At 37.5% G+C, this 135,011-nt stretch overlaps 1 protein-coding gene and 3 long non-coding RNA genes across 4 annotated transcripts; all 4 read left to right on the forward strand.

Annotated features, from left to right (window-relative positions):
• Nucleotides 1–10,487: 10,487 nt before the first annotated feature.
• On the forward strand, nt 10,488–11,757 carry LOC140145141 (uncharacterized). The gene is made up of 4 exons (XR_011857993.1): nt 10,488–10,561; nt 10,691–10,820; nt 11,354–11,514; nt 11,651–11,757. It is a non-coding gene; the product is annotated as an uncharacterized lncRNA (long non-coding RNA).
• Nucleotides 11,758–12,246: 489 nt separating this feature from the next.
• Nucleotides 12,247–13,334, forward strand: LOC140145140 (uncharacterized). Its single transcript, XR_011857992.1, has 3 exons — nt 12,247–12,401; nt 12,533–12,662; nt 13,200–13,334. It is a non-coding gene; the product is annotated as an uncharacterized lncRNA (long non-coding RNA).
• Nucleotides 13,335–14,393: 1,059 nt separating this feature from the next.
• LOC140145139 (uncharacterized) lies at nt 14,394–16,100 on the forward strand. Its single transcript, XR_011857991.1, has 4 exons — nt 14,394–14,507; nt 15,083–15,243; nt 15,377–15,506; nt 15,959–16,100. It is a non-coding gene; the product is annotated as an uncharacterized lncRNA (long non-coding RNA).
• A 15,491-nt stretch (nt 16,101–31,591) lies between these two features.
• Nucleotides 31,592–121,304, forward strand: LOC140145143 (myomesin-2-like). The gene is made up of 14 exons (XM_072166921.1): nt 31,592–31,664; nt 35,775–36,080; nt 41,570–41,805; nt 45,754–45,915; nt 46,718–46,892; nt 53,934–54,097; nt 54,221–54,347; nt 54,695–54,858; nt 54,972–55,098; nt 97,328–97,485; nt 97,614–97,740; nt 98,183–98,346; nt 109,671–109,797; nt 121,069–121,304. The coding sequence occupies exons 1-14, from the start codon at nt 31,592–31,594 to the stop codon at nt 121,302–121,304; spliced, it is 2,346 nt and encodes a 781-aa protein (XP_072023022.1).
• Nucleotides 121,305–135,011: the final 13,707 nt, after the last annotated feature.

The following is a 135,011-nucleotide window of genomic DNA, read 5'->3' on the forward strand; positions in this document are numbered from 1 at the left end:
GAAAAGGTTAAATTGCACGCTGTTGAGTAGGCCCAGGGCAGTAGTAAGCCTAAGTATAGGCCTGTTATTATTAAAGGACCCACTTTAAACACTGCAGTGCTTAAAGGTGGGTCCTTGGCCCAAAAGCCTGTGAAAATTACTGCCGGCCCGTCGATATGCAGGGCCCGTGACATTTTGTCACCAAAGTCAGTATTTAAGACGGACTTAGGCTTATTACTGACTTTAACATATCAATAAATAAAATAAATGTAGATATTTATATAGCCATCCCTGCATGCTTTACCTGAAATTGCGAGTCTAAAGTCTTATATCTAAATGTCAGTGGTCCAGTGTAACACTTTATATTTTGCAAATTTAGTTCGGGCCTTTGAGTTTTTGTTTAAGGCAATAATAGTGTAAAAATGATGCACCAATAAACAATTTTCCAATTTTTCCAACTAAAATGGCTTTAATTTGGTCTTCATTTTCGCACATTTTAAAGATAAATTTTTACACAATAGGCCTAATAATGTAAAAACCGTCACCATGCAAATGGTTTCAATTGGACCTTCATTTTGAAAAAATGGACAAGTCTTTTTGCTTCTGCTTTGGACATCCACTCGTTATGTTTAAAACTAAAAACTTTTCAAACTAAAATACTATTCAATAATGGTGCTAAAATTGATCCACAAATGGCTTCAATTGGGCCACCATTTTCCAAAGGTTTCTCACCTCTTTTGTCCCCTGGACGATGGTTGCCCTGATATGTAAGATTTGTAGCCCTTTTTGTACTTTTCAGCCCATTTTTGACCATTTTCGTCAAAAGTTGTCTTTCCCCACTTTGTCCACCCTCTGAAAAAGCGCTTGCTATGCTATTGCCGAGAGCATTCGCACAACCAAGCTCCACTAGTACACGTTCCGATACTTAGTTGTGAAATTAGTTTTCATGTTATATAGGCCTACCACTCACCACAACCGGTATCTTTATCGGTTAAGATTTTTGTATATAAATTATGGCAATATACAATCCTGCAAATGCCCGTATTGAACGGAAAATTGATGTTTTTAACTCTTTTTCGTACCGTTTCAGAAAAAAGGAAACAAAATATATTTACCCTTGCAATATGTACATTTCAAATGAATGTAAAAAAGTTTGGTTTAAAAATTGAGAGGAAAAAGAAACCTGCCACTACCGGGAATTGAACGAGATACCTCTCGCATAAAACCATAACGCGCTAACCAATTGCGCAACGTAGCCAGCTTCGTCTATTTTTGATTTTTTAGACTTGTATGCTACCGTCGTAAACCTGCAGTCTCGTTGCGTATTCGCCGCAAACGGACGATATAGAAAGTCAGAAGGACTTGTGGTGTATGATATCAAAATCATATTCGAGGGGAGCATTAGAGCACGCTCTGGGTCGGAATCTATAAAAATTTGAGAATGTTAAATGAAGGCACATTTATGACCCTAGGCCTAAATAGCGATGAGCGTTGAGTTCCAAAAACAGAGCATTAATGTCAAAACAGTGGAACATTTACCCCTTATTCCCAAAACGACATTGGATGGCGAGCTCAAATATATGTGCGTGGTTCCCCCGTTGCAAAAAAAATCTTAAAACAATGGTATGTTACCACTTCTTAAATTTTTCCAAAAATTTGCCCTCAAAGTCATAATAAGAGTCCACTACAAGAATCAACTGCAGTACTTCATACTTTAATAATCTATCTTCATGTATATGAAGATAGATTATGAAGACTGCGCTTTTTTATATCCGGTTATTTGAGATAATGACCGCCCCGTTATCTTGCTATCTCATGACAAAGTCATACGGGAAATTCTCTGTACAATGCCATATATCATCAGAATTACCCGACTTTGTTCCTTGCTCGCTACGCGTATTGGCCGTTGGCGGCGGGGTGTTAGCGTCGAGGAATAGTCTGAGGTCCAAAGCACAATGTTTAGATATGTCACAATACCCGAAAAATTACTTATGCAAATTTATTAACCTATTCATAACCGTCACTCTTCACTTTTTAATTTAATATTCGTCACATTTTCTTCTTTTAAATTTGAAAACAGAGCACAATTTTACCTGTATCTTTCGTTTTCCCCATAAAATATCGAATAGCCGATAAAGGAATTATAGCTAGCGACCAATCATACTTGCGCGCAATCATGCGATGTCCAAATACGACGGCCACCGTCCGCATCAATTGTTCGAATGCATAACACTGCTGAACTTAATATTTTTACGGCAGGTGTAAAAGACTGATCACTGTTTACAGATTGATGATCAGTCACTGAGCACTGATTGTTCGGTAGGTGATTACTGAATGGTTAGTAGCTGATTACTGATTGTTCATGAGCTTATTACTGAATGGATTGGGAACTGAAACTTGCTGAATGATTTGTTTGAAGGGACATTTGTAACCTTGTGGTTAATCTTCTCCTCTTTTCGCCAAACGGCAAGAGTTTCTAGAATGCTGCTAAAATAGGAAAACTTTTAATGCTAATTTATTGCACATTCTAGGGAAGCGTGGTTACCTTCTTTAAATAGCCGAGTGAGAGGGTTTTCAATGAAATATTTTTTGTGTCAAAATTGAAGCATCCTATGTATAAAAGAATATATGAATATTTACTGCACATCATATAATTCGTGATACCCAATTGTGGCACATTTGATGTTGTTTAAGAGGCAGAGAATTGTATTTCAATTTTATATACGCCAAAATATATTTTTAATTGAGCAAGATTAAGGATAGAAAAAACGTTGAAAATTCTATGTAAAAAGTACATTAGAACCCGCCAAAGATGACTGTTTCGTTTTTATGGTAATCTAATTTGTTTTATTGCCTGAAAAAACATTTGGGGTCTAATGTGGGTTTGTTATATAATTGATAAAAACATCGAACGTGTATACAAGAAAAATGGTAGGTTCCTCTATAGTATTTTACTGACCATGGAAATGTACTGACACACGAGCACATGTCAAAATCGATATAATGTATTGTCCATATAGACGCCCATTTATCATGTTTATTGTCGGATTTCTGTATATAGAACACGCAGTTAACAACAATTGAGCGCTACTAATACACATGAATGTTTTTAGGCAAATAAAATTCCAAAATATGGTACGTTTTCTGCCTTTGCTTGTCACGTGGTAGGTCTATGTTGAAGTTGCGATTATATCTTCAAATAAGTTTCAAATGGATAACAACAAGACAAGTGGCCGAGCGGTCTAAGGCGCTAGGCTCATAGCGTGTGCGCCGTGAGTTCGAACCCAGCCTCTGCCAAACTTTAAAAAAAAAGTAAAATTAAAATTTTACTTTTTTTAAATTTCATATTGGGGAAATGTGACTGGGAGAATTTATGTATGGTGTTACGAGTCGTACTTGACTCAAGGCCAAAATCACCTTTTACCTGAACTCACACGAATGCACAACACAAATACACTGTTTGATTAAGCTAACAAAATCTAAGTCTTTAATTGAAAGCAAGTTAATATAATTGGTACAATATATGAAAACAAATGTACATACACAATCAAATATAATCACTCTTTAACTATTTAGTATTTAGCCAGCATTCTTCTTCTTGGTGATTATAAAGTTCTTGCAATGTTCTGGACGACTGATGTATATATCCTTAATCACTTGTCCTGCGAAAATCAGCGAAGTCCATTGTACACTGGCATTTATAAATCCTTGCGTCGTTCTCCAAACACGTTTATAACTTCTTGCGCAGTTCTCCAAATACTAAACTCCTTGCGCCGTTCACCAATACTAAACTCCTTGCGCAGTTCTCCAAATCTCTTTACTCCTTGCGCAGTTCTCCTACTTGACAAGACTTTAGAAGCTTTGAATCAGTTTTCAGCATGACGACGAAGATCACAATAAATCCCTCCTTTTTGGGATGTCTCCAAACTATCTTCTCCGTTCAGCGGCTAAATATTTAAATATAGCACCTTCGCTATAATTCCAATGCTGATTCAATATTCAACTTTGTGAATATTTTGCTGCACCATACACACACAGCTCACTGCTTCATAATAATTAAATGTCTGTCTTATTTAAAGGCTATTGCAGCCTGTCAGATCTGTATCCAGATGATAATAATTGTAACATAATTTCATAAACTCCTTCACAATCCGCAGTAGACCCTATGTCTTACTTTGGTCCATTTTCGTAGCTTTGAAATAACCATACATCCAGCATGTCGGTGAAGACCAAATAATTGCCCTGTTGGCACTCGACGGTATCCATACTTGACGAGATCCATCTACATAATATCTTCATCGCTCAGAGGCTGTTTTAAATAGCACTGTCGGAAACTCATGATCTCCCTAGCCACACTCAGTAATACTCCTTGAGTATCCTGATTTTAACTGGTTAACATATTAAATACTCTCATTTTGAGAGCTAGAGCTACATCCATTCACATTACAATCATATCGATACAGGTCTGCCTAGAATTACTACCAGCAGGATGTTTTATAGCAAACCATCTGGGATTTTCTTAAATGTTCTAATAATAGACATTACCACTGACCATTGTGCATTATTGCAACTTTCTAATATCAGGGGATTTTCCCCTTGACATAAATAGTCTTGATTAATGATGTTGTTATTGCATTCATCTGGGTTTTCCCCCTTGATGTTATAATAAACAAACTCTTGTATGATCAAGTAACTTCCCCTATTTCATGATACACAATTATACAGGGTACATCACAATGGCATGGAGTGGTGTGGGGTTAATCTAAATAAAAGGAATATTGAATAATGGTTATTGATTGATTGATTAAAGGGGCATTTTCAACTTTGGAGTTAATATGAATTAAAGTAACACTAAATGAGTTGGCGATTGACCGATTTTTCGACAGTGCGAAATCGATATTTTGTTAAGTAGTAATAAAACGAGTCAATGAATTTTTGTGTCAGTTCCTGCAGAACTGACACCTTCTAGTACAGGTTTGACGATCACGTGACAAATCGAATCTGTGACGTCAATATTAATATCGATATCAATTTAAGGCTGTTCTAGTTAAATTACATACCCATTGGCATTTTGGCTGTTCTATTTAATTTACATACTCAACATTTCCCTGTGCACTTTATAATAGTCCATGAATTGATCCTGATTTGCATTGTCGTATAGAGTTATTTTTTGTACACAACAGGGATGTTACTATTGTTTAACTAAATGAAGCATACTTTTGCTTTTATCTTTCTTTGTCCTTTATTCATAACCTCATTAATATACGCGAAGCCTGTAATCCAATCAAAAGAAATTGATTGCCTGACCGCGCACTAATTGCGAGGTCATTAATAACTCACAATGACTCCGGACTCGCAACAATGACTTCTGCGCGCGCGTGCGTGTATAGATTACGCGTTATGGCAACGCACACGCCTATGCGATGCCGTCGCGCTTCTGTGATTGGTAGCTCTTGTTGTCGGCGCGAATGTTATATTCGCCTGGTTGATTTTTTTGTAGGGTAGGTTACAACAATGATTAAAACTGGTTATATTTAACAGCGTTTTATGGCATAAAATAACATAAAATGCCATTTTGATTTGTTCAAAATATTAGATACGACAGTAATGAATGACAATAATAACTTTGCACCATCTATTTTGAGGTCATTGTGTGAAATTGTCGGGTTTTGTTTTGAGCCTCAGTATTTTTCCTTGGACGCTACCGCACCCTCCGCAAAATACCTCAGCCCAAAACAAAACTCTCCGATTTCCCACAATGACCTCAAAATAGATGGTGCGCAGTTATTATTGTCTAATTAATTATAAATTAGGTGATTTAATTAATATAATTCTTTGTTTCAGCGACCCTGGGGTAAACAGACAAACAAAACATGGGTCAAAATCCTTCAATTTCTGTGAAAATTGAACAAAAAGTACCCAAATCCCTACATTTTATATCTCCCTGTTTTATAGACAAATTTTATACGTCACATTTAAAATCATTTAAAATGTTTTATAAATTGCCTTATGCTATAATGGGGTCTTATACATATGTACTGTGTCAACTTTGTTTTTAAATGCCTTTGGCTTCCAGGTTAGTTTCTCAGAGCTGGTGAGGTGTATTGGGGTGTAACTTGGTAGGGTGGTGGTAAGTGGCTGCCCTTGGATGTCGACATTTTCCCATGATGCACTGCGTATTTTGGCCTCGAACCAGCGACCGCTGGAAGCGCATCGTATTGTGAAACGCGAGAATTGGTACATGGAATATGAGAACGCTCAATGCTCTAAGGGAACACGAAATGATGAGGTAGGGTCTTTTAGCCCAAGTAAGATGAACAGGGATTGGTGAGACAACCACAGATGATGAACACACATGGTAGTATAGTGGAGAGGACAAACGTCATGAGAGAGGTGCAGGTTTCTTGGATATAACGAGATCAGTGCTGGAATGCAGGCCAATATCAAGCCGTATTATCCTACTGCGGTTAGTAGGACAACCTTTCAACATCTCAATTATCCAAGCATATGCACCTACAAGTACGGCATCAGGTGAAGAAATGGACATGTTTTACCAGAAGAAAGATGTCTTGCTCGTAATGGGTAACTGAAACGCAAAAGTAGAACCAGATACATATCCAACATGGCAGGGTACTGCAGGCTAATTTGAACTGGAAGTGACAAACGACAGGGGTCACAACCTGCTTGAGTTTGCAAAGTTCTACGACCTTGTCCTGACCAATACCGTGCATCTACAGAAAAAAATCAAGATAAGCTACATGGCACTCACCAGATGGCAAATTCCACACTATGATTGACTAAATCATGATCAGTAAGTGATTCCAATCAAGTGTGAACCTCGCCAAAACAAGATCCTTTCCTGGCGCTGACAGCGGAAGCGACCATGACTTGGTGATGACATCAATAAGAGTAAAACTGAAGAAGTTGAGGAAAGAGAAGTCACCTAGAGATAAGTTTGATCTAGAAAAGCTCAAGGATCCTGATATTGCTACTGAATTTGAGGCTAAAGTTGGAGGCAGATTTGCTCCACTTATAGCAGCCAACTTGGATATCGAGAGTTTTAACAACCAGTGGAATGAAAACTTCATTGACAGAGCACAGAGCACAAGAGGTGTTAGGCAAAGTAAGAAGGAAGAAACAGGCATGGATGACAGATGATATGTTACAATTATGTGACAGGCGCAGGAAGATAATAAAAGAGGCTTTTCATAAATGACATCGACCATACCAATTACGCCGGAATTAGCACGGAAGGAGAGAAAGCAACTAATGAAGCATAAGAGCAGTGAATCCATGGTCATTGTGATACAATCAACACCAATATGGAGCGTAACCACACTGCAGCACCTTTTCAAACCATCAGAGACCTTACAAAGACGAAAACTGGTAGAACACCAGTAATTGAGGACAACTATGGAAAACCTTTGACTGGAAGGCAATGACAAACAAAACAGCAAGAGGAAGATCCACCAATCCTCACCTCCGAGGTTGAAGAGGCCATAAGAAACGTGAAAGATGTCAAGTCACCAGGCATTGATAATGTTTCGGCAGAGATGCTGAAAAACGGTGGGCAAACGGAGGCTTACACAAATCTCTGCAATGAGGTACGGACATCAGGAATTTAGCCATCCTCATGGACACGGTCGACCATCATTCCTCTCCCAAAGAAGGGCAACCTTAAATCTTGCAACAACTACCGCACCATCAGTTTAATCAGTCATCCTAGCAAGATACTTCTCCGAATCATTCTTAATAGCAGAAGAACAGGCAGTAAACGGGCGCAGCACAGCGGGACAAATCTTCAATCTGAGAATTCTGTGTGAGGAATTCCGCACAGATCAAAAGCCACTTTTCCACAACTTCATTGATTTTACAAAGCGTTTGACCGTGTCTGGCAAGAAGCATTGTGTGAAATCCTGAGAAAGTTCAACATCAGTAATCGAAATGTGAATGCAATTGAAATATTGTACATTGTATCTAAGAGTGCTGTACTGCCATGCGATGAAATCAGTGAGTGGTTTTGTACCCGAGTTGGAGTCCGGTAAGGTTGCCTGCTATCACCAACCATCTTTAACATCTTCCTTGAGTATATCATGATGAAAGCTCTTGATGAATTCGAGGGAACAGTCAGTATCGGAGGCGAATGGTTATCAACTTGCGACTCGTTGATGATATTGACCTCTTGGCAGGACAACCCGAAGACCTAAGTGACCTCACTAGGAGGCTGGATAACACTGCAAGGCGACTTGGCATGGAAATCAGTGCTGCAAAAAGCAAGATCCTGAAGATGGAAATAGAGAAGTACATGTAGGTGGGGAAGAACGTAAAACAGTTACCTAGTTTAAATACCTTGGTGCAACCATCACAGATTATGCCAATTCAGTGCAAGAAATCAAAATCAGAATTGCTGTAGCGACATCGTCACTAGCCAATCTGAAACCCATTTGGAGAGACAAGAGCATCTCAAAAGCAGCAAGAATGGGGCTCCTGAAAGCATTGGTAGTTTCCGTCTTCCTGTATGAGTGCGTAACCTGGACGTTAAATGCCGAGATATAAAAGAGGATTAACGCGTTTGAGATGAACTGCATTAGACTCCTCCAGGTCCACTACTCTACGCATACTACCAACAAACAAGTAAGGGCAACGATGGAAAGTTTCCTTGGAGAGCACGAACATATGATCTACATTGTGAAAAGAAGACAACTCCAGTGGTTTGGCCATGTAATCAAGTGGAAGAACAGTCTAGCAAACACCATCCTGCATGGAGGTACAGATGGGGTAAGATTGATAACATCAAAGACTGGACTGGATTAAACTTTGACCAGCTCAGGCATATAGATCTCCAGATATTGTGAAAAAATCAATCATATCTGCATAAACTATGCAAATCAGCTACTTGATTAAACATATTTGGCACTGAAAATCTAATTAGGTTGAGAACCTCTATCCATACCAAGTTATGTCACTGTACCCCATACAGATCTCCAGATATTGTGAAAAAGGGTATTACTTTACCATACGTATACATTATGCGTATCAGCTATTTTTGGCGCTGAAAATCGAATCAGGTTGAGAACCTAACCAAAAGGGAACATACACTTCGCAAGATCCCAGTATGGCTATAAGCAATATATTTTCATAAATGGCCCAAGAATTTTGATAAATAAAATGTCAAAATGACATTACGTGCATGTTGCAAAAACGTTTGTTTCTGTGCTGTGTCTGCTGTTCTCTTCTGTCCCAAAGAGACCACGGTCCCTAACTCACCCCTTTTAGAATTTGAGCTTTTTAACATTGTCAAATACAATTCAATAAGTTGAGTTAATGCTATTGCCCATAGAAAGCACCTATAAAGTGCAACCTGTTACTTGTTTATAAACTATTTTCTTTTGAATATTTAATCGGCCTACGGACATTTGGTCAACCCACCATTGTATACTTCCTTTTTACTTTTTGTCTAATGGTAAATAAACTGAACCTGAAACTGAAAACTTCCAAAATATATACAGAGATGTCTGATTCAAACAATTTCAAAGGATTTAATTCAATCGTAGTAAAAATAATTACAGAACAACAAACCAAACTCAGTTGTTCCACCCAATCTCATATAACCTGACATAGATAAACCGGACGCACCGAACACCCCAACGGTCAGGAACGTTGGTAGCAAGAAGATTGAGATTACTTGGTCACCAACAAGTGATAACGGCTCTCCTGTCACTGGATACATCGTTGAGAAATCTGACATCAAAGAAAAACAATGGATCAAAGTTCAAGAACAAGTAAGTCTTGATGCAAACCTATTATATATACTGCCTAATTACAATGTTAGGAAAATTAAATTGATACATTCGGTAATATCAATTATATGAACTCATTAACATTGCTTTTCCTTTTTCCATTTTATTACGGAGATACCCGATCCGAAATTTGTCGTCAGTGATGTAACTGCAGGTAATCAATATCAATTCCGTGTGGCAGCTTCAAATACGTGTGGTGTCAGTGACACAAGTCAACCATCAGTCACGATAATTCCTTACGGTAAAATAATAATAATAAAAACTGTTGTGTTTTTTTTTAAATTTTTTAAATTTTTATAAACTGTAGTCAAGATAATCCTTACATTTGGTTTGAACCAAATGTTATGTTTAAAGATCCATATTCTACTAGCACTTGGTAAAGTCTTTCCACTTGAAAATAGTTCTCTTTAGGAAAGTAGCAGAAAAGAAACCTTTTCTGAAATGAGTCAGAAATCATATTTCGAGAGCGTCCAAAATTATAAAAGAGATATGTCATCTTTTAACAATTTACTAAAAATCAAAGGCTATCAATCAACAATACTAAAAAATAGGTGAACAAATAATTAAATGCTAAACGTCTAATTAATTTTGTTGGATCAAATATCGCACATCCTGACATAGATAAACCGAATGCACCGAGTACTCCTACAGTTAGAAACATTGACAACAAGAAGATAGAGATATCGTGGTCTCCAAGAGGTAATAACGGTTCTCCAATCGCTACCTACATCGTTGAGAAATTGGACATCAAACAAAAACAATGGATCGAAGTTCAAGAAAAGGTAAGTCTTGATATAAACTAATGACACAGTTTGCAAAATTGTAATGTTATTACAGTTAAATAGGTGCTTTCGGTTGGATATTAAACAAATATACTCACTAAAGCTATTTCAATTTTACTTTTTACAAAGGAGATAGCCGATACGAAGTGTATCATCAGTGATGTAACTGCGGGCAATGGATATCAATTCCGCGTGGCAGCTTCTAATGAGGGCGGCGTCAGTGAAACAAGTCAACCATCAGTCACGATAATTCCTTACGGTAAATTAATAATAATAATAATAATAATAATTAATAATAATAATAATAATGATAATAATAATAATAATAATAATAATAATAATAATAATAATAATAATAATAATAATAATAATAAAACTGTTCTGAGGTGTTTTTTTTTTTTTTTTTTGCATTTTAACAAACTGTAGTCACGATAATTCTTACATTTGGTTTGAACCAAATGTTATGTTTAAACATCCATATTCTACTAGCACTTGGTAATGTCTTTCCACTTGAAATAGTTCTCTTCGAAGATGATTTATAGTTTTCTTTAGGAAAGTAACAGAAAAGAAATTATTTTCTTAGAAAAGAAACTTTTTTTCCATGAAATAAGTTAGATAAAAATCATATTTCGAGAACGTCCTAAATTATAAAAGAGACATGTCATCTTTAAACAATTTATTAAAAATCAAAGGCTATCAATTAACACTAAAAAATGGATAACAAATAATTAAATGCAAAAATGAAACGTCTAATTAATTTTGTTGGATCAAATATCGCACATCCTGACATAGATAAACCGAATGCACCGAGTACTCCTACAGTTAGAAACATTGACAACAAGAAGATAGAGATATCGTGGTCGCCAAGAGGTAATAACGGTTCTCCAATCGCTACCTACATCGTTGAGAAATTGGACATCAAACAAAAACAATGGATCGAAGTTCAAGAAAAGGTAAGTCTTGATATAAACTAATGACACAGTTTGCAAAATTGTAATGTTATTACAGTTATATAGGTGCTTTCGGTTGGATATTAAACAAATATACTCACTAAAGTTATTTCAATTTTACTTTTTGCATTTTACAAAGGAGATAGCCGATACGAAGTGTATCATCAGTGATGTAACTGCGGGCAATGGATATCAATTCCGCGTGGCAGCTTCTAATGAGGGCGGCGTCAGTGAAACAAGTCAAACATCAGTCACGATAATTCCTTACGGTATAATAATGATAATAATAATAATAATAATAATAATAATAATAATAATAATAATAATAATAATAATAATAAAACTGTTCTGTGGTGGTTTTTTTTCATTTTTACAAACTGTAGTCACGATAATCCTTACATTTGGTTTGAACCAAATGTTATGTTTAAACATCCATATTCTACTAGCACTTGGTAAAGTCTTTCCACTTGAAATAGTTCCCTTCGAAGATGATTTATAGTTTTCTCTAGGAAAGTAACAGAAACGAAACTTTTTTTTTTGAAATAAGTTAGACAAAAATCATATTTCGAGAACGTCCTAAATTATAAAAGAGACATGTCATCTTTAAACAATTTATTAAAAATCAAAGGCTATCAATCAATACTAAAGAAGTGAAGAACAAAAAATTAAATGCAAAAACGAAACGTCTACCTAATTTTGTTGCATCAAATATCGCACATCCTGACATAGATAAACCGAATGCACCGAGTACTCCTACAGTTAGAAACATTGACAACAAGAAGATAGAGATATCGTGGTCGCCAAGAGGTAATAACGGTTCTCCAATCGCTACCTACATCGTTGAGAAATTGGACATCAAACAAAAACAATGGATCGAAGTTCAAGAAAAGGTAAGTCTTGATATAAACTAATGACACAGTTTGCAAAATTGGGTAATTACAGTTAAATAGGTGCTTTCGGTTGGATATTAAACACATACTCACTAAAGCTATTTCAATTTTACTTTTTGCATTTTACAAAGGAGATAGCCGATACGAAGTGTATCATCAGTGATGTAACTGCGGGCAATGGATATCAATTCCGCGTGGCAGCTTCTAATGAGGGCGGCGTCAGTGAAACAAGTCAACCATCAGTCACGATAATTCCTTACGGTAAATTAATAATAATAATAATATTAATAATAATTAATAATAATAATAATAATAATGATAATAATAATAATAATAATAATAATAATAATATTAATAATAATAATAATAATAATAATAAAACTGTTCTGTGGTGTTTTTTTTTTTTTTTTTTTACATTTTAACAAACTGTAGTCACGATAATTCTTACATTTGCTTTGAACCAAATGTTATGTTTAAACATCCATATTCTACTAGCACTTGGTAATGTCTTTCCACTTGAAATAGTTCTCTTCGAAGATGATTTATAGTTTTCTTTAGGAAAGTAACAGAAAAGAAATTATTTTCTTAGAAAAGAAACTTTTTTTCCATGAAATAAGTTAGATAAAAATCATATTTCGAGAACGTCCTAAATTATAAAAGAGACATGTCATCTTTAAACAATTTATTAAAAATCAAAGGCTATCAATTAACACTAAAAAATGGATAACAAATAATTAAATACAAAAATGAAACGTCTAATTAATTTTGTTGGATCAAATATCGCACATCCTGACATAGATAAACCGAATGCACCGAGTACTCCTACAGTTAGAAACATTGACAACAAGAAGATAGAGATATCGTGGTCGCCAAGAGGTAATAACGGTTCTCCAATCGCTACCTACATCGTTGAGAAATTGGACATCAAACAAAAACAATGGATCGAAGTTCACGAAAAGGTAAGTCTTGATATAAACTAATGACACAGTTTGCAAAATTGTAATGTTATTACAGTTATATAGGTGCTTTCGGTTGGATATTAAACAAATATACTCACTAAAGTTATTTCAATTTTATTTTTTGCATTTTACAAAGGAGATAGCCGATACGAAGTGTATCATCAGTGATGTAACTGCGGGCAATGGATATCAATTCCGCGTGGCAGCTTCTAATGAGGGCGGCGTCAGTGAAACAAGTCAACCATCAGTCACGATAATTCCTTACGGTATAATAATGATAATAATAATAATAATAATAATAATAATAATAATAATAATAATAATAATAATAATAAAACTGTTCTGTGGTGGTTTTTTTCATTTTACAAACTGTAGTCACGATAATCCTTACATTTGGTTTGAACCAAATGTTATGTTTAAACATCCATATTCTACTAGCACTTGGTAAAGTCTTTCCACTTGAAATAGTTCCCTTCGAAGATGATTTATAGTTTTCTCTAGGAAAGTAACAGAAACGAAACTTTTTTTCTTTGAAATAAGTTAGACAAAAATCATATTTCGAGAACGTCCTAAATTATAAAAGAGACATGTCATCTTTAAACAATTTATTAAAAATCAAAGGCTATCAATCAATACTAAAGAAGTGAAGAACAAAAAAATTAAATGCAAAAACGAAACGTCTACCTAATTTTGTTGCATCAAATATCGCACATCCTGACATAGATAAACCGAATGCACCGAGTACTCCTACAGTTAGAAACATTGACAACAAGAAGATAGAGATATCGTGGTCGCCAAGAGGTAATAACGGTTCTCCAATCGCTACCTACATCGTTGAGAAATTGGACATCAAACAAAACCAATGGATCGAAGTTCAAGAAAAGGTAAGTCTTGATATAAACTAATGACACAGTTTGCAAAATTGGGTAATTACAGTTAAATAGGTGCTTTCGGTTGGATATTAAACACATATACTCACTAAAGCTATTTCAATTTTACTTTTTGCATTTTACAAAGGAGATAGCCGATACGAAATGTATCATCAGTGATGTAACTGCGGGCAATGGATATCAATTCCGCGTGGCAGCTTCTAATGAGGGCGGCGTCAGTGAAACAAGTCAACCATCAGTCACGATAATTCCTTACGGTATAATAATGATAATAATAATAATAATAATAATAATAATAATTAAACTGTTCTGTGGTTTTTTTATTTTTTTTTATTTTTACAAACTGTAGTCACGATAATCCTTACATTTGGTTTGAACCAAATGTTATGTTTAAACATCCATATTCTACTAGCACTTGGTAAAGTCTTTCCACTTGAAACAGTTCCCTTCGAAGATGATTTATAGTTTTCTAGGAAAGTAACAGAAACGATAATCCTTACATTTGGTTTGAACCAAATGTTATGTTTAAACATCCATATTCTACTAGCACTTGGTAAAGTCTTTCCACTTGAAATAGTTCCCTTCGAAGATGATTTATAGTTTTCTCTAGGAAAGTAACAGAAACGAAACTTTTTTTCTTTGAAATAAGTTAGACAAAAATCATATTTCGAGAACGTCCTAAATTATAAAAGAGACATGTCATCTTTAAACAATTTATTAAAAATCAAAGGCTATCAATCAATACTAAAGAAGTGGAGAACAAAAAATTTAAATGCAAAAACGAAACGTCTACCTAATTTTGTTGCATCAAATATCGCACATCCTGACATAGATAAACCGAATGCACCGAGTACTCCTACAGTTAGAAACATTGACAACAAGAAGATAGAGATATCGTGGTCGCCAAGAGGTAATAACGGTTCTCCAATCGCTACCTACATCGTTGAGAAATTGGACATCAAACAAAAACAATGGATCGAAGTTCAAGAAAAGGTAAGTCTTGATATAAACTAATGACACAGTTTGCAAAATTGTGTAATTAAAGATAAATAGGTGCTTTCGGTTGGATATTAAACACATATACTCACTAAAGCTATTTGAATTTTACTTTTTGCATTTTACAAAGGAGATAGCCGATACGAAATGTATCATCAGTGATGTAACTGCGGGCAATGGATATCAATTCCGCGTGGCAGCTTCTAATGAGGGCGGCGTCAGTGAAACAAGTCAACCATCAGTCACGATAATTCCTTACGGTATAATAATAATAATAATAATAATAATAATAATAATAATAATAATAATAATAATAATAAAACTGTTTTGTGGTTTTTTTGTTTTTTCATTTTTACAAACTGTAGTCACGATAATCCTTACATTTGGTTTGAACCAAATGTTATGTTTAAACATCCATATTCTACTAGCACTTGGTAAAGTCTTTCCACTTGAAACAGTTCCCTTCGAAGATGATTTATAGTTTTCTCTAGGAAAGTAACAGAAACGAAACTTTTTTTCTTTAAAATAGGTTAGACAAAAATCATATTTCGAGAACGTCCTAAATTATAAAAGAGACATGTCATCTTTAAACAATTTATTAAAAATCAAAGGCTATCAATCAATACTAAAGAAGTGGAGAACAAAATAATTAAATGCAAAACGAAACGTCTACCTAATTTTGTTGCATCAAATATCGCACATCCTGACATAGATAAACCGAATGCACCGAGTACTCCTACAGTTAGAAACATTGACAACAAGAAGATAGAGATATCGTGGTCGCCAAGAGGTAATAACGGTTCTCCAATCGCTACCTACATCGTTGAGAAATTGGACATCAAACAAAACCAATGGATCGAAGTTCAAGAAAACGTAAGTCTTGATATAAACTAAAGACATAGTTTCAAAATTGTGTTATTACAGTTAAATTGGTGCTTTCGGTTTGATATTAAATAAATATACTCACTAAAGTTATTTCAATTTTATTTTTGCATTTTACAAAGGAGATAACCGATACGAAATGTGTCGTCAGTGATGTATCTGCGGGCAAAGAATATCAATTCCGCGTGGCAGCTTCTAATGAGGGCGGCGTCAGTGACACAAGTCAACCATTAGTCACGATAATTCCTTACGGTAAAATAATAACAATAATAATAATAATAATAATAATAATAATAATAATAATAATAATAATAATAATAAAAACAACTTGTGTTTTTTGTTTTGTTTTGTTTTTTCATTTGTACAAACTGTAGGCACGACAATCCTTACATTTGGTTTGAACCAAATGTTTAAACATCCATATTCTACTAGCACTTGGTAAAGTCTTCTCACTTGAAATAGTTCCCTTCGATGATAATTTATAGTTTTCTTTAGGAAAGTAACAGAAAAGAAACTTTTTCGAGAACGTTCTGAATTATAAAAGAGACATGTCATCTTTAAACAATTTATTAAAAATCAATGGTTATCAATCAATACTAAAGAAATGGAGAACAAAATAATTAAATGCAAAAACGAAACGGTGCATTTTAGTAAAAATATGGGATATTCAAACTATGATAAAAATTGTTACACTGGTGCAGGTTTCACATATCCCTCCTTAGTCATATGATAAAGGGGCCTTAGGTTCACTCATTTGTGATGAGAAAAGCTTGTTATATTGAAAATCAAAAAGCAGTGTTGCCATAAAATGGTGCATTTTGTCAAATTTAACAAAATGAGATTTTCACAAAATATGATATGAATTGTTACACAAAACCAAGTTTCTTAAGATTTATTATCTCTCTATATCCTTATGATGAAGGATTGTTCGGTTGATTCATTTCTATTGAGAAAAGCTTGTTATATTGTATTGTGAATACTCTCAACCATCTGGGAATCATACAGTGAGAGAATAATTTCAATCTATTCAACCAGATTAATCCAAAACGTACTTGGAGCCAAATGACGTCACAGGGTGACGTCATCGGGTCTCAAGGTGTATAACATCACAACCCAGCTGAAGATCAGTGGTACTGACCGCAACGTTGGTTGCTCCAAGGTACGTTTTGGATTAATCTGGTTGAAAAGATTGAAATTATTCTCTCCTTGTTATATTGATGTACCCTGAGTAATTTAATTTGATGATTTATCTTTGTTTACAAATTTACATGAGTGATGACATTTTGGGGAATTCCCCTCTCAAATTGAGCAAAACAAGTTGAATCATATCTAATTTGGAATATTTGGAAACCCCCCTGAGATTGTAAAGTAAAGATGACATCACATATGGGATTCCCCTCAGGAAGTGATGTAATGGGATTTCCCCTCAGGAAGTGATGTAATGGGATTTCCCCTCAGGAAGTGATGTAATGGGATTTCACTTCAAGAAGTGATGTAATGAGAAAGGTTAATGTTATAATTAAGGCTTGGGAATTTCCAAGATCACATGTGGCTATTAATACTTGGGATTTCCCATTGCTTGATATATAAGAAAATGTAAACACAATTATTGTCACAGTTTATAGTGTTGATCTGGGCTAGCTAGCTAATATGCTTACAGTCCAATTCCTTCAAAGAAAGGAAATTGCAAACCAGAAATATTTTATGTAGTCAAAGTACTACTATTTGCCAGTGTTGTCGGAAGAGATCTAGAATACGTCAAAGAACGTACTTCTTCCAAGAAAGGAAAATATATTCTTCTGCCCATTTGCTGAAGTCTGGTTAAAGGAGCAACACAACTGTCAATATAAGTGGGGACAACTGCATCGCAGTCCTGCTTCCTGAAGATATTGTGTGAAAGGTGGAAATAGCACCAATTTTGGAGAAAGCAGCGCAAGGAGTAAAGAGATTTGGAGAACTGCGCAAGGAGTTTAGTATTGGAGAACGGCGCAAGGAGTTTAGTATTTGGAGAACTGCGCAAGGAGTTATAAACGCGTTTGGAGAACGACGCAAGGAGTACTAAGTGTTGCCAGGAAAATTACATTGGGTGTTTGTTCAAAAGGTGATTTCAATGTTTTATGCTAAAATAATTGTATTTTTGAATACACCTAGCCTATCTATGTCACATGGTGACTACATGGAGAGTTGGATTATAGAAGACAGTTTTGACAGAAAACAATCCCGGAAAAACACTACATTTTGTGTGTCAAGCCTATGTGTGTATACATGTATATGTATGTGTTCTAACTTCTTGGAAAATTGGTACACTTAAATGATTTTGATGACTTTACACTAGTTCTTTGAAAAAGGTTTTATTTTTAATTTAGATAATTGAGGAAACGCAAATGTATATTAAAGCACTATACACAACCTAATGCCTAATCAATTTGTGATTGGTCTTACCAGGGATGTACATAATATCCCTACATTAGGGCCTTTTGACCGAGGCAATCACAAACAAGAACTGTCTTTAAAAAGGACAACGCCTCGGATGAAGGTTATGTTTCATAAAATTATTTTGCTTTGATACGAAGTGTCTGAAATGCTGATAATTAACTTTTTATATGTGGAATAATTAATACTAATAGGGTGTGAAATACTGGTATTTCTTGGTAAATACCACCAAGGTATTACTGGGAGATACCGTGAAATACTGAAAATTTTCATACCGAAGCTGTATGTAGGCCTACTTTAAAAATTGAGTGTTAGATAATTAAAAAAAGTTTATAACAATCCACAAATTCATACTCAGTTGACCTAAGATGAACATGAGAAATAGTAGAGAATATAATAAACATAATTTTCCCACCGAGGGTGACACTCAATATCTTGAAATCTTGAAAAGCCTCCTCGAGCCACTTCCGGTCATGCCGGGACTCGAACCCCCGACCCTGGGATTAAGAGGCGAGCGCGCTAGTGTATAGACTAAAAGAGGACTTCCCCGTCAGGTCTATAACACTAACGCACTGATACCTCCGTGACATTACAGTTACAAAGCTATACCAATATGGGCAAATTTACTATGAAAGACACTTGAACCAAGATAAAATACACCTAAATTAATTGGTAATTCCTTATTATAGTAAATACTGTGTGGTGGAAACACAGAGATCTGCTATGGCTAAGCCCAGTGCCCCATTTTCTGACAATATCAAATGACAATATGAAACGTTCGTGCACACGCTGCAGATTAAAAAATTCCAGTCATAAATTTATTCAAAGCACAATACCTTCCAATACAGGGTGTCTGTAACGTCAGAATTAGTTTTTTTAAATTTATTTTTTAAATTCATGAAAAACCAAGATTAGATAATGCAAATAAACCAAAAAAAAAATACTGCTTTTGATATACAATATCATAAACTTTTCTCATCGGAAAGGTGTGCGCCTAAGAACCCTTTATCATCAGTATAATGGAGAGACACTAGAAACAAGTTTGCTTTTGATATAAACAATATAACAAGCTTTTGTCATTAGACATGAGTGAACGTAATACCCCTTTATCATACGGCTATGGATAGATACGTGAAACGTGTAACAGTTTATATCATAGTTTGTAAAAATATAAGTTGTTTTAATTTACCAAAATGCATCATTCTGGCAGCACTACTTTTTGATATACAATATAACAAATTCTCTCTTAGGAAATGAGCGAACCTAAGACCTCTTTATCATATATGGAGACACACAAGAAACCTGCATCCGTGTAGCAGTTTATATCATAGTTTGAAACAAATCTATTTTTAAATGACCAAACTGCACCATTATTTGGCAGCACTGCCTTTTGATTTTCAATATAACAAGCTTTTCTCGTTAGAAATGAGTCAACCGAAGACCCCTTTATCATAAGGACATAGAGAGACAATAAATCTTAAGAAACTTGGTTTTGTGTAACAATTCATATCACATTTTGTGAAAATCTCAGTTTGTTAAATTTGCCAAAATGCACCATTTTCTGGCAACACTGCTTTTTGATTTTCAATATAACAAGCTTTTTAAAATTACAAATGAGTGAACCTAATACCTCTTTATCATATGACTAAGGAGAGATGTGTGAAACCTGGACCAGTGTAACAATTTATAGCATAGTTTGTAAAAAATCTAATTTGGCTTTTTGATATACAATATAACAAGCTTTTCTCATTAGAAATTAGTCAAACTAAGACACCTTCATCATAAGGATATGGAGAGATATAATAAATCTTAAGAAACCTGCTTTTGTGTAACAATTCATATCATGTTTTGTAAAAATCTCATTTTGTTAAATATACCAAAAGGCATCGCCTTCACCACCTTCTATAATTAATATCCAGAGTGCTCCGGCATATAGATTTTTTTCGATGCAAAGATGGGGTAAAGTATCACATTTTTCACTATGTGAAAATATGCAGTGTTGCCAGTTCCAATAAGACATAAAGATGACATTTTAAAAATATCTCAAACTTTCTTCGCAACGTATGGAGGTAGGTCTATATCATGTAATATTTGGGTCTGCAAAAATGTGTCATGTATTGCTGCAATTAGCCAGCCAAATTAGGTTAAATTTCACCTTTTTTTACCCTGAAATTGACTAAAAACTGAAAAACGGCCAAATAGACCAGGTTAAAAATGAGCTAGGTCCCACACATGAAAGGAGAAACTGAGGAACAAGAATGTATAAGGTAAAAATCCTGTATCCTGAAAACTTTCTTGTGATGGCGCTTTTTTTCAAAATGGCTGCCAAAATCAAATGAAAAGCAATTATGCTCTTAAAATAGTCGGATAAAAGAATGAATTGGTTAGATTTTGGATTAATTTAAAGTAATGTATAAATAAGTCAGGGTATTAATGGGAAGGTACCAGGAGGTCACAGTTGGGGACACTTTTCAAAATGGCCGCCAAAATTCAAAGAAAAGTATGATACGGTTACCATAGTCACTTATGAGGTTTATTGATCAGATTTCTGTTTAAGTATTGATGACAGTAATGTAAATCTAAATTAAGATTTCAATAGGAAGGTACCAGGAGGTCACAGTTGGGGGCGCTTTTCAAAATGGCTACCAAAATGCAATGAAAAATTATATATAGTACACTGTTAAACTTAAAATAGTCACTTAAAGGTACACAATCGTTGGCCTGGTCAATAAACTGAATCTCGACCTACTCCCCTAAAATTCTCACACGCTTTGCGCATGTGCAAGTACTAGTCTGTGTTCAAGACTTTGTGTGTATTCATGATGTATTGACCAGGCGAGCACGTATATTTGTATTGACCAGGCGAGCACGTATATTTGCCGTGCTTGAGATCACTCGCGACTCGGTAGCCTACAACTTATTACAATTGTGCTAAAATCATGAAAAATAAACTGTTACTTTTATGATAAAAGAAAATATATCTATAGGCCCCTATCCATAGAAATTATTAATGCTTTATGCAATCAACTATCATAATGTCGTGAGTTGGTTATAGGCCTGTACCCGGGCCTATGCCTGGGTCATTCTTCGTTAAGGTGCACGATTGAAGGTTTGGAAAATAGACATTTCAAAATGATTTTTCTGTTAATTTTTTTACAGATTAAGAAAGAGACATGTCTCCAGTGTAGTAAAAAAGTGTTTGGCTCAATCTTTATTAGCAGCGTGATGTAATTTTTTGGCTTTTTCTGCAGCTAATGTCATCTCCATCACCGTCGTCATCTCCGTCACAATTGCAACGAAGTTCAACTGATACCAAAAATGTATCGCACATTGAACATTTGTTTTTTACCTACAGAGGAAGGGAGTATAACCAAGATTATGCAACATATCATTACATTTCCATTTGACCAGTTTTAAGGTCAAAGCAGGGCATTATCTGTAGAGTGACGGAGATGATGTCAAGGAATGGAAATTCTGCTGTATCATCTCCGTCACGTGACGGAAATGATTCTCTCATAGTGAAAATCACCCCCAAACGTCATATCCGTCACAAAATTGTGATGGATATGATGTGATGGTATATTACCAAATTAACAAACTTACGACTCTAGTGGTACAACTATAACATACACATGGTCAATAAAGGAGGTTAATAGAAATAAACGTACAACTGTTGTAATTTTGAAAAAAGTAAAATAAATAATGCGAACATTTTAGGTATCGGGAGCGTTCGGAGATGATGATTAATAAAGGTACCTACCCATTTGAGTGAAGAAATGGTTATAGTTTTGATGAATTTATTGCGCCAACATGAGGAAAAAATGTCTAAATGAATTTACTGCATATTGACTTGTGCTCTCTAGGTCAAATAAATGACCTTACAAAATTAGTATTTTTCCCCAGGCGCTTCTAAATTTTCGTGACGGTAGATGACGCAGACATAGGGACAGGAAATTTTAGACATATAGGGTGAAATTATGTTTACTCCTGGCTATGAAAGATGTGTTACAATAACTTTTTCTACAATATACAATAAATAACTTGTCATTTCCCCGTGTTTTTTTACGATGCTGAAGTTATCCACTAAAAGATATCAGCATCAAAAATTTTGATGACCCCAATCGGGACATGGGGTTTTGGGGGTTGTGACACCCTGTACAAGCAATTTTCTCGAAAATAAGAACTTCTTTTAATATTTTGATGTTTTGAGATATAAAAGGAACGTCAATACTAAACAACTGCAAAAAATTAAATTCGAAATCATGTTTCGTATTTTAGTTATGACTCCTGAAAGTGGAGGGACTGCAATCGTGCACCTAACCGAAGAATGACCCGCCTAGCTTATGCCTAGCTTAGGCTCTTTAAGATTGTTTAAAACGGCACGATGACTGTTAATTAGGTAGGCCTATTAATTATTAATTTTAATTAAAAATAATAAGTAATTAAAATTACTTATTATTTTCTTAATTTTGAAACGAGTGGTCACATCCCAATATCAACGGTACATTTTGGCACTGCAGATATAATTATTGCGATTATGGTTGATTTTATAGGCCTACATTGATATCAAAAATGCAGGGGTGTTTCAGTATCATAGTTAAGAAGTATAAAAAAAGTAGCAAATTAATATAGGCCTATGTCATTTTGAGAAAATGTCAAATAAAGATCAAATAGGCCTAGTTAAATATTTTGCAATTCTCAATTTTGGACGCGGGAATTATTAGGCTAAATAAATAAGAAATAAGTAAATAAATAAACATGTTTCACGTCTCCTCTGACTTTCTTTTTTTGAGGTTTCTTCGATTTATAGGCCTATAGACCTATTATTATTTTTCTGAAATTCAGTTTAATATAGGCTAACTTTTCAAAACATAGGCCTATCTATAGGCTATGTCTAGGAAGTTGAGATGCTTTCTATAACCTAGCTAATAAAGGCCTACAAGAAACATTTTTGGTTTTGGAAGGTTAATGGTTATGTGATAATTAAAGGGGTCTTACCGGTACCTCTCAGAAAAACAAATAAAAGGCTTATTAGGCCTGTTGTCAGTGCAGTGGCGGCGCCAGGAATTATTAAAGTGAATTTCAGGGGGAGGGGCGCAAAATAAACAAATTTTGAGCAAAATTGCCGCAAAAAGTGGAAATTTTCATAATTTTGAGTTTTACTGGGTATTTACCGGCAATTTTGCGATAAAAATAAAAACTCCCTCTTCCTTCTCTTTTATTCAAAAAGCCGGATGTGAAACATGTTTGTTTATTTTGTTTGTTTAGGCCTATAAGTTTGTTTATTTATTTGTTTATAAGTTTGTTTATTTGTTTGTTTAAAACTTTGTTGTTATTTGTTTGTTTATCTTTGTTATTTGATTTGTTTATTTGCCATGTATTTTGTTTGTTTTTAAGTTTGTTTGTTTATTAATATTTGTTTATAAGTTTGTTAATTTGTTTAAACCTTTATTCATAATTTCTTTGTTTGTTGAACTTTTGTTAATTATATTGTTTATTTGTTTGTTTATAAGTTTGTTTATTTGTTTCTTTGCTTGTTTGTTTATCTTTTGTTTATTTGTCTGTATTTTGTTCAAGGTGTAAGTGTTTATTTATTTATTTATTTGTTTATAAGTTTGTTGATTTGTTTATAACTTTATTAATGTTTGTTTATCTTTTTGTTAATTATATTGTATAGTTGTTTATTTGTTTTTGCTTGTTTGTTTATCTTTTGTTTATTTGTCTGTATTTTGTTTAAGTTGCAAGTTTGTTTGTTTATTTATTTGTTTATAAGTTGATTTGTTTATAACTTTATTAATGTTTGTTTATCTTTTTGTTAATTATATTGTATATTTGTTTATTTGTTTTTTGCTTGTTTGTTTATCTTTTGTTTATTTGTCTGTATTTTGTTTAAGTTGCAAGTTTGTTTGTTTATTTATTTGTTTATAAGTTTGTTGATTTGTTTATAGCTTTATTGTTAATAAGTTTGTTTATCTTTTTGTTAATTATATTGTATATTTGTTTGTTTATTTCTTTTTTGCTTGTTTGTTTATCTTTTGTTTTATTTGTCTGTATTTTGTTTAAGTTGCAAGTTTGCTTGTTTGCTTATTTGTTTATCTTTTGTTTATTATTTTGTTTCTTTGTTTGTTTAAAAGTTGTTTATCTTTTTGTTAATTATATTGTTTATTTATAGGTTTATTTATTTATTTGTTATATATTTTAGTTACTTTATTTATTTGTTTATTTATTGTTTGTTGATTTGTTTGTTTATTATTTTGTTGATTTTTTGCACATTTGTTTATTCGATTATTTGTTTATTTGTTTATAAGGTTTTAAATTTATTTATCCATGTATTTGTTTGTTTGTTTATATAGTTACTTCCAGAGTGGTGTAAATCGTTTTCATTTAATAAATTAATAATTGCTAACCGCTGCTTGCCTATTTGTTCGTTTGCTTGCCTATTTGTTTGTTTGCTTGCCTATTTGTTTGTTTACTTGCCTATTTGTTTGTTTACTTGCCTATTTGTTTGTTTACCTGCCTATTTGTTTGTTTACTTGCCTATTTGTTTGTTTACTTGCCTATTTGTTTGTTTACTTGCCTACTTGTTTGTTTACTTGCCTATTTGTTTGTTTACTTGCCTATTTGTTTGTTTGCTTACATGCCTATTTGTTTGTTTGCTTGCCTATTTGTTTGTTTACTTGCCTATTTGTTTGTTTACTTGCCTATTTGTTTGTTTACTTGCCTATTTGTTTGTTTACTTGCCTATTTGTTTGTTTGCTTACTTGCATATATGTTTGTTTACCTGCCTATTTGTTTGTTTACTTGCCTATTTGTTTGTTTACTTGCCTATTTGTTTGTTTACTTGCCTATTTGTTTGTTTACTTGCCTATTTGTTTGTTTACTTGCCTATTTGTTTGTTTGCTTACATGCCTATTTGTTTGTTTGCTTGCCTATTTGTTTGTTTACTTGCCTATTTGTTTGTTTACTTGCCTATTTGTTTGTTTACTTGCCTATTTGTTTGTTTACTTGCCTATTTGTTTGTTTGCTTACTTGCATATATGTTTGTTTACCTGCCTATTTGTTTGTTTACTTGCCTATTTGTTTGTTTACTTGCCTATTTGTTTGCCTACTTGCCTGTTTACTTGTTTACTTGTTTGTTTACTTGCCTTTTTACTTGTTTGTTTACTTGCCTGTTTACTTGTTTACTTGTTTGTTTACTTGTTTGTTTACTTGTTTATTTGTTTACTTGTTTGTTTGTTTACTTGTTTGTTTACTTGTTTGTTTGTTTATTTATTTACTTATTTACCTTTTTACTTATTTACTTACTTGTTTACTTGTTTATTTATTTATTTAATTAATTATTGATTGGTTGGTATAATTATTGAAATGTTGATTATGTTAATTAATATGTTGATTGATTGATTGAATGGCTGAGTAAGTGATGATCTATATTGATCGCATGAGTGATTGAATGAGTTCTGAAGTATTACTTGATAACTAGGCGGTTGCCCATTTTTGGCGGTTCTCGGCTGGGTGCGATTACCTGGCTGATGGTGACTGTACCCACCAAGTTTCATGCCCATATGACAGTTTTTACTAATTTGACCTCAGATGACCCTGATTACCCCAAAATGACCTTCCAAAAATTTGGCTCTAAATGTTGACTGTCCCCACCAAGTTTCATGCCCATACGGCAGTTTTTACTAATTTGACCTCAGATGACCCGTGGGTGACCTCGGATGACCCCAAAATGACCTTCCAAAAAATTGGCTCTCAATGTTGTCTGTACCCATCAAGTTTCATGCCCATACAACAGTTTTTACTAATTTGACCTCAAATGACCTGTGGGTGACCTTGGATGACCTCAAAATGACCTTTCATAATTTTGGCTCTAAATGTTGTCTGTACCCACCAAGTTTCATGCCCGTATGACAGTTTTTAGTAATTTGACCTCAGATGACCCCTGGGTGACCTTGGTGACCCCTAAATGACCTTCCAAAATTTTGACTCTAAATGTTGACTGTACCTACCAAGTTTCATGCCCATACGACAGTTTTTAGTAATTTGACCTCAGTTGACCCCTAGGAGGGGGCCCCGGGGTCAGATGACTTAACGAACCTAAACTTATTCTTGCCAGGACAGAACTACACCCACCCACCGAGTTTTTGCCCCGTACGACGTACTACAGCCTCACACAACAGTTTTTAGTAATTTGACCTCAAATGACCCCTGGGAGGGGACCCCGGGGTCAGATGACTTACCAAACATAAACTTCTTCTTGCCAGGACAGAACAGCACCTACCCACCGAGTTTGGGCCCCGTACGACCTACGACGGCCTCACATTAGCAGTCACAGACAGACAGACAGACAGAGAGACAGAGAATAGCGTATTATTATATAGATAGTAATTGTTTGTTTGACATGATCGAGTGACTTAATGAGATATATAGATGAGTGAGCAAGTGAGTATTAATAATTGAATGATTGGATGATGATTGGTTGATTGAATGATTGAAATTTTGATTGAACAGGTGGGTAATTCAGTGAGTAAATGGGTGAGCGAGTAATTTGATTGGTCGATTGATTGATTTATTGATCGGTTCATTGATTAAAATGGTTTAATTGCTCGATTGCTTAATTGCTTGATTGTGTGAGTGAGTGAGACTGGTGGGGTTGATGAGTGAGTGATGAGTGACTGACTGTGTGCCAAGTGAATGATACTGAAGTAGTCGAGTGTGAGCTTAATTGTGAGTAAGTTTGTGAGTCATAAGAAATGAGCTAGTGAGTGAGTAAGTGAGAGGGTGAGTAAGAGGTGAGTGAGCGAGGGAGACATGAGGGGGTGAGTGTATGAGGGGTGAGTGAGTGGATCAGGGAGGTAGTAAGTGAATGAGCGAGTGATAAGAGGGGGTGAGTGAGGGAAGGAGTGAGGGAGGAAGGGAGGAATGAATGAGTGAGTGATGAACAAGTAAACAAACAAGTTAACAAATAAGTAAACAAACAGGTAAACACAAAAAAAAAAAAAAAAGTAAACAAACAAACAAGTAAACAAACAAACAAATAAACAAACAAACAAGTAAACAAACAAGCAAACAAGTGAACAAGCAATCAAGCAACAAGTAAACAAAGAAGTAAACAAAGAGGTAAACAAACAAGTAAACAAATAAGTAAACAAATAAGAAAACAAACAAGTAAACTAACAAACAAGTAAACAAATAAGAAAACAAACAAGTAAACACACTAACAAAAAAAGTAAACAAACAAACAAGTAAACTAACAAACAACTAAACAAACAAGTAAACAAACAAGTAAGCAAACAAGTAAACAAACAAGTAAACTAACAAACACGTAAACAAACAAGTAATCAAACAAGTAAACAAACAAGTAAACTAACAAACAAGTAAACAAACAAGTAAACCAACAAGTAAACAAATAAGTAAACAAACAAGTAAACAAACAAATAAACAAACAAGTAAACAAACAAGTTAACAAGTAAACAAACAAGTAAACAAACAAGTAAACAAACAAACAAGTTAACAAACAAGTAAACAAACAAGTTAACAAGTAAACAAACAAGTAAACAAGTAAACAAACAAACAAGTTAACAAACAAGTAAACAAACAAGTAAACCAACAAGTAAACAAAAAAGTAAACAAACAAGTAAACTAACAAGTAAACTAACAAACAAGTAAACAAACAAGTATACAAACAAGTAAACAAATAAGTAAACAAACAAGTTAACAAACAAAAACAAACAAGTAAACAAACAAACAAGTAAACAAATAAACAAACAACAAGTAAAACAAGTAAACAAACAAGTAAACAAATATGTAAACAAACAAGTAAACAAGCAAACAAACAAGTAAACAAACAAGTAAACAAACAAGTTAACAAACAAACAAGTAAACAAACAAACAAGTAAACAAACAAACAAGCAAACAAACAAACAAGTAAACAAACTAACAAATAAATAAACAAACAAATAAATAAATAAGCAAATAAATAAGCAACTAAATAAAATAGGCAAGCAGCGGTTATCTATTAATTTATTAAATGAAAACGATTTACACCACTCTGGAAGTAACTATAAACAAATAAACAAACAAATACATAGATAAATAAAACCTTATAAACAAATAAACAAACAATTTAACATACATAATTATAAACAAACAAATGAACGAATAAACAAATATGCAACAAATCAAACAAATGAACGAATAAACAAATATGCAACAAATCAACAAAATAATAAACAAACAAATAAACAAACAATAAATAAACAAACTTATGAAAATAAACAAATAAACAAATTAATTAACAAAAATAACAAATAAATAAATAAACTTTTTATATAAATAAACAATATAATTAACAGAAAGATAAACAAATTAACAAACTTTTAAACAAAATAGCAAACAAAAGATAAACCAATAAAATAAACCTTTAAACAAACAAATAAATAATATGATTAACGAAAAGATAAACAAACATATTAACAATAAAGTTATAAACAAATCAACAAACTTATATAATCAAATAAATAAATATAGAAATAAATAAATAAATAAATAAATGATTAATTGATCAATACATAAACAAATAAATAAATAAATGAGCAAAAGGCAAGCAAGCAGCCGTTATCAATTAACTTATTAAATGAAAACGATTAAATAAAGAAATAAATAGATAAAAAATCATTAATTGATAAATAAATACATAATATATACAATCAATTAATTGATAAACAAATACATAAACAAACAAATAAATAAATAAATAAATAAATAAATAAATAAATAAATAAATAAATAAATAAATAAATCCAAATAAGGTTAATCATCCACAGTAAAGTGCTCAACCAAGAAGGGAGCTGGAATACATTTAAAATAGACTTGGTGATTTAAAGCATTATTTACAATAATTGTTTCATGCAGGCCAGCCGAAGCCGACCTACACTCATCAGAATGAAGAAATAAATAAAAATAAGCCTAATAAATAAAGAAAACAATTCATCCTATATAAATATACAATTTAATTGATAAATAAATAAATAAATAAATAAATAAATAGATAAATAAGTAGGCCTAAATACCAAACCAATACCAAAAATACCTACGGTACTGCACAAGTTTCAAAAAATATTGTTTTCATTTAGGGCCTATGCATAATTTTGACTAATAGCTTGAATAGTATACTAAAAAAGCCTATAAATAGGGAGATATCAGTTTTATTTGCGTAAATGTAATCCCCCTCACCTCCCATCATCCAGTTAGGCCTACCTTCGCTTCGTTTTATTAACAAAATAATATTAAAGGGGCACTTCGTGATCCACAGCCTCATCCCCACTTTTTCTCAAAAAAAGTTGAGATTTTTATATCACTGGAAACCTCTGGCTACATAATGTTTATGTACAAAATATTTCTTGCAGATTAATTCGTTTAGCAAAGATATCGTGAAATTTGAATTTCGTTCTGGTGCACCAGAACGAAATTACAACGTATTGTCTATGGAGCAGTGTAATACACATAATCATGCATAACTCGCAAACGCAATATCGGAATCAACTGAAATTTTGGGAATATGCTTTTTTCGTGGATATGTACTGACAAATGTCATAAAAAGAGGATGCTAGGATCACGAAATACTCCTTTAAATAATGAAATATTATTATTTCATCTTCAATCACGCATAGGCCTATTAAAACTAAAAAGAAGCATTTTATTCCGGGATTTTATTTTGATTATTAATATTATAAATCCAGGCAGGAAGATCCAGGGTTCATATATCATATTAAATTATGGCCGGTAGGTTAATGGCAATAATAAATTGTGGCCATAAATATTGTATTTGTACTTGTAGGCTACTGGCTACTCGTAGGCTACTGGCTACAACATCAACATCAAACTAAATTTCCCGCGAAATGCACGCAATGTAGCAATGTTTCGCGATTCGTGCATGACACCGTGATTTATTTATAGACTGCATGCACCGCGCGCTAGACTTGTGAAATGAATCGTACTTGTGCCGTGTGCAAATTTAGGGGAGTAGGTCGAGATTCAGTTTATTGCCTGGTCAACTGACAGGGTTATGCAGGAAGTAAATACCAACAATTACTCATATACTAGTATTTGGGCAGGTAACCTAGTCCTTACATATCACAACGTTCTTTTAGATGGTCAGGACCTTGGCAAGTTAGACAATTTTGTTTTTATGGATTATGTTATGCCAGATGTGCTGTTAACCCTTTAAGAGGTATAATTGATCAAACTGTGGATTAATATTTATCAAAGTACTGAATAAATAAGTTATATGACTGTTTACTAAGGGCTGTGTAAAAATAAGAGATTTCCATGACTTCAGGGCTGAATGAGCCTAAATTGAAGGCAAAAACTTCCCGTTTCAAAAGTCACAAACTAGGCCTATGCTTGTCACAAAAGTTGATTCACGGCTTCTTACTAACGGGGTTACTATGGAAAACCCCATGTGTTTGAGTGCCGTTTAAAATCCTCACCAAGTGAACATTTACTGTAATGTGTATCGATTCTTGATCATTCAGCCATGCAAATCCCCTTGGTGCAGAGTTCAGCACAGTGAGTTGTAAGATGGCCAGTTCCATTCCTTGTCCCAATACGCCTTGCAGTTAACAAGCATAGGCCTACTTTGTGACTTTTAGAAAGGGCAGTTTTGGTCTTCAATTTGGGTTCATTCAGCCATGAAGTCATTGACATCTTTCATTTTCACAAAACACTTAGTAAACAATCATATAATTATTTCTAAGTAAGTTTTATTGGTACAAAGTTAGAAATAAATAAATAAATCAGTATACAAACATTGCTGGTTAGCTTCAATTTATATTCGCTCTCCTGTGCCATTGAAAGCAAAATATTGTGCTGTTTTATGAAAAATAAAAGATGGCTAACTGACACCGTGAAAAAAAGATAATTAGGACTAGCCAAAGTTGTATGATGCATAATAGGCCTATCCAAACTTGAAATGTGGGATTGGACCAAATGGGATTGGACCAAGTGGGAATAATCCAAATAACATACCATGCATGACTTGTTTGATTTACCAGAGAAACCTGGCGGCCAAGGACATCCTTCACCAGCAACTGAAAGTGTCGGTAAGGTTTTATTTAGGAAAATCGCAATATATCGATAAATAATTCAATTTATTATTATTTACCCTCTTTCATCTTGCATGAATCTTTTTTTTGTTTTTTTAGTTGTGATTTTACCGGACACAGTAATATAACTAGACTGGCTCGCAGTCTGATTTTTTTACTATTTTCTTTTTGCCTCTCAATAAGAAACAAAATAGGGTGCACAACTTATAAGTTCCCCCTAATGCTTTTTGAAATAAATCGAAAATTATTTAACGAAATGTAAAATTGTAAAAAGTTATGAGTACCCTTATTTGTTTTACAAATCTGGGCCAATTTGTAGTGTCACACATCATTGCGTTTGGTCACAATGGTTCATTATGTAAAAAAGGGAGTTTTAAAAGTTGCACCTGAGTCCATTGGAGTCAATTGTCAAACCATACAGTATGTTAGGTATGTAATGGAAATAAAACTTAAAGTCTAGGTCTTAGTAGAGGATGTGTCCTCCTGCACTGTTGACAAGTGCATTGCAACGCCGCCGCATGATGTTTATTAAATTCCGGACCCGTTGCTGGACCATGTTGTTCCATACATGTTGGATTGCTCGGGTTAGCTCTTGCAGTGTTGTGTTTTCATTGATAAGGTTTTTACCATTTTTAACATATCCCTTCCATCTCAGCCATTTATCATTAAAAAGAAAAGAATTAAACACCTGCTTTGCTTTTGAAAAAGAAGAAGAATACCAAGATTAAGTTTTCTTTTACAAACACATGAATATCCCTGGCCAACTGTATTGTTTAAGAATTGAGTCCTATGGACTCAGATGCAACTTTTAACACTGTTTAAAACGGTTTTTGTTTTACATAATGAACCATTGTGACTGAACGTAATGACGTGTGACGCTGAAATTTGGTCCACATATGTAAAACATTTTACAGGTTTGCATTTCTTCAAATATTTTTCGATTTATTATAAAAAGTATTTAGGGAGGAACTTATAAGTTGTGGACCTATATGATGGCACTATAATCATCCATTCTCCCCAGCTCCCCGCCGATAACCGCGAGATTCGAGTGGGGAAATCAGACTGCAAGTACGTGAGTGTATGGGAGTCGGGACAAAAATATGCCTCAATACTTGATACAGCATGTCAGTAGCGTAGCCAGTAGGCAAAGGGTAGAGGGGGGGTGGGGCAGAGTGCCCCTGACAAAAATGTCAGAAAAAAGTGCACCTCTGACAAAAAAGGAGGAAATCAGGAGGGTAAAGGAAAAGAAAAGGAAAGGGGCAAGGAGCCCCTTTTCTACCAAAATTCAGTCCGATCGTGGGCCAAAATAGTGTAAAACACAAATTGTTTGCGGGCTACGGCGCACATTGTAAATATAAAGCCATTTCCATCCTGAGGATAGGCAAAAACAGTGTAAAATACCACTGTCCGTTGTCCCATTAAAAGCTTTTTAAAGCTCGAAAAACAAACAGTCTTTATGTATTGTATGATGCTACTGCAATTTCTGTCGTCTGTGCCCCCGAAATTTTATTTTGCCCCCCCCCCGACCTAAAAAGGTGGCTACGCCCCTGCAGCATGCGTCATGGGAAGGACATATTGGCCGATGAAATTCTAGATAACCTGAGGCATAATTACTTATTCATTGTCAGTCTTTTTTTATTAATGACAGTATCATTACAATGAGCACAAGTTATACAATAATTCACCCCACGCTCACCCGATACACACATATGTACACCTAACACATTGTGTCCATACGGGTCGCATGGGCACGGTAAATGCCGTGCTGGGATGGATTTGCTGTATTACAGCATACGTATGGGCACGGTGTACCCCGTCGTCAAAATACGTAGTACGTATTTTAAAATTGTAACATAATTAATAACCTTAACCTAAAACCATAAACCTGACCCTAACCCTAACCCTAACCCTAACCCTAAACCCTAAACCTTAATCCTAACCCTAACCCTAAACCCTAACCTTGAACCCTAGACCCTAATCCCTAACCCTAACTCTACTTTACTTTTTACCCCATAATTTCCCTCATTCTTCAAGCCCTGCCCTCTTTCGGGGGCTAATTTATATTTTAAGAGCTTGTTGGATACCAATATTTCGCGGTTAGTGCTTCTTTGTAGCCCTGCGGGTCAAACTAGTTGGATATCCACATTTCGCGGTTAGTGGTTCCTTTTTTTAACGTCACGTAGCCACCACAGCCCCATACCTTACTTCGATTTTTAACTAATAAAAATAATAGTTTCCATATTCTATGTGTCAACTGTTAAAAATACGTACTAAAGTGAATTTTAACCAACAGAGGGCGCTATCACTGTACTACATAGTATCCACCCCAGCACGACCCGTATGGACATAACGTGTTACGTGTACATATGTGTGTACTGGGTGCACCGTTACGTAAAAAAACTTCCAGATGTTTTTATTTTTTGAAATGTTCCTACTCGTTTGTCATGATAGCAAGAGATAGGCAAAGGAAAATGTTTTTTTTGTGCGAATACTTTTCATATTTATTCAAGAATATTAAAATATTAGATATTTTCTGTAGAACTATTTTGCTCGCGCTCTAAATTTGCTTTGAGCTTCACAGCACCTAAATGACAATAATCCAGGCTGGCACGATTTTTTGCAGGAGTTGCTATAAAATAATGGAATAAAATTGCTACATCGTGTTGTGCACTTGGGCAAGAGCCTCTCTCTACCTAGGGGTAAACAGGGGGAGTTGTTATGAATGTTGTCGATTGAGCGCCACCCAAGGGTATAAGCATGCTTTGGGCATTGCATGGCAGCTGACATATATTCTAACGGCAGCGGAATAAATGTAAAGCGCTTTGATACACGTGAAAGGCGCTGTATAAATGCCAACATTTATTTTACAGGAACACATTCTTTTTAAACGCCTTTATTCAGACATGTCTTACCTATAATGTGCAGTTGTATTTTTATACCCTTTTTTATAATGTATTCGTCGATGACATCATTTAACAGAAATCGAGAGTCTTCATTGTTCAAAAACATGTCATGAATTATTCAACATTTTCGATCTTAAAAGTAATTGTGATTAATTAAATAATGCCACCCAGAACTCATTTTTCGATAGTAGATGTTATCACCGAAGTTGCGGCCAAAAACTAGGGTCGTCTGAGGACAATTACCGAAGAAGTTGCTTGATGACCCGATCCCAAACATTTTATCTGATTAACTCAAATTGAAACGCGGTTGTCGGCTTGTACCCATACTGCTTTTTTGACTCACGTTCAAACCAACGGGGTTCACGGTCTAAAATTACAACGTCGTCAATGTCAAAACTGTGACCACTGCCATCAAGATGTTTACAGACGACTGAATTGTTGCCACTTGAACTTGATCGTCTATATTGAAACATGCAACTCTGCAGGGTTTTGCCGGTTTTGCCAATGTAAAGTTATTTGCACTCCTGATCTTCAGCGCACTGGACACCGTAAACTACACCACTTATGCGACCAATGTGTCATTGTTATTGTTCTAGGTAGAAGAGGTTGAGCCCAATACGTATCAAATTGTTACGTACTGGGCTTTTGTTAAGTATTGGGCTCTTACAAGCGTCTTTCTCACCACGAGTATGGCCATGGTCAGCAAGCAACTTCCTCGGCGATTGACTTCGGACGTCCCTAGGTCATCCACGCAGCTGAAGGTTTAGGCCGCGATGCACACCGACATCGCATGGATAATAATTACTTGGTACAGCAGAGATACTAAAATAAATACCCGGGATCGATACACGTGAATGTGCTATGCACGAGACGATAAATATTTGGATACCGGGGTAGAAAATGATGAATATCTCCCGTAATTTTTTTGTTCTAAAGAAGCAATATTTAGATCCTTGCACTTGAACATATGGTTCGAAAGGATATGATAGCTTGAGTATTGAGAAAGAAATTGGTGAATTTAGATTGAGATTGAGAGGAGGAAAAAGAAAATCATGAGATTGCGAGGCACTATATACAATCATTATATTATACATATGACAAAACATTTTTTTTTACTTTACATGGCGATTAAACCGAAATAGTGTTGCTCTTGCAAGCTATAATTATAATGATCTCAATATTGTTTTTAATTCTGCTTTTTTAGAACTAAAAAATATGACGAGTACCCAGAATAAAGTGGGTGAACATGGTGCGACACTGGAGCTTCAGAAAATCAAACTAGAGATTCCACCGGGAGCATTCAATACACCAGTTATAACTAAAATGTCGATGTATCTAGAAGGAGAAGATCACCCTCCCCTTGACGATCGCCTGATGATGACTCCTACTATCACCATATGTGGACCACATGGTACCGAGTTCAAGAAGCCAGTGACTTTGCATCTTCCTCATTCTAGTAGAGATTTAAATGACATTCAATTGTGGGCTAAGCCAGAGATAGGGACTGAAGGTAAGTTTAACCTGTTAGTAGGCGTGTTAATAAAATTCAAGTGATTCAAAATCACATTAGGCTGTAATTAATTCAAGCCAGAGATAAACATGTCAGTGAAATGATGAACTATTAGAGACCAGTAACAAATTATCTTCGGTGAAAATCAGAGGGGTACAAAAAGGGGTTATCAAAACAGGAATGATTGCTTTGGAGAGGGCAACAAAAGTCACTAAACTTATATCTATAAAATGTTACATACATAGAAGGTTGCCTAAGAAAAAGATTGAGTAAGATGTATTATATTAGGGACAAACAACATGAGCTTCAATGAAGTAACCAACGAAGGACTTTAAACTATGAACAACAATAGACACAAACCAGTCAATGACTTGCAAAATTTAGGCGCTTGGAAAGCAACCATTAGATTTCAATGCCTGAACAGGATTGATCATGTCTCACCTCCTTTTTCAACCAAATCGAACGGTAATAACACTTGTAGTGAGGGATTAATATTTAACCACAAATTGCCTGAGCCAAAAGTCACTTCTGGGAACTAAATACCACACAGGGTCATTTTATGTAACTCATTGACCCATTTGTGCTATATACTTCCTCTAGCTATAATGACAGCTGGTGATCTGGTCGGGGTCTCCTCGTCAGTCCGAAAAACCGTCAATCCGAACCATCGTCAGTCCGAATTTTTAGGGTTAGGGTTAGCGTTAGGGACCCTAACCCCTAAAAATTCGGACTGACGGTGGTTCGGATTGACGGTGTTTCGGATTGACGGGGTGTACCCATCTGGTCAACTCATTGACAGATACCAACCTCAGGAAGAGTTTAATTTTTGATCAATTGGCTTTAGGTGGTGACACCTAATGACCAGCAAACATGACATTCATGTTAGGATCTAGAACATGGTAAGCGTTCAACAAGTTGTGTGAGATCTGGAAGTCCCACCTTGCTCCGACTACTCATACATGATACATGTCCACTTGCCAACTGTATTCAACCTCACACATACATGTACACACTTTACACACGGGAACTGGAATCAAAATACTAACTGTATGGCATTTCATTCACAAACTTTCTTCCTGCACATACAGCCTCCCCAAATAATTGATTCACATGATCATGCATGTTCACGCACAGGGGTGTAGCAATATCCTCGAAAGGCATGGAAAAGGAGCAGTGCGGGCCCTTTTAACATCTCCTTTATCAGTTTTTTTCATTTCGCTCTTGTAAATTATTTTACTTTTTAGTTAGGATGAAATAGTCATTTCATTATAATTTAGAACCAAATTCGGTGAAAATCGCATGTTCGTAGAATTTTTAGCTGGAAAATCAATTTCGCGTATACTTTTGTGCATAGCCAGATTTTCCCAAGTTTGCATAGGCGCCCTCACATTATGACGTCATAGCGGCATTATGTAGCGAATGTATATAATGTACTTATTTTGGTATCACTGGATAGAGAAGACCCATAGCTATACATTGGTTGCAAATATTATGGTATATAATGTTTATAGTTGAAAAAAAAAACCTCTTCGTTGTCCGTGTTACAAAATATGATTCAGTTCTTCTAGGGTTAACTACCATAGCAATAGGCGGAAACATTTTTGAATTTATCGCCATGTACTGCAAGCAGGTTGCATTCATCACCTGTGTATGTCTATAATTATAGACTAAATACAAAAATAATAATTTTACAGTTACGAGAGTGGTCAGCATGATATGAATATTCTATAGAATTACGATCCAAGCCTTTTTCCCTGTTCTGTGGCATCTATGGTTCAATGTAGAGATACCGCGTGAACGTACTAGTGCAGGGCGATATATTCAAATCAAAAATTGTTTTTACCTATTGCTATGGTAGTTAATCATGTTACATCATCACTTCTACGGCGAATATTAATGCACATCAAACAACAAACAAATACAGAATACTACAACACAAAGTGTGCACATACTGCAGCATTGATTACAATTAAAACATTGTTGACACATTAGACACTTCACCCTGAGCTTGATTAAAAAAGAGGCATAGGGCTGTAACGAAATCGAGATGTTGTGATTTTAAAATGGGAAACAGAAATTATGTGAAAATAATGATTGTTGGAGTAATTGGCCGTCATAGTACACCGTACATTACGAAGGTTCCTGCCATGAGATTCAAAACGGTTGGTGGGAGCAGATGTTTACATATTATCTGATAGACTAATGGCAAATTTCAAATTCTTTCTAATTCGTTTCTCTGTTTCTCTGTTTACCGGTAATACCTGAATGCCAAATAGCAACAGAATATTCAAGGACTGAGATAACTCTTTAGAACTACTCAGTGAGCTCCTTTATGTCAAAGCCAATTTTATTAAAGGAACAGAGCATAAAAAGCCCCTATTGGTTGCCAGAGGCATATTGTTGATCTTTATATCCCACTTTAGGTTATTTTGCACCCATAAGCCAAGAAGTGTGATGAAGAAATGATGTGCTGCTGGGTGAATAGGAGTTGTATACTTGTGTAAACCTACATAGCTGTGATCAGGCGCGGATACGGGAGGGGTGTCGCACATAGCATTAAATTGCAAGCTTAAGTAGCCCGTGACATATAAAAGCCGCAAAGCCGGATCGATAGTTGTTGGCCAAATTGTCTTTCTTTTTAACGGCTGTGTGTTATGGAATAAAAACAACAACTGCTAAGCAATCCATTGTGTGTTGAGGTGGTGTGTGGGTGTGTGTGTGGGGGGGGAGGGTGTGGGGTGTGTGTGGGGGGTGTGAGGGTATAACCCTAAAAGTGTTAATGGTCATTATGTGCTTCTAAAAACCCATGCCAACCAAACCTAAAGATAACATTCTTTGGGTAAGGGATATCAGGTGAATGACGTTACAGGTCACAAAGGGGTCAATTAAGGTTATTATTGATTTAAGTTCAGGAAAGGGGAAATTGGTCTGCTTTGAAAAGGTATACTTTAATGTCCGTTTTACTTGGTGATAATAATATCTGGGTAGGGGAGTGAAGATGTTTAAGGTGAAAGGTCTTACAGGGGTCAATTTGTTTTAATAATTGTTCTGATAGGTAGACACGCACATGAGGAGGAATGAAACATGCTACAAATCAAGCGTAGGTCAAAAGACCAATAATAATGATCGCAACAACCTAAAAGCACGCAAACCGAGAACCGCAAAATTCTACTAGTTTCACTGTAACATTAAAACAATTATTGGTGCACCAGCTGACTTAAATTGTGGACCTTAATTCATTTTGAAAAGCGCACAACGTAACGAAACCAGTTTGAATAGGCGAGAATTACCGTTTGAATCTTCGGTTTGAATCGGCGAGAATTACCGTTTGAATCTTCTTTTTAACCCTGTTAATCCCTTGATAATGAGCTCAAGTACAACCTGTCTCAAAATAAAAAGTGAAAAACGCCCTCTTTGGCAGTTAGGAAATACTGTTGTGACCTGATACTTACATCAACGTCAAGGGCGCATTCTTAGCTCTCAAGCGCCGTTTGTTCTGTTCAATTTGCATGTTTAATCTCGAGATATTTTTAGTAAACAACGAAAGGGTAAAATCACAATTGTGCCACTTTTACAAGGGAAGAGGGCTGTGCATGTAAATCAATGATAGCATCAAGTTTATCAAGAGTTTCTTCGTGAAATCTAAAGAATGCATCGATTACACAACAATACAAAATTGTTTTTACTGTTTTATCACGATACAGGTATAATGATCCTCTTTTTCCACTTAAAACAGATTAAAAGATAAACAAATATATTTCACATTTGCTGTCAAGTTAAATACATGTACATGTCAATGATTTTATCATGGAAATAATACTGTTCTCTTTATCAATCAAGACTTGTTGAAAGACAAACAAATATTGCATACTCTGTTAAAATTCATTGATGATTTTCATCAAATCATAAGTACAAATTATAATATTTCCGAGTGTGCAGCAGCTGAATCCGACATTGCTTGAAATCAACAGTTTAGTCAATTTTGCAGTTTGGTCTTTAACATTATTGTTCTTGTACATGGGTCACAGAGCCTCGTCTCCAATACAATTACATACTGAGCAATTGTTACATAATCATTTCTAATCATTCAAATGAGTATTCTTTTATTAATTGTACTGTACATGTATATTTGGATAGTTTTCTAAAGGTGGCACAAAAGGGTGTTCATACATTTGTGTTCAGTGAAACTGATCTCTAGATTGCCGAATTCAAAATGATTGAAACAAACGGCATTTGAGAGCTAAGACTACGCCCTTGATGTTGATGTAAGCATCATGTCACAAGAGTATTTTAACTGCCAAAGAGGGCCAAAGAGGACGCAGTGTCATGCACATATCTACAGGAAAACAAAGCAAAATAAGCAATAAAAATTAATACGGGAACAGAGAAGTAAACGATGCGATGTAGACAGACTTTCAATTTGTAAATTAAAAAGCACTATCGGAATACCAATACTAGTATCTTAATGGGAAGAAGAAATCGGCAGAAGAAAAAAAAGAAAAAGTAAACGACGAAGAAAGACATTCATTTTTGCATTCAAGCTACAACATATAAACAACATTGGACTTACTAGAGCAAAAAAAAAAAAAGTAAACAACGTAGAAAGGCTGCCAGTTTGTAAAATTAAAAAGCACTAACATAATGGCCATACTAATTCGGAAAAAATATGAAAGACGAAAAAGTAGAAAAACTAAACGATGTAGGAAGACTTCATTTTTAATAAAACTTTTAAAAACCCACAACATTTACAAGTTTTATATTCATCTTAATCTTAAATCCCTTTGATCTTGGTGTGATTGGGGGTGTAGGGAACGATAAAATAGTAATTCAGTATGGTATCTATCGCCATACTAGTGTTAAGTGATTCTTCCCGTTTAGTGATCGATCCCATTTATTCAGCTAGTGTATATAAACATGCAATAAATACCACACAGTCCTTTTGTGTTGTGTCCGTTTTGTTTTGCTTTTAAAAAAAATTTAATATCCTTTTTTTAATAATATTTATGTTAGCTTCTCTGTTAGTTTAAAAAATCAGAGACATGTCGAGGACCAAAACCAAAAAAAAAGAAGTAAAACATAACAACAACAAATGAAGAGCTTGTTTCCAAACCATGTTAAGTCCACAAACACATGTGTCTGATTTACCTGTGCGATATTGCAATGGTTTGTGATGATGGGTATAGTAATTTCAGTTGGATGCACCATTAAAAAGCAAACAGTGGATGGGTGCACAGTAACAATACTGTGTGCGGCCTTTGTTTCCCAAATGAGAACAATTGTCTGCATATTGTTTAGTAGCATTGTTGTGGTAAATAATGGCTTTTTGATGGTACAACTCATTGTTGCTAATGTCAAACTTATCACAGTAATTGTGATTGTATCACACAAGTAAATGAGAAACAATGGGTTGTGGACTTAACATTGTTTGGAAACAAGCTCTTCAAATACTAACTATATACATTTTTGGACAAAAACAACTACCTTTTCAGGTGAATGGGAGAAACTGCCATCAACATATACAGAAGCTGGCAACGCAGCAGGCTGGTTAGAAGAGGTTACATCACAATACGTAATCATTAAAGTCATACGAGCCATCTCCGTTACTGCAACTACGTCTGGAGATCAGGTGAGGCGGATGCTGATGTTTATGAGACCAAATCCCAAGAATCCGTCAACAAAACATGTAATCATCACTGCTTATGCTGTTCAAGAGCACTGGGTTGATGTAAGTTTTGTATTCTGTATAGTCATACCCAGCAAACACAAACATGTTTTTTAAAACGTTTTAAACATGTTATATATTGGGTTCTGGTTTAGATGAAAACGTTTTAATAACATTAAATGGCGGGTTATATAAAGGTCATATATAGAAACGTTTTAAAACGTTTTGTATGAAAACACACTACGTCAATATGTTCAAAATGTTATAGTAAAACATTTTACCCACATATTTTGCCAAGTATTTTGTGAACACTTAAATAACATTATATTAGAATAGTTGCAGTACGTTACATCAACAAATGTGTTTGAATGTTATGAAAATGTTTTATACCCTTCATATGTCCATTATACAGGGTGAGTCAAAAAAAGTGCAATAGAGCAACGAATACATATTTATGTAAGAACCATTTTTGAACTTTCAAATTATTGAAAATTTCTATGCCACACTCAAAAATCACCTTCTGTGAAAAAATGAAGTGAATTTCAACTATCGTTTAATTTTTATGAGTCCTTTTGCTGCGATACCCAATTTCATTATTTGTCCAGGAGGTACCATGTATTTTGAATGAGAGCACACAATTACACGATTAAGGCAACAGCTTTGAAACTGACTTAAATTTAAATAAGGTTGATTTTTGCGTTACTTTGATTTCTTTTTTCTGTTCAAACGAACTTTCTAGCATTACTTTAAGTCCTTCATACCTCACTCGACTCCAACTCCAGTGGTTTTTTTTTAAATCCCAATATGTCCAACTTACTGGATATTTTATAATTCACTCCACTTCAATTTGCGCGCATTTCATTTGATATTTGAAAAGCCCGTCTACAAATTTGTATGTTTTTGATAGAGAATAAACATCTTTAAAGTAAAGGTAAAATGAAAATAACAACAAATAATGTTTCTTCTTCTTAAACAAGACCAAGGGCAATAACACTTTGGGTGCTCCTTTTTATTTCAATGCCAATGAGGTTAAGAAAATGGCAGTTGTTCTAAATTTACCTTACACAGAGTCGGCTGACATTCAAATTTTAGATGCCTCTTGGACAAACATTAAAATTGGGTATCGCTATGAAATGTGTCATAAAAACAAAACGGTAAGTGCTAATTCCCTGATTTTTTCACACAAGGTCACTAATGGATATATCATTCATAAATTGTTTAAAAACCTAACAGGTTCAACTCGGTTTTTAAATAAAAATGGATTCTTGTCTCTATTGCACTTTTTTTGACTCACCCTGTATAACCTGACATTTAAACGATTTCTAGCAACCTTTTCTAACCTTTTGCGAATGATGTCGAAAACGTTTTGCGTTTGCTGGGTAGTTATACTATAGCGCACACTCTTGACCGTGTGCGGGGACATTGCAATTATGACTGGATAGCAGTTCGTCAAGTTCGTCACTTTGTTATTCTATCATTGCATGGAGTATCTGTCTTCTAAGCTGTAAAATGCTGATATAGCCTGTATAGTAATATTTAATCAAAGCTTAGCAATTGTTCCTACAACATATTATAATGTGCCTCATTTTAAGTTCCAAAGATACATACACATATTTGTGTATAATAAATGTGAGTAATTGAGACCACAATATCCATGGTGGGTTTCGAAATTTCCTAGTTCATAAACATACACATGATATGTTTTCATTGGAGATTAAAACGGTCAAAATTCCCAACCTTATTAGACTTAGTAACTGTTCGAGTATTCCTTTCTGTTTATGTCTCGTATGGTATCAATAATTTGTATCTGCTCTTTTTCAACTTGTTCATGAACATACGTAATAAACACATCCCAGAGAGTAATTCCCCCCTTAAGGGGTGGGGTATGAACGTTTGGACAGTATTTATTGCGGGACATTAGAGAGCACATCAGGCATATCGAATTGCATTCTGAATACGAAGAATGTCCTTCTGATATCAAATAATTTTGATTTTTTGAAATTCGCAATGTAATACACATTTTTTGGCAAATTATTAAAAATTGATATTTTTGATATTTAACAGCACTCGAAGTAAACTTTATAAATCTGATGATTTATACTTAAAGTGTATGTAGGTGGGATGAAAAGCCGACGATCAATTGAAAATTTTGACCTTTCGTATTGAAGATATGGATTTTTTCCCAAAACACACAAAAAAAATAGGAATTTTGGGGAAAAAATCCATATCTTCAACATGAAAGGTCAAAATTTCCAATTGATCGTCGGCTTTTCCTCCCAGCTACATACACTTTAAGAATATATCATTAGATTTATAAAATTTACTTCGAGGACTGTTATATATCAAAAATGTGAAAAATATCAAATTTTAATAATTTGTCATAAAATTTGTATTATATCGTGAATTTCAAAAATGAAAATTATTTGATACCAGAAAGACATTCTTCGTATTCAGAATGCAATTCGATATGTCTGATGCTCTCATGTGCAACAAAAAATACTGTCGAAACGCTCAAAACGCTCATTCCAGATCCCTTAACCTTATGAATGACCATTATTTCAAAACGGTTGATCGTATTGGTTGGTTGAACGGTTGACACCTCATTTGTTGTAATAGTCCTAATATTGATGTCGCAACGTACCTTTAAATGAAAGCAACCCAAAATGTTAAAAGTTGCAGCAAAATCATATTGACTGGCATTCAGTATCCATGGACATTGATGTTTGTGGTGTCACCTCTGATGAATTCTTTCTTCATGAGGGCGTACCTCAGGGATCCGTATTGGTTCCACTCATATTTACCATGTATACTGCCCCACTAGGTGACATCATTTCATCCTATGGGTTGAGTCATATGATTTATGCTGATGACACACAGTTGTATATAGTTCATGATCCATCCAAGCGTAGTGAGAGTATTGATATAATTGAACGGTGTGTTTCAGATATTAAGGCATGGGCAGTTACCAATTAGCTAATGCTGAATGATAGTCTTGTGGAACAACTTGCCTATACAACTCAGATCTGCAGATTCCATCAATAATTTCAAGAGTATTTTAAAAACTCCCTTTTTACCAATGCATTTAGTGATGTTTCTTAAACTTTTAAATTTGTGTACCTTTTAACCTAGTCTCATGAGTTTTATGGTATCAGTTGTATATTTTTGATATAGTTGAAATGTATTTGTGCATTTAATCTTTGTAGTTTTGGTGTTTTTAAATATATTGTAAAGCGCATTGAGATTTTGTATGTAATGGGCTATATAAGAAATAAATATTATTATTATTATTATTATTTTGAAACTAACTTTAGCACTGAATGGACAACTTGCAATTAGGCTCTTGTTGAGATTGTAATCTTTATGTGTCAATTTAACATTACGTGAATAATAATCACTTATGTGATTAATGACATTTCTTATTCATTATCACGTGGATAAAACTACAAGAATAACCCAATGAGAGCTATACAGATGTTCTTCAATGAATACTGAATACAATACAACTTTCAAATCTTGGGCTACGTTCATTCAAATGTACGCTGCGGCATCAATCATATTGCGACTATTGGACAATAAGGCATCATAATGCGCTGATATATAAATTCTGCTTCGAATGCGTATCCAAATTCGGGATACGATCAACCGTTTTGGAATAATGGTCATTCATTAAAGGCGGTAATTACCTTTTGGAATATGTTTAAATGTTTTATTGGAGATTAAAATGTTCATATTTTCCTTACCATTTACACCTCGTACATGACGAGTATCCTGTCTGTTGTCTCGTATGGTATCAACTATGGTACCGGCTCATTTAAACTTTTAAATATACAGTACACTTTTTGTTTGTTTTCGGCATTTATTTTAGATTAAAATTATCAAATATTTATATCTGGAAGAGTATCATCTCCTGTTTGTATTGTACCTGGTCATTTCACCTTTTAAATAGCATATCATGCTGTCAGAATTTATTGTGCCTTAAAATGCTACTTGTTAAAATTTGGTTCGTTTCAGGTCATAAAGACACAAAGAAAGGACGAAGAAGACAATTCTATTCTCTGTGCTGAACCGACACCATTTGTAATTGAATCAAACCCCAGCTCCGCATCAAATGGCCTAGAACTTAAAATAACTAAAACCTATCCGGAATCGGGTTGGACAGGCAAACAAGTCGAGGTAGGTGTATAAATATTGTAAATTAGAACCATAGATTGTTTCGTGCATTCTGGTCGCAGTGATGATGTTTTACCTTATAAATATATGGCGGTTTAGACCTGAAAAGTCCACCCAACACCTCTTAAGTGAAGTCACTAATGCAACACAATATCAATCACTGAAATAAAGAGTATTCCATTGATTTATTGTTTACACTACTACATCTTTGGCTGGCATAATTAAATAAACAATTGTGGACCTCATTTACCAAATTCTAAACTTCCTGATACGATCTGAACAATATTGTCATTTTCTCAACAAACAAAAAATGGTTTATCATTTGGCAAATACATCATCACAGAGCATAACGACAGAAAATAAAATGTGAATAGCATGAAACTCAATGAGCGGAACTGACACAGAGCTTTGGAAGCACAAAAGAGGATTGTCACCAAAAGGTGCAGGTTGTTTTTTTTACATAAAGTGTTTAGAGTTGGTGAAGGCGTCTATGAAGTTAGACGCTGATTGATGTTTTTATCAGTGCAATGACTCCCTGTGACTTGATTTGTAATGCATTATAATTTTATTTATTTATAATGTATATTTTTTTTATCATATGTGCTGTAATATTTTTATGTGAGTACTGAATAAATATGAATATATGAATGAATGACTAACAAGAGGGCCTTGAAGAGAATGAACTAGAATTCGCTTACGAACTGGAGGCATGTGGAGCGCGGAAAGCATGTTATATCTTTATTATCAGGTTTCACCTAAAATTAATTCAAATCTAACGGTTTTCTCCGTTTCAATATTTCGCCAGAAAATAAGCTACAAAAAACTTCAAAAAGATGGTGAAATTTCTCAATGTCAGTTTTCCTTCGAGAAGTGCGGTGAACACATTAATCACTTACGTGGAAAATACAATGTGACGCAAGACGGCGAGGATCTCATCACAGACTACAACTTCGACATGGATATGTTTTATGAGCCTGACAGTGAGTATTCCTTCTCCTTATTATGAAATCAACTTGTAAAAGACTTCCGTTCCTAGGCGATATTTGAAAATAAGATGAGAAACTACTTTTTGCAGATCATTTGAAAAACGTGCTTTAAAATCACTGAATTTTAGGGGTTGATGTTTGAAATTGTATATCATCTCTTATTATTTGACATTAATGCTGAAATATTATATAGGGGAAAGAATAATCACGCATCGCACACTAGATTAAACATGAAATTACAAGTAGAAACATAACATGCATAGGCAGCTAAACCATTGTAAAAACTCCGGACATACCTGTCTATGCGGGGACTTGAACTCCAGACCTTTCGCTTGTGGAACGAGCGCTCTAACCACTGAGCTATACACAGACTGTCCCTGATAAACATGACTCAAGTCTGATACTTATATTATGGATATGAGCAATCAGGGCAAACAGGACCAGTGTTCGAGATCAATTAATGATGCTTAGCCACCAGCCTAATATAATCATACAAACAATGGAAGAGGCCTACGCATCATACAGGGTGAATCAAAAAAAGTGCAATAGAGCAAAGCATCGATATTTATGTAAGAACCACGTTGAACTTTCCAATTATTGAAAATTTCTATAAATGCCACACTCAGTACGCACCCGTTGTGAAAAAATTAAGTCAATCACATCTACCGTTTAATTCTTGTCTAATTTAAGTCCTTTTGCTACGATACCCAATTTCATCATTTGTCCACGAGGTACCATGTATTTTGAATGAGAGCAGACAATACACCATAAAGGCACCAGCTCTGAAACTGACTTTAACTTAAATAAGGTTGATTTTTGCGTTATTTCAATTTCTTTTTTCTGTTCAAACAAACTTTCTAACATTACTTTAAGTCCTTCATACCTCACTCGACTTCAACTCCAGTTTTTTTAAATCCCAATATACAGGGCTGTCAACTTTTGGAATTGCTTGGCGTGAGACAGAGATGTACCGGGATTTTCCGACTCAATGTTCATTTTGTACCATGATTATTTGAGCCACGGCGCTCGAGAATGTGAAAAGCGGGGGGGGGGGGTTGTAGGAGCAACAAATTATTCATGACGATGCGTGAGATTTTACTCATTTTCCAGCTTTTTGCGTGAGCTTTACTACCTTGGCGTGAGATTATACTACCTTGGCGTGAGACCGTGAGAAAGTGACCCAATGCGTGAGACTCACGGCCATTGCGTGAGAGTTGACAGCCCTGCAATATGTCCAACTTACTAGATATTTTATAATTCACTCCACTTCAATTTGCGCGTATTTCATTTCGACATTTGAAAAAAATCCGCCTACAAATGTGTATGTTTTTGATAGAGAATAAACATCTTTAAAGTAAAGGTAAAATGAAATTAACAACAAATAATGTTTTTTTTCCTTAAACAAGACCAAGCAAAATAACAATGGGTGCTCCATTTTATTTCAATGCCAATAGCAGTTGTTCCAAATCTACCTTACACAGAGTGGGCTGACATTCAAATTTTAGATGTTTCTTGGACAAACATTAAAATTGGGTATCACTATATAAAATGTGTCATAAAAACAAAACGGGAAATGCTAATTCCTTGGTTTTTTCACACAAGGTCACTAATGGATATATCATTTATAACATGTTTTTAAACCTACACGGTTCAAATCGGTTCTTAAATAAAAATGGATTTTTTTCTCTATTGCACTTTTTTTGACTCACCTTGTACAATGGAACATAGAAACATTATTACAAACTAGCGCACGGATAAAATGAATGATGCGTAATCGTTATTCTTCATATATCAATATATTTCAAATATTTTTATTAGATAACTGCAATTATATACAATATACAGAGAACGCCACATAAAGCTCGCAGAGCAGGTGGCAAATTCAAAATCAAATTACATGCAAAAAGTGAGAAACCGTGGAAAACACATGAAAAGCAAAAACTTTATACCATGGCGAAGAGCAAATCTATAGCCAAGCAAATGGCAACCAGATGAGCGAAAACAAACTAGCGCTGTACATTGACCGCGCCGACACGCATTTGCCACACAATTGTTGAGCCAATGGCAGCGCTGATGCTCAAATATTTAGCAATGGCTTTGCTCCTTCGGGTGTCAAACCCAAGTATTTTTTAACCCAGGCACCACGTTTTTGTGGACACACCCTGTAGAGCCAATGATGATGACGACGATTTTGCATGAGTAATTCGTGTCGAGAGTGATCAGTTCACACAAAGGACTTAATAAATAAATTTGGTATTATAGCATTGATCAATAAAAGCGTCGTACGGAGATGAAAATTCAACAATATATGCCCTTTTCAATTGTTCATCAAGGATGAGTAAGTCCGGTTTTTGTATGAATAACATTAAGCGCCTGTCACACTACACCGAATAGGTCTTCCGTACAAGAAACGGATGATATTTTAGTAAATCCGTTGTTGCTCGTCAATGATCGTTTTATGTTCTTTTTATGTCCTGCATGCTATCATCCGCCAAATGCGTTTCGTGTTAGGTGATGTTCGTTAAGTTCGTCGGCAAGTTTTGTAAATGCACAAAACTTGAAACGGAGTGTACCGAATTCACATGTTCGGTATTTATCCGATGTGTGTTCGTATGGTGCTGCATATTGCCGGAGTCAATTCGCTCTCCTTTCGTTCTTTGTTCGTTGCACTCGGCCCGTGTTCGTTGCAAATACGTTCCTGTTCATATTTTTGTATTCGGTGATGTACGTTGACCCAGTCCGTCTAGTGTCACACTACACCGGATCGGTCTTCCGTACAAGAAACGGATGGTATTTTAGCAAATCCGTTAGTGTTCGTCAATGTTCGTTTTATGTTCTTCATATGTCCTGCTGTTATCCGCCAAATGCGTTTCGTGTTGGTGATGTTTCTTTAGTCCGTCGACACTCCGTTTCAAGTTTTGTGCATGCACAAAACTTGAAACAAAGTGTGCTGGATACACATGTTCGGAAGTTGTCCGATGTGTGTTCGTACTGGCCTGTATATATTCCCTGGGTTTGTTCGTTATTCTTTCGTTTATATACAGCAGGTGTTTAGGAGGTTACGCAGGTGCTTGTGCCAGATGTAGGCCTATGACGAACATGTGCATCGATCATGGGGGGGGGGGGGGGGGCTTTTCTGAAGGGTGTGGGACGCAATATCAAATGTCCCCAGTACTTTTAGTAGTGACGGACAAGTAAAAAAAGGGGAAAGGAGAGAAAAAAGAAAAGAAAGTGAGAAAAATTGAAGAGAGAAGAGAAGAGAAAAAGTTTAATTGCACGTAATTTAGTAGGCTCATGTACAAGTAGTATTGGGGGAAGGGTATTTTCTGAAGGGTAGAGGACGCGATCTCAAATTCCTCCCAGTTTTAGTGATAAGTGATAGTGTGAGAAAGAAAAAAAGAAAAAAAGGTTAAATTTCACCTTTATGGTGTAGGCCCAGGATAGTAGTAAGCCTAAGTATAGGCATGTGATTATTATAGACAGTGCTTATAGGTGGGTCCTTGGCCCAAAAGCCTGTGAAAATTACTGCCGGCCCGTCGATATGCAGGGCCCGTGACATTTTGTCACCAAAGTCAGTATTTAAGACAGTAGTATATATACCACCAGTCTTTCATAATTATATCCTGTATAAAAAACATTTAAATTGGCTAAAAATTTCCAATTTCTAAAATACAGGATTAAATTCGACATACGATCCAAAAAACAGTTGCAAATCCTCCAAAATGTGTCTTTTAACTGTTTTTGTTTTTCATTTTTTTTAAATATTATTTTAAAACCTAAAACGAGGTAAGAGACTTAAAATATAATAAGATTTAGGTATGGGTGTTTTTTGATGGGTTGTTGTTGTATAGTGTGGGGTTTTTAGTAAAAAAATATTGGTAAATATATACATGACTTCTCAAATTGAACTTAGTCTTCCTAGCTATTCTACAAGAGGCAACATTCTTGGGGTTTCGCTTTGTGTTTCCGCAGTTTTGTCAGTTTCACAATACGCTGTAAAAAATACTATAAAATTGCAAAAGGACTTTAAGTACTGTCATGGTAAATTTTTAATTATAATGAAGATGGTAAAATCACGGGTCTTTACTTTCCAAATAATGATGACATGGTAGAAGAAATAATATGCCTTATAAACTTACTAGAATTAGTATTACCAATAATAGTTTCATTTCTTTTGTTAGACATAGTTTGCATGATATGTAAGAAAGTTATTAAATTAACTTATGTAATACTCGTTCTATGCCTTATTGTGATTAAGAGCATAATAATTAAAATAGCTTCACTGGTTTTCAATGATGTAAAAATTGCGTGGTACACGGTATTACACATTGATGAATTTATAGCAGGCAAAAAATTAGTTCTTAATAGAGATACCAAAGTATTAACAAGTACTTGTATATCAAAACAAGATGTTTCAGATTTTCACTAAGCTTATTTTTAAAATTGTAATTATTTAACATTTTTTGAACATTAATTTTCTTTTGTATATCATGACTACAAATCAGCTTGCAACCATTGCTTATTATAACTTGATTTGAAACAAGTAAATAAAGAATAAAACAATAAATTAGCACCAAGCATTAGAATTAAAGAAATCTTACTGCTTATCAATATATGATCAAAACGACTCATCATTATCCCTGCCTTTCGACTGAAATATTTAGCAGCTTAATCCAGTTAAAGTATTTAATAGATCATCAACACCACGCATTGATAAACTCAATATTCATTCATACTCCTCTCACTGATTCAGATCCTGCAGGCACATGGACACTGCAAGGGGTTCAAACATTCACAGCCAAAAATAAATCAATAAATGATCTTGAATTTGTTGGTACAATGAGCATTGCGTCTCATAAATTAAATTAAATTTCCTTTTTGCCTTTGCTTGAACAAGGATTTGATTATGAGAAACACTATGTTTTGTTTGATCAGGTTAACAAAATCTTAAATCCATGCAGCAATTTTCAAAATATGTTAGCATAAACTGTTTACACAGTGTATCTTTGCTTGAATATGTTTTGCCTAATGCCCTATGCAAACTGGTTTTTGATATTAATGCTTCTGAGCGAATACTTGTTAAAAGCATTGTTAGTTTTTAAATGCTTTTAAATGCTAATGTTTATTCCATAAATAAAAACACCCAAGTTATATATCCCTTGTTAAAAAGGATTAAAAGTTTGTCCTGATTCTAGATTTTGTCTTGACACTTTAACAAATGATTATATGGATAAGGTTTATTCTAAATGAAATAGCTAACATAGGTGTAAGCAATTAACTAGCGTAATGCTGTGCGCAAAAAAAATTAATATTCTGAGAAGAATCATGGAAGCGTTCCAGATTTCCAGCTACCACATACCATCACCTTCATTGATTTCAAGAAGGCATTTGATTCTGTCAACAGGAATGTTATGCTTGCAGTTCTACATCATTATGGTACTCCAGTAAAGGCAATAGCTGTATCTGGTATTGTACAATAATTCAAAAAGCGCTGTGATGGTGGATTGCAATATTTCCAATCTATTGAAAGTATCAACTGGGGTTTTTCAGGAAGTTGATTTAGCACTCCGATCTTATTCGTTGTGCTTATATACTATATATCTATTGAGGAGTGCTACAATGGGGACTGACTCTGGTGTGGTAACACATCTTCACCAATGTAGACGCTACCCTGCCAAGACTTCGCAGATGATATTACACAATAAGACTCAACAATTTCATTCTGGACAGAATTAAGAAAATTATTGAAAATCCAAAATGTATTGTAAAGATGAGTTTTAAGTAACAACTCATTATCCATGCAGAACCTAGCCCCTGTCAACTTTGGCTATATGGCTAGGGTTAGAGTTGAGGTAGATTATGAATAAAAAAATCGAGTTTTACATATAGCGCCTTTTTACCAGATCTAGTTGGATTCAAAGCGCTGTAATTCCACTGCCATGATGACTCATCACAATCAGATCGCATCAACTAGGCATTTTGCAGCCGAACCCGGCGCAAACATTTCTGCAGTTAAATTGTAACATCTACCAATTATCTGTGCAGCTCCCAAAATTAAATTTGGAAGTTTTTGATAAACAAACAACTAATCACCGATTTTGAAAGCAACAGGAAACCGGAGATCCCGGAGAAAATCTGCGAGAGCGAGTATGGAGCGAGTCCTTGGGCACGTCCGGGGTTTGAACCCGGGACCTCAGTGGTGCAAGGCGAGGGAACAACCGCTGCGCCAACTCGTTCTCCCAAAGTTAGGATAAAGTATAGGTATGTTGGGATAGGTTTTTTATAATTTTAGAATTGGGGTAGGTTTGGATTAGAGTCAATGCTATATGTAACATGCATGACTGGCATGGATAGGGCTATGTACAAATGTATAGTTGGTGTGTATGTGTGGTGGTGTAAGTAGAGGTGTGAAGTTGGCTGGTTTGATTAAAAGCACAAGGCCATTTTGGCTAGATCATAAAAGGTCATGGGAAAGTTTAGTGACTTTTGAAATGTTAATTTTTAAAACCTGTCATCATTATGAACGGTGAGTGGATTTCCATGCATACTGTATTTTGAATATTTAGGAAGAAATATCAAATTGCAGTACACCTACACTGACTGTACGTGGCCGACAATGTTATGATTTCAAAAAATAATAAAGAGAAGAGTTACGAGGAACAAATGGTGGTTTTGACCTTTCATTGCAAAATTGCAGTCATTTTAAATAGCCTTTTGCCTTGGCTTTGGCCAAGTCCCTGACAATACTGATATTTGTACGTGTATTTCAAATAGGGCACTTATGTAGAGGCGTGCTCAATTCACTTGCTTTCGTGCCCTGCGGGGTCTTCTTTTTTGAAATACCATTAGCTGCAAGTGTTTACTATGTCTTCAAAGATTACATAACATTACAAATTTACAGAACCTTGCATAGTCTTAAAAATGCCTGCTTTTGTTAAAACCGTGTATACCTTTAAACTGAAAACCAACAGATCTCTGTGCTAAAATAATTCATATGATAATTTTAAGACCAGTTGTAATATTTATAATTTCTAGATACGCCTGATGCCCCTGACAAGCCGACGGTGGAAAACATTGACAAAAGGAAAGTCAAAATAACATGGTCAGAACCAAAGAGTGACGGTGGCTATCCAATAACGGGATATACAGTTAAGAAGAAAGAAGCGACCAGCATGGCTTGGGGCACAGTTATTAAGGAGGTATTTTTTCTAAAATACTTTTGTCACAATAAAAGCTTTTTGTCACATAAAATTCAAGAAAAATAATGCTAGACGAGTATCTACTTACATTCTTATATCCTAATAATGTCTTGTTGATTTCAGACAAGTAAGACTGAATATACGACTACCGATGTAAAACCTGGCAAGAAACTCGACTTTTGTGTGATTGCAACAAATGAGATAGGGCAAAGTCAATCAAGTGAATCATCGAGTATTGTTACCCTGTATGGTAAGAAACATTTGCTTTTTTTATATTGTGATAATACTGCTCTCTGTTCAATTAGCACGTTTCGTTATAATGGCCTTTTGTGCAAGTGAATTAAGTGAACCATCGAACATTGAATCATGCGATGATTACGCCGTATGCTAAGACACATTTCGGTATTGTTACATTAAATGTTAAAGCTATTATTTAAACCATTGCAACATATCGTTCAAATATTAGAAAGTTCCATTATAACAGAGTTTATGCAAAGTGTTGATGAGAAAGAAAATTGTTAAGAAGAAACGGGCCAATTTAGTATTCTTAGAGTGTTTTACATTACAAGGCAACTTGTTGATATTTACTTTTTCTAGATAAGCCTGATGCCCCTGGCAAGCCAACAGCGAAGAACATTGACAAAAGAACAGTCAAGATAACATGGTCAGAACCAAAGAGTGATGGTGGTCATCCAATAACGGGATATACAGTTAAGAAGAAAGAAGCGACCAGCACGACTTGGGTCACAGTTATTAAGGAGGTATTTGTTTCCAAATCCTTTTGTCACATAAAGCCTTTTGTCACATAAAATTCAAGAAATATAATGCTAGAAGGGCATCTACTTATTATCCTTTGGAATTTTTGTTGATACAGGCAAGTAAGACTGAATATACGACTACCGATGTAAAACCTGGCAAGAAACTCTACTTTTGCGTGATTGCAACAAATGAGATAGGGCAAAGTAAATCAAGTGAACGGTCAAAATCTGTTATTCCATATGGTAAGAAACGTCTCGGTTTAATGAAATTACCAATTGCAATGTTAACATTAAAACCATTATGCAACAAGTTGCATAAATACTGCTTTCTGTCAAAATATCAAGTTTCATAATATCCAAATTTAAATCGATAGCATCTCCATGCCAGGTGGGTAGGGTCCAAAACAAAACCCTTTGGACATGAAGACAAAGACAAACACACACACACACACACCCCTACACCATCCACACACACACCCCCACACATACATTTAAGGCACACCTATGCATTTGGACTAATCAGAATGCGATTACCAGCTAATAGGAAGTCTGATCACTTTACCCCGCGCACTTTCTCCTCAATTCTACTTTACCACCTATTCAGAAGGATAATCGATCAATTAATGTTGTTAATACTTTATGTATTAATTAATTAATTAAGGGCTGGGGTATGAACGTTTGGACAGTATTTATTTTGGGACATTAGAGCACATCAGACATATCGAATTGCATTCTGAATACGAAGAATGTCATTCTGATATCAAATAATTTTGATTTTTTGAAATTCGCAATTTAATACACATTTTATGGCAAATCATTAAAATTGATATTTTTGATATTTAACAGTACTTGAAGTAAACTTTATAAATCTGATGATTTACACTTAAAGTGTATGTAGGTGGGATGAAAAGCCGACGATCAATTGAAAATTTTGACCTTTCGTATTGAAGATATGGATTTTTTCCCAAAACACCAAAAAAAATTAGGTCTTTTGGGAAAAAAATCCATATCTTCAATATGAAAGGTCAAAATTTTCAATTGACCGTCGGCTTTTCCTCCCTGCTACATACACTTTAAGAATATATCATTAGATTTATATAATTTACTTCGAGGACTGTTATATATCAAAATTTTAAAATATCAAATTTTTATAATTTGTCATAAAATTTGTATTATATTGTGATTTTAAAAAATGAAAATTATTTGATATCAGAAAGACATGCTTCGTATTCAGAATGCAATTCAATAGGTCTGAGATGCTCTCATGTCCCACAAAAAATACTGTCGAAACGCAATAAACGCTCATTTTGGATCCCTTAAATAGATTAAATAATAAATCACAACTTATATTTGCTTTGCTTGTTCTTTTAATTATGTTGTCTCATCCACCAAATAGTGTTTACAATTTTGTTTACCATTGCGTACGATAAATATCGGTCATATTTAACACTTGTAAAACTGAATGATTCTGGTTAGCATGGTGTTATTTTTAAATCTTACACACAGGTAATAATTTAACCCTTTTAAAAAAAATATTAACTAGAGTCAACAGACGCTGAATACAAGCCGCAATTTGACCCCTATAACTTGACCACTGGGTTACGGATGGGGTCAACTGCTCTTGCACTGTGCTTAGGATGTCATAAGAAATATTCCTGGTGAATTTCAGCTTAATCGGAACTTATACATGGATTTTGATTTTTTGAAAATTTTTGATTGACCTTTTGACCCCTTTAATGACCTTTGACCTCAATGTAAAAAAAACATTATGTACACCGACAAAATGCATTGTTCCAATTTTAATTAAAAAATTCTAACATGTTCAGTTCTTGAGATAAAAATTCTTGAAGTTATTCAGCTAAAAACAGGAAGTGACCCCTTAATGACCTTTGACCCCCAAAATAAAAATACCATGCATACATCAGGGAACACTAATTCATGTATGTTGGTTATATTATTCTGGTCTGTTTACATTTTGAGATAAAAATTTTTGAACATTTTTGGTTTTTGACCGGAAGTAACCCCTTAATGACCTTTGACCCCAAACCTGTAGGCATCCTAAAGACCCTGGCTAGTAGCAATGCATGTGTGCTAATGGCGACTCTCTGCTATATATTTTGTAAAGACAGTGATTTTTTGAATATTTTTAGCTTTCAGACCGAAATGACCCCTTAATGACCTTTGACCTCAATTCTTTTTAGGAAGTTTTAAGCACTGCCACATGTTGATTCATATGCATGAGTCACATGATCATTGCATGAAATTTGTGGAAGGAGTAGCATTTTTTTTTTTTTTACATTTTTGACCATTATAGCTAGGTCAAAGGTTACAGCGAGGTCAAAGTCAAATGGAAGGTTTGGCCTAGCCCAATGGTCATTTGGGTCAACTTTGGTTGAAATCTGTCAAACCATTGCGAAGCTACATGCAGTTGATTGCGGTTGCCAGAAGAAAGAAGAAAGAAGAAACTAGAGTCAACAGACGCTGAATACAAGCCGCAATTTGACCCCTATAACTTGACCCCTGGGTTACGGATGGGGTCAACTGCTCTTGCACTGTGCTTAGGATGTCATAAGAAATATTCCTGGTGAATTGCAGCGTAATCGGAACTTATACATGGATTTTGATTTTTGAAAATTTTGATTGACCTTTTGACCCCTTTAATGACCTTTGACCTCAATGTAAAAAAAACCTTATGTACACCGACAAAATGCATTGTTCCAATTTTAATTAAAAAATTCTAACATGTTCAGTTCTTGAGATAAAAATTCTTGAAGTTATTCAGCTAAAAACAGGAAGTGACCCCTTAATGACCTTTGACCCCCAAAATAAAAATACCATGCATACATCAGGTAACACTGATTCATGTATGTTGGTTATATTATTCTGGTCTGTTTACATTTTGAGATAAAAATTTTTTGAACATATTTGGTTTTTGACCGGAAGTAACCCCTTAATGACCTTTGACCCCAAACCTGTAGGCATCCTAAAGACCCTGGCTAGTAGCAATGCATGTGTGCTAATGGCGACTCTCTGCTATATATTTTGTAAAGACAGTGATTTTTTGAATATTTTAGCTTTCAGACCGGAAATGACCCCTTAATGACCTTTGACCTCAATTCTTTTTAGGAAGTTTTAAGCACTGCCACATGTTGATTCATATGCATGAGTCACATGATCATTGCATGAAATTTGTGGAAGGAGTAGCATTTTTTGTGAAATCACATTTTTGACCATTATAGCTAGGTCAAAGGTCACAGCGAGGTCAAAGTCAAATGGAAGGTTTGGCCTAGCCCAGTGGTCATTTGGGTCAACTTTGGTTGAAATCTGTCAATCCTTTGCGAAGCTAGATGCAGTTGATTGGTTGCCAGAAGAAAGAAAGAACTAGAGTCAACAGACGCTGAATACAAGCCGCAATGTGACCCCTATAACAGGACGCCTGGGTTTCGGATGGGGTCAACTGCTCTTGCACTGTGCTTAGGATGTCATAAGAAATATTCCTGGTGAATTTCAGCTTAATCGGAACTTATACATGGATTTTGATTTTTTGAAAATTTTTGATTGACCTTTTGACCCCTTTAATGACCTTTGACCTCAATGTAAAAAAAACCTTATGTACACCGACAAAATGCATTGTTCCAATTTTAATTAAAAAATTCTAACATGTTCAGTTCTTGAGATAAAAATTCTTGAAGTTATTCAGCTAAAACAGGAAGTGACCCCTTAATGACCTTTGACCCCCAAAATAAAAATACCATGCATACATCAGGGAACACTAATTCATGTATGTTGGTTATATTATTCTGGTCTGTTTACATTTTGAGATAAAATTTTTTGAACATTTTTGGTTTTTGACCGGAAGTAACCCCTTAATGACCTTTGACCCCAAACCTGTAGGCATCCTAAAGACCCTGGCTAGTAGCAATGCATGTGTGCTAATGGCGACTCTCTGCTATATATTTTGTAAAGACAGTGATTTTTTGAATATTTTTAGCTTTCAGACCGGAAATGACCCCTTAATGACCTTTGACCTCAATTCTTTTTAGGAAGTTTTAAGCACTGCCACATGTTGATTCATATGCATGAGTCACATGATCTTTGCATGAAATTTGTGGAAGGAGTAGCATTTTTGTGAAATCACATTTTGACCATTATAGCTAGGTCAAAGGTCACAGCGAGGTCAAAGTCAAATGGAAGGTTTGGCCTAGCCCAATGGTCATTTGGGTCAACTTTGGTTGAAATCTGTCAATCCTTGCGGAGCTACATGCAGTTGATTGCGGTTGCCAGAAGAAAGAAAGAACTAGAGTCAACAGACGCTGATACAAGCCGCAATTTGACCCTATAACTTGACCCCTGGGTTACGGATGGGGTCAACTGCTCTTGCATTGTGCTTAGGAGGTCATAAGAAATATTCCTGGTGAATTTCAGCTTAATCGGAACTTATACATGGATTTTGATTTTTTGAAAATTTTGATTGACCTTTTGACTCCCTTAATGACCTTTGACCTCAATGAAAAAAAAAACCTTGTTTACACCGACAAAATGCATTGTTCCAATTTTAATTAAAAATTCTAACATGTTTAGTTCTTGAGATAAAAATTCTTAAAGTTATTCAGCTAAAAACAGGAAGTGACCCCTTAATGACCTTTGACCCCCAAAATAAAAATACCATGCATACATCAGGGAACACTGATTCATGTATGATGGTTATATTACTCTGGTCTGTTTACATTTTGAGATAAATTTTTTTTGAATATTTCGGTTTTTGACCGGAAGTAACCCCTTAATGACCTTTGACCCCAAAACTGTAGGCATCCTAAAGACCCTGGCTAGTAGCGATGCATGTGTGCTAAAGGCGACTCTCTGCTATATAATTTGTAAAGACAGTGATTTTTTGAATATTTTTAGCTTTCAGACCGGAAATGACCCCTTAATGACCTTTGACCTCAACTCTTTTTAGCAAGGTATAAGCACTGCTACATGTTGATTCATATGCATGAGTCACATGATCATTGCATGTAATTTGTGGAAGGAGTAGCATTTTTTTGAAATCACATTTTTGACCATTATAGCTAGGTCAAAGGTCACAGCGAGGTCAAAGTCAAATGGAAGGTTTGGCCTAGCCCAATGGTCATTTGGGTCAACTTTGGTTGAAATCTGTCAATCCGTTGCGGAGCTACATGCAGTTGATTGCGGTTGCCAGAAGAAGAAAGAAGAAAGAAGAAGAAAGAAGAATTGAGAAGAGACAGCACAAGCCGACGTTTGACGTCGGCTTGTAAGAAAAAGAACTAGAGTCAACAGACGCTGAATACAAGCCGCAATTTGACCCCTATAACTTGACCCCTGGGTTACGGATGGGGTCAACTGCTCTTGGCTCTTGCACTGTGCTTAGGATGTCATAAGAAATATTCCTGGTGAATTTCAGCTTAATCGGAACTTATACATCGATTTTGATTTTTTGAAAATTTTTGATTGACCTTTTGACCCCTTTAATGACCTTTGACCTCAATGTAAAAAAAACCTTATGTACACCGACAAAATGCATTGTTCCAATTTTAATTAAAAAATTTTAACATGTTCAGTTCTTGAGATAAAATTCTTGAAGTTATTCAGCTAAAAACAGGAAGTGACCCTTAATGACCTTTGACCCCCAAAATAAAAATACCATGCATACATCAGGGAACACTAATTCATGTATGTTGATTATATTATTCTGGTCTGTTTACATTTTGAGATAAAATTTTTTTGAACATTTTGGTTTTTGACCGGAAGTAACCCCTTAATGACCTTTGACCCCAAACCTGTAGGCATCCTAAAGACCCTGGCTAGTAGCAATGCATGTGTGCTAATGGCGACTCTCTGCTATATATTTTGTAAAGACAGTGATTTTTTGAATATTTTTAGCTTTCAGACCGGAAATGACCCCCTTAATGACCTTTGACCTCAATTCTTTTTAGGAAGTTTTAAGCACTGCCACATGTTGATTCATATGCATGAGTCACACGATCATTGCATGAAATTTGTGGAAGGAGTAGCATTTTTTGTGAAATCACATTTTTGACCATTATAGCTAGGTCAAAGGTCACAGCGAGGTCAAAGTCAAATGGAAGGTTTGGCCTAGCCCAGTGGTCATTTGGGTCAACTTTGGTTGAAATCTGTCAATCCTTTGCGAAGCTAGATGCAGTTGATTGGTTGCCAGAAGAAAGAAAGAAGAACTAGATCTGGTTACAGATCTGGACCTAGCCGGAGCCGGAAATGCCAGTCTTAAAGTTTATGGACATCTCACACCGTTAATGGTGCATCACTGTAGCATGTAGGGGCTTTATCCGTCTTCCAAAGGCAGAGATACAGCTACTTTTCCGTAATTTTAAACATTTTTTGCAAATTTGACGTTTTAACCTCCTTAATGACCTTTGACCCCAATATAAAAAAAAACCTCATATATACCACGAAAATGCATTGTTACAGTTTAAATTAAAACAATCTACTATGCTTAGTTATGGAGATAAAAATTCTTGAAGTTATTTAGCTTAAAACCGGAAATGACGTATAAATGACCTTTGACCAAAAAATAAAAATACCGTGCATACATCGGGTAACACTAATCCATATATGAAGTTTATGTCACTCTGGTCTGGTTACATTTTGAGATATAAAAAATGAACATATTTGATGATTTTTGGTTTTGACCGGAAGCGACCCTTAATGACCTTTGACCCCAAAACTGTAGACACCCCAAAGACCCTGGTTGGTAGCAATGCATGTGTGCTAATGACAACACTCTGCTATGTAATTTGTAAAAACAGTGATTTTTGAATATTTTTAGCTTTCAGACCGGAAATGACCCCTTAATGACCTTTGACCCAAAATCGGAGAATAACTTTTGTGTACCTGTAATAGCCGATGCATATGTGTAAGGGACATCATCGTACTATGTAATTTGTGGCAGAAGAAGCATTTTGAAGATATTTGGTTTTATACCGGAAATGACCCCTTAATGACCTTTGACCCTAAATTTGTGAACATCTTATAGACACTGGATATAGCCGATGCATATGTGCAAGTGACGTCATTGTAGGATGTAACATGTAAGAGAAGAAGCATTTTGAAATTTGTTGCCAGAAGAAGAAAGAAGAAGAAAGATCCGATAGCATCACAAGACCTAGCCGGTGTCCCGGCTAGGTAAGAAGAAAGAAGAAAGAATTGAGAAGAGACAGAACAAGCCGACATCCGTCGTCGGCTTGTAAGAAGAAAGAAGAAAGAATTGAGAAGAGACAGAACAAGCCGACATCCGTCGTCGGCTTGTAACTAGAGTCAACAGACGCTGAATACAAGCCGCAATTTGACCCCTATAACTTGACCCCTGGGTTACGGATGGGGTCAACTGCTCTTGCATTGTGCTTAGGATGTCATAAGAAATATTCCTGGTGAATTTCAGCTTAATCGGAACTTAAACATGGATTTTGATTTTTTAAATTTTTGATTGACCTTTTGACCCCTTAATGACCTTTGACCTCAATCTAAAAAAAAAAATTATGTACACCGACAAAATGCATTGTTCCAATTTTAATTAAAAAATTCTAACATGTTCAGTTCTTGAGATAAAAATTCTTGAAGTTATTCAGCTAAAAACAGGAAGTGATCCCTTATTGACCTTTGACCCCCAAAATAAAAATACCATGCATACATCAGGGAACACTAATTCATGTATGTTGGTTATATTATTCTGGTCTGTTTACATTTTGAAATAAAAATGTTTTGAACATTTTTGATAATTTTGGTTTTTGACCGGAAGTAACCCCTTAATGACCTTTGACCCCGAAACTGTAGGCATCCTAAAGACCCTGGCTAATAGCAATGCATGTGTGTTAATGGCGACTCTCTGCTATGTAATTTGTACAGACAGTGATTTTTTGAATATTTTTTACAAATTTTTCAGATTTTGACCGGAAATGACCCCTTAATGACCTTTGACCTCAATTCTTTTAGGAAGTTTTAAGCACTGCCACATGTTGATTCATATGCATGAGTCACATGATCATTGCATGTAATTTGTGGAAGGAGTAGCATTTTTTGTGAAATCAACATTTTTGACCATAAGGTCAAGGTCAAAGGTCACAGTCAGGTCAAAGTCAAATGTAAGGTTTGGCCTAGTCCAGTGGTCATTTGGCTCAAGTATGGTTGAAATCTGTCGAAGCATAAGAGAGCTAGGGCGAAACGTGGCAAGTCACGCAAAATGTCACGAGTTGCCAGAAGAAAGAAAGAACTAGAGTCAACAGACGCTGAATACAAGCCGCAATTTGACCCCTATAACTTGACCCCTGGGTTACGGATGGGGTCAACTGCTCTTGCACTGTGCTTAGGATGTCATAAGAAATATTCCTGGTGAATTTCAGCTTAATCGGAACTTATACATCGATTTTGATTTTTTGAAAATTTTTGATTGACCTTTTGACCCCTTTAATGACCTTTGACCTCAATGTAAAAAAAACCTTATGTACACCGACAAAATGTATTGTTCCAATTTTAATTAAAAAATTCTAACATGTTCAGTTCTTGAGATAAAAATTCTTGAAGTTATTCAGCTAAAAACAGGAAGTGACCCCTTAATGACCTTTGACCCCCAAAATAAAAATACCATGCATACATCAGGAACACTAATTCATGTATGTTGGTTATGTTATTCTGTATACATTTTGAGATAAAAATTTTTGAACATTTTTGGTTTTTGACCGGAAGTAACCCCTTAATGACCTTTGACCCCAAACCTGTAGGCATCCTAAAGACCCTGGCTAGTAGCAATGCATGTGTGCTAATGGCGACTCTCTGCTATATATTTTGTAAAGACAGTGATTTTTTGAATATTTTTAGCTTTCAGACCGGAAATGACCCCTTAATGACCTTTGACCTCAATTCTTTTTAGGAAGTTTTAAGCACTGCCACATGTTGATTCATATGCATGAGTCACATGATCATTGCATGAAATTTGTGGAAGGAGTAGCATTTTTGTGAAATCACACTTTTGACCATTATAGCTAGGTCAAAGGTCACAGCAAGGTCAAAGTCAAATGGAAGGTTTGGCCTAGTCCAGTGGTCATTTGGCTCAACTATGGTTGAAATCTGTCGAAGCATAAGAGAGCTAGGGCGAAACGTGGCAAGTCACGCAAAATGTCACGAGTTGCCAGAAGAAGAAAGAAAGAACTAGAGTCAACAGACGCTGAATACAAGCCGCAATTTGACCCCTATAACTTGACACCTGGGTTACGGATGGGGTCAACTGCTCTTGCACTGTGCTTAAAAGAAATATTCCTGGTGAATTTCAGCTTAATCGAAACTTATACATGGATTTTGATTTTTGAAAATTTTGATTGACCTTTTGACCCCTTTAATGACCTTTGACCTCAATGTAAAAAAAACCTTATGTACACCGACAAAATGCATTGTTTTAATTTTAATTAAAAAATTCTAACATGTTCAGTTCTTGAGATAAAAAATCTTGAAGTTATTCAGCTAAAAACAGAAAGTGACCCCTTAATGACCTTTGACCCCCAAAATAAAAATACCATGCATACATCAGGGAACACTAATTCATGTATGTTGGTTATATTATTCTGGTCTGTTTACATTTTGAGATAAAATTTTTTTGAACATTTTTGGTTTTTGACCGGAAGTAACCCCTTAATGACCTTTGACCCCAAACCTGTAGGCATCCTAAAGACCCTGGCTAGTAGCAATGCATGTGTGCTAATGGCGACTCTCTGCTATATATTTTGTAAAGACAGTGATTTTTTGAATATTTTTAGCTTTCAGACCAGAAATGACCCCTTAATGACCTTTGACCTCAATTCTTTTAGGAAGTTTTAAGCACTGCCACATGTTGATTCATATGCATGAGTCACATGATCATTGCATGAAATTTGTGGAAGGAGTAGCATTTTTGTGAAATCACATTTTGACCATTATAGCTAGGTCAAAGGTCACAGCGAGGTCAAAGTCAAATGGAAGGTTTGGCCTAGTCCAGTGGTCATTTGGGTCAACTTTGGTTGAAATCTGTCAATCCCTTGCGGAGCTACATGCAGTTGATTGCGGTTGCCAGAAGAAAGAAAGAAGAAAGAAGAAAGAAGAAAGAATTAAGAAGAGACAGAACAAGCCGACATCCGTCGTCGGCTTGTAACTAGAGTCAACAGACGCTGAATACAAGCCGCAATTTGACCCTATAACTTGACCCCTGGGTTACGGATGGGGTCAACTGCTCTTGCATTGTGCTTAGGATGTCATAAGAAATATTCCTGGTGAATTTCAGCTTAATCGGAACTTAAACATGGATTTTGATTTTTTTAAATTTTGATTGACCTTTTGACCCCTTTAATGACCTTTGACCTCAATGAAAAAAAAAAAACCTATGTACACAGACAAAATGCATTGTTCTAATTTTAATTTAAAAATTCTAACATGTTCAGTTGTCGAGATAAAAATTCTTGAAGTTATTTAGTTAAAAACAGGAAGTGACCCCTTAATGACCTTTGACCCCCAAAATAAAAATACTATGCATACATCAGGTAACACTAATTCATGTATGATGGTTATATTACTCTGGTCTGTTTACATTTTGAGATAAAAATTTTTTGAACTTTTTTGTTTTTGACCGGAAGTAACCCCTTAATGACCTTTGACCCCAAAACTGTAGACATCCTAAAGACCCTGGCTAGTAGCAATGCATGTGTGCTAATGGCGACTCTCTGCTATATAATTTGTAAAGACAGTGATTTTTTGAATATTTTTAGCTTTCAGACCGGAAATGACCCCCTTAATGACCTTTGACCTCAATTCTTTTTAGGAAGTTTTAAGCACTGCCACATGTTGATTCATATGCATGAGTCACATGATCATTGCATGAAATTTGTGGAAGGAGTAGCATTTTTTGTGAAATCACATTTTTGACCATTATAGCTAGGTCAAAGGTCACAGCAAGGTCAAAGTCAAATGGAAGGTTTGGCCTAGTCCAGTGGTCATTTGGTTCAAGTATGGTTGAAATCTGTCGAAGCATAAGAGAGCTAGGGCGAAACGTGGCAAGTCACGCAAAATGTCACGAGTTGCCAGAAGAAAGAAGAAGAAGAAAGAATTGAGAAGAGACAGAACAAGCCGACATTCGTCGTCGGCTTGTAACTAGAGTCAACAGACGCTGAATACAAGCCGCAATTTGACCCCTATAACTTGACCCCTGGGTTACGGATGGGGTCAACTGCTCTTGCACTGTGCTTAGGATGTCATAAGAAATATTCCTGGTGAATTTCAGCTTAATCGGAACTTATACATGGATTTTGATTTTTTGAAAATTTTGATTGACCTTTTGACCCCTTTAATGACCTTTGACCTCAATGTAAAAAAAACCTTATGTACACCGACAAAATGCATTGTTCCAATTTTAATTAAAAAATTCTAACATGTTCAGTTCTTGAGATAAAAATTCTTGAAGTTATTCAGCTAAAAACAGGAAGTGACCCCTTAATGACCTTTGACCCCCAAAATAAAAATACCATGCATACATCAGGGAACACTAATTCATGTATGTTGGTTATATTATTCTGGTCTGTTTACATTTTGAGATAAAATTTTTTGAACATTTTTGGTTTTTGACCGGAAGTAACCCCTTAATGACCTTTGACCCCAAACCTGTAGGCATCCTAAAGACCCTGGCTAGTAGCAATGCATGTGTGCTAATGGCGACTCTCTGCTATATATTTTGTAAAGACAGTGATTTTTTGAATATTTTTAGCTTTCAGACCGGAAATGACCCCTTAATGACCTTTGACCTCAATTCTTTTTAGGAAGTTTTAAGCACTGCCACATGTTGATTCATATGCATGAGTCACATGATCATTGCATGAAATTTGTGGAAGGAGTAGCATTTTTGTGAAATCACACTTTTGACCATTATAGCTAGGTCAAAGGTCACAGCAAGGTCAAAGTCAAATGGAAGGTTTGGCCTAGTCCAGTGGTCATTTGGCTCAAGTATGGTTGAAATCTGTCGAAGCATAAGAGAGCTAGGGCGAAACGTGGCAATTCACGCAAAATGTCACGAGGTTGCCAGAAGAAGAAAGAAGAACTAGAGTCAACAGACGCTGAATACTAGCCGCTATTTGGCCCCTACGACTTGACACCTGTGCTACGGATCGGGTCAACTGCTCTTGCACTGTGCTTAGGATGTCATAAGAAATATTCCTGGTGAATTTCAGCTTAATCGGAACTTATACATGGATTTTGATTTTTTGAAAATTTTTGATTGACCTTTTGACCCCTTTAATGACCTTTGACCTCAATGTAAAAAAAACCTTATGTACACCGACAAAATGCATTGTTCCAATTTTAATTTAAAAATTCTAACATGTTCAGTTCTTGAGATAAAAATTCTTGAAGTTATTCAGCTAAAAACAGGAAGTGACCCCTTAATGACCTTTGACCCCCAAAATAAAAATACCATGAATACATCAGGGAACACTAATTCATGTATGTTGGTTATAGTATTCTGGTCTGCTTACATTTTGAGATAAAATTTTTTGAACATTTTTGGTTTTTTTTTTTTTTTAACCCCTTAATGACCTTTGACCCCAAACCTGTAGGCATCCTAAAGACCCTGGCTAGTAGCAATGCATGTGTGCTAATGGCGACTCTCTGCTATATATTTTGTAAAGACAGTGATTTTTTGAATATTTTTAGCTTTCAGACCGGAAATGACCCCTTAATGACCTTTGACCTCAATTCTTTTAGGAAGTTTTAAGCACTGCCACATGTTGATTCATATGCATGAGTCACATGATCATTGCATGAAATTTGTGGAAGGAGTAGCATTTTTGTGAAATCACATTTTTGACCATTATAGCAGGTCAAAGGTCACAGCGAGGTCAAAGTCAAATGGAAGGTTTGGCCTAGCCCAATGGTCATTTGGGTCAACTTTGGTTGAAATCTGTCAATCCCTTGCGGAGCTACATGCAGTTGATTGCGGTTGCCAGAAGAAAGAAGAAAGAAAGAAGAAAGAAGAATTGAGAAGAGACAGAACAAGCCGACATCCGTCGTCGGCTTGTAAAGAAGAAGAAAGAAGAATTGAGAAGAGACAGAACAAGCCGACATCCGTCGTCGGCTTGTAAGAAGAATTGAGAAGAGACAGAACAAGCCGACATCCGTCGTCGGCTTGTAACTAGAGTCAACAGACTCTGAGTACAAGCCGCCGCAGTTGACCTTTGACCCCTAAACTTTGACCTTTGGGGTCATAAATATTATTATATTTTTAACATGTTTAGAATGTCGTAAGAATAATTCCTGTTGAATTTGAGCTCGATTGGACCAATTTCGAAATTTGACCTTTGACCCTATAACTTGACCCTTGGGTCACGGATGGGGTCAACTGCTCTTGCATTGTGCTTAGGATGTCATAAGAAAGATTCCTGGTGAATTTCAGCTTAATCGGAACTTATACATGGATTTTGATTTTTTAAATTTTTGATTGACCTTTTGCCCCCCTTAATGACCTTTGACCTCAATGAAAAAAAAACCTTATGTACACCGACAAAATGCATTGTTCTAATTTTAATTAAAAAATTCTATCATGTTTAGTTCTTGAGATAAAAATTCTTAAAGTTATTCAGCTAAAAACAAGAAGTGACCCCTTAATGACCTTTGACCCCCAAAATAAAAATACCATGCATACATCAGGTAACACTGATTCATGTATGATGGTTATATTACTCTGGTCTGTTTACATTTTGAGATAATTTTTTTGAATATTTCGGTTTTTGACCGGAAGTAACCCCTTAATGACCTTTGACCCCAAAACTGTAGGCATCCTAAAGACCCTGGCTAGTAGCAATGCATGTGTGCTAAAGGCGACTCTCTGCTATATAATTTGTAAAGACAGTGATTTTTTGAATATTTGTAGCTTTCAGACCGGAAATGACCCCCTTAAAGACCTTTGACCTCAATTCTTTTTAGCAAGTTTTAAGCACTGCCACATGTTAATTCATATGCATGAGTCACATGATCATTGCATGTAATTTGTGGAAGGAGTAGCATTTTTTGTGAAATCACATTTTTGACCATTATAGCTAGGTCAAAGGTCACAGCAAGGTCAAAGTCAAATGGAATGTTTGGCCTAACCCAGTGGTCATTTGGGTCAAATATTGTTGAAATCTGTCAATGCCTGGCGGAGCTAGAGCATTTTGATTGGTTGCCAGAAGAAAGAAGAAAGAAAGAAAGAAAGAAAGAAAGAAAGATTTGGAAGAAGACAGAACAAGCCGACATTCGTCGTCGGCTTGTAACTAGATCTGGTTACAGATCTGGACCTAGCCGGGGCCGGAAATGCCAGTCTTAACTTAAAGTTTGACCTTTGACCGGCTATTATGGACATCTCACAGCATTAATGGTGCATCACTGTTGCATGTAGGGGCTTTATCCGTCTTCCATAGGCTGAGATACAGCTACTTTTCCGTATTGTTAAACTTTTTTTATTCAAATTTGACGTTTTGACCGCCTTAATGACCTTTGACCCCAATATAAAAAAACCTCATACACACCGCAAAAATGCATTGTTACAGTTTAAACTAAAAAAATCTACTATGCTTAGTTATGGAGATAAAAATTCTTGAAGTTATTTAGCTTAAAACCGGAAATGACGTCTAAATGACCTTTGACCAAAAAAATAAAAATACCGTGCATACATCGGGTAACACTTATGCATATATGAAGTTTATGCCCCTCTGGTCTGGTTACGTTTTGAGATTTAAAAAAATGAACATATTTGATGATTTTTGGTTTTTGACCGGAAGCGACCCCTTAATGACCTTTGACCCCAAAACTGTAGACACCCCAAAGACCCTGGATAGTAGCAATGCATGTGTGCTAATGACAACACTCTGCTATGTAATTTGTAAAAACAGTGATTTTTGAATATTTTTAGCTTTCAGACCGGAAATGACCCCTTAATGACCTTTGACCCAATTTCTGTGAATAATTTATAGGCACTGGATATAGCCGATGCATATGTGTAAGTGACATCATCGTACTATGTAATTTGTGGCAGAAGAAGCATTTTGAAGATATTTGGTTTTATACCGGAAATGACACCTTAATGACCTTTGACCCCAAATTTGTGAATATCCTATAGACACTGGATATAGCCGATGCATATGTGCAAGTGACGTCATTGTAGGATGTAACATGTAGGAGAAGAAGCATTTTGAAATTTGTTGCCAGAAGAAAGAAGAAACTAGATCTGGTTACAGATCTGGACCTAGCCGGGGCCGGAAATGCCAGTCTTAAAGTTTATGGACATCTCACACCATTAGTGGTGCATCACTGTAGCATGTAGGGGCTTTATCCGTCTTTCATATGCTGAGATACAGCTACTTTTCCGTAATTTTAAACATTTTTTTGCAAATTTGACGTTTTGACCTCCTTAATGACCTTTGACCCCAATATAAAAAAAAACCTCATATACACCGCGAAAATGCATTGTTACAGTTTAAATAAAAAAAATCTACTATGCTTAGTTATGGAGATAAAAATTCTTGAAGTTATTTAGCTTAAAACCGGAAATGACGTTTAAATGACCTTTGACCAAAAAATAAAAATACGGTGCATACATCGGGTAACACTAATGCATATATGAAGTTTATGTCACTCTGGTCTGGTTACGTTTTGAGATAAAAAAAAAATGAACATATTTGATGATTTTTGGTTTTTGACCGGAAGCGACCCCTTAATGACCTTTGACCCCAAAACTATAGACACCCCAAAAGACCCTGGTTGGTAGCAATGCATGTGTGCTAATGACAACACTTTGCTATGTAATTTGTAAAAACAGTGATTTTTTAAATATTTTTAGCTTTCAGACCGGAAATGACCCCCTTAATGACCTTTGACCCAAATTCTGTGAATAATTTATAGGCACTGGATATAGCCGATGCATATGTATAAGTGACATCATCGTACTATGTAATTTGTGGCAGAAGAAGCATTTTGAAGATATTTGGTTTAATACCGGAAATGACCCTTAATGACCTTTGACCCCAAATTTGTGAACATCTTATAGACACTGGATATAGCCGATGCATATGTGCAAGTGACGTCATTGTAGGATGTAACATGTAGGAGAAGAAGCATTTTGAAATTTGTTGCCAGAAGAAAGAAGACCAAGAAAGATCCGATAGCATCACAAGACCTAGCCGGTGTCCCGGCTAGGTAAGAAGAAAGATCCGATAGCATCACAAGACCTAGCCGGTGTCCCGGCTAGGTAAAGAAAGAATTGAGAAGAGACAGAACAAGCCGACATCCGTCGTCGGCTTGTAAGAAAGAACTAGACTAAGCTGTGGTCTAACCCACGAACACAGCCGTGTTGTTACCCCTAATGACCTTATGACCCCAAAATATATGAAAACGGCCATAGACATAGGCTAATGTCAATGCATGGGTGCATGTGGCACCACTTTGCTATGTTACTTGTGGCAGAAGGGGCATTTTGAAGGTTTTTCGTCTCAGACCGGAAGTGACCCCTTAATGACATTTGACCCCAAATAAAAAAATACCACATATGAATTGAGTACCCACAATTCATGTGTGAACATACCGTTACTGTCCTATGTTTTTCTTAGCAAATAAAAAATTTTGACGGTTTTTCGTTTTATACCGGAAGTGACCCTTAATGACGTTTGACCCCAAATAAAAAATACCACATATGAATTGGGTATCCACAATTCATGTGTGAACATACCGTTACTGTCCTATGTTTTTCTTAGCAAATAAAATTTTTGACGGTTTTCGTTTTATACCGGAAGTGACCCTTAATGACCTTTGAACCCAAATCTGTGAGGACCCCATAGACACTGGATAATAACAATGCATGTATGCAAGTGGTGTTACTGTCCTACGTAATTTGTGGGAGAAGAAGCATTTTAAAGGTATTTCGTTTTGTACCGGAAGTGGCCCCTTAATGACCTTTGACCCTAAATACAAAAATACCACATATACACAGGGTAATTACAATTTATGTGTGAACATACCGTTAATGTCCTATGTTTTTCTTAGCAAATAAAAATTTTTGAAGGTTTTTCGTTTTATACCGGAAGTGACCCCTTAATGACCTTTGACCCCAAATCTGTGAGGACCCCATAGACACTGGGTAATAGTAATGCATGTGTGCAAGTGGGGTCACCGTCATACGTAATCTGTAGGAGAAGAAGCATTTTGAGTTGAAATCACGTTTTTGACCCCTATGACCCCTGCGTGACCTTTGACCCCATGAGTTTCATGTGACATGTAGGGGCATGGACAATGATGGCTGTGACCAAGTCAGGTCAAAATCGGTCCAAGCATGTGAGTGCTAGAGCAAATGTAATGGTCGGCAGAAAGAAGAAAGAAGAAAGAAAGAAGAAAGAAGAAAGAACCTGTAAGAAAAAAGACACAGCCGTGACTAACGTCACGGCTGTGTACTAACGTCACGGCTGTGTAACTAGAGTCAACAGACGCTGAATACAAGCCGCAATTTGACCCTATAACTTGACCCCTGGGTTACGGATGGGGTCAACTGCTCTTGCACTGTGCTTAGGATGTCATAAGAAATATTCCTGGTGAATTTCAGCTTAATCGGAACTTATACATGGATTTTGATTTTTTGAAAATTTTGATTGACCTTTTGACCCCTTTAATGACCTTTGACCTCAATGTAAAAAAAAACCTTGTGTACACCGACAAAATGCATTGTTCCAATTTTAATTTAAAAATTCTAACATGTTTAGTTCTTGAGATAAAAATTCTTGAAGTTATTCAGCTAAAAACAGGAAGTGACCCCTTATTGACCTTTGACCCCCAAAATAAAAATACCATGCATACATCAGGGAACACTAATTCATGTATGTTGGTTATATTATTCTGGTCTGTTTACATTTTGAGATAAAAATTTTTTGAAAATTTTTGGTTTTTGACCGGAAGTAACCCCTTAATGACCTTTGACCCCAAACCTGTAGGCATCCTAAAGACCCTGGCTAGTAGCAATGCATGTGTGCTAATGGCGACTCTCTGCTATATATTTTGTAAAGACAGTGATTTTTTTGAATATTTTTAGCTTTCAGACCGGAAATGACCCCCTTAATGACCTTTGACCTCAATTCTTTTTAGAGAGTTTTAAGCACTGCCACATGTTGATTCATATGCATGAGTCACATGATCATTGCATGAAATTTGTGGAAGGAGTAGCATTTTTTGTGAAATCACACTGTTGACCATTATAGCTAGGTCAAAGGTCACAGCAAGGTCAAAGTCAAATGGAAGGTTTGGCCTAGTCCAGTAGTCATTTGGCTCAACTATGGTTGAAATCTGTCGAAGCATAAGAGAGCTAGGGCGAAACGTGGCAAGTCACGCAAAATGTCACGAGTTGCCAGAAGAAGAAGAAGAATTGAGAAGAGACAGAACAAGCCGACATCCGTCGTCGGCTTGTAATAACATATTCATGTCATATGAAAATTAAGTTTACAAGTTGTTGTTGAGTGGCTAGGTATATGTATTTCCACAAAAACAATATTACGGCGCTACCTCCATCATCTAATCCTCATAAAATAACAGTCCTGCTATGCCAAGTACCCGTGGTGTAGTGGTTAGCATGCTAGAATGTTAATCCAGCGGACCGGGTTTGATTCCCGGCAGGTACTGTTTTGAGGATTTTTCTTATTTTAATAGGCCTTATGGTCATTTGTGAGTTTATACTCGATAGCGGTGAATGCATACCCTTTCTGCACTAACGATGTGAATTTGATGCTGGAAATACTCTAAAAGGAACATCAAAGAGGAAGTTAGAAGTGATGGGCGATCTGATTTATGACTTTGGAAAGGTGAGGTTTGGAACAGTGGAATCGCGGCAGCAGCGTCCTGAACCAACACCGAACAGGCGCCAAAAGGAGATCAGTAGGCTGAGGAAGGAGTTACGAGCACTTAAGCATCAATGGAATAAAGTTGGGCCAGAAGAAAAACCAGGACTGGCACAACTCCGTGAGCAAGCAAGAACCAAACTCATGTCACTCCGGCGTGCAGAATCACAAAGGAAGAAGAGGAAGAAAAGAGAGCAGTCCAGGAGATCTTTCTTCACGAATCCTCACCATTTTACGAAGAAGCTCTTCGAGCAAAGCAAGAGTGGAGAGCTTAGTGTCCCACAGGAAGAGCTAGAGGACCATTTGAAGGAAACCTATTCGGACCAGCAACGTCAGGTACCAATGCCTAACATCGCAGGTTTAGTGAAGCCAACTCGACCAGGCGTGCAGTTTGAACTTGCGCAACCAAAACTTGCCGAAGTTGAGAAGTTCGTCAACAAAGCTAGATCGGCTTCTGCACCTGGCCCAAATGGAGTTCCATACAAAGTCTATAAGAAATGTGGCGAGCTAAGGAAATTCCTGTGGCGGTTGCTGAGAGTTGTATGGAGGCAGGATGTGGTCCCTCTGTCATGGAGTACAGCGGAAGGCGTATACATCCCAAAGGAGGAATGCTCTAATACATTGAGCCAGTTCCGTCCTATTTCGCTGCTGAATGTCGAAGGAAAGCTCATGTGTGGAATCCTAGCAGAGAGAATTTCATCATTTGTGCTTGAGAACGGTTTCGTCAATACATCTGTGCAAAAGGCTGGAATACCTGGGTTCTCAGGGTGCCTAGAACACGCCAGTATGATATGGCATACCATACAGGAATCTAAGAAGATGAGAAAGGATCTGAGTGTTGTATGGCTCGATTTGGCAAATGCTTATGGTTCTCTTCCACATGCACTGATTGAGTTTGCCATGGAATTCATGTGGATTCCTGAGAAGGTGAGAAGCTTCATCATGCAGTACTACAGTGATTTCCGTATGCGGTTTTCAACAACACAGTACACAACCACGTGGCAGAGGCTGAAAGTTGGAATACCAATGGGCTGTGCAATTTCTCCAATCCTCGGAGTGTTAGTGGAGGCAGTCAAGCTACAAGTTGATCAAAATAATGTTTCACAAGCTCCAACCAACACCAAGCGTTACATATCATTTGTGAAGGAGGGCTCTCAGTCCAGGTCATATAGTTCCAGTTCAAGATCGAGCATTCCTTTCTTCAGCAGACGACTGGTGTATTAGAGCTGATCTGGATGGCAAAGGAGGATTTCCAAGAGAGATATTGATCACCACACTGCGTCCAGATATTGTCATATGGTCAGAGGCGGGAAAAGAAGTGATCATTGGAGAGCTGACTGTTCCATGGGAAGACAACATTGATGAAGCTCATGAGAGAAAATTAACCAAGTATTCAGAATTGAGAGCAGAATGCAAGGATAGAGGTTGGAAGGCTTCTTGCTACCCCTTCGAAGTCGGCTGCCGCGGTTTTGTTGCACTCTCTTTGCAGAAGTGGCTGCGAGATTTAGGCTTCAACAGGAGAGAGCTAAAGTCAGTTAGCAGGGCAGCGTCAGAGGCTGCAGAATCAGGATCGTCGTGGGTGTGGTCCAAGTACATTCAGAGGAGTAGATAATCTGGAAGTGAAGTACATCAGTATCCTCAGCCAGAGCAGACAGGCCAGCTAGCCATATCTTTTACTTGTTCTCATTCCTTCATATCAACTCCAGTTAACTAGGGTTAAGTGATTCCAGCTGCATGGTAGGGTTAGAGGCGCCTGATCCCGTCCGCTTACTACAGACTAGTTTGGTCATCTGGGGTACATATACACAGATCCCCCTTTTGACGGTGATGGCGTATCCCCATAAGGGCAAAGCGTCTTGCTTTGTCATGCTGACATAGTATGAGTGCTAACTGGTGCTTGATCTTCTATTTTGGTTAGCTGGCCTGTGCCGGTTTCATTTTCTGAGAGGCAGATTGTTTGTTTAGCAAGCAGGGTTTTAGTTTTATTTAGTAGCTCACCAGCGGGAGGTGGTGTTTCTTACACTGCCGGCCCCCACCTCGAGGGAGTCTTGATTATAAAAGGGCCGAAACTCCCCAAGACAGGTGGCAATCAACTGATGATCTCGCTGGTGAAAGCACAAGACATTTTCCATCTGGTCTTTGTGTATATTTAACAACTATATATATATATATATATATAGTAGAGTATAGACCTTGTGTGGTATTTAGTTCCCAGGAAGTGAGTTTTGCCTGAGGCAACTTGTGGTTAAATATTGATCCCTCACCATACGAGTTAGTACCGTCGATTTGGTGAGACATGATCAGTTCTGTTCAGGCTGTGAAACCTAGTAATAATAATGGCAGACCGCTTAAATTTGTAGTCATATTTTTTGCAAAAGTACCTAATCTCTTAAAGGAGTATTTCGTGATCCCAGCATCCTCTTTTTATGACATTTTTCAGTACATATCCACGGAAAAAGCATATTCCCAAAATTTCAGTTGATTCCGATTTTGCGTTTGCGAGTTATGTATGATCATGTGTATTACATTGCTCCATAGACAATACGTTGTAATTTCGTTCTGGTGCACTATAACGAAATTCAAATTTCACGATATCTTTGTTAGTAGTAGGTTATTGCCGATTCTAGCACATTTTTGTCATTTCCCGTGTAAATCGACCCCCAACCATCAAATACGCATAAAATCACACAAAACCTGTGTAACTGCCGTGTAAATCGACTCAACCACCAAATACACAGTAAAATCACAGAAACCTGTCTATTTCTGTGTAAATCGACTCAACCACCAAATTACACATAAAATCACAGAAATGCTGTGTAACTGCTGTGTACACAGGATTACACAGAAAAACATCCTTGCATTTTTAATTCACCCCAATCCAAATTACACAAAAAAATTCCCCCTGCATTTCAACTTATCCAAAAAAAAAAAATGCAGGGAAAAAATTCCCCCTGCATTTCAACTTATCCAAAAAAAAAAATGCAGGGAAAAAATTTCCCCTGCATCTTTTTAACCTCTTCATCAAAATCAAAAAATTTTTGATTTTTACTTTTAATATATTATTTCACAAAAATTATCCACAAGACCAAATTTGTCTTGATAATTTTTTAACATAGTCATATCTTTTTTTTTTAATCGGTGGTTCATTCGTAACAAACTCAAGAGTCTTTTTCAAAACCTCGAACTCCTCTGTCCTTTCAGGAAAAATCCAAGGTGGTCTTAAACACAATCTCATCCTGTATCTATCCTTATACCACTTAATGTAACACATCAAAAGGTTGATTGCCTGAATTCTTACTTTGTTTCCGTTGTAACCGCTGACAGCAACAAACAGGTTTCCGAGACTAGTACCATTCCACATATAAAAATCTCCTTTGGACGAGTCTTCCAGTTTTTGGAATATTTCATCATCAGCGAGCTCAAAATAAATCGAATCTGCCATCTTTTATTCAAATAAAAGATGATCGTAGCATTTTGGATTCTTACGAGTGCTCTTTTGGATTCTCCCGAGAGAAGAATCAGGATGGAAGCTAAACGCATGACAGAAATTTTAAAAGCCTACAACGATGCTAAAAAGACAGAATGAGTAGGTCGTGCAGAATAAAAAAACCTCTTGTGATTAATAATCACAAGAGGTTTTTTGTTGTAGTTTACCACACCCAGTTTAAAATGGTTGTAATCAAGTAGGTTACTACAAATGCGGCGTATCCAGCAACTAAAGGATCCCGTCCAGCACAAAATTCCCACGGTTCTCTAGGTGCGCCGTCTTTGTATCTACCTTCAGCTTTTACTAATCCGTTTTTGTACCAACATGTCATATACGTGGGATAATTGTCATCAAACTCCAACTCAGCCTTTATTTTTGTTTTTTCCTCGTCATAGTACCATCTCCAAACGCCGCATGGTTTTTCTTTATCATCCCACATTTCTTTTCGATACTCTCCGTACGCTTTCAAGTTCTCAACCCAGTTAACATCCGTTAGATCCGGAAGATCCATTTTATTTAACACAAAAAGTTTTTTTGCCATAGTTTACCCCATCCAATTAAAAACGGTTGTAGCCAAGTAGGTTGATGCGAATGCAACATATCCAACGATCCAGGGATTCCAAGGTTTTGGTTTGCCGTACAATGTACCTCTCAAAACTTCGCCGTCTTTGATCGTGCATTCTGTATCTAATAATCCGTTTTTATTAAAACTTGTATAATACTTGGGATCGTTGCCCTCAAACACCATCTCAGCCTTCATTCTGTGTTTATCTTCGTCATGGTACCATCTCCAAACGCCGTGTGGGATTCCTTTATCATCCCACATTTCGTCTCGATACTTTCCAAATTCTTTTAAATTTTCGATCCAGTTTTTGTCCATTAAATTTGGAATATTCCAAATTTTTGACCATTGGTCAACGGTTGACATTTCATCGTTAGAACCCATTTTATTTATACAAAACAAATTTGATTTCTAATTTTTTATTTTCTACGGATTCAATGTACTTCGGAGGCTCTCCAAAGCTTCTTTTTTTCCTCTTTCCAATCCAGCCTGTTCTGCCTCTGTGCGAATTTCACGTTCTCTATCAGCCGTAAGTTCAATTAAATCCACTCTGGTTCTGTGCTTGATTCCAGCCTTGTGACCTCGGTAGTTTTCCATTTCCTGCAGAATGTGATGGAAATCCTCATTGCTCACAACCCCATCTTCAAGAGCTCTAGACACCAGATCATTCACCGTGTTCAAACTGGACTCTTCTTCATGGTTGCTTTTCCGAGAGCCACGCATGCTCCACTAAGAACACCTCCAAAAATTGCTATTCCTCCGAGAGGAATGCTTACGAAAGCTCCACACCCGTGGCTAGAGTTCCGACAGCTCCCGTTCCGCTTCCAACTGCGACGAGTCCTGCTACTTGAGCCGTGTTGTAAAACACATTCCAAACTGTTTTGTATTTTCTCCTTAGTTGATCTCTTTGGTCAACTTCCTTTTCGAGGAGTCGCGGATTTCGGATATCTTACTTAGTCGAATTGAACTCCCTGATCCTCTCCCTGTGGAAGATCAGGGTACATTTGCGGTGCTGTAGGTTTTTTCATCCTTTTATTTAATTAGTCAATTAGAACTTCGTGCTCCGTAAAATTCGAGATGTGATTTTCAACGAAATGCTGTATGATTTCTTGCTTGGTTAAACTTTTTTCGTAGAAGCTAAGTATTCCCAGTTGCTCAAAATTCATGTTGATTCCAAGGAGACTTACCAGGGCTTGAGTTCTGTAGACATCTGCTGAAACCCCGTTGATCCAAAAGCAAAGCTTATTTTCAACGTACTCGATCGAGACATGATGCATAATCGTAGTGTCCGTTTGAACGGATGTGGAAAAGAGGGTTTGCCGCGCGTTATTTAGCACTTTGAACGATATCGAGTCGTCGGTCCAAGTAATATTTAGGTACATGAAGAAATTCTGATTAGACTGAAACGTCAAAGAACAAGCGTTCGCTGGGGCGTTCGGCGGGTTCACTCCCGATTTTACCGAAAAAGAGAGGTTCCAAGGCTGAGCAATAAAATGTGGGTTGTTGAAGAAAATTTCTAAAGGTCTAGTGAGTCGCATGGGGTCAAATCTTTTCCGGGATTCGGCAAATTCGTAAACCCAGCAGTGATGCCAATTTGCATAGGCCTAGCGTTGAAAGTGTTGTTCATTCCGTTTTTAATTTCGATCAACTTGTCTCTCTCCAAGTCGATGTTTTTTTGGCTCGGATGGAAACATAGTGCGTTCCGTCTTCGTTCATCCATACCATGAATCTCCCCAAAACATGCAAGCTGGTATCGTGCTCGTGTCCAATTTGCTGGTCTACGTACTCTTTCGTCACAGCGTCCTCGTTGTCCGTGGGAGTTCCGAGACCCGTAACTCTATTGCCGCTCATAGCGAGTTCGCCGGTCATCGAGTCGCCATCCTTCGAAACTTTTCTGTCGTTTAACCATGAGGTTAGGCTGGTCACGGAACCCATAGTAGCTGCATCTTGCGGCTCGGTTGGATTCATCAACCCAGTTATTTTTTTTCCTCCCATGTTAATCCTTCCGGTCATTCGCGCTCCAGTTTTTTTGACGTACGCGGAAAGATCCACATCTTCGCCATCTATTGACGTCGATTTTGTTTCGATCGTTGGTCCCCAGATAGACATTCTTTCTTTTATTTTATTGGATTTCAAATTCCAAATCCAGCGGTTGATCGTGATTATCGAGCTTTCTCGAAGAATTTTTCCATTCTACTTTGAAGTCGAAGTCGAGCTCGTGGATGGTTCCGTTTTGCAGTTTTTTGAAACTCGGCTTTTCATAGGTCGAAACGAAGTATTCCCCGAACGCGGCGTTTGTGAGATCGATAGACCCAAGAACCTGGCCTCCCTGCAGAACGTCGTCGTTGTCTACGAGATTACCCGTGGTTGACAGCTGATTTAGGTACACGAGAATTCTTCGAGGTAAAAATTCTATCGCCCGATCTCCCGTGTATTCACCATCTGCTAGCCACCCTTCGTCGTCCAATCCGAACATTTCTCGAACGCGGTCCGGAAACCAAATCTGATACTGCTCGTGAATTCTCATGTTGAGTTTTCCATCGCGTTTGTCGACTTCGAATTCGAAACCGTCGATCTGGCTCGTGAATTCTTTCGCGAGCAGGTCAAAATTATACAGCCCCGGGCTTATTTTTATCGCTTCTTCAGGTCCCTGCCCTCCTTGAGTGTACCTCCATTCGAGTTCTTCTTCGACGTTGAACCAACCTACTCGACCCGAGATCCTTTTGATTCCAATTTTAAGTTCTCGCCGTTATTGTCTATACTTTGCAACGGGCGATAAGGTTTTCCTTTGCCGGTGCCGGTAATTGTGACAAACATTTTTCTTTTATCTTTCAATAAAATGAGAACCGGAGGAGTATTCGAACCGACGCACGGTTTCAGTCTCGTGAATCAAGAAATTCAAAAAAAAAAAAAGGAACATTTTACGTAAGATTTCCCAGTTTGTGGCAAAAGTACAAACTTCTGAGAGTCACGGCAAAAGAGGTGTACGATGACTGGCTCTCCAACCAGATGCAATTCTGGCAAAACCAGCTGAACTTCGCGGTCTGGTGCGCCACGTCAGGATGCGGGTGTCCAAAGAACTTCTCAGTCACAAAGATCCGATGATTCGATCCGTGTTCAGATTTCACGCATATTATCAGATCAGAAGAATCCTGTCGGAAATGTCCTGTCCACTACCCTCGGAGGAATCCTTCAATCCTCTGAACAACGGGATCGACACCCACGCTTACGAAAGAATTTGCAACGAATTCGGAGTGTCCGCGAGAGCTAACTGGAGACAAAAGTTCGATCTTTCCAACGGAATGGGCAGTTACTTCTTCAACAAACAATTTTACGACTGGAAATTCGTGACCACCAAAAATGGTCGAAGCTTACCAACGGAGGAAACTACAGTCAGTCGATGGACTGGAAAGTTCACTTTGATGCGGACAGCTTCGGAGGTGTGGACAATCAGACTGACAAGATTCTATACATTGAACAGCTGTTCGATCACGATCCGGATATAACCGACAAAAGTATCAGAAAAGGAGATGCCATGGCTGCTATCGGAAGTTTCGTAGCAGACACTTGGAACGAGGGTTTCACACGTGCGGGAGTTTCGAGAATCAACGACTCCATCAGGACTTACACGTGGGCAATTCTTGGATCCCAAGCTCAAGCCAGATCTGGCATCCTGCGTTCCGGCAAGGCGTTCGACGCTCAGAAACAATTTCTAGCAAACGTCGAGGATGCGATCAACTCGGTCGTGGATCTTCCGGACTCGATCGACAGATACCAGAGAACTCTTCAGTACGCTCAAAGCAAACTGGATTTTGTCGTGGGTCACGGACTTTACTTGCTCCCGAGCAACATGGAAATCCTCGTGGGATCCGTAAACGGATACAACAATTTCATCCAAATCGCCACGGATGACATGCAGATAGGGCTAAACTCAGACGTAAACACCGACTCTCGACCGAATGTTGAAGACAGTGCTCCTGAGGAGAGTCAGTTGTTTTTAGAGGAGGTTGAAAGTCCACCCTTGACTGAAAGTCCACCCTTGACTGAAGAGCCTCTAATGCATGATGAGAAAAAGCTTTCTCTATTTTTGGCAGCCGCTGCAATTTTCTTATTTTTCTGGCAAACGGTTTAAAAAAAATAAGTTGGACACACACAAAAAAGTCTTCTCACTAAATTCTAGTGAGAAGATTTTTTTTTACTTTTTTTTGCAAATTCCATAACTGTAGTGTACAACAACATTCCAACACCCAAAGCTAATGTCCATATGTGATCAGCTAGAAATCCAGCAACAGACCCCGCAGCTTTGAGACAGAAATTCACAACAGCCCCGATGATCCCTGGAAGTGCGATCAAAGCTTTGTCTCCAAGTTTCAAAAGGAGATTGGCTATTTTCTTGAGCTGATCCTTAATCCAATCGGTCCAAGTTTTAGGCTTTGGTGGGGGTTCGGGTCCTGGTGATGGTCCAGGTTCAGGACCTGGGCCTGGTTTTGGTTCTGGAGGCTTCGGTGTGATCGCTGAGACTGCGGATTTGATGGCTAACAAAATACCCTCGACGATAGTGGCGATCGTCATGCCGATGGCTGTGACCAACGAAGCTATGGTGACTCCCTCTCGTCTAAAGAGTTCTCGAATCCGACTTCCCGTGGTAGCATCGCTGTCTATGAAACTTTCGATCGATCTTCGCAAACGCTGAAGCGAATTTCTGACCTTGGCATCTTGATCTGCGATGGCGTTGTCAAACTCTTTGATATCGCTTTCAAGCTCCCTAGCTCTTTCAGCATCTTCTTCGCTGACAGGTAGCAGAGGCTCTCCTTCATCACCTTCGTAAGTTGGGTTAGTAAAACTGACCGAACCGCGTCCTTTAGACTTTAATTCTTTCAGTTCAGTTTCCTTTTCATTCCTTCTTCGGACAAGGTGCTCATAGACATCAGACAGCTTCTTGAGTTGTCCTCGTTCGGTTAAAAATTTCGGATTTCTTCGTGATCTACAAGAGGATCATTTGGCAATTCATTGGCTAAACCTTCCATGTCTTGGTTTGTTTTTTGAAGTCCCTCCAAAACTCTTTTAGTGTTGTTTGGTCTACCAGCGGTGTAGTGGTTAGGGGTGATACATCTCTCGCGCTAGTTGACGCTTTTTCGGCACTTTCCTGCACTTGCGGCGTTGATCCTCGTTTGAAATCCTTGATTCCGAGACCTATTTTGACAAAATTGGTACCTCCTGGATCTTTGCCTTTGACTTGTTTAGCTATCGATTCTAGGGGGTAAAATTCGCTCGAATTTTGTTTGGTTAACCAAACTTGTTTTTTTCTGTAACTAACTTTGATTCTTCCGGTTTCATCTACCACAAAAACCGCTTCAGTAGCAAAGGCCGTTCCTTGTTGCGTGTATCCTAAGCGTTTCACGTAATCCCGAAACTCATCCCTAGCCAGTTCTGCTTTTGTCGATTCAATGTTTTGACGGTTCTCCTCAGGGAAGGACTGTCTTCACGAAGTTTTAATAGATCGAGTCGATCGTTGAGATCTTCGATGGAATTTCGACTCTTATCGGAAACGAAACTCACATCGGGATTTTCCCAACCGACGCTTCCTCGTCGTCTCTGACCCTCCGTTTGTATTTGCTCATCACCAAAATCAGTCTCAGCCGGTGTACCACCAACTGCTCCCGTGGTATCTCCGATCGTATCTTCGAATTCATCGAAGTCATCCATCTGAATGTCTTCTCGAGGATAAAAATCTGCCATCTTTTGGTTTTTATTTTACGTATAAATAAAAGATGGCGACTGAATACGGATCAACTTCGTAATGCACGAGGAATCAATGATGATCGACGCAGCATTCGAAACACACACGTTTCAAGTACTATCGATCAGGGTGGAATCCTTACAGTGAGGTTCCCAGACCTTGGAAAAATGATGTCATAGTCCCTGGAACTAGCAGACTTTCATTCAATGTTGATTTGAATTCTGCGGCTGGTGGAAACCAAGATGTTAATCGAACAATCGTAAATAATCTTGGAAGAGCGATAGTGTCAAAAATTGAGGTCAAATTGGAAGGACAGAGCATATACATTCTGAACGATGCTGACGTTTTCCTGTGCTATCAAGATCTTTGGAAAACAACCAAGGAGCGATCAAATGCCGTCTATCAGGGTATTCAATCTGGAGCAGGGCGTAAGCACAGAATAGATGCCGGTGACAAAGGTGCCGACGCCAAGGATATTGCCGTGGACAAGAATTATGGCAACATGTTCTGCATCCCGTTGGACTTTGAAATGCTGAGTTCCCACAACCCATTTTTCCAGTTCGAGTTAAAAGACAGACTCTCTTACGAACTAACTTTTAACAACTATGGGAAAGTGATAGTTTCCACAGACACAGCTGCCAGTTACTCCATTTCTAACATTCACCTGGAGTTTGATGTGGTAAGCTCACGAGAGACGGCGATGATGATCAAAAACATGTACGATGGAAAAAGCGTGGTTATGTACGATAGAGTTATCAGACACAGCAAGGAGTCGCTGGACAAATCAAACACCGTCTGGAATATTGTCCTGGCACCACGAGCAAAGTCCATGAAAGGCATTTTGATTCTTTTCGTAGATCCCGCGGATGGAGGAGCCGATTACGCTCGAGATTCCGAGAAATTATACAACCCAAAAATCAAAAAAGTCTCAGCCACTCTAGACGGGAACCCAAACCAGCTGTATGCGAGCGGAATGTTACCTCACAACCATTTTGAAGAAATTCAAAAGCACTTTGCGGATGGAAAATACAGAACCGTCCCACACATAATCAAAGAAGCGGAATTGGCCGATGTGATTTTACCAGATTATCTCACGACCAAGTATGGACTATGGTTGGACATGAGAACCACGGATGATGACACGCTGCATGGATCTGGTAGGAAAATTGAAGGAGCTAGTCAGAGTATTCAGATTGAGATCGAAAAAGAAGCCGAGGCTGCAGGAGCGTTGAACGCTTACGTGTACTACATACAGGATGCAAAGGTGAATATCGAAGCCGGAAGATTGCAGAGCGTGAAATACTAGAATAAAAGATGTTTCCAAAACACGCGCACTCGGCTATAATCTGCGGAGCCACCGGCTGTGGCAAGACTGAATTTGTTCTGGATTTACTCGAGAGGGAATACAAGAATTTCTTTGAATACATCATAATCGTTTGCCCTACCTGGACGCGCAACAAAGCGTACTTAAACAGATCCTGGTTTTTTAAGGACGTTGATGTCATTCCAATGGATCCTAACTGGTGTCCAAAGTCCGACGATTGGCTGAACGATTGTTTGAAATTTGGCTACAAAACTTATGGAATACAAGACGGACACACACTTTTCATTATCGACGACTGCAGCTCTGACAGATCATTAACCAAAAAGAAACAAATGCTTTCTCAGCTAGCATTCTCGGGAAGACACGATAATTGCTCCGTTTGGGTGCTTACACAAAAATATAACTCCATCGTTACCGATCTCAGAGAGCAGACAAAATGGACAGCCTTGTTTTACACAAAAGATCAAGATAGTTTCGGCGAGACTCTAAGGGAGAACGATATAATCCCAACTCTAGAAGAGAAGAAAGAGATAAAAAAAAAGCTAGCTAAACAAAAACATTCCAAACTAATTCTAATTACCGAGCAACCGACTGAGTACTGGTGGCAAAAATAATCTTAAGATAAAAAGCAAGATGACTGAAATTGAAGATATAGTTAACGAGGCGATGACCGTGGGCGTTCTGCCCACCCTGAGCGAAACGCCTACCATAGACGGAATGTCTACCTTAGACGGTACGGCTACACGGGAGGAACCTGTAAACACGGACTCTGCTAAAACGGAACAGCTGCACTACAACTACAGTTATGTCAACAGCAAATTGTGATCCAGCAAAGAATCCAAAAAGGGTTGTGGCTGGTAAAGCATTGGCTGCAAAGAATAAAGAACAGCTTGAATTATTAAGAGAGTTTGAAGCGCAGAAAAAAGTAAAGGAAAAAAATCCAAGACGAGTCGCAGCTGGAAAAATGGTTGCAGAACGTTTGAAAAAAAGAATCGAAGCGATGCATGAAGTTCAACAGGAGCATCCTGAGATTAAAACCCAAACCTATCCGGAGAAAAGAACCATAGAAACACAAACTTATCCGGAGATGAGATCCATAGAGACACAAACTGACTAAAAAATTCTTATCATACTAAAATTGTATGATAAGAATTTTTTAATAGGTATCTATAGATTTTCTACAGGTATCTATAGATGATTTCTACAGGTATCTATAGATGATTTCTACAGGTATCTATAGATGATTTCTACAGGTATCTATAGATGATTCTATAGGTATCTATAGATGATTCTACAGGTATCTATAGATGATTCTACAGGTATCTATAGATGATTCTACAGGTATCTATAGATTTTTTCTAATAATAAAAGATGAGTGATCTAGAAACCAAATCAGTAGACGTTTCAGCAGCGGACACGACGCCTCCGACAAAAGTGACGGCAGGAGTGAATCAAGCAAAAGTCAAAAACCCGAACCGGGTTGCCGCTGGAAAAGCATTAGCCGCAAGAAACAAAGAAAGGACAGCAAAAATGAAAGCCTTTGAAGCAATGCAAGCAACACCATCCAAAGATACACCTAAGACCATGCCTTCAGACGTGTCAAACTGGTTGTCAGGTCCAGTTCTTGTTGGAGGAGTGGTCGTCGTCGTTGGAGGGATAGTGGCATATGGGTATTCTACCTTAAACGGTACGACTGAAAGCCCACCCACCGTGACCACAGTGGCCGATCATCAACCAAAAGTCGATCCTTTCGATGATTTTTAGTTACAATAAAGAAGATGGCAGAAACCAATCCAAACGTAAAATGATCGTAAACGGCGCGTATCACGCAGCAACGATAAGCCTCGGTGTATGGGCTAACTCGTTCGTTATGAAAAAGTTCCTGAAATGGAAGCCGGCTAATCTCTCGCAGCTTGATGCGGAGGATATTGGAAAGTTGACTTTGAGTGTCTTTTCGGCTACGATGCTCAGAGATTGGCTCGTGAATCAAGGAATTCTTCCGGATGAAATTATGGTTTAGTCCAAGGGAAACATTCTGTCAAGGTAGGTATATTAAAAACCCTCTTAGCACTATCTGTGCTAAGAGGTTTTTTTGTTGTAAAAAAAAGAGAAAAATGGCGTCGATCGCATTCATGGTTGGTGGAGCCATGGTTAACGCTTTGGCATTTTCAGGAAGCAATTATCTGTTCAACTCTCTTAGTAGTTCGGAAGAACGCAAAAGACACGATCTCGCTCTTGAGAAACTTCAGCACGACCGAGATTCTTGGAATCTAGCGCGTCTTTCAAGGATAGATTACATCAACGACCAGTTGAAAAAACAGGGTCACGCGGAGAGAACCTTTTCGGACGTCGATGACGCGATGAGACAGTATTATAATTTGACGGGAATTTTGATGGATTCTTTTCCACCCGAACCACAACTTTATGATGGAGAGTATCTCGACGAAGATCAAACAAAATCGATTCAGAACGGGGAATTAGCTTTGCTCGGACTGGGATTGCTCGGAACCGGTGTGGTCGCTATCTTTGGATAAAAGTATTTGGGTGGGAGCTGAGCCTCTAATCTCTGGAAAATCATCGAGAGTTACGGAATAATTTCTTCGCTTGAGTAGGTAGAAGAGAACGTAGTGAATATTGAAATTATTTCTCTTGGGTTTATTTTGTAGATAAATTTTCAGTATATTATCAAGATCGCATAACAAATTAGCTCGATCGTGCCAAAAATCGACGGGAAAATTGCCCGTAATTTCGTAGTAAATCTTGTGAACGGCTTTTGGGTCTGATCTCAAGACTTTTAACAAGTCTTTTTTTACTCGGAGGGACTCGAACAATAATTTTTTTCGTTCAAATTCGTAACATTTCCTCGATAGATTTCAATGTATTCTTCAAACTGGTAGGTCTTGGTTTCGCAGTACTTTATCGATTGTCGAATTTGGTCGATGTCAACTCGGGGTGAGTTCTCGTTAAGAGACGCGTCATTTTCCAAACCACAATCATAACACACATCGTCTACTATGTATTCTGAGTTGCAATTTTTACATTTTGACGGAACTCTTTGCTCCACTCGTGCGGGTTCTTTAAACAACCGAGTGAATTCGGTACCGTATAGGTTGCAAATCGTTTTTTTTTGCTCCGAAGGCGGGTTTTCTTTTTACACAATTTGCAAAAACAACGCTTATATTTACTCGTACACTTCATTTTTGTAACAATAAAAAATCTCCTTTAGACTGAATGTCTAAAGGAGATTTTTTTGTTGGTTTTGGTAGACTGTACGACTAGTCTGAGTCTTCATCATATTCCAACTCTTTCACTACAAGGTCAAAACTGTGGTACATGTTCCCGGTTGTTTTGCTTTCTTTTTTGCCCGTGAGTCTAACAAGAGCTATTGATTCACCAAAGTCCAAGTCCAAGTTCTCTAGCCTTTTTGTTAGGGTAGAACAACTCCAAACTCGAGTGTTATCACTGAGAGTGATAACTCCGGATTTTCCAACCCTGGTTTCCATGATCTCAAAATTGGTAATTTCGTAAATTCCACCTTCTTCTAGTTCAACCCATTTCAAAATTGAGGGTCCTTTTTGCTCTTCTAACAAATGTTCAAATTCAATATTGAGTATGCTTGATTGTTTTGCCATTTTGTTTGTTTTTTATTAGCCGGATTTTCTTAAACTCTTTTTTTTTTTTATTAGCCGGGATTTTCTTAAACTGTTTTTATTTTCAAATCGAGGCTAAAAATAAAAGATGGCTGAAACTAAAATGTCTAAGGTTTACTACAGTCCGAGAGGGTATTGGAAGGGTGTTTCTGCGATAGACAAGCTGGCGAAAGAGGCTGGAGTGACGAAAGAAAAAGCTAGAAATTTTTTAAAAAAGCAGACTCAGTGGCAAATTTACCTACCACCTCCAAAGTACATTCCCAGAGCAAAATTTAACGTAAGTGTACCTAATGAAGTTCATCAAGCCGATTTGCTGTTTCTCCCTCACGACAGACCGAGTAAAGGAAAAAAGCTTTACAAGTACGCGTTGACTGTGGTGGATGTCGCGAGCAGATACAAGGAAGCTGAGCCTCTGAGCTCGAAGGAATCTGGGGAGGTGGCTAAGGCATTTGAAAAAATTTACTCTCGAGTTTTAAAGTGGCCGAAGCTTCTGCAGGTCGATCCTGGAAGAGAATTCATGGGCAAAGTGAACGAAGTGATGAAAAAGCACAAGGTCGATATCAGAAGAGGGTTGCCTGGTCAACATAGAGCTCAGGCAATTGTTAAAAGATTCAACAGAACTTTGGCTGAAAGACTGTTTGGCCATCAGTACTCGCAGGAAATACTGATGGAAGCTCGTGGTCAGAAAAATGTGAGGTCTACCAAGTGGGTGGGTAGGCTTCCGGATGTAATCAGAGCTTTAAACAGCGAAGAGACTCGGCTGATAGGAATGAAACCGGTTGATGCTATCAAGAAGAAAAAGATTGAAACGATGTCTTCAGCTCCACAGAAGTTGAAAAATGAGATTAAAATTCCAGGTAACGTGAGATTGAGGTATTTGTACGCTCCCGGAGAGTTGGAGGAGGTGAGAGAAGACGCGCAACCGATCCCATTTGGTCTCTGGAAACTTACACGGTTGATAGTATCGTGAGAACACCGGGTGATCCAATTTTGTACTATTTGAGTGAAGGTGCACCAAAAAGAGCGTTTGTTAGACAGGAGCTTATGATAGTACCCGAGGGTACACAGTTGCCACACGACAGAGTTTTGAAGTAAAATTTCTTATTCAAGTTTTTCAACACAGTAACCGTGTGCATGTGTGTGAATTTTGTCCTCAAGTCTCTTTCGTTTGTCATCGTGCGGATCTAGGGCAACTTTGTTGACGGTTTCAGTGTACACCTCATGCTTATAACTCCTAATCACATTCATCGTTCTCATCAGAGGTTTCTCATCGAAGAGACAACGCTTGTAGTCGTCGAAGGTAATTTTTCTTTCAACAACTGCTTTTTGACACCCTTACATCTCTTTTCCTCGTTTCCCTCATGCATTCTGTAAGAGTACAACTTTGCTCTCAGTCCAACGAATTCCACTATCTGCTTTCCTCCAGCTTCGTCCTTGAACATGCCGGGAACTTTTTTGTTCTTTCCGGTTGGAATTTTTGATGGATGATCAGCTGGGTAGTTGGAGGTGTCAAAAAGCTTTTTCACATCACCCGAAATGTCAGCGTAAAAATCCTCAGTCTGAATTTCATAGGTCAACGAGTCGGTGTTGTGAACGATGATCTCACCTACTCCAGCTTGGAAGGTTCCGTTCACCGTTTCAAGATCGTAAACGTACTTGCCTTCGTATGTGAAGAGTTCAACTTTGGTAACAAGGTTATCAGCTTTTTAGGTCTGTTTGCACTCAAGCATTGTTGCGTGTAGATGCACGGTTTGTCTTTTCTCACTCCAATTCTAGGACGAAGACCAATGCTCTTTGCGAGATAGTATAATTGTGCGCTTCCAATCTGACCTTTGTTTGAAAACCTTACAACATTACCAGACTTGGTTCCATCTCCCATGTAGTATCCTATGAAGAAGCTGTATCGAACCGAGTAGTTGGCATTCAAGATGTAGTCTGGGATCTTCTTGAACTTTCTCTCATCGTAAAACTGCGGTCGGTACTCTTCAACGATAGCTTTGGGTCGTTTGGCAACAAGCTTGTAAACGTTTGAAGACTTCATCGTGTTCAAGATCTTTGCTTCGAACCCAAGATCCTCGAGATACTGTTTGCACAGATTCAAATACCGTATGTTTTGGTTGTTCAGTGCCCAAGTGCGTTTAATTCCATGCTTGCAGTGGTACGTTCCGCAGGATCCGTCCGCATAAAAAATCCGTAAACAAGCGCCTTTTTCTCTTCGAGGGTTCTTTCCGCGTCGTTATCGATATCGCGTAAAATTTGATCTAACTTGATAGTACGAAAGTTGTCGTTAATTGGGTGTCCTACCAAGAGTTTAGTTTCATTCGGTTTGCAGTCTGTTGGCTTGATTTTGTTACCTAGATGGTCAAGAAGGCTATGATCCTTTGTAACACACACGCTTCCAGTCATGGTCGAGACTCTATAGATTTTTTTGTCAACTTCGTGTCTTATGACGTGTTTGATTTCGTTCCATCCGCCGTCGCTCCAAACTTTAAATTTTGACTTTCCATATTCTTTGCCGTCTCTCCTTTTCCAATACACGTCTGTCAGATCGTCGATCGTTCGGATGAATATATCGTCGCCCTCATCTTTGACAAGAACGGGCGTGTCTTCGGTGACGCTGTCAGTCATACAGAGCTTTGCCCTTCCACCATAATTCCTCTTGATGTAATTGTAGTGGAAGTCGTACATCATTGTCTTTGAGATATCCAGGATGCTCATTCCGAGATAGATCGGCTTGTTGAAGTACAGTTTGATTTTCTTCATGTGAACCGCTATAAGATTTTCATCAAAGATTGTGTCACGCTGGTAGTTGGGTTTTGCGGCTAATTTGATGGCTTTGTGTTCCGAATTCACGAGATGGACATTGACGCGATTTCTGATGTTTTCCATAGTTTTGCCAAAAACCGAGTTATTCATCAACTTAAAAAAATCCTTTTCAAACTCCGAGTTTGCATTTTTGCGAAGCTCGGTATTCAGATCGATGTACTTTTTCATAAAGGGACTCTCATTAAATATGATTCCTCTGTGGATCTTGGTTAATTTGAGTCCAAGGTCTAGACATTGTTTCAAAGCCGTGTGGTGAATGACGTACTTTTCCTTATCTCCAAGATTTGGAATGAGTTTTTCCACCCTGTTTACGGTGACTCTCTCAGGAGCTAGGGGATAGTCGTTATGGAGGTCGTGTAGCTTCTTAGGGTATTCCAGATCCACTTCAAGAATGCATGGGATTTCATCCCAAGAGTCTAGCTGTTTCGGAGTCATCCACTCGAAATCTCCGGTTGGCAATGGTTGACTCATCGCCCAGCCATAAAGGTTATTATTGTCGAGGTATTGGATATACTTGGAGGGCTTGCTCGGATCGTAATCGGATCCCATGTATTTGTTATTTGCTTCTGAATATCTGGTTGAAATCATGGATATCCCACCTCTAATTCCCTTCTCGATCATCAGAGCCATATCAATATCCGTTAAAAGATCTAGTTTGATTCCTGTTTTCTTCAACATGGTGTCATAGGATAGGCCTGGGGCTGTGTAGTACCAGCAGGGGTCAAGCTGATAATTTTTCAAGCATACTTTTCTAAAACTCTCAAAAACATCCGCTAGAAGAAGAACATCTGACTTGAGATACAGATCGTGATACTCCCTCATGGTTTTCATCTCGAAGGCATTCCAAACATTCTGTGCGTGCTGATAATCCTCGTTAGAAATTTCTGATTCGTTGAGTTTGGAGTAAAACGCTTCTTTAGAAGGGAGACTGGTTTCCTGAAGTTTCTTGAGAGAGTTGACGTGATCATAAGGGTATACTCCTTTTTTCAGGAGAAGCTTAAGCTGATCTTCTTCAAAAAATTTTGAAATTTCGGAAAATGAGTCCAAATTTTCGACGAGTTTACCCAACCCAGCAGCCATGAATTTGAAACTATCGATAAATCTAAGATCACGCTTAACTTCCACTTCTTTTCCTTCCTTATTGGTAAATGTATCAACCAATATCTTCTTGGTGAATGAGATGTACTTCTCTTCGTTGGAAGGAATACAGTCGATCTCTCCCTCGGTCTTGCCAAGATTCTTGATGAACAGATGAGCGTCATATCCGGCTAGATTATGAAAAATCACGGGAAAGAACTTTGGTTTCCTATATTTCATATTACAGATATTGTGGGCAGCTCCTCTGAATTTTCCAGTAAAGTGGCAGTGGTCTCTGACGTTGTAATTATCTTTATCATCGGGGGTCAGTGGATCCTTACAGATGTGGCAGTGGGTGGATTTTTCGAAGATCTCTCGCTCTTGCTCCCCAAAGATCATTTCCTTTTGGAACTTGAATTCTTGATAGATCTCTTTGATGTTTTGCTCTAGAGTTTCCATAAAAATCTGAGCCACATCTTGGTCCTCGGATTCCTTGGTGAAGATCACTGGTTCTTGAGTGTACACCGAGTCATCGAAACACTTGATATAATAGCAAAAGCCCGATGGTTCGTGCTTCTGATACTTTTTGGTGTAGGAGTCTTTGAGGTTTGGTTGACAAGTTTGAATCGGTTTTGTAAAAGATTCAAAGTCGGCGTACACGACAAAGGGGACGTTCTGAGACTTGAAATGATGTTTAAAATACTGAGATGAATCCTTCTCTGGATCTGGCATTTCAATTTTCACGGTTTCATTATTTTGACATAGCTCTTTATGTTTCACCAATTTTGTTTGGAGATGTAGGACGTGAGACATCGCATACAATAATATCTAGCATGACCATTTTACTCTCTCGTGACGACATTAGTCTGCTCATACTCTTGATGACGCAGTAATGTTGAGTGTCATAGCCATCCTTATTTTTGCCCGAAATTAAAAGAAGATTAACTTCGTGTTTTCGATTGCTAGCACCTTCTTTCAGCGGGTAGACTTCATTTTTGTACAACCTCTCGGATGAATTTTTTTCGGCGTATCCCAAGACATTGACGGAAATTGATGGATTATTCATCTCAAATTTGTCAATATCTTTAAGGGGGGTTGGAAAGGGGATACCATCAAAGTTGAGCTCTTCGGCTTGTACCATAAGTTTTGTGTCTATCCGATTTGGATTTTTGGGAACTTCATTGACGGCTCGAGCGATAGCCCACTTGAAGCACTGTTCGTCATCATTTTTGGGATTGATGATCGCTTTCTTTTTGGCTAAATCTTTTGGAAGCGGAATGTATGACGAACCACTCATCGGTTTATACTTCGCGGTATGAATCTCCAGATCTACGATGGACTTGAAAACCCACCCACTACCAGAATTTTGAAATGTGGAGATGTTCTCAAGATCTTGGTTTTCCATTTTCGTACAGCTCATCGAGATTGGTGGCTTCCAAATTGACGTCTGTGCTGGAGCTAAATACAGCTTCCTTGACAACAACTTCACCCGTTTGCAAATTTATTTTTTCCATCATGCATCGAAGACTCATTTTAACTTTTGTCTGACGGGTGTTGGTTAGAAGATTTACGACTGGTTGCTTGACGGCTACTAAAAATGTGTTTGGCGCATAATTAGCCCGTCCACCGATTTTGTACCGAGTCGTAAAATGATTGAGCGCGGATTCAAATTCTTGAATTTTGAAAGGTTTTTCCTTCTGTTTGTAAAGCTTTTCAATCTTTCGTTGAAATCTGGTTCGTCTGGGAGGTGGTTCGGGGGGTATCCAAGAATGACCAATCTTGCGTTGGCTTTATTTCTATCTGGGGTGGAACGGGGGTGGTATACGGCGTTGGTTCAAGAATGGGTACATCGATATTTTGTATCGGAGCATCCAGCGGATCTAAGACATAGTTTTCTTGAAGAATTTTTATTAGATCGGTTTTGCGGGTGTGTCTCCAATCTCCTTGCAGGCCAGCATTTTTCGCAATGGCTCGTAGATCCTTTACCGTATATTCACTCTTGATTTTTTTAAAACGCTCCCATTCAGCGTTCGATGAAAAGAATAGTATTCGTTTCATCTTCTTTTATTATATACAATTTTTTATTTTCTTAAACTCTTTTTTATTGATTTTCAAAAAAAAAAAAAATCAATATCAAATTATTATGAGGATTTCTTTTTTTCGTAATATTTTTTTGAAGCCTCGCGATACTTCTCTCTATTCTTCCGGTAATAAGCTGAACTATATTTTTTACCCTTATTTGTCGGAATTCCCAACTCTTTACATAGACCGACATTGTAACGATTCTGCAATGTTACGGGTTTGTAAAATTTGTTTGGATTTTTTTGACTGAGTTGAACCCACTGGTTGTTGTAAAATACGAACAGACGGTTATTTTCTACTTTCGATTCGAGAGTTATTTCTTTTTCGATATTGTAATGATTTTTGAATGATTCCATTTTTTTATTATATTTGTTTTTTTACTAAATTTTTTTGATTTTCTTAAATGTAAATTATTTTTTTAAGTTCCAGAAGCCCGAATTCACGTTACAAAACCATCGCGGTACTAGTCGGTCGTGACACCGCTCAAAATAGCGGCTGGGGGTTAGCGTCGCAGCAGCGGCGTGTGATTTTACCGTGATTTGAAGAGTCACAGCATTTCTGCGATTTTATGCGTAATTTGGGGGTTGGGGTCGATTTACACGGGAAATGATAGTAAATGTGCTAGAATGTGCTATAAAAAAATGCAGGGGAAATTTTTTCCCTGCATTTTTTTTTTGGATAAGTTGAAATGCAGGGGGAATTTTTTTCCCCTGCATTTTTTTTTTGATAAGTTGAAATGCAGGGGAATTTTTTGTGTGAATTTGGATTGGGGTGAATTAAAAATGCAAGGATGTTTTTCTGTGTAATCCTGTGTACACAGCAGTTACACAGCATTTCTGTGATTTTATGTGTAATTTGGTGGTTGAGTCGATTTACACAGAAATAGACAGGTTTCTGTGATTTTACTGTGTATTTGGTGGTTGAGTCGATTTACACGGCAGTTACACAGGTTTTGTGTGATTTTATTTTTGATGGTTGGGGGTATTTGATGGTTGGGGTCGATTAATCTGCACACGGGCTAAATGACAAAAGGAGTAAATTTTCAATCAAAGTGTCTTTCCAAATCTGAATCGGCAATAACCTCACTACTTTTGTTAAACTATTTTTCTGCCGGATTTTTTTGCCTTTGGGCATTAATCTGCAACAGAAACAAAAAGTATTTTCTATAAGGTACATAAATAGCAATGTAGCCAGAGGTTTCCAGTGATATAAAAATATCAATTTTTTTTGAGAAAAGTGGGGGGATGAGGCTACGGATCACAAAATGCCCTTTTAAACAAAGTGTTGATGAAAAAGAAAAGTACTGGTGTTAAGGGGGTACTACACCCATCGATTTTTTTTTTGCATTTTTTGCATTTTGTGAAGAAATTACAAAAAAAATTGGACAAAGTGGTATGCAAAATGAAGGGGCAAATCTTCTCGTTTTATTGGTGGCATCGTATCAACGTAGCTTACATGCTTTTAAAAGTAGAAGCCAAAAGGTGGTACATCACTGATGATTTAAATTCACTTCATTTTGGAAAGCTTACTATCAACGGATTTCGTTAAAATTTTGGATATGTGTTGCTAACACGTTAGGGAAATAAAGTTGATATGTAAAATGGGAATAAGTGGTTCCTGATTTCTTTTATGACTTCATGAACTTGGTGCTCCACAACTATCAAAAAGGAACTGGTTAAAATGCTTCTATTTTCAATGTTGAGCTATATTTTGTATTTTTAACTTGCGACATTATTTCACTGAAACTTAATTAAGCCACAGGTAACAGGTTACCACAACCATACTACAGCAATGTTGAAAAAATTGTATTTCTTGTCACCTATACCACCATATTGGGTAGTTTTCCGTAAGCTTAACGTTTGTGATTTTGGTAACTATTTTATATTTATTTGTGAAATCCGTCTCAACTAGGCATTCTAAATTACTCACCATTTACATCCCAAGGTATATTAGTATATCCACCTTGCACTTCTCGATATATATCCAGTTAAAGACAGAATATCAAAATTATTCCTCATTATGATATCACAAACTCTCACATGTGTATTCAAAATTGATGCTTAAATTTGACCTGAACCAATTGACCTATAACCTGACATACGGTGACCTAATAGCCTTTTCTTCTCCTCAACACATTATAATATTATTGACTAATGACTATACATCCATTGTGTAAGTGTTTATATATTTTGCATGCACCACTAGATTTTCTATAGAGAGTATAACAAAGGATTTAATGTATTCTATTCATGTACCCTACTTGAACATGCTAAATAGAATAAATCATGGTTTGTTATGAAACACGCATCTGAGTAACTAGGATACAGTAAACAAAATATATATAGGGCTAAAATGACTTACTACAATTGTTTAAAAGCACTTTTTTTCTTCTTTTTTTCATATTTTTTTAATTTCACATGATCCGTGCATATATCGCCTAGCTATAAATGAAAAAATATTTATTTAGACCAATAAAACCAGTATATGGGTGTAGTACTCCCTTAAAACAAACTGTTTGTTTTTATCTAGAATTCAAACCATTTTATTTGACGGGAAAATAGTTAAGGTAACTTCAATTTGAATCGATATCGGTCTTCTTATATTGGTATCTGTACAACCTTGGTCTGTTTCTTGTATTTTCAATCTTGATTTCATTTGTTGCTTTGCCTACATCTAAATACAAAACTGTCTCCCGAGAACTATGTAATATCTAAGTTATTTTAAGCGTGCAACTACTACAAGCCGGCATTTACAGATTTAGTTTACTTTTAGTGTGTTTATCTTACAACGCAACTTTTAATGTTTACTCTTTCTAGATACGCCTGATGCCCCTGGCAAGCCGACAGTGAACATTAACAACAAAGCTGTCAAGATAACATGGACAGAACCAAAGAGGGATGGTGGTCGTAAAATTACCGGATATACAGTTATGAAAAAAGAAACGACCAGCTCAACTTGGGTCGATGTTGAGAAGGTATTTTTTTTTAAAGTAATAATCAAAGCAGATGTAAACTTTTGCCATGTAAAACTACAGACAGATATTGCTGGAAGAGAGCTTTTGACGTATACATTCTTATGCTAGTAATTTCTTATTGATTTCAGACATGTAAGACTGAATATACGACTGCTGGTGTAAAACCTGGCAAGGAACTCGCCTTTCGCGTACTTGCAGCAAATGAGAAATGTGCAAGTGAGCCAAGTGAACCATCGGACATAGTTATATTCTATGGTAATAAACATTTAATTCTTTTCATAAAATTACACATTTTAATGTCATCATGTAAGCCGCTATGATTATGGCTATGCTACATACTGGTCTCTGTTAAATAAGCAAGTTTCATAATATCAAAACGTAGGCACAAAGTGTGGATACAATAATATTGATGTGAAACAAAAGTGATATCGTTAAGAAGAAACACTGTAACCAAGCGTTAGACAAAAAAGCAAACCATGCATTGATAGTGCATATATAGGCAATCGTCTTTTTATGGCGGGAAAGTAGTTAAGGTCACTTCAATTTGGAATTAATATTTGCCTCTTTATCGGTATCGGTATAAATTTGGTATGTTTCCGGTATTTTAAGCCAGCATTACAGAAGCAGATTTTCAGGCCAACGTAGTACTTTTAGTGTGTTTATCTTACAACGCAACTTGTGATATTTACTTTTCTAGATAGGCCTGATGCCCCTGACAAGCCGACAGCGGAGAACATTGGCAAGAAAAAAGTCAAGATAACATGGTCAGAACCAAAGAGTGACGGTGGCCGTCCGATAACGGGATATACAGTTAAGAAGAAAGAACCGACCAGCGACCCTTGGATCACAGTTGATAAGGAGGTAATGATTTCAACAGCAATAATCAGAACAGATGTAAACTTTTGTCACATAAAGTTACTGGAAAATATTGCTAAAAGAGCTTCTACTTATATTCATGTTTAATAATGTTTTAAAATTATTATAACACAAATTTATACTTATCGACCTATCTGAAACCCACTTAAATGAACAGCCATCTGATTACTAAACTCCTCAACAAAAGTTTGGAAAGTTTATTTCAAGTATCTATATCTCAGAATATTTGTTGCATGTTCATATCGTGTTGCACATCAATGGAGATATAATTTGGTCCCCTTTACAATGACACTTCATTTGAAACAATCGCTTTTGTACGGCTGAGTACACGCCTTGTGAGTGTAGTGGGATCTCAGACAGAATGTGCCAAATTGACCATTATTCTGTGCAGCAAGCTGCAATCCCGTATCTTCGAAATTTGGAACCTGATTCAATCCTTCAAGATGACAACGCTCACCCATAGAGCCAGGGTAAACGCTCATGTGGTGGTGGGGGGGGCACTCCCATAATTGTTACGCGTCATGTACCTGTCAATATACCCCTTTTTTCATCCAATTTTACATTTTGTAGCCATTTAGCTGGCCAATGTTTAACATATCACCACTGAACATACTGAATTACCCCATTTTCTTGGAACCCCCACTGAATGAACCCTTTTTTTTCGACAAAAATCGCCACCGATAGAACCCTAGTTTTGTACTCCGGTAGGCAGATGTTGCATTACTCTTAAATATATGATCATATCTGCTACAGTTCAGGAGTAAGTGTCCTTTATAAGCTCAAATAAGGTCAACTTTTCAAAAACATCTGATTTATATAAATGATACATCAAATAAACCTCTCTCTCAATGTATTTTATATCAACAATCAATGTTAATAAAATGCATTTGTTTCAATTTGATCCATAATTTGTAATGAAAAATGGACTCTTCCATATTGCTTATTGATTAATACAAGATTAGGAGTATAGTATACGTTAGGGTTATGTGATATGATTAGGGTTAGGATACTAGGTTACTAGTGTTTGGGTCCCGGGTTTGGGTTCAGGGTTAGAGGAGGGGGAGGGCGTACTGGAGCCTGCAATTACACCAGACAAAATAAAGTTTCGTTTTTTAATCAAAACAAATGTTTTCTAGTGTATTGCAATAATGTTTGTCATTTACCATGTGTGTGGGGGTGTGTGTACATGTATGGGTTATGCTGCAATATTTACTGTAGTGCAAAGGTGTTGTGGTTTATTTACAAATAACATTCACTATACTTGTATGGGAAAGATCAAACTCATCATTATGAGCAGTGCTTCATACAGTAATAGATCAGCGCAATATATTTATTTTTTTCATGAAAGTTCATCTGTTTTGGTATAAATCATGATTTTGATTTAAACTTTTGATCCAAACACAAAGAAATAATACCTACCTCGGAATTTTCAGATTGTACTCCATCTTTCATCAGCGTGTGAATGACTCCTGAAAGTTTGAACTTTAGGACCGATACCGTGGTCACTAACTACCAGGACCGCGAGGACGAGCAATCGCATGTGAACAACTCCTTAGCGAAATGTGGGTATCCTAAATTGGGACTCGATAAAGCTACTCGACCCAAGACTCACAAAACGATCAATATGCGCAATAAACGCCCAAATAAAGGCCACGTAGTGCTCCCCTACATCAAAGGTGCCGCTGAAGTTATTGGAAGAATTGGAAGAATATTTAGCGCGTTAGCGTGTTCTTCAAACCCACTCTCACGCTAAGACAAATCCTTGTGTCAACCAAGGACGAGACAGATATTAGTAGGACATAACAGGTCCGGTATACTACATCCCGTGCCAGTGCAAAATTGTTACCGGTACCGGACAGTGCAAAGAAGCGTATACAGGGTGTATCAAAATGATTGGTACCGAAGACTTCTCATTTTTTGCCGATTTTTTTTACGATTTTTTGTGCCAGTTTGGGGTTAATTGTTTAAATATTTGTAATTATAGATGTTGTATCTTCTCGAAGAATTTTAGATCATAAAGATAGCACATTCTATTCAGAAGTTACATGATTCTAAAGGAAAGTAGGTGTTTTTACACTTTTCATTGTAACGCTGGATCAGTAGCGCACCATTTTCAAAGCTCTATTTTACTGCGCTGCAAATACCTTGTGAGGATGATATGTTGAAAATCATGCTTTTTTTCTTCATTCATAACATATATAAATGTTATAATCAATATTTATTGCTTGAGAGTAATATTATTGACTTGAATAATTCAGGTGGGTGAAAGAAGTTTGTGTATCAACACCATCCAGGGCGGTAATTTAAATTGTATTATTGAGATTACTAAGTAGATGGTGTGGCAGAATGGCTATAGAGTGTAGACAGTGTAGGTTAGTTTAGACCTGGTAAAAGTTATTGGAATGGCTCTACAGTACACTTCAGTGTGCATTCATAGTTAAGAATCACTGGTCGACACGAATCTACGGAGAAGTGCAGAGAAGATTTAGGAGACAGTTTCTAAGAGCAAGTCGTATATCCCATGCAAACATGCTATAACTTGCAATGCTTCAATATTTGATATGGGCAGTTAGAGAATGGACCCATCCCAGGTGTTAAGTTCTTTCAAGATAGGGCTTCACCTCACACTGCAAGAGTTGTAAGGCAGTGACTTCAGGAACTATCTTTCTAAAAGCATATGTAAAGCAATTTTATGTTATGTATACTGAGGAGTATGTATGCAATAAATGGTTCAAGCAGTGAACCTATTCATCTTGTGTTGTGTAAGTCAAACCATGATTACGTCGATCTTCGTTTAAATGACAATAGCTCCCAGATGCATCAACCTATCAACTTCAGATTAATAGATCAATAAGTTAACATATGCCCCTTTCTATTTATAGTACAAAAACTATATTAATTAGCAATTTTATATTTTTTATATATTTTTGAAAATGTCACATAGCCCGGTACCAATCATTTTGATACACCCTGTACACCAATCCGCCGGCCAAATAATGTATTTGGCCCTCTATCGACCCCGCCATTACTGCAGTGTTCCCGCGGGGTATTTGACACTGACAATCCGTTGATCACTATACACCGCAATACAACACGAGTGGCAATTTTAACTTATTTTTTAACTTCCATTTTCATGCGTTTTATCCAATAATATTTCATTCCGATTCAATCATGGACACGTAGGAAGATGATGTTTGACAGTGGCCTAATATTTATGATGAGGCTTCGTAAATATTTCAACACTAGTCAATGCAAAGAATGCCGAAGTTTTGTTGAAATCTAATGTGTATATGTTGCGTTGGTTACCAAGGCATGGCTTTCCTTTACTTGCAATGAGCAAAACTTTAAATTATGTGATATTTAGGCCTACATCCATGACAAATGATAAAGTTTCATCATCTTATCAGGTTTATTGTTCTTGGAACAAAAACAGAAAAATTATTTTATAGACATTGTTGTGGTTTGAGATCTATCTAGCAAAAATGTTTTCTTCTTCCAATGAGTAGGCCTAGGCCTAGGCCTTACCTGACGTAAACCAGCAGCCACATATACGGCATAGCTTGGAAAGGGTACCGAGTCGAAAATCGAAGGACATATAATTGTAAAACAGAAAATATAAAAATCCTAAAATATATTGCGACACATTTAAAATTACAATAAAAATAAGGCTATACGGCACACTCGGTCAGACAAGCTAAGTTACCGAAGAAATACCCGGGCCGGGGAAGAGTCCCCGATACACACGTAACACATTGTGTCCATACGGGTCGTATGGGGACGATAAATGCCGTGCTGGGATAGATATGCTGTATTACAGCATACGTAATGGCACGGTGTACCCGTTGTCAAAATACATAGTACGTATTTTAAATGTGTAACATAATTAATAACCCTAACCCTAAACCCTAACCCTAACCCTAAACGTAACCCATAACCCATAACCCATAACCCTAACCCATAAACCCTAACCCTAACCCTAAACCCTAAATTGAGTTAATTTATTTTTGTAATCAAAACCTTTGCAACTGTACTTAAACGATTATTTTATCAGTTATTTGGTAAATATTTCGACAAGGTCTGTCAAAATGTCCCTCTTTCGTGGTGTCACCATATTATCATAAATATCACAGAAAAAGGCTAAATAATCGACAAAGTTTCCGGTAAGTATAGAGAATACGTATTGAGAACCACGGTGTATTGTAGCAGGAACACCACAGTAATGGCAAATGTTGTACTGTCCCATCGGCTAGTCGCGTCGGCGGATTGGTGTATATTGGCGAAAACACGTTTTAATGAACATAGGAGACCCAGTAGTACAGCATCAGACTGGTCTGTTCATTTGTCATAGGCAATCTAATATCCCGACCTAAATGAAGACTTAACATTAATCAGAGCCTAATTATTTGTAATGTATTTCTTTAAATAACATAATTTTAGCACTTAGTATTCTTATTTTTGAAACACTGATTTTGTTTTGCATCTTGTTTATAGAAAGTAAAAATTTGTTCCAAGTCTAACCACACTATAATAATGATAAACAAAATACAAATTTTAAAATAGTCAATTAACTTTTTAGACTGCGATACGTTTGTCTTTTAAACACAAAACATTAATTATTTTATTAGAAGACAGAATTGGATAACAGAACCCTCTTGTTTATGGCAAGGCCAGTGCTCTGATCAAGACTGTGATTGTGGTTTAGAATTATGGACTTTCTAAAGTCCGTAATGAATGTATACAGTGTTAATTATACAAAACCAATAAGAGATGATAGGTTGATTTCTAGTTGTAAAAAGAAGAAAGATAACACTAGTGTAATAGTATTCCAACAAGTATCAGCCCAGAAGAAGAACTGTGTGGTTGGCATATTAATTTCAAAACTTCAAGACCCATTTTCTTATTATGTTATTTAGGCTGTTGAGCTCTGCTAGCACCAGGGTCTTCAAATAGAGTGGAACGCGAGAAAGGTGGTGTATGTCTATTATCAGAGGATGATTTAAGGAAGCCCCATCATGCACTGCAAAAGTGTTGTCACTAGAGTTTCAACTGCCACTTTACTTTTCAAATCCCATTGAACTCTGTGCAAAACATGTTGTTTTAGATTTGTGCGTGTGTCATTATTACTTGGTCGATTTCAGAACAAAAGTGATGTGTGTTTAAGGGGGTTTGATCTTTTGTGCGTAATTATAGAGGGCCAGGGGATTCACTCTATCATTAAAAAAATTATTTGAAGAAGTCAAAGAGCCCTAGGAATAAAAACTGTAGTGTAATTCACGCCAGATACAATTTCTTTATACGACAAAAATTAATTTTTGTAATCGATCAATAAACAAACGTTTTATATCAATTTTAAATTTAGCCTGAATCCGTAAATATGGTACCTCTCGCCCTTTTTTAGGTCAAGGCTATTTTTACCATTATGCAGCGAACCATTGTTGAAGCTATTTCACATACATGTACAAAACATTGTAGAAAAAGAATGAGAACATATAGTGTTGAAATATCTTTTGTTGATTTCGAATGATAATGTCATGAAGTCGTAAATTTTAAGGTCAAATTCCTAAAACCAAAACAAAACATTGCGACGCAGATAATTCCCGACTTACGCAATTTCATCATCACATCAGTGTCTTTATTATTTGTTTGAAACCTTTCCCAAACGTTCGTGCTATTTATGCATAAAACGGCTAATCTATCTTTACAAAACGCGTCTTTTTTTAGTAAACAAAAGGCTGAAGATGGCATTATGAGATTTATCTTTTATCATTACACTCATCCGCTCAACTGCCACGGTGGCCGAGTGGTAAAGCGCTAGACGCGTAATCGAAGGGAGTTTAGAATCGCTGGTTCGAGTCCCAACGAAGCCTGTGGAAACTTTTTTTTCTTCAAAATTCATGATCGCATTCCGAAATGAGTCACTTGTCGGTAAATCATGTATCGTATCCTTAAAGGATAATAATCACACCTTCTGTAGATAACATAAAATGTGAAATCGACTAGCATCTTCACAGCGTTTTTTATGTAAATATAACTGTACAAATTCAAATTAAACCATGCACGTGCAGTACGTCTATATGCAGTGGGCGAGTTTGTCATGTTCGCTCACACAGCTATGCTAACCGCAAGTAACATAGTGGAATGTTGGGAAGTGCTTAAATCATCCTCTGGTCTATTATGTTAGCAAGTTCGTCAAATACAAACTTAGACCCTATTTATACATAGCTAATATAAATAAATAAATAAATAAATAAATAAATAAATAAATAAATAAATAAATAAATATTGGTTAAAGACATTGCTTTTTTTGTTGGAAAACGAGTGATAAAAAAGCTGCATGTTATGGGAGCTTTCAATACTGATTTGCTGAATGATGCATGTCTTCTGAATGTAGTAAAAACAGAATGTGCCAAATGGTCAATTATTCAGTGCAGCAAGAAGCAATCCCATATCTTTGCAATCTGGGACCATGCAATCCTCCTAGACGGATATGGGAGTAGAAAGATTGGAATAACTGCCATCAGCCCAGAATGAACACTTATGGGACCATCTTGGTCGTGATGTTCGCGCCAGAGTCATCATTGTCACCATATTAAATGACCTAAGATTAATCTTGGTTGAGAAGGGAATGCTATCCTACAACAACGTGTGACCAGGCTGTTGTTGCTGCGTATTGTTTTTTAACAGCCATTGAGGTGTTGTTAGAGAAATACATGCTCCGCCGTGGAAAAATGGAAAAAAATGATTGTTACAAATGTGACGTGATTGTAAAGGGGAATCAATTTGCTATCCAGTAATATGCAACATGATATGAACATGTCACGAGTTATCTTAGATATAGATGTTTGAAAAGAAATTCCAAAATTTTTTGAGGAGTTTATTATTTCTTACTGCAATAACTTTCCCTCAGACTTCTCAAACATTTTGATCCATACTTTAAACACAAAGACACTCAATGTTTTTTTTATCAATCCCACATCTATAAATATTGCGTATACCCAAAAGAATAATCAAAACTATATTGCAAAAAGATATTGCAATCCCACATCAAATGTTTAGTGGTTTCAATACTACTCTTACAAAAACTGCACTCATTAGTATATTTTAAACCAATCTTATAAATAAATATATTTGTTGTGGCAGCTTGAATAAATTTAAATTGAAAATATCTAAAAGTAAATGTAAATACTACTAACATAAGCCATGAAATAAGTCGCTTTCCAATTAATATAAATACATGTAGGTCTGGTGAGACAATTTAACCTGGCATTGCAATATGCTTGAGATGTGGGACATGCCTGCAGCCTGAGCTTTTTTTTATATGCATATTTACCGACTCTCTGTGTGTTCAGAAGTTGAGTCACCAGACTGGCACAAATCTCAATATTATTCATTGCAAAAACCTTACACTGAGCGTTGCAATAAATCTTTCAAATAATGTTACGAGTCGTAAAGACCCAAGGCCAATTATATCTTTTCCCAGTTCTTACACGAATGCACAACAACAGCACACTGTTTGCTTAAGTTAACAAAATGGGAATCTTTAATGGAAAGTAGAGTATGATTTGACATTCCCTCGTTTCAGTTATGAGTTGTTGTTTCTCTTTTGTTCAGAAACCAAAATTCTACATCGCTGAGCAACAGCGATTGGCTTTTACCCAATGAGGTTGGGGAACGCGCCACTACCTCATCTACCCCCTCCCCCCTTCGTAGTCCGTGTTACAAAATATGGCTCAGTAGTTCTAAGGTTAAAGATGAAACCCCGTCAGAGCAGTTCTTATGGGGTGAACCAAACCTCAAATTAATCAGTGACAAGCTGAAGTTGACAGGTGCTAATGGATGCAATAACATTAAAACATCAATTAGCACCTGTCAAATCCAGATATAACCATGTCACTGATTAATTTGATAACCAGGCAGGTTTGGTTCACCCCAGAAGAAATGCTCTGGTGGGGCTTCCTCTTTAAATGTAAACAAAGTGATGTGATCGAAATAATATTAACAACACAGCAGTGCTTTTAAAGAAAAATGCCCTAATTAAAAATGTGCAGTTTACAGTGATCAATGGTTATTATGCAAGAATTGTAGCACGTAAAACCCACTTATCTTCACTTCATCTCAATACAAATAGCTGCAGCTTTTAAATTAGGATATTTTTTCTTTAAAAAAGATATATCATCCTCCTTTCTATGTTGAAATATAGTGAACACACTCATTAGTTCTGACGCTATAGGCGTATTTATAACAGCTGTGTTACTTTTTGTGCATACTTTATTTGTTATGATAGTGTTAACACGGTCTTGGATAAATCAAATTTGGATAGAGTTAAAGATGACAAATTATTTGGAGTAGCAAGAACCTGACATGAAAACGTCACACTGATAACATCTCCAAAATATGTCTGAGGGTATAGGAGTCATTAACACAATTAAACATTTTGTACTATTTTGTATTGTATTCTGTATTAATTATATTGTACACTGCCACTTTTGTATGTAAATTACGGTATTGTAGCATGGGGAAGCACTTGTAAAATATACTTAGGTAAAAAGTTCAAGCTGCAAAAAAAGGGCACTTCGGACTGGATGAAATAGTCATTACCTAAGTCAGTCAGCGCACATTTTTAAGATCTATCAATTAATGTATATGATACCTATTAAGTATTTGCATGTACAATCATTTTACCAACCAACTTCCAAAAGCCTTCCAAAATTAGTTATCATATATCATGAGCTCCTAAAACGAATACGAAGTAACGTTAAACTAAAAGTGGAATTCACTTGAGAAACATGTAAAGACAAAGATGGTCAAGCATTTCAGAAGCAAAGTGAAATATTATACCCGCATGCGAAGCATGGACGGGTATATTCTTATTCTGTGGTTTCTTCTTCTCCTCCTCCTCCTCCTCCTTCTTCTTCTCCATCAAACACATCATTCTGCCAAGGCTAGCGCTAAAACTACAAAGGCCCTGGGGCCCATATGTGGTACACTTATGGGCCTTACACCGTAGAAGTGCCTTTTGCCCATCTTGGCCCCAGAGGTCAAAGGTCACGGGCACCAGGGGCCCAAATGTAACAATACAAGGTACGCCGTTTCTCATAAATTAAAGCAGCCTCAGGGCCCTGAGTTAGTACACTGATAGCCCTAGGGGTACTCTATATTTACAAATATACAAGAGCCCCATATGTTATATAATTTGGGCCCCAGGGGGCCCAAATGTTAAAATATGGTGCAACAGATTGACAGGGCTAGCTCTAAAAGTACAAGAGCACTGGGGCTCATATGTGGCATATGTATGGGCCTTAAGTTGTAGATGTGCCTTTTGCCAATTTTGGCCCCATATGTACAAGGCTAGGGGCCCCAGGGGCCCAAATGTTAAAACAAAGGGCTAGCCGTTTCTCAGCAAATAAAGTAGCTACAAGACTCAGATTTAGTACACAGATAGGTCTTTAGTATTATATTGTCATGTGTATATATGACCACCGTATGTCACATAATATGGGCCCAGGGCCCCAAACGCTAAAACATAGGGCCGGCCGTTTCTCAGCAAATAAAGTAGCTACAGGGTTCAGATTTGGTACATTTAACGGTCTTCAGCATTATATTGTTATATGTATATATATGAGCCCCATGTGTCACACAATATGGGCCTCAGGGCCCCAAACCCTAAAACATAGGGCCGGCCGTTACTCAGTAAATAAAGGAGCTACAATGCCCAGCTTTAGTCTACTGATAGAACTAGAGAATTATACTTAAAACATATGTACATGAGCCTCATAAGTCAAATGCAATGGGCCCCAAGGCCCCAAATGTTAAAACAAAGGGCCAGCCATTTCTCATCATATAAAGCAGCTTTAGGGCTCAGAGTTTGTACACAGATTGCTCCTGAGAATCACATTGTTATATGTACATATGAGCCCCATATATCACATAATATGGGCCCCAGGGCCGCAAACGCTAAAACATAGGGCCGGCCGTTACTCAGTAAATAAAGCAGCTACAGTGCCCAGCTTGAGTCGCCTGATATCACTAGAGAATTATAATGCAACATATGTACATGGACCTCATAAGTCAAATATAATGGGCCCAGGGCCCCAAATGTTAAAACAAAGGGCCGGCCGTTTCTCATCAAATAAAGCAGCTTCCGGGCTCAGAATTTGTACACAGATAGCACCTGAGAATTATATTGTTACTAACACCCACACCCCCCACCCACACACATAGGACTAAACAGACAGATCCGTATGATAATATAATAATTGGAAATACCAGCGTGAAGTGTTAAGGCTGTTCCAGTTAAATTTCATACCCATTGGCTGTTCCATTTAATTTACATACTCCCTCTGAAATGGCCCCAAAAAGGCTGTTCCGTTTAATGTACATACTCCCTCTGAAATGGCTGTTCCATTTAATTTACATACTCCCTCCGGAATAGTTTCCCCACTAATCATATTGCATAGCCTCACTGTGAGTAAGAGAGACTGACAACAGCAACCTATGGAGAGTAAGAGAGACGACTCCACTGGGAGGGGACGTTTTACAATTTCTTTATTTTAAGTGCTACGAGAGTGCAACGTACTTTAAATTAAAGCTTGTGACTTGGACTTTCACTTTTTATACATTTTCCGCCCAATTGGGCGACTTTTTACAATTTCTTTATTTTAAGTCCTCAGCAAATAAGGACTGTAAGTTTGGGTACACCAATAACATGCGGGTATAGCCGTATTTGTGTACAAATATAAGGCCTTCTAGTTTTAATTATTATTCTTAAATTACATTAGTACTTTATCTAATATTCTTGCATGGGTTTAAAGTAAGTTTCATTGCATGTCTTGATATTTATAAGAAGCATAGTTTTAGTTTTATAAGTAGCTCACCAGAGGGAGGTGGTGTTTCTTTCACTGCCGGTCCCCCACCTCGAGGGAGTCTTGATTATAAGAGGGCCGAAACTCCCCAAGACAGGTGGCAATCGACTGATGATCCCGCTGGTGAAAGCACAAGACAATTTCTGTCTGTGGTCTTTGTGTATATTTAACTTGTTTTGAAGCTATCATGATAGTTTCTTGAATATTCTTCAACACGAAAACAGGTTCAATTTTGGTTTTCACAGTGTTTTGGTTTTTCACATACTGTCTTTTGAGTACCTCCTCATTCAATATTTATGTCTGTATTGTATCTGTTTGTATTAGTTTTAATTTGAAATGATGGAATAAAGATGAATATATTAATGAATGAATGAATGAATGAATGAATGAATGAATGAATGAATGAATGAATATATGAATATTATATTAATTTCTTATTGATTTCAGACGCGTGAGACTTCATTTATTGATAATGATGTAACAGCTGGAAAGGAATTCGTCTATAGCGTACTTGCAAAAAATCAGATTGGTCGAAGTAAACTAAGTCAACCATCGGACATTGTTATGCCGTATGGTAAGAAACATTTCGGTTTAATAAAATTACCAATTTTAATGTTATTATTAAAAATACTATGCAACATATTGTGGAAATACTGCTCTCTGTTCCATTAGCAAGGTGTATCATTTTCAGAATTTTAGTGTTCAAAGTGTTCATGTAAAAGCAAATGTTGACTTCTTCTTCTTCTTATACCCGCATGCGAAGCATGGACGGGTATATTCCCATTCTGTGGTTTCTTCTCCATCTCCTTATACCCGCATGCGAAGCATGGACGGGTATATTGTTATCCTGTGGTTTCTTATACCCGCATGCGAAGCATGGACGGGTATATTGTTATCCTGTGGTTTCTTCTTCTCCTCCTCCTTCTCCATCAAACACATCATTCTGTCAAGGCTAGCGCTAAAACTACAAAGGCCCTGGAGCCCATATGTGGTACACTTATGGGCCCTACCCCAGAAGTGCCTTTTGCCCATCTTGGCCCCAGAGGTCAAAGGTCACGGCCCCAGGGGCCCAAATGTAAAAAATACAAAGCACGCCGTTTCTCATCAAATGAAGCAGCCTCAGGGCCGTGAGTTGGTACACTGATAGCCCTGGGGGTACTCTATATTTACAAATATACAGGAGCCCAATATGTTATATATTATGGGCCCCAGGGGCCCAAATGTTAAAATATGGTGCAACAGGTTGACAAGCCTAGCTCTAAAAGTACAAGATCATCAGGACTCATATGTGGCATATGGATGGGCCCAAAGCTGTAGATGTGCCTTTTGCCCATTTTGGCACCAGATATACAAGGCTACAATCCCGGAAAAAATGTGTTCGAACACCCACTGTAATTCCCATGTTCATCTTAGTATAGCGCGCACGCTATATGAGTCACTGGAAACTAAGATTTATAATAGAGTTCTCTCAATGTTCATCTTAAGCATATCCCCTCCCCTTTCCCCACCAATCAATGTTGGGAGAAGATATGTGAAGATGAAAATATTGGGTATGCCAACATTGTACGGGGGTAGAAGGGGGACTATTTCCAATAAGGCCTTTAAAGTGTTCGAACAATATTTTCTGAGATTGTCTGAGGAATTCTAAAATCAGTGTTTGCTTTTTCACATTTGGGATCATAACTTCAGATCCAGTAGAGCGATTTAAATGAAACTTGGACATGTTAGTTTATATATAATAAGGAACACATGCAATAAATAATATTACATTACATCCACAAATATTTCAGGGATCGGTCACTTTAAACATATATTTTCATCAAATTTTGAATAATTTAAGTCGAATAAGACGTAAAATACCTGATACATATCCCCAAACAGTTTAAAACATAGCAATTTGAATAGCTAAAAAGTTGACAATGTTTTTGGACAATCATGGACCATCTTTTATATTTGCTATAACACTAAGGGCACCGTCAATCAAACATCACACGGATGTGGGGTGCAAATTGTCAATGCTATCTGCAGTAGATAGCAAAATAATGCAACGGCATCTACCACCCTATGTCCAATGCATTGCCAAACTTCTCCTTCCAAACCAGTAATTCCTGACCCCACGAAAGTAAACTTCAAAGATTTCAAGCAAATAAAAAGAAAAAGAAGTCATTAAAGACCCCCCCCCCACAAAAAAAAAATAATAATAAAAGATATAAGAAACAAAGAAACGAAACCAAAACAAAATAGGAAAGAAAATGCCAAAATTAAATAAAAGATGATAAAACAAAAAATCTAAGTAAAAGGAAAATAATGCATTAAAAAGAAGGAAGAATAAAAGTGCAAATGTCACTTGCTGTTCAATATGTTTCAAGTTCAAGTCCAATTTCACATTAAAAGACACATGCGCAATGTATAGGACACATCAATCAATAATATTTTAACTAACATGGTCAATGATTGGTGTTCAAGTTCAGGGTTAATTCATGATTGTCATTATTTTTGATCGAAAAAGAAAGAAATATAAACAATTCAAAATGTTGTTTTTCAGTTAAACATATGAGCATTCTAGATAATGACCTTTATTATTAGGCCTATGCAATCTCAAATTGGCACATTTCATTAAACATGATTTGCGTTGTCTCTTCAGTGGGTATAACTGTGTACACTGAAAGTGTGAAAGCCTATTCATGGTAAAGGTAAATCATTGCACATCTCCCCATTGAAAACACACATTATGCACGGTTGACCACAAAACATAAAGAATAATAGGATTTACTTTTCTATCATATGGTGAATCGTTGGAAATGCGTGCTTGTCTATGTGTGTAAATCGTTATGATTCACCATTTGACCATCTTAACCATGGTGTATTTAAAATGTTTAATGGACACAATTTCACACATTTGGCTGATTTTCTTAAATGTTGGTCAAGTAATGTTTTTAAAAACAATAAATGTGCATAGCCTGTGCGTATCTCTCCCTTTCTATCACTCGCTTGCTCTCTCGTCCCCCCCCCCCTCCGAGTTATCACACAGTGGTAAATTTGTGACATTTAAATACATAACATTAAATTTACGAGTAATGTCTGTTTTTAGCTGAATATAAAATTTTAACACCTTCTCTAAATTAATTATACCACATGTACATATGTTCAATAAACATGGCACATAAATAATTTAGGCCTGTATTTGTGTGTACAAAACGCTATGTTAAATCTATACTAACAGAACGCTATCAAAATATTCATTGATTTCCTTCATATTTTGTGTGATGATAGCAAATTATGTTTCTAACATGTGTTCCAAATTGCATTAAAATCGATTGCGTAACTGCAGAGTTATTGTCCAAAAACTAAAATCAGATGATTTTGCTAAGCAATTTTGTAGACAATCCCGGAAAAATGTGTTCGAACACCCACTGTAATTCCCATGTTCATCTTAGTATAGCGCGCACGCTATATGAGTCACTGGAAACTAAGATTTATAATAGAGTTCTCTCAATGTTCATCTTAAGCATATCCCCTCCCCTTTCCCCACCAATCAATGTTGGGAGAAGATATGTGAAGATGAAAATATTGGGTATGCCAACATTGTACGGGGGTAGAAGGGGGACTATTTCCAATAAGGCCTTTAAAGTGTTCGAACAATATTTTCTGAGATTGTCTGAGGAATTCTAAAATCAGTGTTTGCTTTTTCACATTTGGGATCATAACTTCAGATCCAGTAGAGCGATTTAAATGAAACTTGGACATGTTAGTTTATATATAATAAGGAACACATGCAATAAATAATATTACATTACATCCACAAATATTTCAGGGATCGGTCACTTTAAACATATATTTTCATCAAATTTTGAATAATTTAAGTCGAATAAGACGTAAAATACCTGATACATATCCCCAAACAGTTTAAAACATAGCAATTTGAATAGCTAAAAAGTTGACAATGTTTTTGGACAATCATGGACCATCTTTTATATTTGCTATAACACTAAGGGCACCGTCAATCAAACATCACACGGATGTGGGATGCAAATTTGTCAATGCTATCTGCAGTAGATAGCAAAATAATGCAACGGCATCTACCACCCTATGTCCAATGCATTGCCAAACTTCTCCTTCCAAACCAGTAATTCCTGACCCCACGAAAGTAAACTTCAAAGATTTCAAGCAAATAAAAAGAAAAAGAAGTCATTAAAGACCCCCCTCCCCCACAAAAAAAAAAATAATAATAAAAGATATAAGAAACAAAGAAACGAAACCAAAACAAAATAGGAAAGAAAATGCCAAAAATAAATAAAAGAAAATAAAACAAAAAAACTAAGTAAAAAGGAAAATAATGCATTAAAAAAGAAGGAAGAATAAAAAGTGCAAATGTCACTTGCTGTTCAATATGTTTCAAGTTCAAGTCCAATTTCACATTAAAAGACACATGCGCAATGTATAGGACACATCAATCAATAATATTTTAACTAACATGGTCAATGATTGGTGTTCAAGTTCAGGGTTAATTCATGATTGTCATTATTTTTGATCGAACAAAGAAAGAAATATAAACAATTCAAAAATGTTGTTTTTCAGTTAAACATATGAGCATTCTAGATAATGACCTTTATTATTAGGCCTATGCAATCTCAAATTGGCACATTTCATTAAACATGATTTGCGTTGTCTCTTCAGTGGGTATAACTGTGTACACTGAAAGTGTGAAAGCCTATTCATGGTAAAGGTAAATCATTGCACATCTCCCCATTGAAAACACACATTATGCACGGTTGACCACAAAACATAAAGAATAATAGGATTTACTTTTCTATCATATGGTGAATCGTTGGAAATGCGTGCTTGTCTATGTGTGTAAATCGTTATGATTCACCATTTGACCATCTTAACCATGGTGTATTTAAAATGTTTAATGGACACAATTTCACACATTTGGCTGATTTTCTTAAATGTTGGTCAAGTAATGTTTTTAAAAACAATAAATGTGCATAGCCTGTGCGTATCTCTCCCTTTCTATCACTCGCTTGCTCTCTCGTCCCCCCCCCCTCCGAGTTATCACACAGTGGTAAATTTGTGACATTTAAATACATAACATTAAATTTACGAGTAATGTCTGTTTTTAGCTGAATATAAAATTTTAACACCTTCTCTAAATTAATTATACCACATGTACATATGTTCAATAAACATGGCACATAAATAATTTAGGCCTGTATTTGTGTGTACAAAACGCTATGTTAAATCTATACTAACAGAACGCTATCAAAATATTCATTGATTTCCTTCATATTTTGTGTGATGATAGCAAATTATGTTTCTAACATGTGTTCCAAATTGCATTAAAATCGATTGCGTAACTGCAGAGTTATTGTCCAAAAACTAAAATCAGATGATTTTGCTAAGCAATTTTGTAGACAATCCCGGAAAAATGTGTTCGAACACCCACTGTAATTCCCATGTTCATCTTAGTATAGCGCGCACGCTATATGAGTCACTGGAAACTAAGATTTATAATAGAGTTCTCTCAATGTTCATCTTAAGCACATCCCTCCCTTTCCCCACCAATCAATGTTGGGAGAAGATATGTGAAGATGAAAATATTGGGTATGCCAACATTGTACGGGGGTAGAAGGGGGACTATTTCCAATAAGGCCTTTAAAGTGTTCGAACAATATTTTCTGAGATTGTCTGAGGAATTCTAAAATCAGTGTTTGCTTTTTTCACATTTGGGATCATAACTTCAGATCCAGTAGAGCGATTTAAATGAAACTTGGACATGTTAGTTTATATATAATAAGGAACACATGCAATAAATAATATTACATTACATCCACAAATATTTCAGGGATCGGTCACTTTAAACATATATTTTCATCAAATTTTGAATAATTTAAGTCGAATAAGACGTAAAATACCTGATACATATCCCCAAACAGTTTAAAACATAGCAATTTGAATAGCTAAAAAGTTGACAATGTTTTTGGACAATCATGGACCATCTTTTATATTTGCTATAACACTAAGGGCACCGTCAATCAAACATCACACGGATGTGGGGTGCAAATTTGTCAATGCTATCTGCAGTAGATAGCAAAATAATGCAACGGCATCTACCACCCTATGTCCAATGCATTGCCAAACTTCTCCTTCCAAACCAGTAATTCCTGACCCCACGAAAGTAAACTTCAAAGATTTCAAGCAAATAAAAAGAAAAAGAAGTCATTAAAGACCCCCCCCCCCAAAAAAAAAATAATAATAAAAGATATAAGAAACAAAGAAACGAAACCAAAACAAAATAGGAAAGAAAATGCCAAAATTAAATAAAAGATGATAAAACAAAAAATCTAAGTAAAAGGAAAATAATGCATTAAAAAAGAAGGAAGAATAAAAAGTGCAAATGTCACTTGCTGTTCAATATGTTTCAAGTTCAAGTCCAATTTCACATTAAAAGACACATGCGCAATGTATAGGACACATCAATCAATAATATTTTAACTAACATGGTCAATGATTGGTGTTCAAGTTCAGGGTTAATTCATGATTGTCATTATTTTTGATCGAAAAAAGAAAGAAATATAAACAATTCAAAAATGTTGTTTTTCAGTTAAACATATGAGCATTCTAGATAATGACCTTTATTATTAGGCCTATGCAATCTCAAAATTGGCACATTTCATTAAACATGATTTGCGTTGTCTCTTCAGTGGGTATAACTGTGTACACTGAAAGTGTGAAAGCCTATTCATGGTAAAGGTAAATCATTGCACATCTCCCCCATTGAAAACACACATTATGCACGGTTGACCACAAAACATAAAGAATAATAGGATTTACTTTTCTATCATATGGTGAATCGTTGGAAATGCGTGCTTGTCTATGTGTGTAAATCGTTATGATTCACCATTTGACCATCTTAACCATGGTGTATTTAAAATGTTTAATGGACACAATTTCACACATTTGGCTGATTTTCTTAAATGTTGGTCAAGTAATGTTTTTAAAACAATAAATGTGCATAGCCTGTGCGTATCTCTCCCTTTCTATCACTCGCTTGCTCTCTCGTCCCCTCCCCCTCCGAGTTATCACACAGTGGTAAATTTGTGACATTTAAATACATAACATTAAATTTACGAGTAATGTCTGTTTTTAGCTGAATATAAAATTTTAACACCTTCTCTAAATTAATTATACCACATGTACATATGTTCAATAAACATGGCACATAAATAATTTAGGCCTGTATTTGTGTACAAACCGCTATGTTAAATCTATACTAACAGAACGCTATCAAAATATTCATTGATTTCCTTCATATTTTGTGTGATGATAGCAAATTATGTTTCTAACATGTGTTCCAAATTGCATTAAAATCGATTGCGTAACTGCAGAGTTATTGTCCAAAAACTAAAATCAGATGATTTTGCTAAGCAATTTTGTAGACAATCCCGGAAAAAATGTGTTCGAACACCCACTGTAATTCCCATGTTCATCTTAGTATAGCGCGCACGCTATATGAGTCACTGAAACTAAGATTTATAATAGAGTTCTCTCAATGTTCATCTTAAGCATATCCCCTCCCCTTTCCCCACCAATCAATGTTGGGAGAAGATATGTGAAGATGAAAATATTGGGTATGCCAACATTGTACGGGGGTAGAAGGGGGACTATTTCCAATAAGGCCTTTAAAGTGTTCGAACAATATTTTCTGAGATTGTAGGTGCCCCAGGGGCCCAAATGTTAAAACAAAGGGCCGGCCATTTCTCAGCAAATAAAGTAGCTACAGGGCTCAGATTTGATACACTGATAGGTCTTCAGTATTATATTGTCATATGTATATATCACCCCATATGTCACATAATATAGGCCCCAGGGCCCCAAACGCTAAAACATAGGGCCGGCCGTTACTTTGTAAATAAAGCAGCTACAATGCCCAGCTTGAGGTGTACTGATAGAACTAAAGAATTATACTTCAACATATGTACATGAGCCTCATAAGTCAAATATTATGGACCCCAGGGCCCCAAATGTTAAAACAAAGGGCCGGCCGTTTCTCATCAAATAATTATACCCGCATGCGAAGCATGGACGGGTATATTGCCATCCTATGGTTTCTTCTCCTTCTCCTTCTCCTTATACCCGCATGCGAAGCATGAACGGGTATATTGCCATCCTGTGGTTTCTTCTCCTTCTCCTCCTCCTTTTCCTCCTCCTCCTTCTCCTATCAAACACATCATTCTGTCAAGGCTAGCGCTAAAACTACAAGGGCCCCAGGGCCCATATGTGGTACACTTATGGGCCCTACCCCGTAGATGTGCCTTTTGCCCATCTCTTGGCCCCAGAGGTCAAAGGTCACGGGCCCCAGAGGCCCAAATGTAAAAACACAAACCAGGCCGTTTCTTATCAGATGAAGCAGCCTCAGGGCCGTGTGTTGGTACACTGATAGCCCTAGGGGTACTCTATAAAAACAAGTATACATGAGCCCCATATGTTATATTTTATGGGCCCCAGGGCCCAAATGTTAAAAAAATAAGGGCAACAGATTGACAAGGCTAGATCTAAAGCTACAAGGGCACTAGGGCTCATATGTGGCATATGTATGGGCCCTAAGTTGTAGATGTGCCTTTTGCCCATTTTGGCTCCAGATGTACAAGGCTGCGGGCCCCAGGGGCCCTAATGTTAAAACAAAGGGCCGGCCGTTTCTCAGCAAATAAAGTAGCTACAGGGTTCATATTTGGTACACAGATAGGTCTTTTAGTATTATATTGTTATGTATATATAACCCCACATATCACATAATATGGACCCCAGCTAGGACCCCAGACGCTAAAACATAGGGCCGGCCGTTACTCAGTAAATAAAGCAGCTACAATGCCCAGCTTGAGTCTACTGATAGCACTTGAGAATCATACTTTAACATATGTACATGAGCCCCACAAGTCATATATATTGGGCCCCAGGGCCCCAAATGTTAAAACAAAGGGCCGGCTGTTTCTCATCATATAAAGCAGCTTTATGGCCCAGAGTTTGTACACAGATTGCACCTGAGAATTACATTGTTATATGTACATATGAGCCCCATATATCACATAATATTGGCCCCAGGGCCCGAAACGCTAAAACATAGGGCCGGCCGTTATTCAGTAAATAAAGTAGCTACAGTGGCCAGCTTGAGTCTACTGATAGCACTAGAGAATTATACTTCAACATAATTATGTACATGGGCCTCATAAGTCAAATATTATGGGCCACAAAACAAAGGGCGGGCCGTTTCTCATCAAAGAAAGCAGCTTCCGGGCTGAGAATATGTACACAGATAGCACCTGAGAATTATATTGTTACTAAATAACACCCACACACCCATCCACCCCACACACGTAGGACTAAACAGATAGATCGTATTATATCATAATTGGAAATACCAGCGTGAAGCGTTAAGGCTGTTCCAGTTAAATTACATACCCATTGGCTGTTTCATTTAATTTACATACTCCCTCTGAAATGGCCTTAAAAAAGGCTGTTCCGTATATTTACATACTCCCTCTGAAATGGCTGTTCCATTCAATTTACATACTCCCTCTGGAATAGTTTCCGCCTAATCATATTGCATAGCCTCGCTGTGAGTAAGAGATACTGACAACAGCAACCTATGGAGAGTAAGAGAGACGACTCCCCTGGGAGGAGACTTTTTACAATTTCTTTATTTTAAGTGCTACGACAGTACAACCTACATTCAATTAAAGCTTGTGACTTGGACTTTCACTTTTTACACATTTTCTGCTCAATTGGGCGACTTTTTACAATTTCTTTATTTTAGGTCCTCAGCAAATAAGGACTGTAAGTTTGGGTACACCGATAACATGTGTACAAATATATAGCCTTCTAGTTCTTCTTCTTCTCCATCAAACACATCATTCTGTCAAGGCTAGCGCTAAAACTACAAGGGCCCCTGGGCCCATATGTGGCTTACACTTATGGGCCCTACCCCGTAGATGTGCCTTTTGTCCATGTCGGCCCCAGAGGTCAAAGGTCACGGGCCCCAGGGGCCCAAATGTAAAAACACAAACCATGCTGTTTCTCATCAGATGAAACAGCCTCAGGGCCCTGAGTTGGTACACAGATAGACCCAGGGGTACTCTATAAATACAAGTATACGTGAGCCCCATATGTTATATATTATGGGCCCTAGGGCCCCAAATGTTAAAAATAAGGGGCAACAGATTGACAAGGCTAGCGCTAAAGCTACAAGGGCACTAGGGCTCATATGTGGCACATGTATAAGCCCTAAATTGTAGATGTGCCTTTTGCCCATTTTTTGGCCCTAGATGTTCAAGGCTAGGGGCCCCAGAGGCCCAAATGTTAAAACAAAGGGCCGGCCGTTTCTCAGCAAATAAAGCAGCTACAGGGTTCAGACTTGATACACTAAATGGTCTTCAGCATTATGTTATATGTATATATGAGCCCCATGTGTCACACATTATGGGCCCCAGGGCCCCAAACGCTAAAACATAGGGCCAGCTGATTACTCAATAAATAAAGCAGCTACAATGCCCAGCTTGAGTCAACTGATAGAACTAGAGAATTATACTTCAACATATGAACATGAGCCTCATAAGTCAAATATTATGGGCCCCAGGGCCCCAAATGTTAAAACAAAGGGCCGACCGTTTCTCATCAAATAAAGCAGCTTTAGGGCTCAGATTTTGTACACAGATTGCACCTGAGAATTACATTGGTATATGTACACACGAGCCCCATATATCACATAATATGGGCCCCAGGGCCCCAAACGCTAAAACATAGGGCCGGCCGTTACTCAGTAAATAAAGCAGCTACAGTGCCCAGCTTGAGTCTGCTGATAGCACTAGAGAATTATACTTCAACATATTTTCATGGCCTCAAATATTATGGGCCCCAGGGCCCCAAAAACAAAGGGCTTACCGTTTCTCATCAAATAAAGCAGCTTCCAGGCTCATAATTTTTACACAGATAGCACATGCATGAGAATTATATTGTTACATACACACGTAGGACTAAACAGATAGCTCCGTATTATAATATATATGATGGTAATTGGAAATAGCAGCGTGAAGCGCTAAGGCTGTTCCAGTTAAATTACATACCCATTGGCTGTTATATTTAATTTACATACTCCCTCTGAAATGGCCCCAGAAAGGCTGTTCCGTTTAATTTACATACTCCCTTTGAAATGGCTGTTCCATTTAATTTACATACTACCTGAGTAAGAGAGACTGGAGACTGACAACAGCAACCTATGGAGAGTAAGAGAGAAGACTCCCCTGGGAGGGGACTTTTTACAATTTCTTTATTTTAAGTGCTACGACAGTGCAACCTACATTCAATTAAAGCTTGTGACTTTCACTTTCACTTTTTACACATACAATTTCTTTATTTTAAGTCCTCAGCAAAAAAGGACTGTAAGTTTGGGTACACCGATAACATGCGGGTATAGCCGTATTTGTGTACAAATATATAGCCTTCTAGTTATACCCGCATGCAATAGCATGCAGGGTATCTTCCCATCCTGTGGTTTCTTCTCCTCCTTTTCCTCCTCCATCAAACACATCATTCTGTCAAGGCTAGCGCTAAAACTACAAAGGCCCTGGGGCCCATATGTGGTACACTTATGGGCCCTACCCCGTAGAAGTGCCTTTTGCCTATCTTGGCCCCAGAGGTCAAAGGTCACGGGCCCCAGGGGCCCAAATGTAAAAACACAAACTATGCCGTTTCTTATCAGATGAAGCAGCCTCAGGGCCGTGTGTTGGTACACTGATTTCCTGCAGAATGTGATGGAAATCCTCATTGCTCACAACCCCATCTTCAAGAGCTCTAGACACCAGATCATTCACCGTGTTCAAACTGGACTCTGCGGTTCTTTTGACGCTTTCGTGCTTCTCGACCTTCTTCATGGTTGCTTTTCCGAGAGCCACGCATGCTCCACTAAGAACACCTCCAAAAATTGCTATTCCTCCGAGAGGAATGCTTACAAAAGCTCCAACACCCGTGGCTAGAGTTCCGACAGCTCCCGTTCCGCTTCCAACTGCGACGAGTCCTGCTACTTGAGCCGTGTTGTAAAACACATTCCAAACTGTTTTGTATTTTCTCCTTAGTTGATCTCTTTGGTCAACTTCCTTTTCGAGGGAGTCGCGGATTTCGGATATCTTACTTAGTCGAAATTGAACTCCTGATCCTCTCCCTGTGGAAGATCAGGGTACATTTGCGGTGCTGTAGGTTTTTTCATCCTTTTATTTAATTAGTCAATTAGAACTTCGTGCTCCGTAAAATTCGAGATGTGATTTTCAACGAAATGCTGTATGATTTCTTGCTTGGTTAAATTTTTTTCGTAGAAGCTAAGTATTCCCAGTTGCTCAAAATTCATGTTGATTCCAAGGAGACTTACCAGGGCTTGAGTTCTGTAGACATCTGCTGAAACCCCGTTGATCCAAAAGCAAAGCTTATTTTCAACGTACTCGATCGAGACATGATGCATAATCGTAGTGTCCGTTTGAACGGATGTGGAAAAGAGGGTTTGCCGCGCGTTATTTAGCACTTTGAACGATATCGAGTCGTCGGTCCAAGTAATATTTAGGTACATGAAGAAATTCTGATTAGACTGAAACGTCAAAGAACAAGCGTTCGCTGGGGCGTTCGGCGGGTTCACTCCCGATTTACCGAAAAAAGAGAGGTTCCAAGGCTGAGCAATAAAATGTGGGTTGTTGAAGAAAATTTCTAAAGGTCTAGTGAGTCGCATGGGGTCAAATCTTTTCCGGGATTCGGCAAATTCGTAAACCCAGCAGTGATGCCAATTTGCATAGGCCTAGCGTTGAAAGTGTTGTTCATTCCGTTTTTAATTTCGATCAACTTGTCTCTCTCCAAGTCGATGTTTTTTTTGGCTCGGATGGAAACATAGTGCGTTCCGTCTTCGTTCATCCATACCATGAATCTCCCCAAAACATGCAAGCTGGTATCGTGCTCGTGTCCAATTTGCTGGTCTACGTACTCTTTCGTCACAGCGTCCTCGTTGTCCGTGGGAGTTCCGAGACCCGTAACTCTATTGCCGCTCATAGCGAGTTCGCCGGTCATCGAGTCGCCATCCTTCGAAACTTTTCTGTCGTTTAACCATGAGGTTAGGCTGGTCACGGAACCCATAGTAGCTGCATCTTGCGGCTCGGTTGGATTCATCAACCCAGTTATTTTTTTTCCTCCCATGTTAATCCTTCCGGTCATTCGCGCTCCAGTTTTTTGACGTACGCGGAAAGATCCATCTTCGCCATCTATTGACGTCGATTTTGTTTCGATCGTTGGTCCCCAGATAGACATTCTTTCTTTTATTTTATTGGATTTCAAATTCCAAATCCAGCGGTTGATCGTGATTATCGAGCTTTCTCGAAGAATTTTTCCATTCTACTTTGAAGTCGAAGTCGAGCTCGTGGATGGTTCCGTTTTTCGGTTTTTGAAACTCGGCTTTTCATAGGTCGAAACGAAGTATTCCCCGAACGCGGCGTTTGTGAGATCGATAGACCCAAGAACCTGGCCTCCCTGCAGAACGTCGTCGTTGTCTACGAGATTACCCGTGGTTGACAGCTGATTTAGGTACACGAGAATTCTTCGAGGTAAAAATTCTATCGCCCGATCTCCCGTGTATTCACCATCTGCTAGCCACCCTTCGTCGTCCAATCCGAACATTTCTCGAACGCGGTCCGGAAACCAAATCTGATACTGCTCGTGAATTCTCATGTTGAGTTTTCCATCGCGTTTGTCGACTTCGAATTCGAAACCGTCGATCTGGCTCGTGAATTCTTTCGCGAGCAGGTCAAAATTATACAGCCCCGGGCTTATTTTTATCGCTTCTTCAGGTCCCTGCCCTCCTTGAGTGTACCTCCATTCGAGTTCTTCTTCGACGTTGAACCAACCTACTCGACCCGAGATCCTTTTGATTCCAATTTTTAAGTTCTCGCCGTTATTGTCTATACTTTGCAACGGGCGATAAGGTTTTCCTTTGCCGGTGCCGGTAATTGTGACAAACATTTTTCTTTTATCTTTCAATAAAATGAGAACCGGAGGAGTATTCGAACCGACGCACGGTTTCAGTCTCGTGAATCAAGAAATTCAAGTCAGCAAAAAGAACATTTTACGTAAGATTTCCCAGTTTGTGGCAAAAGTACAAACTTCCGAGAGTCACGGAAAAAGAGGTGTACGATGACTGGCTCTCCAACCAGATGCAATTCTGGCAAAACCAGCTGAACTTCGCGGTCTGGTGCGCCACGTCAGGATGCGGGGTATCCAAAGAACTTCTCAGTCACAAAGATCCGATGATTCGATCCGTGTTCAGATTTCACGCATATTATCAGATCAGAAGAATCCTGTCGGAAATGTCCTGTCCACTACCCTCGGAGGAATCCTTCAATCCTCTGAACAACGGGATCGACACCCACGCTTACGAAAGAATTTGCAACGAATTCGGAGTGTCCGCGAGAGCTAACTGGAGACAAAAGTTCGATCTTTCCAACGGAATGGGCAGTTACTTCTTCAACAAACAATTTTACGACTGGAAATTCGTGACCACCAAAAATGGTCGAAGCTTACCAACGGAGGAAACTACAGTCAGTCGATGGACTGGAAAGTTCACTTTGATGCGGACAGCTTCGGAGGTGTGGACAATCAGACTGACAAGATTCTATACATTGAACAGCTGTTCGATCACGATCCGGATATAACCGACAAAAGTATCAGAAAAGGAGATGCCATGGCTGCTATCGGAAGTTTCGTAGCAGACACTTGGAACGAGGGTTTCACACGTGCGGGAGTTTCGAGAATCAACGACTCCATCAGGACTTACACGTGGGCAATTCTTGGATCCCAAGCTCAAGCCAGATCTGGCATCCTGCGTTCCGGCAAGGCGTTCGACGCTCAGAAACAATTTCTAGCAAACGTCGAGGATGCGATCAACTCGGTCGTGGATCTTCCGGACTCGATCGACAGATACCAGAGAACTCTTCAGTACGCTCAAAGCAAACTGGATTTTGTCGTGGGTCACGGACTTTACTTGCTCCCGAGCAACATGGAAATCCTCGTGGGATCCGTAAACGGATACAACAATTTCATCAAATCGCCACGGATGACATGCAGATAGGGCTAAACTCAGACGTAAACACCGACTCTCGACCGAATGTTGAAGACAGTGCTCCTGAGGAGAGTCAGTTGTTTTTAGAGGAGGTTGAAAGTCCACCCTTGACTGAAAGTCCACCCTTGACTGAAGAGCCTCTAATGCATGATGAGAAAAAGCTTTCTCTATTTTTGGCAGCCGCTGCAATTTTCTTATTTTCCTGGGTTTAAAAAAAAATAAGTTGGACACACACAAAAAAAGTCTTCTCACTAAATTCTAGTGAGAAGATTTTTTTTTACTTCTTTTTGACAAATTCCATAACTGTAGTGTACAACAAAATTCCAACACCCAAAGCTAATGTCCATATGTGATCAGCTAGAAATCCAGCAACAGACCCCGCAGCTTTGAGACAGAAATTCACAACAGCCCTGATGATCCCTGGAAGTGCGATCAAAGCTTTGTCTCCAAGTTTCAAAAGGAGATTGGCTATTTTCTTGAGCTGATCCTTAATCCAATCGGTCCAAGTTTTAGGCTTTGGTGGGGGTTCGGGTCCTGGTGATGGTCCAGGTTCAGGACCTGGGCCTGGTTTTGGTTCTGGAGGCTTCGGTGTGATCGCTGAGACTGCGGATTTGATGGCTAACAAAATACCCTCGACGATAGTGGCGATCGTCATGCCGATGGCTGTGACCAACGAAGCTATGGTGACTCCCTCTCGTCTAAAGAGTTCTCGAATCCGACTTCCCGTGGTAGCATCGCTGTCTATGAAACTTTCGATCGATCTTCGCAAACGCTGAAGCGAATTTCTGACCTTGGCATCTTGATCTGCGATGGCGTTGTCAAACTCTTTGATATCGCTTTCAAGCTCCCTAGCTCTTTCAGCATCTTCTTCGCTGACAGGTAGCAGAGGCTCTCCTTCATCACCTTCGTAAGTTGGGTTAGTAAACTGACCGAACCGCGTCCTTTAGACTTTAATTCTTTCAGTTCAGTTTCCTTTTCATTCCTTCTTCGGACAAGGTGCTCATAGACATCAGACAGCTTCTTGAGTTGTCCTCGTTCGGTTAAAAATTTCGGATTTCTTCGTGATCTACAAGAGGATCATTTGGCAATTCATTGGCTAAACCTTCCATGTCTTGGTTTGTTTTTGAAGACCCTCCAAAACTCTTTTTAGTGTTGTTTGGTCTACCAGCGGGTGTAGTGGTTAGGGTGATACATCTCTCGCGCTAGTTGACGCTTTTCGGCACTTTCCTGCACTTGCGGCGTTGATCCTCGTTTGAAATCCTTGATTCCGAGACCTATTTTGACAAAATTGGTACCTCCTGGATCTTTGCCTTTGACTTGTTTAGCTATCGATTCTAGGGGTAAAATTCGCTCGAATTTTGTTTGGTTAACCAAACTTGTTTTTTCTGTAACTAACTTTGATTCTTCCGGTTTCATCTACCACAAAACCGCTTCAGTAGCAAAGGCCGTTCCTTGTTGCGTGTATCCTAAGCGTTTCACGTAATCCCGAAACTCATCCCTAGCCAGTTCTGCTTTTTGTCGATTCAATGTTTTGACGGTTCTCCTCAGGGAAGGACTGTCTTCACGAAGTTTTAATAGATCGAGTCGATCGTTGAGATCTTCGATGGAATTTCGACTCTTATCGGAAACGAAACTCACATCGGGATTTTCCCAACCGACGCTTCCTCGTCGTCTCTGACCCTCCGTTTGTATTTGCTCATCACCAAAATCAGTCTCAGCCGGTGTACCACCAACTGCTCCCGTGGTATCTCCGATCGTATCTTCGAATTCATCGAAGTCATCCATCTGAATGTCTTCTCGAGGATAAAAATCTGCCATCTTTTGGTTTTTATTTTACGTATAAATAAAAGATGGCGACTGAATACGGATCAACTTCGTAATGCACGAGGAATCAATGATGATCGACGCAGCATTCGAAACACACACGTTCCAAGTACTATCGATCAGGGTGGAATCCTTACAGTGAGGTTCCCAGACCTTGGAAAAAATGATAGTCCCTGGAACTAGCAGACTTTCATTCAATGTTGATTTGAATTCTGCGGCTGGTGGAAACCAAGATGTTAATCGAACAATCGTAAATAATCTTGGAAGAGCGATAGTGTCAAAAATTGAGGTCAAATTGGAAGGACAGAGCATATACATTCTGAACGATGCTGACGTTTTCCTGTGCTATCAAGATCTTTGGAAAACAACCAAGGAGCGATCAAATGCCGTCTATCAGGGTATTCAATCTGGAGCAGGGCGTAAGCACAGAATAGATGCCGGTGACAAAGGTGCCGACGCCAAGGATATTGCCGTGGACAAGAATTATGGCAACATGTTCTGCATCCCGTTGGACTTTGAAATGCTGAGTTCCCACAACCCATTTTTCCAGTTCGAGTTAAAAGACAGACTCTCTTACGAACTAACTTTTAACAACTATGGGAAAGTGATAGTTTCCACAGACACAGCTGCCAGTTACTCCATTTCTAACATTCACCTGGAGTTTGATGTGGTAAGCTCACGAGAGACGGCGATGATGATCAAAAACATGTACGATGGAAAAAGCGTGGTTATGTACGATAGAGTTATCAGACACAGCAAGGAGTCGCTGGACAAATCAAACACCGTCTGGAATATTGTCCTGGCACCACGAGCAAAGTCCATGAAAGGCATTTTGATTCTTTTCGTAGATCCCGCGGATGGAGGAGCCGATTACGCTCGAGATTCCGAGAAATTATACAACCCAAAAATCAAAAAAGTCTCAGCCACTCTAGACGGGAACCCAAACCAGCTGTATGCGAGCGGAATGTTACCTCACAACCATTTTGAAGAAATTCAAAAGCACTTTGCGGATGGAAAATACAGAACCGTCCCACACATAATCAAAGAAGCGGAATTGGCCGATGTGATTTTACCAGATTATCTCACGACCAAGTATGGACTATGGTTGGACATGAGAACCACGGATGATGACACGCTGCATGGATCTGGTAGGAAAATTGAAGGAGCTAGTCAGAGTATTCAGATTGAGATCGAAAAAGAAGCCGAGACTGCAGGAGCGTTGAACGCTTACGTGTACTACATACAGGATGCAAAGGTGAATATCGAAGCCGGAAGATTGCAGAGCGTGAAATACTAGAATAAAAGATGTTTCCAAAACACGCGCACTCGGCTATAATCTGCGGAGCCACCGGCTGTGGCAAGACTGAATTTGTTCTGGATTTACTCGAGAGGGAATACAAGAATTTCTTTGAATACATCATAATCGTTTGCCCTACCTGGACGCGCAACAAAGCGTACTTAAACAGATCCTGGTTTTTAAGGACGTTGATGTCATTCCAATGGATCCTAACTGGTGTCCAAAGTCCGACGATTGGCTGAACGATTGTTTGAAATTTGGCTACAAAACTTATGGAATACAAGACGGACACACACTTTTCATTATCGACGACTGCAGCTCTGACAGATCATTAACCAAAAAGAAACAAATGCTTTCTCAGCTAGCATTCTCGGGAAGACACGATAATTGCTCCGTTTGGGTGCTTACACAAAATATAACTCCATCGTTACCGATCTCAGAGAGCAGACAAAATGGACAGCCTTGTTTTACACAAAAGATCAAGATAGTTTCGGGAGACTCTAAGGGAGAAAGATATAATCCCAACTCTAGAAGAGAAGAAAGAGATAAAAAAAAAGCTAGCTAAACAAAAACATTCCAAACTAATTCTAATTACCGAGCAACCGACTGAGTACTGGTGGCAAAAATAATCTTAAGATAAAAAGCAAGATGACTGAAATTGAAGATATAGTTAACGAGGCGATGACCGTGGGCGTTCTGCCCACCCTGAGCGAAACGCCTACCATAGACGGAATGTCTACCTTAGACGGTACGGCTACACGGGAGGAACCTGTAAACACGGACTCTGCTAAAACGGAACAGCTGCGGGAACGGTTGATCGGCGTAGCAGAGGCAGGAAAAAAGCAAAGAGTATTTGGGAAAGACCATAACCTCCGCTGAGATCGATAGGCGATCAAAAGAGCCTGATGAGACTCTACGCCAGATACGAGGCTCACATGGGTGGGATAGTGACAAGATAAATGAAAAAGCACTTCGTTACCGCTTACGTAAATTTGGTCGGACTCTTCCTTCCAAAAATTTGGCGATTACCGATCGCGATGCTCTGGAAGAGTCTCTGAACGAAGGACCCTTTATTGATTTAGCTTTAAACAAATGGACCTGTGGGCTGTATCATAGTTTTGGACATATGCTAGCTCCGTTGGAGGCTATTCTGTTAACTAGCAACGGTGTTAAAAAAGTTGACTTTCCACCAGAAGCGAAGTGCACAGTAGACAACTCCCCAAGTATTGATGTGATTGATTAAATCCTGGAAACTAAAAAATTCAAGAGGAAGTATTTATTCCTCTTGATTTTTTTTTGTTGGATTCCTATGGTACTTGAACAAATTTGGACATATGCTAGACCCACTTGAGGCTGTACTGTTGACAGGCAATCACATTCAGAAAAACCCAGAAACCCCTTAGGAACTCCAACCCTTGGCTGGAAATCAATCAGAATCTCCACCACCAGCTAAACACTCTAGTGAAAATCTTAGTGCTAAATCAGATGTATGTCCGAGTGCAGAATAAATAAAAATTGATTTATGAAAAGCATAACAAAAAGAAAACCGAAACAATGACAACAATCACTACAACTACAGTTATGTCAACAGCAAATTGTGATCCAGCAAAGAATCCAAAAAGGGTTGTGGCTGGTAAAGCATTGGCTGCAAAGAATAAAGAACAGCTTGAATTATTAAGAGAGTTTGAAGCGCAGAAAAAAAGTAAAGGAAAAAAAATCCAAGACGAGTCGCAGCTGGAAAAATGGTTGCAGAACGTTTGAAAAAAAGAATCGAAGCGATGCATGAAGTTCAACAGGAGCATCCTGAGATTAAAACCCAAACCTATCCGGAGAAAAGAACCATAGAAACACAAACTTATCCGGAGATGAGATCCATAGAGACACAAACTGACTAAAAATTCTTATCATACTAAAATTGTATGATAAGAATTTTTTTGTAGACGATTCTACAGGTATCTATAGATGATTTCTACAGGTATCTATAGATGATTTCTACAGGTATCTATAGATGACGATTCTACAGGTATCTATAGATGATTTCTACAGGTATCTATAGATGATTCTATAGGTATCTATAGATGATTCTACAGGTATCTATAGATGATTCTACAGGTATCTATAGATGATTCTACAGGTATCTATAGATTTTTTCTAATAATAAAAGATGAGTGATCTAGAAACCAAATCAGTAGACGTTTCAGCAGCGGACACGACGCCTCCGACAAAAGTGACGGCAGGAGTGAATCAAGCAAAAGTCAAAAACCCGAACCGGGTTGCCGCTGGAAAAGCATTAGCCGCAAGAAACAAAGAAAGGACAGCAAAATGAAAGCCTTTGAAGCAATGCAAGCAACACCATCCAAAGATACACCTAAGACCATGCCTTCAGACGTGTCAAACTGGTTGTCAGGTCCAGTTCTTGTTGGAGGAGTGGTCGTCGTCGTTGGAGGGATAGTGGCATATGGGTATTCTACCTTAAACGGTACGACTGAAAGCCCACCCACCGTGACCACAGTGGCCGATCATCAACCAAAAGTCGATCCTTTCGATGATTTTTAGTTACAATAAAGAAGATGGCAGAAACCAATCCAAACGTAAAAATGATCGTAAACGGCGCGTATCACGCAGCAACGATAAGCCTCGGTGTATGGGCTAACTCGTTCGTTATGAAAAAGTTCCTGAAATGGAAGCCGGCTAATCTCTCGCAGCTTGATGCGGAGGATATTGGAAAGTTGACTTTGAGTGTCTTTTCGGCTACGATGCTCAGAGATTGGCTCGTGAATCAAGGAATTCTTCCGGATGAAATTATGGTTTAGTCCAAGGGAAACATTCTGTCAAGGTAGGTATATTAAAAACCCTCTTAGCACTATCTGTGCTAAGAGGGGTTTTTTTTTGTGTAAAAATAAAGAGAAAAATGGCGTCGATCGCATTCATGGTTGGTGGAGCCATGGTTAACGCTTTGGCATTTTCAGGAAGCAATTATCTGTTCAACTCTCTTAATAGTTCGGAAGAACCCAAAAGACACGATCTCGCTCTTGAGAAACTTCAGCACGACCGAGATTCTTGGAATCTAGCGCGTCTTTCAAGGATAGAATACATCAACGATCAAGTAAAAAACAGGGTCACGCGGAGAGAACCTTTTCGGACGTCGATGACGCGATGAGACAGTATTATAATTTGACGGGAATTTTGATGGATTCTTTTCCACCCGAACCACAACTTTATGATGGAGAGTATCTCGACGAAGATCAAACAAAATCGATTCAGAACGGGGAATTAGCTTTGCTCGGACTGGGATTGCTCGGAACCGGTGTGGTCGCTATCTTTGGATAAAAGTATTTGGGTGGGAGCTGAGCCTCTAATCTCTGGAAAATCATCGAGAGTTACGGAATAATTTCTTCGCTTGAGTAGGTAGAAGAGAACGTAGTGAATATTGAAATTATTTCTCTTGGGTTTATTTTGTAGATAAATTTTCAGTATATTATCAAGATCGCATAACAAATTAGCTCGATCGTGCCAAAATCGACGGAAAATTGCCCGTAATTTCGTAGTAAATCTTGTGAACGGCTTTTGGGTCTGATCTCAAGACTTTTAACAAGTCTTTTTTTACTCGGAGGGACTCGAACAATAATTTTTTTCGTTCAAATTCGTAACATTTCCTCGATAGATTTCAATGTATTCTTCAAACTGGTAGGTCTTGGTTTCGCAGTACTTTATCGATTGTCGAATTTGGTCGATGTCAACTCGGGGTGAGTTCTCGTTAAGAGACGCGTCATTTTCCAAACCACAATCATAACACACATCGTCTACTATGTATTCTGAGTTGCAATTTTTACATTTTGACGGAACTCTTTGCTCCACTCGTGCGGGTTCTTTAAACAACCGAGTGAATTCGGTACCGTATAGGTTGCAAATCGTTTTTTTTGCTCCGAAGGCGGGTTTTCTTTTTACACAATTTGCAAAAACAACGCTTATATTTACTCGTACACTTCATTTTTGTAACAATAAAAAATCTCCTTTAGACTGAATGTCTAAAGGAGATTTTTTTGTTGGTTATGGTAGACTGTACGACTAGTCTGAGTCTTCATCATATTCCAACTCTTTCACTACAAGGTCAAAACTGTGGTACATGTTCCCGGTTGTTTTGCTTTCTTTTTTGCCCGTGAGTCTAACAAGAGCTATTGATTCACCAAAGTCCAAGTCCAAGTTCTCTAGCCTTTTTTTTTTTTTAGAACAACTCCAAACTCGAGTGTTATCACTGAGAGTGATAACTCCGGATTTTCCAACCCTGGTTTCCATGATCTCAAAATTGGTAATTTCGTAAATTCCACCTTCTTCTAGTTCAACCCATTTCAAAATTGAGGGTCCTTTTTTGCTCTTCTAACAAATGTTCAAATTCAATATTGAGTATGCTTGATTGTTTTGCCATTTTGTTTGTTTTTTATTAGCCGGGATTTTCTTAAACTCTTTTTTTTTTTATTAGCCGGGATTTTCTTAAACTGTTTTTATTTTCAAATCGAGGCTAAAAATAAAAGATGGCTGAAACTAAAATGTCTAAGGTTTACTACAGTCCGAGAGGGTATTGGAAGGGTGTTTCTGCGATAGACAAGCTGGCGAAAGAGGCTGGAGTGACGAAAGAAAAAGCTAGAAATTTTTAAACAAAAGCAGACTCAGTGGCAAATTTACCTACCACCTCCAAAGTACATTCCCAGAGCAAAATTTAACGTAAGTGTACCTAATGAAGTTCATCAAGCCGATTTGCTGTTTCTCCCTCACGACAGACCGAGTAAAGGAAAAAAGCTTTACAAGTACGCGTTGACTGTGGTGGATGTCGCGAGCAGATACAAGGAAGCTGAGCCTCTGAGCTCGAAGGAATCTGGGGAGGTGGCTAAGGCATTTGAAAAAATTTACTCTCGAGTTTTAAAGTGGCCGAAGCTTCTGCAGGTCGATCCTGGAAGAGAATTCATGGGCAAAGTGAACGAAGTGATGAAAAAGCACAAGGTCGATATCAGAAGAGGGTTGCCTGGTCAACATAGAGCTCAGGCAATTGTTAAAAGATTCAACAGAACTTTGGCTGAAAGACTGTTTGGCCATCAGTACTGCAGGAAATACTGATGGAAGCTCGTGGTCAGAAAAATGTGAGGTCTACCAAGTGGGTGGGTAGGCTTCCGGATGTAATCAGAGCTTTAAACAGCGAAGAGACTCGGCTGATAGGAATGAAACCGGTTGATGCTATCAAGAAGAAAAAGATTGAAACGATGTCTTCAGCTCCACAGAAGTTGAAAAATGAGATTAAAATTCCAGGTAACGTGAGATTGAGGTATTTGTACGCTCCCGGAGAGTTGGAGGGAGGTGAGAGAAGACGCGCAACCGATCCCATTTGGTCTCTGGAAACTTACACGGTTGATAATATCGTGAGAACACCGGGTGATCCAATTTTGTACTATTTGAGTGAAGGTGCACCAAAAAGAGCGTTTGTTAGACAGGAGCTTATGATAGTACCCGAGGGTACACAGTTGTCACCCGACAGAGTTTTGAAGTAAAATTTCTTATTCAAGTTTTTCAACACAGTAACCGTGTGCATGTGTGTGAATTTTGTCCTCAAGTCTCTTTCGTTTGTCATCGTGCGGATCTAGGGCAACTTTGTTGACGGTTTCAGTGTACACCTCATGCTTATAACTCCTAATCACATTCATCGTTCTCATCAGAGGTTTCTCATCGAAGAGACAACGCTTGTAGTCGTCGAAGGTAATTTTTCTTTCAACAACTGCTTTTTGACACCCTTACATCTCTTTTCCTCGTTTCCCTCATGCATTCTGTAAGAGTACAACTTTGCTCTCAGTCCAACGAATTCCACTATCTGCTTTCCTCCAGCTTCGTCCTTGAACATGCCGGGAACTTTTTTGTTCTTTCCGGTTGGAATTTTTGATGGATGATCAGCTGGGTAGTTGGAGGTGTCAAAAAGCTTTTTCACATCACCCGAAATGTCAGCGTAAAAATCCTCAGTCTGAATTTCATAGGTCAACGAGTCGGTGTTGTGAACGATGATCTCACCTACTCCAGCTTGGAAGGTTCCGTTCACCGTTTCAAGATCGTAAACGTACTTGCCTTCGTATGTGAAGAGTTCAACTTTGGTAACAAGGTTATCAGCTTTTTTAGGTCTGTTTGCACTCAAGCATTGTTGCGTGTAGATGCACGGTTTGTCTTTTCTCACTCCAATTCTAGGACGAAGACCAATGCTCTTTGCGAGATAGTATAATTGTGCGCTTCCAATCTGACCTTTGTTTGAAAACCTTACAACATTACCAGACTTGGTTCCATCTCTCATGTAGTATCCTATGAAGAAGCTGTATCGAACCGAGTAGTTGGCATTCAAGATGTAGTCTGGGATCTTCTTGAACTTTCTCTCATCGTAAAACTGCGGTCGGTACTCTTCAACGATAGCTTTGGGTCGTTTGGCAACAAGCTTGTAAACGTTTGAAGACTTCATCGTGTTCAAGATCTTTGCTTCGAACCCAAGATCCTCGAGATACTGTTTGCACAGATTCAAATACCGTATGTTTTGGTTGTTCAGTGCCCAAGTGCGTTTAATTCCATGCTTGCAGTGGTACGTTCCGCAGGATCCGTCCGCATAAAAAAATCCGTAAACAAGCGCCTTTTTCTCTTCGAGGGTTCTTTCCGCGTCGTTATCGATATCGCGTAAAATTTGATCTAACTTGATAGTACGAAAGTTGTCGTAAATTGGGTGTCCTACCAAGAGTTTAGTTTCATTCGGTTTGCAGTCTGTTGGCTTGATTTTGTTACCTAGATGGTCAAGAAGGCTATGATCCTTTGTAACACACACGCTTCCAGTCATGGTCGAGACTCTATAGATTTTTTTGTCAACTTCGTGTCTTATGACGTGTTTGATTTCGTTCCATCCGCCGTCGCTCCAAACTTTAAATTTTGACTTTCCATATTCTTTGCCGTCTCTCCTTTTCCAATACACGTCTGTCAGATCGTCGATCGTTCGGATGAATATATCGTCGCCCTCATCTTTGACAAGAACGGGCGTGTCTTCGGTGACGCTGTCAGTCATACAGAGCTTTGCCCTTCCACCATAATTCCTCTTGATGTAATTGTAGTGGAAGTCGTACATCATTGTCTTTGAGATATCCAGGATGCTCATTCCGAGATAGATCGGCTTGTTGAAGTACAGTTTGATTTTCTTCATGTGAACCGCTATAAGATTTTCATCAAAGATTGTGTCACGCTGGTAGTTGGGTTTTGCGGCTAATTTGATGGCTTTGTGTTCCGAATTCACGAGATGGACATTGACGCGATTTCTGATGTTTTCCATAGTTTTGCCAAAAACCGAGTTATTCATCAACTTAAAAAAATCCTTTTCAAACTCCGAGTTTGCATTTTTGCGAAGCTCGGTATTCAGATCGATGTACTTTTTTCATAAAGGGACTCTCATTAAATATGATTCCTCTGTGGATCTTGGTTAATTTGAGTCCAAGGTCTAGACATTGTTTCAAAGCCGTGT

Source organism: Amphiura filiformis, unplaced genomic scaffold (genome assembly GCF_039555335.1).
Source record: "Amphiura filiformis unplaced genomic scaffold, Afil_fr2py scaffold_148, whole genome shotgun sequence".
In the NCBI taxonomy this organism is placed as follows: Eukaryota; Metazoa; Echinodermata; class Ophiuroidea; order Amphilepidida; family Amphiuridae; genus Amphiura; species Amphiura filiformis.

Coding starts and splice junctions, on each gene's coding strand:
- LOC140145143 (XM_072166921.1), top strand. CDS start 31,592: ATGCATGACTTGTTTGATTTACCAGAGAAACCTGGCGGCCAAGGACAT. Junction 36,081..41,569: donor GCCAGAGATAGGGACTGAAG/GTAAGTTTAACC, acceptor CTACCTTTTCAG/GTGAATGGGAGAAACTGCCA. Junction 97,741..98,182: donor GGACATAGTTATATTCTATG/GTAATAAACATT, acceptor TTACTTTTCTAG/ATAGGCCTGATGCCCCTGAC.